This window comes from Neovison vison, chromosome 7, assembly GCF_020171115.1.
Source record: "Neovison vison isolate M4711 chromosome 7, ASM_NN_V1, whole genome shotgun sequence".
Classification (NCBI taxonomy): domain Eukaryota; kingdom Metazoa; phylum Chordata; class Mammalia; order Carnivora; family Mustelidae; genus Neogale; species Neogale vison.
The window spans coordinates 41,840,179-41,975,044 of NC_058097.1; the positions used below are offsets into that span (position 1 = coordinate 41,840,179).

Below are 134,866 nucleotides of genomic sequence, written 5' to 3' on the forward strand. Positions count from 1 at the left end.
GATTAAACTCTCCAAGCAAAAGACACAGACTGACACAATGGATGTTTAAAAAGTTATCTAACTATATACTGTCTACGGAGACTAACTTTACAGCCAAAGACACAAGTAGGTGGAAAGTGAAAGGATGGAAAAACATTCCATACAAGTAAGTATACAACATAAATTTGGACATTTTTCTATCATAATAAAAGGTTTTATACAGCAAAAGGTATAAAAATGATAAACATTTATGAAACTATTAATATAGACGAAGAAAATATATAACTCAAAAACTGGTAGAAAAAAACAGTTTTACAGTAGTTGGAGACTTCAATACCCTGCTCTCAATAATGGAAAAAAGTCATTAAGGAAATAAAGGTCTTGAACAACACAATAAACCAATCAGATCTAACAGAAATGTACACAATACTCTAGCCATCATCAAGAGAAAACACTGTTCTCAAGTGCATATGGGACAGTTCCATGATAGACCACATTAGGTCACAAATTAAAGCTTAATAGGTTTCAAAAGATATTACACAAACTATTTAATCTCAAAAGGATGAAGTTAGAAACTGACAAAAGTCAAATTGGAAAATTCACATATCTGTGGAAATTAAATAATACATGCTTAAACAATCAATGGAACAAAGGAGAAATCACAAGGAATATTGGAAAATACCCAAGATGAAAGAAAACAAAAACACAGGGCACCTGGGTGGTTCAGTCGTTTAAGTGTCCAACTGTTGATTTTGGCTCAGGTCTTGATCTCAGGATTTTAAGATCAAGCCCCAGGTCAAGCTTTAGGCTCAATGCACAGTCTGCTTAAGATTCTCTTCCTCTCTTTCTCCCCTCCACCTCCTGCCCATATGGGCATGTGTACAGGAAGGGAGGGAGGGAGGGAAAGAAGAAGGTTTATACTAAAAAAGATCTCAAATCAACAACCTTACTTTGTAACTTAAAGAGCTAGAAAAAGAACTAAACCAAGAGTAGACAAAGTTAAGAAATAATAAAGATGAGAGATTTTAAAAATAGAGAATAGAAAAATAGAGAAAAACAAACAAATCCAAAAGACGGTTCTTCATGAAGTTAACAAAATTGACCAATCTTTAGCTAGAGTGACTAAAAGAAGAGAGAAGACTCAAATTACTAGAATCAGAAATACAAGTGGAGACATTACTACAAATTCTACAGAAATAAAAAGGATTATGAGAGTACGTCGAACAATCGTACACACACACGAAAAAAATGGAACCTAGATGAAATAGATAATCCTTAGAAACACAAATCCTATCAAGACTGAACCAAGAAGAGAATATCTGAATAAACTTATAATTAGTGGGGCACCTGGGAGGCTCAGTGGGTTAGGCTGGCTGCCTTCGGCTTGGGTAGTGGTCTCGGGGTCCTGGGATCAATCCCCGCGTCATATTTGTACACCCATGTTCACAGCTGCATGGTTCACAACAGCTAAAAGGTGGAAGTAAACCAAATAACCATTGACAGATGAGTGAATAAGCAAAATACGGCACAGAAATACAATGGCATATTATTCGGCCTTAAAAAGAAATTCTGACAATGGCATAAAACACGGATGAACCTTGAGGACATTATGCTAAGTGAAATAAACCAGCCACAAAAAGACAAATACTAGATGACTCTTCATAGGAGGTACCTGAAGTAGTCAAGTTCAGCGAGACAGAGAGTAGAACGGCAGTTTCCAGGGGCTTGGCGGTGGAGAGAGACTTTGGAGTTATCGTTTAATGGCTACAGACTTTTGGTTTTGCAAGATGAAAAGAGCTCAGGATGTGAATGGTGGTGATGGCTGTACAGTATGAATGTACTCAATACTCCTGAACTATGCACTTAGAGATGGTCTGGATGGTAAATTTTATGTTACCTGTATTTTACCAGAGATTTTTTAATTTAAAAAATAAAGCATAAAAATTTTTGATGAATTCACTCGAGAGCACTATGCAAAGCAAGAAGAATGACCCGTTCACACATACAGCATGGGTAATTCTCCAGATGATTATGTTGTGAAAGAAAATAGACCAAAAATAAGGTATAAATACTTTTTGATTCCAGTTGTATAAAATTCTAAGAAAGACAAACAAATCTGTAGTTAAAAAAAAAAGAAAGAAAGAAAGAAAGAAAAGGAAATCAATGGTTTACTGGGAAGGCAAGGAGGGATAGTAAAGGGTATGAGGTAGCTTTGTGGGTGATGGATAGGTACGTTGTCCCGGTTCTGTGTTGGTTCCCTGAGTGTATACATACTGAAAAACTTCTTAAGCAGTGCAGATCAAATACGGATGACTGCTGCATGACAACAAAGATTTAAATACGGATGACTGCTGCATGACAACTGTATCTCAACAAAGATTTAAAGAAATTGTTGCACATAAAAATCTGATCTCTCGTTCATGTCAGAAATTAGAGGACCTGGCAATCCTACGTTGACTCTCTCTCTCTCTCTCATGCCTTGGCAGGAAAAATGGCTATGTGACAAATGCTACACCCCTGGAGTACAGACCTGCCTTCTCCCAGCCCCATTCTCCCGCCAAAGCAGCAACAGCTGTGGCGCGATTACCGCAGGGAGCCTTATTACCCACAAAACCTTTATAGATATTTGCTCTGTCAGGGACCTAAGTCATAGAACAGAGGTCTGGAGGTCCTGAGAATTTCTGCAAAGCCTGAATACTGCACAGTCACATTCAAAGGAACATTTGTGGATGTACTTTTAGAACAGGTACATTCCCTTTAGCTTGCTACAGACTCGCCTATTCTAGTTTCACACCCAGTGTTTCCATACCAATTATGGTCTCAATTGGGCCAGTAAACCTAACAGGACACCTGAATACCAGATGGTAAACTTCAAGGCAAATGGCTCCTTGGCAGGTGCAGGTAAACAGTGTCTACTTAACAGTGCTAGGGAACGAGAGGCATCCCGTGGAAACATGGGGTCCTATTCATGCCGCTCCCAGATGCAGAGGAGGTTGTCACAACTGCCCTGTCCTCAGGGTCATCTCTGGTTCACAAAAATTCAAGCCACTCAGATCCCAACATTAGGCCCACAAAATCTTACCATCATTCCCAGGAGACCTTGACTAGCAACACAAAGGAGGCCAAATCTGAAACGAGAGCTATTTTCTTTCCACCATCCTGCTCTTCCTCCGAGGCAATACATTTAGAAACCTTTTTGTTTGGTAGACCTTAACTGCATTCTCAACCCACTTCCCAATGATCAAAACACATCAGATTATAGGTGGCTTGATCATTAAGGCAATGTAGAGTTAGGTGCTTGTTGGGATGGGTAATGTGGAGTCTGGATAAATCCATCATGAGCATCGCATGAGATCAGCCATGTCTTTGAAAGAAGGGAAACCTTCTCTGCAAGCTGCCAGCAGAACCCAGCTCAGGTCTTCACAGTCAAAGATGGGTCATGTCCATAGCTACGCTGGTCACAGAGGGAAGGAATGACATCTTCCTTGGCCTCAGGCTACTTGGGATTCTCTCTCAGAAAAGAGGTCCGAACGCAGGGACTGGCTGACACATATTCTTGGAGGACCTGCCAGAGCTCCATGGCTTCTACCTCAAACACTCACAGTGGCAAAGCTCTGGTAGAGCCCATGGTGAGAAATATGCTACTTTGTTCCAGAAAGCTTCCAGCAGAACTAGCGTTCATAGGGACTCTGCCCATTGTGGACATTGGGATGAACAAGGTTCACCCTCTGGCTGATGGCCCCCTCATCAGGACTGTTCTCAGAGCTTATCATCTGTGCACATCGTTGTGCTGGAGGAGGGTGCACACTCTCTGCACTCCTTCCTCTCGTGTGAATTTTCTGGTGCCGGACAAGGGTAGCCCTCTTGCTAAAGGTTTTGCCACATTCGAGGCACTCATAAGGCCGCTCACCGGTGTGAAGTCTCCGATGGCTATGGAGGCTGGAGCTGTGCTTAAAGAATTTCCCACATTCGGGGCACTGATAAGGCCGTTCCCCAGTGTGAAGTCTCCGATGGCTATGGAGGCTGGAGCTCTGGCTAAACAATTTCCCACATTCGCTGCACTCATAAGGCCGCTCCCCAGTGTGGACTCTCTGATGCTTCTTGAGGTCAGAGCTCCAGATGAAGGATCTCCCACATTCGCTGCACCTGTAAGGCCGTACACCAGTGTGGATGATATGATGTTGGATGAGACTGGAGATGCGGCTGAAGAATTTCCCACATTCATTGCACTTATAAGGTCTTTCTCCAGTGTGAACCCTCCAGTGCCTAATGAGGCTGGAGTTGCAGTTGAAAGACTTCCCACACTCTCTGCACTCATGAGCGCTTCTGCCCGTATGGACCTTCTTATGATGAATGAGATTGGACCGCTGGCTGAAGAACTTCCCACACTCACGGCACTCATAAGGCTTCTCTCCAGTGTGCACCCTCTTATGCTGAATGAGGTTGGAGCTTTGGCTAAAGAATTTCCCACATTCGCTGCACACATAAGGGCTTTCCCCAGTGTGAACTCTCTGATGTCTCATGAGACTAGAGTGTCGGCTGAAAAACTTCCCACATTCGGAGCACTCATAAGGCTTTCCTCTGTTGTGATCTCTCTGGTGCTGAGAGAGGCCGGAGGCATGGCTAAATAATATCCCACATTTGTTGCACTCAAAAGACCTTTCCCCGGTGTGGGTTCTCTGGTGCCGAACAGGTGCGGGCTTGTCAGAGAAAGCATTCCCAAATTCACTGCACTTGTTATGACTTTGCGGGCCAGTGCTCTTGGGAGGCTCCTCCACTCTGTGAACGACCTGGCGCTGGAGAAAGCCGGATGTGGCCTTACCGCCCACAAAGTCCTTCCCATCCCCCCTGACTGTGAGAGGATCCTTTGATGTGTCATCTCTGCAGGTCTTCACAAGGGAGGCCCTGTCCTCATCCCTTCTGCCAGACTTGTCTATGTTCTGCTGCTGCTGAAGGTTTGTACTGGACTCCGACCCTCTCCCAGTAGCCTCACACGCATCTGGTTTCTGCCTGGGAAGTGTTGCCTGGTGTTCGGTCAGGTGCAAAACGTCTTTCATGGGCAGGCCACGTGCATCACGGGAGTAGTTTTTCTGGTTGCACAGAGCCTCCTTGAGCTTCCTGTCCTGTGACACTCCTTCTGCAGACACAGTACACTCACCCTCCGCTCCACAGCCAAAACCTGAAAGCAGAGAAATGCTGGTGAAGCTCCCAGGATCCCTGAGGGAAGGAAGCAGCCCATGACAAATCATACCTGACCCTGCCATGAGTCCTTGGGACTGCTGGCAGGAGGAGAGCCTGACGTTGGGGTAAGGAATGGTCTGCCGCAGTACCGTGTGTGGCAGGGGAGGCCTTGCCAGGCCTAAGGACACAAGGATGGGGCTCAGTCTTGGGACAGAAGGCAGGGTCTCCAACTCCCTCCTCTCTAAAGGCTTTGTGGCAGAGCCTTGGTCACTGCTAACACATGAGTCCCCTGCAGAACGGTGGGTCCAGGCCCAGTAAAGTCTGACTGCAACTGAGCAGCTCATGTTTACGGACTATGAAAGGGAATACGCACCTATCATGACATAGTAAGTGTAGGTCCACGCTGGAGACAGTCTCAGAGGGAGCTGTGTAAAAAGTGAGCCAGGGGACGCAAGTCAGAGCAGAAACAAGTGGGCTGTGCGTCAAGAGCAGGAAAGGAAAGGTAGAAGAGAGATGTGGACAATGGCTTCAGTACCAAAATAATGATGAATGCGAGGAAACACTGCAGGTGAGATTTGAAGACAGCAGTGACATCACCTGCCCCCCCATCCCCCACTCACCAGAGACAAGTCCACTGTACGCCCCTCTTGCCATGGCTGACGTCATGTCCACCCTATCAGGCACCCATGGCTCTGCCCCCATCTGCAGCTGGGCAACTATGTGAGACCTGAAAGACGTCAGTCCTGAACGAAAGACAGGGCAAGTAAGTGGCCAGCACCTGACCAGGTGACCCACCTGATGACAGGCCACAGAAAGAAAGTAAAGAGTACAACAGGAACACACAAGAGAGGTAAGGCAAGAACATCCCAGTGGTCATGGCAAGCGGGAACCGCATCAGCATTGTGGCAGTCAGGCCCCAGGAAACGTTAGCTAAAGGATGTGATCACCCAGGCAGGGAGTGGCCAAGCCCGCTGGGATCCACTGGGCCACGAGCAGGACTCCTCATTTCCGGCCCCTCCCCACAATGCTTTGCAGCTGCTGCAAAGCATTGTGGGGAGGGGCCGGAAATGAGGACTGGTGCTGCTCCGGGAGGGGCTGGGACACTGTGCTGGGCCTGGGCCCGGAACCTGCAGCATATAGCCTGGGAGAGTGGGGAAAGAAGCGGTGCCAATACGGATGGCCAAATGAAAGAAAAGGGGACAGGTGGAAACGAGCTCAGGACACTTAGTGGGGGTGAAGGCCTTACCCAGCGAGGCTATTAGAGCAAAGTTCTCCAGCATCACATCGCAGTACAGAAGCCTCTGAGCCTCATCAAGGAGCCCCCACTCCTCCTGGGAGAAGTCAATGGTCACGTCCTCAAAGGTCACACAGCCCTGCCATAATGGGGACAGTTCATTCCAGGATCAGCTTCTCTCCTCAGGCACTCCCGTCTGTCCCCTGCTCCCCTTCCTCCCCAGCTTCCCAACTCAGAGGAGATCCCAGGCCCTGGCTCCACCGCTGTTTGTTCTTTCTATGCCTCACCTGACCTCTGTGTCAGTCCACAGCATCAATAGGCAGGGGGGCAGAGAGACACCAGGGCCCAACGCCCTCCTCTGTGGGCCCCTCCCATGTACCAACATTATCCTTCCCATATACAAACATGGACTCAATCTCCTCCCTTAGTGGCCAGTACCAAAGCCCTGGGGCCAACAGCTCACACTCACTCCTTATATGCGTATCACTTCTTGGATTGCACCTTCCTCAGAGTCTGGACCTCACCATTGCATCCCCATTGTCACTGTACGCTCTCCCCATCCCAGCCCACATCACAGCATCGCTACAGACCCTCACATGTCATCACTCTGCACACGACAACCAGAACGTTCTTAGCAAACACAACCATGATCCCATCCAGACCCTTGGATGGCTCCCACTGCCAAGAGCAACACCTACCCATGATTTGAAGGGCTCCCCGCCCAGCATTTTCCTAGCTTCCACCTGAGCCAAGCAGAGCCACACAGACACCAGATACCCTCGGGCCTCTTCCTCTTCTATGCTGCAGATGGGTTCTCCGATCCCCACCCTCAGGGTCACCCACTCCCAGCTGACCCCATTTGCCACTGAGTTAATATCCCAACCCAAATGCAAACCCCTGGGCCCCATCAAGGGGCACCACAGGGACTGCTGAGAATGCAAAGTGGTGAACAAGCACCAGCTTAGGGCTCGCTGTAATACTACCTTCATTACTATTAAGCCTACCCATCCCTCCCATATCTACACCATCTGCCAGACCCCTTTGCCTTCCCCCCCTCACCTGGACAACTACTCCTCCATGTCTGTCTCCATGACTCCCAACAAACCAACCACGGTGTCCCAGCGAGAGACCCTGTTCTCCGATCAGAGGCCCCACTTGACAAGGGGCCTCTTTCCTTCTAACACCACTGCCACCATGACCTGAAGGTTCACCCTCTAGAACTGGACACACAACCACACTCTTGTCCATGCACCAGATACCATATTTTAGATATTTTAACTGTGGAAAGACTAACCAACTAAGAAGAGCAAAGGTTATTTATACTGAGCTTGCAACAAGAAGAGAGAGTCCCGGCCGCTCATGTTTTGGCAAACTCAAAGGCAGGCAGAGGAGTGGGAAAGCTTTTAGTGGGAAAGGGAAGGCTTCATATGTGCCCTGACTGGGGGCCTGCTGGCCAGGAGAGGCTGTAGGCAGGCTAGCTAGATGCGGGGCATCCTACTGACTGGTTAGGCATGCGTGTTGGGTTTTCTCTCCTTGGTCCCAGACTGGAAGTAGGAACAAAAATTAGAGAAGCTGGCAGTTATTAATCCAGCCCTAGTCGTGTGGGGTGGACTGTTACAGAAGGTTCTGTTTCTGGATTGTCACTAGAGATAGCAATCTGGCTTCCTGTGAGTGTAATTTAAGCGGGCCAGAGTCCTGGGTTCTTTGTTGCTGATAAAGAGGTTGGTTTCCTGGGCAGGTCCCTGCAGGTTGTGGGTAAGAATTCTATTTTTATATATGGTCTGGCCTTTGTGCCTTTGTGTACTAGGCCTCTCCTGACGTGACCTATACCACCCTCACACACCAGATCCGGTGTCTAGCTGCCCACTCGACTCCACTCAGGGGTCTCTGGGACATCAGAGCTCAGCAGGGCCAAAACCTCACTTCTGTTCTTATACTGAAAATTCCTTCTAGAACCAACGTCCCCATCTCAGTTGATGGCGCATCCATCCTTCCAGCTGCTGCAGCCAAAAACCATCCCTTCTCTTTTTCACTTTCCACCTCGGAAAATCTGGTCGGCCTGACTTCAAAGAGGGATCCACAATCCAATCACTTCTGCCTCCAGCCACCTGCACTACTCAACTGAGCTACTCCAATAACGCGCTCCTTGCCCTCCCTGTCTCCATCCTATCCCCTAGTCCGTTTTCCACTCTTCGTCCACAGGGAGCCCGTCAAGACCCAAGTCAGATCGCCTCCCTCTTCTACTCGAAACCGTCTATGGCTCCCAACACCCTCAGAACAGCTCTCAGCCCGCCATTCCGTGCCTCACCGTCTCCCACCTGCTCTCCAAACACTCAGCTCAATCTCTCCGCCAAGCATATGCGCACTCCGGTGCCTGTGTCTAGGACACCTCTCCTCGCCTCCTGCCACTAGATTTCGGAAATGCGAAGTGCTCTGGAGGTACCACTTGCGGCCTGGATCCAGCACCCCAGGCTGCGCGTAGCTCCCCTCCAGCTCCCCCAGACTCAAAAGCCGAGGAGAAATGAGAGAGGATAGATACAGACAAGGCCACCTCCGCGGTCCCGGCGCCAGGCACTAGGGCGTGGGGGTCGCGGCGACTACCTGTGCACTCACCTGTGCCGGGGCCTTGAGCGCCGCCGCCACCACCATCGCTGCCCAGGCTCGCAGCGGAGCCGCCGGAGACGGGTCAGCGCCCAGTGCCGCCATCCGTTCCGGGGCTCGCAGCGTTGTCGGCGGGTACCGAACAGCTTCGCCTGACCCGCGGCACGGCGGGCCTGGGGCTTCCGGCTGATGCGGGCGTGCAGGAAGCGAGGCGCGAGCGGACCTGGCGGACCCGCGTCTCCGGGGCGCCGGGCGGAGCAGGGGCCCATCCCCCGGTCTCGGCCCCCTAGCTCCGAAAAGGGCGGGAGACGCGGGCACGCGACCCCCGACTCGGGCCGGGCTGGCTGGCCTGGAACGCAGGAAGTCCCGGCCCGGAGCGGCCCTGCGATCCCGGGCTGTCATTGGCCCGGCGCCCGTGGCGGATTCCAGGTTCAGTCTCCTCGGATCGCGTTTCCGGTCCCGCCCCCCTGCCTTGCTGGTGGGCGGTGCAAGGTGGGGTACTGGGGGGCGGTGCTTATTGTGGGGGTGCTGGGGGCGGTTCTGGGAGGCGGTGCTGGGTGGCGGTTTGGGGAGGTTGCCGGGTGGTGGTGCGGTAGTGGGGGAGATGCTCAGTGAGCGGCTCTGGGGGGCGTCGGGGCTAAGTAGTTGTGCTGGGAGCGGGGGCGATGCTGGGAGGGCGGTGTGAGGGGACAGTGGTGGTGCTGGGACGGCGGTGTGAGGGGACAGTGGTGGTGCTGGGACGGCGGCGCTGGGTAGTGATGCGTCTGGGGGACGGTCCTCCGCGGGGGCGCGGGATGGTGGTGCGGGCGGGGTGACAGGAGGTGGTTGCCTGAACGCGGAGCTGGAAGGGTGGTGCGAGGGGGCGGTGCTGGGTTGTGGTGCGGGAGGTGGGGAGCCGTGGAGTGGAGCGGTTTTGTCCGGAACAGTGCGAGTGGGCGGTGCTTGGGAAGCCGCGCCCCCCTAGGGGCGGTGTTAGGTGGGAGAAGTCAGCGCGGAGGGGCGGTGCGTGCTCAGGTTTCCTGCTTCTCGCTGTTTCCTGCTGGTTTTCTGGTGTTGGGGGATCCCGCAGCTTTATCTTCTTCACTGGCCGGCCCCAGACTGCTCTGTCTGGAGCCAAGTCACAGTCGCAGTTAGGGGACTCTCACGGGAGACCAATTTGTGCGTGGGTGCAGGTGAGTCCTGCACCTTTTGATGGGGTGCGTGATCAAAGGAGCGACACTGATGCAAAGCAAAGGTCAAGCAAAGCTTTGTTTCCCGCCAGCAAGGAGGATGAAACCGACTGGCTCCAGTGTCTCTTACAGAGAGAGCGACAACCCGTAGGCTCACAGACTAGCTTTTATAAAGCGAAAGCCATGTAGTTGAACCTGGCCAATGAGATTGTAACACACACAGAGGAAGTTGCATAGTTATGTTAGGTCACATGCAGGTGGGCAATTAAATTACAATTTACACTGTAGTAGCTGTTTGAAGGAACCTATCACTCTGGTCAGAATTGGGCCCCAAGTTTGGCGCCCAAAAGGCGGGGTTTACATTCTTTGGTGGTTACAGAGAGAGTCTGTGCGCTTTATGAATTGGATGTCTCCACCTGGCCAGACTCCTCCTATTCTGGGCTCTGTTATCTCCCCCTGACCTGACCCGACCTTGTGTTTGGGCTCTGTTATCAGGTACTGGTCGACCATATTTTGCTGGTTTCCCAGACTTGCTTCTATGTAAATTCCTCTAGGGTGGCAGGGGGACAGGGTCAGTATAAGTTTTACTGCACAAACAACAAAATGGCGGTTTCACTGACGTGGAGTTGATCTGGCTAAGTAGGCCCTTACACATTCAGACCTTCTGGAGGACCCAGGTTCACACTGACTAATGAAAAATCAACACCTGATCTACGGGGTCTGTGTACTCATAGTGAACGTAGCTATAATTCAGTGCTCTTCAAACCAGCAGCAGCAGCAAGGTCTTGGGCTACAACGCAAACCTAGGGACTCGGAAATTCTGCAGGTGGGGCCCAGATCGCGCAGGTATGTGCGTGTGTTTTTGTGTCTGTTTCTTGGTATGTAACAGGGCCCAAACGTGTTTACTGCTATGTAGGTAAGAGCCATCAGCAGCAGCAAAAGTGTTGTCATCCCCAGTCCCACTGTGGGAGGGCGAATCAGAGACAGCTCTGTACAGGATAACCGGGATATTTGTCAAAATAATGACTCCCTAATTCAGCAAAAAACGGCATGGGTGATGGTGATAATGTTTACATGAAAGCACCCTTTTTACCATTTGGCTATTTTATTATTTAAAATACATCAGAAAGAAAAACACGCAGGAGAGTTTCATAAACAAGAGGTAGGCCTATTGTGTAAGGGACAGCTTCTTACAGGCCACATGATTCAACGTTGGAGAACATCAGGGTTAGATGTTCCACCTCAGGCTTGAGTGGACATCATGGAAATGACATGGTGTCAAGTTCATTACACAGGGTGTCATGTCATCACTCGTGTCTAATTCGTAGGCATTGAAGAAAAAATTATTCAAGACACTTGCTGAGGAATGATAAGGCAGACTCAATTCTCAGGCCCTATTGTGCCAGGTATAAGGACCACTGCCATAGGAGCTTATAGGGAGAGAGGGGGATTCAGATCCAGGTAGAACAAAGAAAAGTGGGAATTTATAGTCAAGGAACAGGTGGGGGCTCGGGGACGGGAAGTTACTAAGAGAAGACATAGAAGGGTAAGAGAGGTTCTGGCTAAACCTAACAGGATTCTTGCTGAAGGCCCACTGGGATTATCAGCTGTCAGGTAGGGGGTGTTGGGGAACGAGGGACCTGATCAGATATCACCAGTGATCAGATACAGAGGGTAGTTCTGGTCAAACTGACTTTGGGATTCTTGCTACAACGCAGACAGTAACATGGAAGTCTGAACGTCAGGGCCTCATTGAGAAGAGAATTCAGAAGAGCCTAATCAGAGGTTGGTCAAGGAGAATATCTTTGTCACAGGAACCAACACTTGTCCCTCTTCTGACTATCCTGTGGCCTTCAGAAGAGCCAAAGCCAGGTTCAAATATCTGATCATGAGATATCCTTGAGGTCCATCAGCTGGAGGATACCAGGCCTTGTCCTCATCAAGGCTCCATCAGTCCACTACTCAAACATGCAGCCCACCAGGGACCACTGATTCCTGGAGAACTGGAAACCAAAGCCCAAGGAGGCTGTACCAGAATAAGGCACGACATGAAGACATAATGAGGACATAATCTCACGGTCCCTTCTATCCCTTTTTCATTGCCCCAAACTCATTTACGTGGTCCAAATGAAAAGGAAGGGAAGCAGGGTTTACCGAAGGAGGAAAAGAGATTGCTGAGAGCGCCTGGGTGGCTCAGTCAGTTAAGCATCTGGCTCTTGATTTCAGCTTGGGTCATGGTCTCAGGGGTTGTGAGGTCGAGCCCTGTGTCCGGCTTGCCCTCAGCCGGGAGTCTGCTGGAGATTCTAGCTTTCCCTCTAGCCCTTCCCCGACTCTCACTCTTTCTCTCTCTCTTTCAAATGAATAAATAAATCCTTTTTATAAAGAGAGATGGATGAGCGTATCACAAGTTTCAAGACAATCCATCAATTCGTTAACCAAATACGCATTTTTTTTACTCCTCTTGTACATTCAACACTCCTTGCATCTATTTTATGTGACAGCCCCAAAACCCTACCCAGTCACTGCCTCAATCTCAGTCTTAGTACTTATACTCCTTAGTACTTATAAATACTTAGTACTTATACTAATGTATGACTCTTTCTCCTTTCCTTTCGAGTCTTCCAGATGTTCTCTCTGCATCTACTCTCTACACCTTCAATAAACTCTGCTCTTACTTCCTGAGGGCTCGTGTTTGATCTCCTTCCTGCACAAAGCCAAGGATGCTCTTGGCTGGTCCTGTAGGTCCCCCTCTGGGTCCTCAGACCTCACCTACGTGCCTCACTTTCTATGGGATTTGACAAATATTTATCACATGTGGTGTCTAAATGGGGTGTCTCTCCAGATCAGATGAGGCCCCCAGATGTGGAGCAACAATTGGATGGAAGCCGGTGGCGTGGGCCGTGAAAGTGTTCATCTGAAGCAGAACAGGAGATTGTCATGTATTGATACACCGCAGTGGAGAAGGGGCAGAACAGCAGAGGAGAGGCCATGGGCAAGGAGGCAGTGGGTGGGGACTGTTTTTAAAGGAGGGAGATGAAGAGGTATGGATGGATGGAATTCTCCATTCTTGGTAACTGCCTGGTTGTAAGTAGCCCAGTGGTCAGTTAGGGCCTGTGGAGATTTTGAGGTGGGTCACCTTATGGGCCTGTCTGGATTCAGCTGGGGGGTCCCTATGGGCCCTTTGTACATTCCATTGGTCAAGCCTCTTTGCCTAAAAGTGACCTCTACATCTTGTAGTCACCATTATACTTGCATACAAAGTACTTTCATTGCCATAAACAAATCCCCTGTGTTCCATCTACTCACCCATCCACCCCTTCTGCCCCCAGGGTCTCCTCAGAACTACTGGCCTTTTTTACTGCCTCCATGATTTTTCCTTTTCCAGAATGGCATCTCGTTGGAATGATACACTATTTAGCCTCTTCATATTGGCTTCTTTCACTTAGTGGTATACACTTATGTTTCCTCTAAGTCTTTCATAGCTTGGTAGCTCATTTCTTTTTAGCACTGCGTAATATTCCATTGTCTGAATAGACCATGGTTTACATTTCCATTCACCTACTGAAGGATATCTTGGTTACTTCCAGTTTCTGCGATTATGAATAAAGCTGCTATGAACATCCATATGCAAGTTTATGAGTATGGACAGAAGTTTTAGCTTCTTTCGAGGAAATACCACAGAGAGCAACTGCTGAGTTGTGTTAAGAGTCTATTGAGTTTTGCAAGAGATTGCCAAATTGTCTCCAAAGCCAATGTACCATTTTGCATTTCTACCAGCGATGAATGAGAGTTCCTGTTGCTCCACATCCTCACCAGCATTTGGTGTTGTTGGTGTTTTGGATTGTGGCATTCTGAGAGGTGTGTAGTGGTATGATACTGTGATGTTAATTTGCATTTCCCTAAAGATATGTGGTGCTGAGCATCTTTTCATATGCTTACTCGCCCTCTGTGTCTCTTTGGGGGGGTGTCTGTTCAGCCTTTTGCCCAGTTTTTATTGGGTGGTTTACTTTCTCTGTCGAGTTAGAAGTCCTTCATTTTAGTCACTGTCCTTTATCAGATACACATTTTGTACAAAATGCCCTCCGCATTTGAAGGTTGTCTTCTTATTCTAATGACAGTCTCTTTCACAGAGCAGAAGTTTTTAATTTGAAGGAAGCCCAGTTCATCAATTTCCTTCTTTTAGGCTTGTCCTTTGGTACTGTATATAAAAAGTCACAGGCAAACACAAGGTGATTCAGATTTTGTTTTGCAGTTTTGTGCTTTAAATTTCACACTGTATTGGCGCCTGGGTGGCTCAGTCAATTAAGCCTCTGCCTTTAGCTCGAGTCATGATCTCAGGGTCCTGGGATTGAGCTCCACATCAGGCTCTCTGCTCAACAGGGAGTCTGCTTCTCCCTCTCTCTCTCTACCTGCCTCTCTGCCTACTTGTAATTTCTCTCTGTCAAATATATAAATAAAATCCTTAAAAAAATTAGGACTGTGAACAATTTCGTGTTAATTTTTGTGGAGATGAAAGGTCTGTGTCTAGATTCTAGATTCCTTCTTTACTTATTTATTTTCATGTGGGGATGTCCAGTTGTTCCAGTGCCATTTGTTGGAAAGATTACCCTCTCTCCATCAAACTGTTTTTGCTCATTTGTCATTTGTATGGGTCCATTTCTGAGCTCTGCAAGATCAACATGCAGTTCTCCAGTTCTCAGTAGACACTGACTCTGTGTCCTACAAACCTGGCTCAATTCTGACCCTCCCTACCTGTCTCATGGAAAGGATTGCCAATTTGTACAAGAATTACGAGCCATAAATAAAATTGTAAAATGCGTACTATTTTTCCCAACCCCAACACTATTGTTGCTTTTATACCCTCTGACACCACTTCTTTCATCATGGTTGATTTACACTCTGCTTTCTTCGGCAGACCCCCTGTATGTAACTCCCAAGCCCTTTTCACCCTTCTATGTGAAAATCAACAGTGTACCTAGACTGTCATGCTCAAGGGTTTTTCCAACGTCCCCACTTGTTTTACCTGAATATTTTGTGTAAATCTGAAGTCTCTGGGCTTCTCTTATAATTCAGTGCTCACTCAGTATGTGTAGGACCTTCTTTGTTCTACTGGGTTCAGTAACTTGGAGTCCGACACTTAATACTCACTAGAATCTCTGGCTTGGGTTAACCTTGAAAAGAAAACTGCCAGTAATTTTACAAACAAAATGGGTTTATTCAGGAATTGCAGAGAATTACAACTCCAGACTGGCAAACTACAGCAAAACCATAGGCAAGTCCAGGGGCGCCTGGGTGGCTCAGTGGGTTAATGCCTCTGCCTTTGGCTCAGGTCATGATCCCAGGGTCCTGGGATTGAGCCCCCCATCGGGCTCTCTGCTCAGCGGGGAGCCTGCTTCCTCCTCTCTCTCCGCCTGCCTCTCTGCCTACTTGTGATCTCTGTCTGTCAAATAAATAAATAAATAATCTTAAAAAAAAAAAAACCCCACAGGCAAGTCCAAAGAACAAAGGAGAAGAATGCTCTTTTATGGAGAAAAGGGGGGAGTTGGGAGAGGGTATAGTAAACAAAAAGTCCATTAGAGTCAACAGGGAGTCCAAAGTCTAGTACCTTTTCATTAGTTGAGTTGTGACAGTCTCTCATTGGCTGGGCTGTTGCTGGGCAAGGAGGAAATCTTTCTTCCCCATCCTGGGGTAGTAAAGGAGGCTTCCTCCTGTTGGAAAATGCAAAGTAGGTCTCTTCCTGTTGGCTCTGCAAAGTGCTGTGAGGAGTGATACGGTATGAGAGCCCCGCCCTTCTGGCCTCCTGATTCCATGTTCAGCGACTTTTCCTTTTATTCAGTTTCACAGTTTTAGCTCAAAAGCGATCTACTGTCTATGCACATAATAAATTTCCTAGTCTTAACTAAAGTGCAGGCCCTTGTGAGAATCCCAAGTTCTGCTATCTGGGATGAATTCTCTTCCCTGGGATGATTTTGTGTTGGGCTAAGTCTCCTATTCATTGGGTTCTAGAAATATGTAATGGCATATGCTGCCCACCCATCTTCCCTCTAGGAACCATCAGTTTGTTCTCTCTAGTAAAGAGTCTGTTTCTTGGTTTGTCTCTTTATTTTCTTTGTTCATTGTTCTGTTTCTTAAATTCCACATATGAGTGAAATCACATGGTATTTGTCTCTCTCTGCCTAACTTATTTCACTAAGCATTATACACTCCCGTTCCATCCATATAATTGGAATGGTAAGATTTCATTTTTTTAAAAGATTTTTTAAATTTATTTGAGAGAGAGAGAGAGAGAGAAAGCGAGCATGAGCGGGAGGGGCAGAGAAAGAGAGAGAGAGAATCTCAAGTAGACGCCACACTGAACATGGACCCAACTGTGGGCTGGATTCTGGGACCCTTGAGCTTAAACCAAGAGTTGGAAGCTTAATCAATCGAGTCACCCAGGTGCCCCCAAAGTTTCATTCTTTTTATGGCTGAATACTATCCCGTTGTGTGTGTGTGTGTGTACCACACCTTCTTTATCTATTCATCTGTTTATGGACACTTGGGCTGCTTCCATAACCTGGCTCTTGTAAATAATGCTAATGTAAACAAAGGAGTGCATGTATCCTTTCAAATTAGTGTTTTTGTGTCCTATGGCTAAATACCCAGTAGTGGGATTCCTGGATCATATAGTTAATTCTATTTTTAACTTTTTGAGGACCCTCCATACTTTTTTCCCCAAAGTGACTGTACCAGTTTGCATTCCCACCAACAGTTTTTTGCCACATCCTTGCCAACACCTGTTGTTTCTTGTGTTGCTGATTTTAGCCCTTCTGACAGGTGTGAGGTGATCTCTCCTTGTACTGTTGATTTGCATTTCCCTGACGATGTGATGTTGAACATCGTTTCATGTGTCTATTGGGAATCTGTTTGTCCTCTTTGGAGAAATGTCTGTTGAAGTCTCCTAGTGCCTCTTTATTACTGACTGTTTTCAAAGTATTACTATCTCCTTCTCAATTCTTTTCATTGAATTTAGAAATCCCCTTTCAAGTCATCTAAAAAGAATTCCCTAGCACTTTTCATGAGAGTTGGTTGTCAAGGTGCTTGGGTCTGATCCCTTATTGTCTGTGGTGTGGAAACAGTGCCTCTCAGGTTACTTCTAAGATTTCTTTGGGGGTTTATATCTCTTTTTAGGTGTCCTCCCTCTTTTTCAGCCTGTCTTTGCAAATTATAGTTCCAAGATTAGTGTTTGTCATTTATGTTTTTAATTTACTAGTATATTTTTGTACGTCCTTAAGGAAATTTGTTTTCATGCCATCTCAGGAGATGAAGGACAGTGATATTCATATCTCCGAGTCTGGGCTCAGGCATGGGTTTGCGTCCTGGCTCATCTGCTATGAACATTCAGAAGAAAATGGATATAAAGCCACCAAGTGACTAGTAATCAAGCTGTACATTTTATGCTAGGAGTGTTTCTGATGCTGTTCCTTTCAAAATACACAAGTTCTTACCAACAACTGACTCAAAAGATAGTGCTATCCATTTTTGCAAGACTTGAACCCCAAACTACATGCCAGCATTGCATGGCTTCTCACTGTTCTCTCCAAAACTTCAGCCAAGCCACCCTCTGCTCACAGGGACCACTCTTCGGGATTCCAGTCCCTGAGGATTAAATGGAGTCGCCACACTATTCACGAACATTCTGTATCTTCCTTTTCCCTCTCATATAACCCAACTACAGCCGATACACATCCCTGAGTCAACCAGCTGTTTTCTTATAACCCCTGGGATTTCCAATCTCTGAGATGCTTTTGCCTTAACATGAGACCATGTGAAGTTAGGGATTGGATCTGTATCATAATCCAGCCATCCCAGAATTAGACTTTGGGTTCAGGTTTCAGAAATCTCAACTTGGTGGTGGAGGGAAATAAGGGTTTCTTTTAGGACAGCCATAAAAGCTGTCTATCCCTTACCTTGACCTTGAGCTGAGAATTTGAAGCCCTGAGCTCATCTTTGTGTACTTTGAAGCAACCAACAGACCTCATTATACTCCTTTTTAAATTTTTGCTAAAATGATCTGTGGCCGCAGAAATCACAGTTATCGCAGATAATGATGTGGTTGGTCATCTAGAGCCTTACCCCAGAGACGCTTCAGCACAGGTATCTTGATTACAGGTGTTGTGTTGGTCTCAGCATGTCTGAAGGTAATGTTCTCAGCGAGGAACACCTGAGGCCCTCGCCAGACCCATATTATTTGTAGGGAGCCCCAGACATTTCCCCCAGCAGGGCCCATATTGTGGCTGGATTGGATCTTGTTGCTCTTTCTTTGATTGCAGGATGCACTTAATGGAAAACCGTCGGGGAATTTTGAAAAACAAGACTAATAACTCACAAGTCTTGGCATGCCAGGGCCTCAGAGTGAGGTCACAGACAGAGAAGGAGAGAAAACACAGCCCTGAGGCTCTGCCTTTATTAGGGTCTGAGGATGGGGTCTCTGGGGTTTCACGAGGTCACTCTATATTGGCTAATTTGAAGCATTGGAGTGGGAATCAGGGCACAGGAGACTGACGCAGGGTCACGCAAGGAGCATCAGTTGTTTTCTTTTTAAGATGTATTTATTTATTTTAGAGAACGAGAGAGAGAGTGAGCGCATACACAGGGGGAGGGGCAGCGGGAGAGAATCTTAAAGCAGGCTCTGTACTGAGCAGGGTGCCCACCTCGGGCCTCCATCTCTCGATACTGAGATCATGGCTTCAGCCAAAACCAAGAAATGCCAGGTGCCCCAAGAAATGCCAGTTTTCACCATCACCCAGTGTCTTCAGAAAGGAGAACTTCATGGGTGTGGGGGTGCCTAGTTCCTTATCTGGTTATTTTACTAGTAGCTGCATCCTACAGCTGGTGATAAGTTTATTTGGAGCAGATGTGTTTTGAAATGGAGACCCTTGGCAATCAGCGCTTCTCATCAGGCATTACATTTCAGCAGGCAATAACTTTAATCACTGGTGTGCCACTGCCCCCCAAGGACAATGCCATCTCCTCTACCATCAGAAACAGGGGCGTGAACAGGGTTAAATCTAATCAAATCAGAGTACCTGGTCCAGATTCCTGTCCTTCAGTTCTGTTCCGGAGCCACTCATCATACCATCGCTGTCTATCTGTCTGAATTCAGCCAGGGAAGCAGAACTTTGCTGAAGATACTAGGATAAGAGATTGCTTCTAAGAACCGGACTTTGGGGTGCCTGGGGGGTTCAGATGGTTAAGTGTCAGACTCTCTCTTTTTTTAAAGGATTTTATTTATTTATTTGACAGAGATCACAAGTAGGCAGAGAGGCAGGTGAGGGGGGGGAGCAGGCTTCCTGCTGAGCAGAGAGCCCGATGTGGGTCTCGATCCCAGGATGCTGGGATCATAACCTGAGCTGAAAGCAGAGGCTTAACCCACTGAGCCACCCAGGCGCTCCAAGTGTCAGAATCTTGACTTCATGCTCTCAGGGTACTGGGATTGGCCCCTCCTCGGGCTTCACACTCAGCGGGCAGTCTGCTTGAGGATTCTCTCTCTCTCCCTCTGCCCCACTCACATGCTCTCTCTCTCTCTCAAATAAATAAATAATTAAATAAATAAAATTTTTAAAAAGAGAGTATCCTGATGACACGTGATTGATAAGGCAGCAATCATCCAAGGTCTAGCCTACCTGCTTCCAAACATTACACACTCTTCCAGACACAGCAAGAGAGAGCTCCTGGTTTCCATTCCTGGTCAGTGTACATGAGTGTCTGAGAACTGTGTCCTCATTCTCTCTTTTACGATCTCATCGCTCCCTCCCATCATTTTACAGACACGTCTCCCTTTTTCCTCCCTCCATATTTAGTTTTTCATTCATTCTCCTACAAAATGTCTACTAGCTTATAAGATTCCCCTTATTCTACAGAACTCCTCATGCTTCTTGTCACACACCTTGCCGATCCCCTGCCATCATTCCCAAACCTTCTCTCTCTCATAGAACGTCTTCCGTGGAAACATGGAAGTTTTGTCACAGAAAAGTCTGAAGATTTGGATTCTAATTCCGGGTTTAACTTTCCCTTAAGCCATGCATTTTCCCTCTAGGCTTTAGGCTCCTCGTGTCTCGGATGTGGGTTGCCTAGGATCCTGTATGTGAGACCACTTTGTAAGTTCTAAAGCACTAGAGAAATGCCATTAGTTGTTATCATTTCTTAGGTGATTCTCAAATTAAACGTTGACGCCGAAGGATCCATCAAATAAAAAATACTGCTCGAATTTATTGACAGGAGCAGCAGAGTCCTTGAATGCTGTCAACCCGGAGCAGACCCCGAGGAAGTGGTGCATACCACAGGAGCAGGTACGGACAGCAGGCTGAGTGGAAAGTGGGTAAAAGGAAAACACTAGGGAATAGTTCCCCTTGGCTGTCCTGGTTTGGGTTCCCTGTGTGGGATGGCTTCCGTCCAGGCCTGAGTCCAGCCCTGGGGTGCATAGGTCATCCAGAGTGAGTCAAAGTTTAATCCAGTGTGGCAAACGGTGAAGAATAAGGAGTTTTGAGTCTCCTAAGGCTGAAAAACTGTGAAATGGCCTGGCCACCCAATTTCTCTGTCCTTCATATTGCTAGCTACAACATAGGGGAAGGGTGGGAGGTAATTTACAGCATTTGCAAAAACCTCTACTTAGATATAAAAGGTTTAGTTATGATGGTTGCTCAGTGAGATCTATCTGCAGGAAGAAATATTTCATTAGTTCACTCGGCACAAGGAACACATCTTACTTATTGACACAACCCCAGATCTTACTCAATGCCAAGACCCACTATGGCTGTAAGAACAGTCTTCCGAATGAATAAATACACGATGACACAGTAAATAAACAGGTCATGAGGCTAAAAGTGATATTGGGAGGAGCCAAAAGCAAAATTATGATCTGGCATTGGGTGTGCAGGTGGTGAGGCTGCAGTGTCCTGGCCTCTCTGACCCAAAAGGTGTTGTGGAGTCTGATTTTAATGACCCAGAGGCCAGAGTGTTGAAGGCTCCCCTGAGGATTTTCACATACACCCGAGGATGAGATTCTCTGCAAATCTAGCTCATTCCTGACTGTAGAGAGCCTGGCATGTGAACAGAGCTGTGCTGGAAGAAGGCACACCACCTGGGAGTAGACACTGGAGAAGGACGCCAAGTACTATTCTTGGGGCTCTCCTGGGATGCAAGACCAGACCTCTGGGACCCCCGGGGTTGTGGTGGAGTCAGGGCCAATGTGAAACTCTGAGGCAGTGTTCTCGCATATTCAAAGTGCTTCTAAGATGGCTTCTAAGATGGCTGCAAACAGCCATTCTTCAGGCAGAAAATCTAGTTCCCCTGCCTCTTGCTTGGTGGCAGTACCTCTTGGTCTGTGATCCCTGGTCATGACGCTGTCTCCTGGCTGACACCTTGAAAGCAGGAGACATGTTGATTCTCCCCTGCAGAGTGTCTGCCAAGGAAGCACCATGCACAAGGCTAGTGACCCTGGCACTAACACCAGGCACCCCTGCTGGGGGTAGAAGTCCCCCCATGCCCCTCCCTGGGAATGGTAGAACCAGGGAGGGGGAGTTCAAGAAAGAAAGTACCCGGAGGACAGAGGAGCTCAGCCCCATGAGGAAGAACTTTTTTTTTTTTTTAGGAAGAACTTAAAAAAATTTTTTTTTTCTTTGCAGGGGAGGGGCAGAGAAGGGGAGAAGGAGAATCTTAAGCAGGCTCCACACCCAGCGCAGAGCTGGAGGTAGGGCTTGGTCGCAGGATCCTGAGATCATGACCTGAGCTGAAATCAAGATCAGTTGCCCAACCGACCGAGCCACCCCATCACCCCTAGGAGGGACTTTTAAAAACCCTTCTCCTTCCCCATTGATAAGGCGCTTTGTAATCCACTGCCCTTTAAGGTACAGGACTTCATTCGCACTGTACCTAGACCCACCGCATAGGCTGAGACTAGGTTAACGACAGATGTGGGAAGCGGAGTGACAGGGAGGTGAATGGATTAGCTGGAGTTTGCAGGATGAGTCAGGCAAATTTAGGACAAGAAATCACTTTACGAAATGTCCTCATTTGCTAAGTGCTATTTCCGGGATGTGGCAATAGCCGACTTCTTTCCTCACTCGCTGTTCCGGAGCATTTCCGGGACTTTCGCCTTGTCCTTCCTCCTCCGATCTTCCCCAAATTGAGGGTTGTTTTTTTTTTTTTTAATTCTAGAATTATCAGTTAATCTTCTATTAAATGTCCACTGACTTCTATGATTTCTCGTGTTCGACACAATTTTCACCAAGGATGCGCTAAATTCTCAGTATATGCTAGCAAAATGATAACAATGTCATTATAGCGTTCTTGAATGCAAGGACACTGATTCCTATCATATCGCCTGCACTTTAACAAAATATTTATGGAACGAAAAAAAATTTATGGAATGAATGAATCACGAATCAAGTGGAGGGATTTGCCAAGTTAAATGGGGGAGGAGGGAGGAGGGGTATATGCAGAGAGAGAAAAGCAATCCAGCCCTGGGCACTCAAGTGCTGGGGTGGGCACAGAGCCCTGAGAGATGGCATGTGTAGACACACTGTCAGCACTATAGAAGAGAGCTGGGTTCGTCTTCTCAAACAATGGCCAACGCTCTGTGTCCTACTCCCTTTTCCTGTTCCTCTCCTGTTCCTGTTCCTTTTCTGTGGTGCAGAAAAAGGAAGTTAAAGTCTGGATGTATTTTCTGCTCACATGAAATGCTGTAAAGTTCTTTTTAAAGATTTTCTTTCTTTATTTGAGAAAGAGAGGCCCAAGGTGATCAGAGAGGAAGAGAGAGGGAGAGGAAGAATCTCAAGCAGGTTCCTTCCGGAGCATGGGCCCCCATCTGGGGCTTGATCTCATGGCCCTGAGATCATGACTTGAGCTGAACCCAAGAGTCTGATGACGCTCAACCTGCCGAGCCACCCAGGCCCTCAATGCTGTGAAGTTCTTTGAAGAGGTCAGAAAACTTCCAGGTGTTGACTTCTTCAGTAGGAACTTCCAGCTCTTTCTTCTGTCAAGTGCCTTACTCATCTTGGGTAGAAATCCTTCTCCTTCCTGGGTCCCCAAACACCTCCCCCTCATCAGACATTGGAGGAGGGATGTGGAATGATGTGCTCTGCCTCCATCCCATGTTTCTTCTCTGAGGCTCCAACCCAGGACCCTCTCCCCCCACTGCATGCATACACACACACACACACACACACACACCAGCTACACTGTCCCTTCTCCCATGGCTTCCCTCCCACCATCTCCCGCATCCCAATGAAAGGAAAGAAAAGTTTTGTTTCTCCATTCACAGATCACAGATCACCGGAGCCAAGCCAGCGGCTTAACCCACTGAACCACCCAGGCACCCTATCCTCTAATTTTCTTACCTTTTCTCTTACTATACATTATATCTTACATTCCACTTTCTAGGAGTTACCTTTTTTGGTTTAACACTTATAGTGTATATGAAGTACTTTTCCATTTCTATTTCCATATTGCTACAAGTTTTTAATCATGAATTAATGTTGAATTTTTTGGAATGCCTTTTTTTTGCATCTTTTGATCTGTTAATATATTGAATAACATTTATCGATTTTCTTTGTTAAACCGTCCTTGCATTCATAGCATAAACCCAACTGCAGGATTCAGTCTGCTAATATTTGGGGGGATTTTTTTGCATCTATGCTTATGAGTATAATTTTCCTTTCTAATGAGATAGTGTATTTTAGTATCAAGGTAATGCTAGCTTTATAAAATGAGCTGGGAGAGCTCTTTTCACTTTTCTAAGATTTTATTTATTTGACAGAGAGAGACACAGCAAGAGAGGGAACACAAGCAGGGAGAGAGGGAGAGGAAAAAGCAGGCTTCCTACCAAGCAGGGAGCTTGTGGGGCTCGATCCCAGGACCCCAGGATCATGACCTGAGCTGAAGGCAGAGGCTTAACCGACTGAGCCACCCAGAGACCCTACTTATTGTGGATGAACCTTTGGGTTGTTTCAGTCTGGGGCTACTGTGAATAAAGCCAGTATTTTCTTGCACATTTCTTTTGGTGGATATTAACCATCTTTTCTCTGGAGTGACAAGCTAGGTTCAATGGTGCCCCTCCCCCACAAAAGATATGTCCACAGCCGAACCCTCAGAATCTGTGAGCGTAACATTGTTTGGGAAAAGGGTCTCTGCAGATGTAATTAAGCTAAGGATTTCAAGATGAGATCATCTTGGATTATATAGGCAGGCCTTAAATCTTGTGACAAAATGTCCTTATGGGAGACACACAGTGGGGAGGGGAAGGCCATTTGAAGACTGAGGTGGAGATAGGGAGTTACAAAACTGTCAGCCAAGGAACACTGGGACCCCACCCCCAAGCTGGGAGAGGCAGGGAGGGATTCTGCCCTAGAGCCTCTGGAGGAAGCAAAGGCCCTGACTTTGGGGATCTGAGATCATGAATCTGTGATCATAAGCTCCCAAGTTTGTGATTTTTATGGCACCTCCAGGAAACGAATACAAGTGTCATTTAGAATTTAGTTGTATTGCTATCCATGTAGATTTGTTTGAAATGTGCACAACATTCCAACTGAAATGTTTACAAGTGTTTGGAGTGCAGAGTTTCCTAAGTCAGACCAATTTTTTCTCCTGTTTCTGAGAATAGGTAGTTTTTTTTCCCCAAGATTTTAAAAATTTATTTGACAGAGAGAGCGAGAGACAGCACGAGCACAAGCAGGGAGAGCTGCAGGCAAGGGGAGAAGCAGGCTCCCCACTGAGCACAGAGCCTGATGTGGGGCTCGATCACGGGACCCCATGATCATGACCTGAGCTGAAGGCAGACAGAATTCTGGTTCCCCAGAGTAGGTAGTGTTTTGCTCAGCGAACGAAAGAGCTGAGAGTGGCCCCAGTGGGCTTGTCGCATGGACGTGTGAGCCTCATTGGTGGCAGTGGGCTCCCTCTGAGAGCTGTATCCCACCCAGAGCTGTCTGTTCCTCTAGTGGCCTGAGCATCTGCTGGTGCGGCCAGCTTTCCACCGCCTGTCCCTCCTTTGCTCAGGCTTGGAGGGGCAAGGATGGCTGTTTCCTATTACATTAGTTTTTAAAAATGAATTAAATTAATTTTTAAAATATTTTTTGAAGACTTTATTTACTTATTTGACAGACAGAGATCACAAGTAGGCAGAGAGGCAGGCAGAGAGAGAAGAAGGGAAGCAGGCTCCCCGCTGAGCAGAGAGCCTGACGTGGGGCTCTACTCCAGGACCCTGGGACTATGACCTGAGCCGAAGGCAGAGGCTTTAACCCACTGACCCACCCAGGCACCCCAGAGTGTCAATAATTTTTGAATATTCAAGATAATCTCCATGGTAACCACAAAGAAAACAGCGATAGAATATATACAGAAGGAAATGAGAAGGGAATTAAAACACTTCACATTACAAAAATAAAAAAAACAAAAGACAGTAATATAGGAAATGGAGGACAAAAAAAACCATAGAGAAAACAAATAGCAAAATCATAGAAGTAAATCCCTCATCATAATTATGTCAATGTAAATGGATTAAACTCTCCAATCAAAAGACACAGACTGACACAATGGATGTTCAAAAAGTTATCTAACTATATACTGTCTACGGAGACTAACTTTACAGCCAAAGACACAAGTAGGTGGAAAGTGAAAGGATGGAAAAACATTCCATACAAGTAAGTATACAGCATAAATTTGGACATTTTTCTATCCTAATAAAAGGTTTTATATGGCAAAAGGTATAACAACGATAAACATTTATAAAACTATTAACAGACCAAGAAAATATAAAACTCAAAAACTGACAGGAAAAAATAATTTTACCGTAGTTGGAGACTTAAATATCCTGCTCTCAATAATGGAAAAAAGTCATTAAGAAAATAAAGGTCTTGAACAACACAATACTCTAGCCACCATCAAGAGAAAACATTGTTCTCAAGTGCATATGGGACAGTTCCATGATAGACCACATTAGGTCACACATTAAAGCTTAATAGGTTTCAAAAGATATTATACAAACTATTTAATCTCAAAAGGATGAAGTTAGAAACTGACAAAAGGCAAATTGGAAAATTCACATATTTGTGGAAATTAAAAAATACATGCTTAAACAATCAATGGAACAAAGGAGAAATCACATGGAATATTAGAAAACACCCAAGATGAAAGAAAACAAAAACACAGGGCACCTGGGTGGTTCAGTCGTTTAAGTGTCCAACTGTTGATTTTGGCTCAGGTCATGATCTCAGGATTGTGAGATCAAGCCCCAGGTCAAGCTTTACGCTCAATGCACAGTCTGCTTAAGATTCTTTTCCTCTCTTTCTGGCCCTCCACCTCCTGCCCATATGGGCACGTGCACAGGGAGGGAGGGAGGGAAGGAAGAAGGCTTATATTAAAAGATCTCAAATCAACAACCTTACTTTGCAACTTAGAGAACTAGAAAAAGAACTAAACCAAGAGTTAGGCAAAGTTAAGAAATACTAAATGAGAGATTTTAAAAATAGAGAATAGAGGGGCACCTGGGTGGCTCAGTGGGTTAAAGCCTCTGCCTTCAGCTCAGGTCATGATCCCAGGGTCCTGGGATCGAGCCCCGCATTGGGTCTCTGCTGAGCAGGGAGCCTGCTCCCTCCTCTCTCTCTCTGCCTGCCTCTCTGCCTACTTGTGATCTGTCTGTCAAATAAATAAATAAAATCTTTTAAAAAAATAGAGAATAGAAAAACAATAGAGAAAAACAAACAAATCCAAAAGATGGCTCTTCATAAAGACTAACAAAATCGATCAATCTTTAGCTAGAGTGACTAAAAGAAGAGAGAAGACTCAAATTACTAGAATCAGAAATGTAAGTGGAGACATTACTACCAGTTCTACAGAAATAAAAAGGATTATGAGAGTACTACGAACAATCATATACACACACACACAATGGAACCTAGATGAAATAGACAATCCTTAGAAACACAAATCCTATCAATACTGAACCATGAAGAGAATATCTGAATAAACTTATAATTAGTAAGTATAATGAATAAAAACCAAAAACCTCCCACAACAAAGCTCTGGACCCAGTGACTTTATTGGGGAATAATACACATTAAAGAAATAGCCCTAATGTTTGTTAGGATTTTCCAAAATCTTGGAAGAGGAGAGAATAATTCCTAATTCATTTGTCCTGATACCAAAGCCGGAAAATGATACACAAGGAAAGTACAGACCAATATTACTTATGAACAGTGGTACAAATATCTTTAACAAAATACTAGCAAACAAAATACTAGTAAACAGAATTTAGCAGCATACTGAAAGGATTATATACCATGTTTATTCTTGGAATGCAAGGAAGTTTCAACATATGAAAATCGGTGTAAAACACATTAATGGAAGGAAAAACCCCAGGACCCTATCAACTGATGCAAAGAAAGCATTTGAAAAATCCAACATCCTTTCATGATAAAAACACTCAATAAGCTAGGACAGAAGGAACTATATCTATCAGGCCAGATACTATTCAAGCATTTAAAACGATTTTTTTAAAAAATAAAACAAGCATTGCTGAGGATGTGGAAAAATCAGAACCCATGTATACCATTGGTAGGAATATAAAATGATAGAGCAACTGTGGGAAACAGTATGGAGGTTCTTCAAAAAATTAAAAATATAATTACCATATGAGCTAGTAATTCCACTTCCAGATATATCTATAAAGAAAAAGAGGGGGTGCCTGGGTGGCTTAGTTGGTTAACTGTCTGCCTTCAGCTCAGGTCATGATCCCAGAATCCCAGGACGGAGACCCACACTGGACTCCCTGCTCAGCAGGTAGTCGGGTTCTTCCTTTGCCCCTCACCCTACTCCTGCTCTCTGTCTCCTGCTTGCTCTCTGTCAAATAAATACAATCTTAAATAAAACAACAATAGAAAGCAAGATCTCAAAGAGATATTTGTACACCCGTGTTCACAGCTGCCTGGTTCACAACAGCTAAAAGGTAGAAGTAAACCAAATAACCATCGACAGATGAGGGAATAAGCAAAATATGGCACAGAAATACAATGGCATATTATTCAGCCTTAAAAAGAAATTCTGACAATGGCATAAAACACGGATGAACCTTGAGGACATTATGCTAAGTGAAATAAACCAGCCACAAAAAGACAAACACTAGATGACTCTTCATAGGAGTTACCTGAAGTAGCCAAGTTCAGAGAGACAGAAAGTAGGACGGCAGTTTCCAGGGGCTTGGCGGTGGAGAGAGACTGGAGTTATTGTTTAATGGCTATAGACTTTTGGTTTTGCAAGAGGAAAAGAGCTCAGGATGTGAATGGTGGTGATGGCTATACAGTATGAATGTACTCAATACTCCTGAACTATGCACTTAGAGATGGTCTGGATGGTAAATTTTATGTTATGTGTATTTTACTAGAAATTTTTTTTTTTAAAGATTTTTTAATTTTATTTATTTGAGAGAGAGAGACAGTGAGAGAGAGAATGAGCGAGGAGAAGGTCAGAGAGCGAAGCAGACTCCCCATGGAGCTGGGAGCCTGATGTGGGACTCGATCCCGGGACTCCAGGATCACGCCCTGAGCCGGAGGCAGTCGTTTAACCAACTGCGCCACCCAGGCGTCCCTTACTAGAAATTTTTTAATTTAAAAAATAAAGCATAAAAAATGGTGGATTCACTCGAGAGCACTATGCAACAGCAAAAAGAATGACCTGTTCATACATACAGCATGGATAATTCTCCATATAATTATGTTGTGAAAGAAAACAGACGAAAAATAAGGAAATCAATGGTTTACTGGGAAGGCAAGGAGGGATAGTAAAGGGCATGAGGTAGCTTTGTGGGTGATGGATAGGTACGTTGTCCCGGTTCTGTGTCGGTTCCCTGAGTGTATACATACTGAAAAACTTCTTAAACAATGCAGATCAAATACGGATGACTGCTGCATGACGACTGTATCTCAACAAAGATTTAAAGAAATTGTTGCACATAAAAATCTGATCTCTCGTTCATGTCAGAAATTAGAGGATTTGGCAATCCTACATTGACTCTCTCTCTCATGCCTTGGCAGCAAAAATGGCTATGTGACAAATGCTACACCCCTGGAGTATAGGATCTGCCTTCTCCCAGCCCATTCTCCCGCCAAAACAGCAACAGCTGTGGCACAAAAACTGCAGGGTGCCTTATTACCAACAAAATCTTTAGATATTTGCTCTGTCAGTGACCTAAGTCATAGAACAGAGGTCTGGAGGTCCTGAGAATTTCTGCAAAGCCTGAATCCTGCACAGTCATATTCAAAGGAACATTTATGGATGTACTTTTAGAACAGGTACATTCCATCTAGCTTGCTACAGACTCACCTATTCTACTCTCACGTCCAGTGTTTCCATACAAATTATGGTCTCACTGGGCCAGTAAATCCGACAGTTAGGACACCTGTCTACCAGAGGCTAAAATTCCAGACAAATGGCTCCTGGGCAAGTGTCAGGTAATCAGTGTCTACTTAACAGTGCTAGGGAACATGAGGCATCCTGTGGAAACATGGGGTCCTATTCATGCCGCTCCCAGATGCAGAGGAGGTTGTCACAACTGCCCCGTCCTCAGGGTCATCTCTGGCTCACAAAAATTCATGCCACTCAGATCCCAACATTTGGCCCACCAAGTCCTACCATCTTTCCCAGGAGACCTTGAGTAGCAACACAATGGAGGCCAAATCTGGACCGAGAGCTATTCTCCACCATCCTGCTCTTTCTCCAAGGCAATACATTTAGAAACCCTTTTCATTTGGTAGACCTTAACTGTGTTCTCAACCCACTTCACAGTGATCAAAACACATCTGATTATAGGTGGCTTGATCATTAAGGCAATGTAAAGTAGGTGCTTGTTGGGATGGGTAATGTGGAGTCTGGATAAATCCATCATGAGCATCATATGAGATCAGCCATGTCTTTGAAAGAAGGGAAACCTTCTCTGCAAGCTGCCAGCAGAACCCAGCTCAGGTCTTCACAGTCAAAAATGGGTCATGTCCATAGCTACGCTGGTCACAGAGGAAAGGAATGACATCTTCCTTGGCCTCAGGCTACTCAGGATTCCCTCTCAGAAAAGGAAGAGGTCCGAACATAGGGATTGGCTGACACATATTCTTGGAGACCTGCCACAGCTCTATGGCTTCTACCTCAAACACTCACAGTGGCAAAGCTCTGGTAGAGTCCATGGTGAGAAAAATGCTACTTTGTTCCAGAAAGCTTCCAGCAGAACTAGCATTCATAGGGACTCTGCCCATTGTGGACATTGGGATGAACAAGGTTCACCCTCTGGCTGATGGCCCCCTCATAAAGACTGTTCTCAGAGCTTACCACCTGTGCACATCGTTGTGCTGGAGGAGGGTGCACACTCTCTGCACTCCTTCCTCTCGTGTGAATTTTCTGGTGCCGGACAAGGGTAGGCCTCTGGCTGAAGGCTTTTCCACATTCACCGCACTTATATGGCCTGTCTGGTTTGTGAACCTTCTGGTGTTGCCTCAGATTAGACCTCTGCCTGAAGGTTTTCCCACACTCGAGGCACTCATAAGGCCGCTCACTGGTGTGAAGCCTCCGATGGTTATTGAGGCTGGAGCTTTGGTTAAAGAATTTCCCACATTCGGGGCACTGATAAGGCCGTTCCCCAGTGTGAAGTCTCCGATGGCTATGGAGGCTGGAGCTCTGGCTAAACAATTTCCCACATTCGCTGCACTCATAAGGCCGCTCCCCAGTGTGGACTCTCTGATGCTTCATGAGGTCAGAGCTCCGGCTGAAGGCTTTCCCACATTCTCTGCACCTGTAAGGCCGTTCACCAGTGTGGATGATACGATGTTGGATAAGACTGGCGATGTGGCTGAAGAATTTCCCACATTCATTGCACTTATAAGGTCTTTCTCCAGTGTGAACCCTCCAGTGCTTAATGAGGCTGGAGTTGCAGTTGAAAGACTTCCCACACTCTCTGCACTCATGAGCGCTTTTGCCCGTATGGACCCGCTTATGATGAATGAGATTGGAGCGCTGGCTGAAGGACTTCCCACACTCACTGCACTCATAAGGCTTCTCTCCAGTGTGTACCCTCTTATGCTGAATGAGGTTGGAGCTTCGGCTAAAGAATTTTCCACATTCACTGCACACATAAGGGCTTTGCCCAGTGTGAACTCTCTGATGTCTCACGAGACTACAGTGTTGACTGAAGAACTTCCCACATTCGGAGCACTCATAAGGCTTTCCTCTGTTGTGATCTCTCTGGTGCTGAGAGAGGCCAGAGGCGTGGCTAAAGAATATCCCACATTTGTTGCACTCAAAAGGCCTTTCCCCAGTGTGGGTTCTCTGGTGCCGAACAGGTGCGGGCTTGTCAGGGAAAGCGTTCCAAAATTCACCGCACTTGTTATGACTTTGAGGGCCAGTGCTCTTGGGAGGCTCCTCCACTCTGTGAACGACCTGGCGCTGGAGAAAGCTGGATGTGGCCTTACCGCCCGCGAAGTCCTTCCCATCCCCCCTGACTGTGAGAGGATCCTTTGATGTGTCATCTCTGCAGGTCTTCACAAGGGAGGCCCTGTCCTCATCCCTTCTGCCAGGCTTGTCTATGTTCTGCTGCTGCTGAAGGTTTGTACTGGACTCCGACCCTCTCCCAGTAGCCTCACACGCATCTGGTTTCTGCCTGGCAAGTGTTGCCTGGTGTTCGGTCAGGTGCAAAACGTCTTTCATGGGCAGGCCACATGCATCACAGGAGTAGTTTTTCTGGTTGCACAGAGCCTCCTTGAGCTTCCTGTCCTGTGACACTCCTTCTGCAGACACAGTACACTCACCCTCTGCTCCACAGCCAAAACCTGAAAGCAGAGAAATGCTGGTGAAGCTCCCAGGATCCCTGAGGGAAGGAAGCAGCCCATGACAAATCATGCCTGACTCTGCCATGAGTCCTTGGGACTGCTGGCAGGAGGAGGAGCCTGACGTCGGGGTAAGGAACGGTCTGCCACAGTACCGTGCCTGGCAGGGTCACAAACCAGGGGAGGCCTTGCCAGGCCTAAGGACACAAGGATGGGGCTCAGTCTTGGGCTGGAAGGTGGGGTCTCCAACTCCCTCTTCTCTAAAGGCTTTGTGGCAGGGCCTTGGCGGCTGCCAGCACACAAGTCCCCTGCAGAATGGTGGGTCCAGGCCCAGTAAAGTCTGACTACAACTGAGCAGCTCATGTTTAGAAACTATGAAAGGGAATACGCACCTATCATGACATAGTAAGTGTAGGTCCACACTGGAGACAGTCTCAGAGGGAGCTGTGTAAAGATTGAGCCAGGGGACGCAAATCAGAGGAGAAACAAGTGGGCTGTGCGTCAAGAGCAGGAAAGGAAAGGCAGAAGAGAGATGTGGACAATGGCTCGGCACCAAAACCATGATGAGCCTGAGGAAACACTGCAGGTAGGATTTGAAGAAAGCAGTGACATCACCTGCCCCCCCATCCCCCACTCACCAGAGACAAGTCCACTGTACGCCCCTCTTGCCATGACTGACGTCATGTCCACCCTGTCAGGCACCCACGGCTCTGCCCCCATCTGCAGCTGGGCAACTATGTGAGACCTGAAAGACGTCAGACCTGAAGAAAGACAGGGAAGGTAAGTGGCCAGCACCTGGCCAGGTGACCCACCTGATGACAGACCACAGGAAAGAAAGTTAAAGAGTACAACAGGAACACACAAGAGGTACGGCAAGAACATCCCAGTGGTCATGGCAAGCGGGAACCGCATCAGTGTAGTGGCGGTCAGGCCCCAGGAAACTAAAGGACGTGATCACCCAGGCAGGGAGTGGCCGAGCCCGCTGGGGTCCACTCCTGAGGGCCGGGACTCCTCATTCCCGGCCCCACCCCACAATGCTTTGCGGCAGCAGGTACTGGCGCAGCTCCGGGAGGAGCTGGGACACTGCGCTCGGCCTGGGCCCAGAACGTGCAGCGCATATCTTGGGAGAGTGGGGAAAGAAGCGGTGCCAATACGGATGGCCAAATGAAAGAAAAGGGGACAGGTGGAAACGAGCTCAGGACACCCAGTGGGGGTGAAGGCCTTACCCAGCGAGGCTATAAGGGCAAAGTTCTCCAGCATCACATCGCAGTACAGAAGCCTCTGAGCCTCATCAAGGAGCCCCCACTCCTCCTGGGAGAAGTCAATGGTCACGTCCTCAAAGGTCACACAGCCCTGCCATAATGGGGACAGTTCATTCCAGGATCAGCTTCTCTCCTCAGCCACTCCTGTCCGTCCCCTGCTCCCCTTCCTCCCCAGCTTCCCAACTCAGAGGAGATCCCAGGCCCTGGCTCCACCACTGTTTGCTCTGTTCTATGCCTCATCTGACCTCTGTGTCAGTCCATAGCATCAATGGGCAGGGGGCAGAGAGACACCAGGGCCCAACGCCCTCCTCTGTGGGCCCCTCCCACGTCACCAACATCATGCTTCCCATATACATACTTGGACTCAATCTCCTCCCTTAGCGGCCAGTACTAAGGCCCTCGGGCCAACAGCTCACACTCACTCCTTATATGCGTATCACTTCTTGGACTGCACCTTCCTCAGATCTGGACCTCACCATTGCATCCCCATTGTCACTGTACCCTCTCCCCATCCCAGCTCACATCACAGCATCGCTACAGACCGTCACATGTCATCACTCTGCACACGACAACCAGAACGTTCTTAGCAAACACAACCATGATCCCATCCAGACCCTTGGATGGCTTCCACTGCCAAGAGCAACACCTACCCATGATTTGAAGTGGTCCCTGCCCAGCATTTTCCTAGCTTCAGCCTGAGCCACGCAGAGCCACACAGACATCAGATACCCTCGGGCCTCTTCCTCTTCTATGCTGCAGATGGGTTCTCCGATCCCCACCCTCAGGGTCACCCACTCCCAGCTGACCCCATTTGCCACTGAGTTAATCTCCCAACCCAAATGAAAACCCCCAGGCCCCATCAAGGGGCACCACAGGGCCTGCTGAGAATGCAAAGTGGTGAACAAGCACCCGCTTAGGGCTCGCTGTAATACTACCTTCGTTAGTACTAAGCCTTCCCCATCCCTCCCATATCTACACCACCTGCTAGACCCCTTTGCCTGCCCCCCTCACCCGGACAACTACTCCTCCATGTCTGTCTCGATGATGCCCAACAAACCAACCACAATGTCCCAGCGAGAGACCCGGTTCTCCGATCAGAGGCCCTGCCTTCCTCTTTCCCTCTAACACCACTGCCACCATGACCTGAAGGTTCACCCTCTAGAACTGGACACACAACCACACTCTTGTCCAAGTACCAGATACCACATTTTAGATATTTTAACGTGGAAAGACTAACCAAGTAAGAAGAGCAAAAGCTATTGATACTGAGCTTGCGATAGGAAGGGAGAGAGTCCCGGCCGCTCATGTTTTGGCAAACTCAAAGGCAGGCAAAGGAGTGGGACAGCTTTTAGTGGGAAAGGGAAGGCTTCAGATGTTCCCTGACTGGGGGCCTGCTGGCCAGGAGAGGCTGTAGGCAGGCTAACTAGATGCGGGGTATCCTAAGTGACTGGTTAGGCATGCGTGTTTGGTTTTCTCTCCTTGGTCCCAGACTGGAAGTAGTAACAAAAATTAGAGAAGCTGGCAGTTATTAATCCAGCCCTAGTCGTGTGGGGTGGATTGTTACAGAAGGTACTGTTTCTGGATTGTCACTAGAGATAGCAATCCGGCTTCCTGTGAGTCTAATTTAAGCGGGCTAGAGTCCTGGGTTCTTTGTTGTTGATAAAGAGGTTGGTTTCCTGGGCAGGTCCCTGCAGGTTGTGGGTAAGAATTCTATTTTTATATATGGTCTGGCCTTTGTCCCTTTGTGTACTAGGCCTCTCCTGACGTGACCTATACCACCCTCACACACCAGATCCGGTGTCTAGCTGCCCACTCGACTCCACTCAGGGGTCTCTGGGACATCAGAGCTCAGCAGGGCCAAAACCTCACTTCTGTTCTTATACTGAAAATTCCTTCTAGAACCAACGTCCCCATCTCAGTTGATGGCGCATCCATCCTTCCAGCTGCTGCAGCCAAAAACCATCCCTTCTCTTTTTCACTTTCCACCTCGGAAAATCTGGTCGGCCTGACTTCAAAGAGGGATCCACAATCCAATCACTTCTGCCTCCAGCCACCTGCACTACTCAACTGAGCTACTCCAATAACGCGCTCCTTGCCCTCCCTGTCTCCATCCTATCCCCTAGTCCGTTTTCCACTCTTCGTCCACAGGGAGCCCGTCAAGACCCAAGTCAGATCGCCTCCCTCTTCTACTCGAAACCGTCTATGGCTCCCAACACCCTCAGAACAGCTCTCAGCCCGCCATTCCGTGCCTCACCGTCTCCCACCTGCTCTCCAAACACTCAGCTCAATCTCTCCGCCAAGCATATGCGCACTCCGGTGCCTGTGTCTAGGACACCTCTCCTCGCCTCCTGCCACTAGATTTCGGAAATGCGAAGCGCTCTGGAGGTACCACTTCCGGCCTGGATCCAGCACCCCAGGCTGCGCGTAGCTCCCCTCCAGCTCCCCCCGGCTCAAAAGCCGAGGAGAAATGAGAGAGGATAGATACAGACAAGGCCACCTCCGCAGTCCCGGCGCCAGGCACAAGGGCGTGGGGGTCGCGGCGACTACCTGTGCACTCACCTGTGCCGGGGCCCTGAGCGCCGCCGCCACCACCATCGCTGCCCAGGCTCGCAGCGGAGCCGCCGGAGACGGGTCAGACCCCAGTGCCGCCATCCGTGCCGGGGCTCGCAGCAGAGTCGGCGGAGACCGGTCAGCTTCGCCTGCCCCGGGGCACGGCGGGCCCTGGGACTTTCAGCTGATGCCGGCGTGCGACGCGAGGCGCGGGCGGACCTGCGGACCCGCGTCTCTGGGGTGCCCGGCGGAGCAGGGGCTCAGCCTCCCGATCTCTGCCCCCTAGTTCAAGAGAGGCCGGGTGACGCGGGAGCGCGACCCCCGGCCCGGGCCGGGAATGGCTGGCCAGGAACGCAGGAAGTTCCGGCCCCAAGCGGCGCCGCGCTCCCGGCCTGTTATTGGCCCGGCGCCAGGCGACTCCGGGTTCAGTCTCCTCCGACGGCGTTTCCCGTCCCGCCCACTGCCGCGCTGGTGGGCGGTACAAGGTTGGGGTACTGGGGAGCGGTGCTGAGTGGGGGGACTAGGGGCGGTCCTGGGAGGCGGTGCTGGGAGGGCGATGCCGGGTGGTGGCTCGGTGGTGGGGGAGGTGCTTAGCTTAGTTCTGGGGTGCATCGGGGCTAAGTAGTTGTGCTGGGAGCGCGGTCCGAGAGGGCCGTGCTGGATGGTGGTCTGGGGGTACAGTTCTAGGAGGTGGTGCTGGGACGGCGGCGCTGGGTACCGATGCGCCTGGGGAGGGTCCTGGGTGGGGGCGCGGGCGGGTTGATAGGAGGTGGTCCCGGGAACGCGGACCTGGGAGGGGTGCGCAAGGGGGCAGGGCTGGGTTGTGGTGCGGGATGTGGGGGGCGGGGGGGCGCGACGTTGTGGGGCGGGTGCGGACTGCGCTGAGCCGGCTGGTAGTGCGGGGGTGGATGTGTTGGGGACTTTGGGAGTTGGGCGGTGCTTGGGAAGCTGCGCCCGGGCGGGGGCGGTGTTAGGTGGAAGCAGACACCGCGGAGGGGCGGTGCGTGCGCCCGTTTCCTGCTTGTCCCTGGGTCCTGCTGGTTCTCCAATATGGGGGGGTTCCGCAGCTTTATCCTCTTCACTGGCCATCCCCAGACTGTTCTGTCTGGAGCCAAGTCCCAGTCGCTCTTAGGAGACTCTGATGGGAGACCAGTTTCTGCGTGGGTGCAGGTGAGTGCTGCACCTTTTGATGGGTTCCGGGATGGTGATCAGAATGGTCCGTGATCAAAATTTTGTACTCAGAATGGGACAAAGTGATGACTATTCCAAGTTCCCTGTATTGCCCAAGAGGAAGGTAAAGGTATTTATAACTCTTTGTATCAGCAAGACAGATACAAAGCGAAGGTCAACTAAGCTTTATTTGGCGCCAGCACTGAAGATGAAACCTACCAGCGGGGAGTCTCTTGTGGAGAGGGAGACCACCCGCAGCCTCACAGACTAGCTTTTATAGAGCAAAGGCCATGTGGTTGAGCCTGGCCAATGCGATTGTAACAGAGAGAGTTGCATAGTCACGTTAGGTCACATGCAGGTGGGTAATTAAATTACAGTTTACCTTGTAGTAGCTGTTTGAACAAACCTATATCACTCTGGTCAGAATTGGTGCCCAAGTTTGGCGCCCAAAAGGCGAGGTTTACATTCTTTGGTGGTTACAGGAATAGTCTGTGCGCTTTACGGATTGGATGTCTCCACCTAGCCTGACTTGTCCTTGTATTCTGGCAAATCAGAGACAGCTCTCTACAGGATAACTGGGATATTTGTCAAAATAATGACTCCCTAATTCAGCAAAAAACGGCATGGGTGATGGTGATAATGTTTACATGAAAGCACCCTTTTTACCATTTGGCTATTTTATTATTTAAAAATACATCAGAAAGAAAAACATCACACAGGAGAGTTTCATAAACAAGAGGTAGGCCTATTGTGTAAGGGACGGCTTCTTACAGGCCACATGATTCAATGTTGGAGAACATCAGGATTAGATGTTCCACCTCAGGCTTGAGTGGACATCATGGAAATGACATGGTGTCAAGTTCATTACACAGGGTGTCATGTCGTCACTCGTGTCTAATTTGTAGGCATTGAAGAAAAAATTATTCAAGACACTTGCTGAGGAATGATAAGGCAGACTCAATTCTCAGGCCCTATTGTGCCAGGTATAGGGACCACTGCCATAGGAGCTTATAGGGAGAGAGGGGGATTCAGATCCAGGTAGAACAAAGAAAAGTGGGAATTTATAGTCAAGGAACAGGTGGGGGCTCGGGGACGGGAAGTTACTAAGAGAAGACATAGAAGGGTAAGAGAGGTTCTGGCTAAACCTAACAGGATTCTTGCTGAAGGCCCACTGGGATTATCAGCTGTCAGGTAGGGGGTGTTGGGGAACGAGGGACCTGATCAGATATCACCAGTGATCAGATACAGAGGGTAGTTCTGGTCAAACTGACTTTGGGATTCTTGCTACAACGCAGACAGTAACATGGAAGTCTGAACGTCAGGGCCTCATTGAGAAGAGAATTCAGAAGAGCCTAAGTAGAGGTTGGTCAAGGAGAATATCTTTGTCACAGGAACCAACACTTGCCCCTCTCCTGACTATCCTGTGGCCTTCAGAAGAGCCAAATCCAGGTTCAAATATCTGATCATGAGATATCCTTGAGGTCCATCAGCTGGAGGATACCAGGCCTTGTCCTCATCAAGGCTCCATCAGTCCACCACTCAAACATGTAGCCCACCAGAGATCACTGATTCCTGGAGAACTGGAAACCAAGGCCCAAGGAGGCCGTACCAGAACAAGGCACGACATGAAGACATAATGAGGACATAATCTCACAGTCCCTTCTGTCCCTTTTTCATTGCCCCAAACTCATTTACGTGGTCCAAATGAAAGGGAAGGGAAGCAGGGTTTACCGAAGGAGGAAAAGAGATTGCTGAGGGCACCCAGGTGGCTCAGTCAGTTAAGCATCTCACTCTTGATTTCGGCTCAGGTCATGGTCTCAAGGGCTGTGAGGTTGAGCCCTGTGTCCGGCTTGCCCTCAGCCAGGAGTCTGCTGGAGATTCTACCTTTCCCTCTGCCCTTCCCCGACTCTCACTCTTTCTCTCTCTCTTTCAAATGAATAAATAAATCCTTTTAAAAAAGAGAGATGGATGAGCATATCATGAGTTTCAAGAAAGTCCATCAATTTGGTATCCAAATATGCATTTTTTATTCCTCTTGTTCATTCAACACTCCTTGCCTCTATTTTATGTGACAGCCCCAAAACCCTATCCAGTCACTGCCTCAATCTCAGTCTTAGTACTTATGCTCCTAACCTAACCTAATCCCAGGAGACTATAGCAAAATAGGTTACTTGTCACCTCTCACTCTCCGTATAACCTGTGGTTCAGGGACATGTGGTGAGGTTCTGAGAAAGGTATGTGTCTGTGGCTTCCTCTAATAGTGTATTCTCTGTATCAAATGTGAATATTATCTCCTGTGGAGTTAGAACAAAGGCATTACCATCCATATCCTAAAAATCATAGTACGTGGGGCACCTGGGTGGCTCAGTCGGTTAAGCGTCTGCCTTCAGCTCAGGTCATGATCTCAGGGCCCTGGGATTGAGCCCCATATCAGATTTCCTGCTCGGCAGAGAGCCTGCTTCTTCCTCTAGCTCAGACCCTCCCCCTCTCTCTCTGTCTCAAATGGGTAAATAAAATCTTTAAAAATAAATCATAGTACTCAAAATGGGACAAAGGGATGAATATTCCAAGTTCCCTATATAGCCCAGGTGGAAGGTAAATGTATTTATAACTCTGTGCACCAGCATGTTAAGATAAGTTTTATAATTTTTAGCTTAAAAGAAGTAAAATCAAAGCATATGCTTTCCAAACTAGAAAAAAATTATGGATTATAAATGAGTAGAAAGAATTTTTAAAGGACTAGGTAAAGACCAAGTGAGTCAAAGAAAACCACAAAACCCAACCACATCAACTATTACATTCAATTAATGTAATGTGAAAAAAAACATTCAGATTAGCAGTCAGAGATTTTTAATGTCCCAATGCCCTGAAGGATTAATCATAATTCATTTTTATGCTTATAAGTCTGATTCTGCTTTTTATTTGTTTATTCATTTGGAATTATATTTTTTTTACATTCTACATATGAGTGAAATGAAATGCTTTTGTCTTTCTCAATCTGACTTATTTCACTTCACATACTACCCTCTAGGTCCATCCATGTTGTCACATATCTCACGAGCTCATTTTTTTTTTTACTGGCTGTATCATATTCCACCCACATCTTCCTTATCCATTCATCTATTGATGAACTCCTAGGTTTCTCCCCTATGTAGGAGCATGTAGAAGTGCATGTATCTTTTTGAATTCGTGTTTTGGCTGTCTTTGGATAAATACATGCCCAGATGTGGAATTATTGCATCATACGGTATTTCTACTACTAATTTTTTGAGAAACCTCCATACCATTTTCCATAGTCGCTGCACCAATTTAAATTCCCACCAGCAGTGTACAAGGGTTCCTTTATCTCCACATCCTTGCCAACACTTGTTATTTCCTGTTTCTTTCATTTCAGCCAATCTGGGAGGCGTAAGGTAAAGGATTACATTTTTTAAATAATAGGTATTATATTCAGAGCAGTTTTATGCACAGCAAAATTGAGCTGAACACACAGTGTCCCCATAAACCTCTCCCCCCACCCCAATGCACACAAGTCCTCCCTTCTCCGGCATCTGGGAATGGTTGTGCATTTGTTACAATCCATGAACTAACATTGACACATCAGTATTAAACAAAATGAATCCATAGTTTACATTAGAGTTCCCTGTGTTATGCTTTTGAGAAAGGGAAACTGAAGGAATCCTACTTAAAAAACAAACAAAACAAAACAAAACTGTTTTTTTGTCCTTTTCCTGTCTCTGTTCCTCCTAGGACCTACACCCCCACCTTACACAGGCCTTGATGTATGTCATCCTTGTGAAGGTCAAGGAGTTCATGATTTCTCTGGAATCTTCTAGCAGAATAGCTAACATCTAAAGGCTTGATCAGGTGAGGTTGTCCTGTATGTTTTCCAAGCCACTGACTCCAGACGCCTTGAGGCCAAGACCCCTGGCTCCAGGGTATAGGGGACTTAGAGAGAACACCTGAGCACTCACCCTTGTTAGACCAGGTCCTGGATGCCTAAGAGGACATGTGTACCAGATCACCATCGCCAATAGAAAGTCCAGACCCCAAACAAAGATGACTCTTTCTCCTTTCCTTTTGAGTCTTCCAGATGTTCTCTCTGCACCTACTCTCTACACCTTCAATAAACCCTGCTCTTACATCCTGAGGGCTCATGTTTGATCTCCTTCCTGCACAAAGCCAAGGATGCTCTTGGCTGGTCCTGTAGGTCCCCCTCTGGGTCCTCAGACCTCACCTACGTGCCTCACTTTCTATGGGATTTGACAAATATTTATCACATGTGGTGTCTAAATGGGGTGTCTCTCCAGATCTGATGAGGCCCCCAGATGTGGAGCAACAATTGGATGGAAGCCGGTGGCATGGCTTGAAAGAGTTCATCTGAAGAGAACAAAGGAGATTGCCATGTATTGATACACCGCAGTGGAGAAGGGGCAGGACAGCAGAGGAGAGGCCATGGGCAAGGAGGCAGTGGGTGGGGACTGTTTTTAAAGGAGGGAGATGAAGAGGTATGGATGGATGGAATTCTCCATTCTTGGTAACTGTGCTTGGTTGTAAGTAGTCCAGTGGTTATTTAGGGCCTGTGGAGATTTTGAGGTGGGTCACCCTATGGGCCTTGTCTGGATTCATCTGGGGGTCCCTGTGGGCCCTTTTTACATTCCATTGGTCAAACCTCTTTGCCTAAAAGTGACCTCTACATCTTGTAGTCACCATTATACTTGCATACAAAGTACTTTCATTGCCGTAAACAAATCCCCTATGTTCCATCTACTCACCCATCCACCCCTTCTGCCCCCAGGGTCTCCTCAGAACTACTGGCCTTTTTTAATGCCTCCATGATTTTTCCTTTTCCAGAATGGCATCTCTTTGGAATGATACACTATTTAGCCTCTTCATATTGGCTTCTTTCACTTAGTGGTATGCACTTAAGTTTCTAAGTCTTTCATAGCTTGGTAGCTCATTTCTTTTTAGCACTGCGTAATATTCCATTGTCTGAATAGACCATGGTTTACATTTCCATTCACCTACTAAAGGACATCTTGGTTACTTCCAGTTTCTGGCGATTATGAATAAAGCTGCTATGAACATCCATATGCAAGTTTGTGTGTATGGACAGACGTTTTCACTTCTTTCGAGGCGAAATACCATGGAGTGCAACTTCTGAATTGTGTTAAGAGTCTGTTGAGTTTTGCAAGAGATTGCCAAATTGTCTCCAAAACCAATGTACCATTTTGCTTTCCCACCAGCGATGAATGAGAGTTCCTGTTGCTCCATATCCTCACCAGCATTTGGTGTTGTCAGTGTTTTGGATTGTAGCATTCTGAGAGGTGTGTAGCGGTATGACACTGTGGTGTTAATTTGCATTTCCCTAACGATATGTGGTGCTGAGCATCTTTTCATATGCTTACTCGCCCTCTGTGTCTTTGGGGGAGGTATCTGTTCCTTTTGCCCTGTTTTTATTGGGTGGTTTACTTTCTTTGTCGAGTTAGAAGTCCTTCTCATTTTAGTCACTGTCCTTTATCAGATACACATTTTGTAAAAAATGCCCTCCCCATTTGAAGGTTGTCTTCTTATTCTACTGATAGTTCCTTTCACAGAGCAGAAGTTTTTTTTAAGTATTTTTTTTAAGATTTCATTTATTTATTTGACAGAGAGAGATCACAAGTAGACAGAGGGGCAGGCAGAGAGAGAGAGGGAAACAGGCTCCCTGCTGAGCAGAGAGCCAGATGTGGGACTCGATCCCAGGACCCTGAGATCATGACCTGAGCCGAAAGCAGCGGCTTAACCTACTGAGCCACCCAGGCACCCAGAAGTTTTTAATTTGAAGGAAGCCCAATTCATCAATTTCTTTCTTTTATGGCTCGTCCTTTGGTACTGTATATAAAAAGTCACAGCCCAACACAAGGTCATTCAGATTTTTTTTTTTTTGCGCAGTTTTGTGCTTTAAATTTAGGACTGTGAACAATTTCGAGTTAATTTTTGTGGAGATGAAAGGTCTGTGTCTCGATTCTCGATTCATTATTTATTTATTTACTTATTTATTTTGGTATGGGGATGTCCAGTTGTTCCAGAACCATTTGTTGTAAAGATTACCCTCTCTCCATCAAACTGTTTTTGCTCATTGTCAAAGATAAGTTTACTCCATTTGTATGGGTCCATTTCTGAGCTCTGCAAGACCACCATGCAGTTCTCCAGTTCTCAACAGACACTGACTCTGTGTCCTACAATTCTGGCTCAATTCTGACCATCCCAGGGGCACTAAGATGTCTCAAGTGGTCAATTCTGACCCTCCCTACCTGTCTCATGGAAAGGGTTGCCATTTTGTACAAGAATTATGAACCATAAATAAAATTGTAAAATGTGTATTGTTTTTCCCAACTCCCAGCAGTATTGTTGCTTTTATACCCTCTGACACCACTTCTTTCATCATGGTTGATTTACACTCTGCTTTCTTCAGCAGACCCCCTGTATGTAACTCCCAAGGTCTTTCCGCCCTTCTATGTGAAAATCAATTGTGTACCTGGACTGTTGTGCTCCAGGGTTTTCCCAAAGTCCCCACTTGTTTTGTGTCGCGATGGGTGCCACAAATCAACCAGGAATGTGAGGGTAAGAGGATAGTGAAAAGAAATTAAGAGACAAAGAGATGGGGGCAGGAGGAGCACTGAGGAGGATATCTAACAGTGCTGATTTTATTCCACATCTTAAAAGCATTTATAAGGCAGTCCATAATAGAAGGAGTAATACATCATTATCTAGTCAGAAAGTTCCTACTACATACAAATCTCGTGATGCCAGGTAATCATGGCTAATGCCATTAGCTACTATTGATACAAGAAGTTACAATCAACCAGAGAGTGGATTATGGGAAGTACAGGAACAACAAGGACCAACTAAGAATTTATGACCCTGACCACGTTGTTCCCTTCTGTTTAGGGAACGTGTGGGAAGTCACGTAGGGGAGCGCATGACGCATAGCACAGACCCTTTTTCAGTGCTACTCAACCTTTCCTGTCTGTAGCCCTTTATTAAGGTATTTGGACTTAAATGGAGACACAAGTCAGGGCCTGGTTTGGTCCTCGTCTCAAGCCTTATTGTGGCCTCCCAACAGTTTTGCCTGAATATTCTGTGTAAATCTGAAGACTCTGGGCTTCTCTTATAATTCTGTGCTACTCAATATGTGGAGGACCTTCTTTGTTCTACTGGGTTCAGTAGCTTGGAGTCCGACACTTAATACTTACTAGAAGCTCTGGCTTGGGTTAACCTTAAAAATAAAACTGTCAGTAATTTTACCAACAAAATGGGTTTATTTGGGAATTGCAGAGAATTACAACTCCAGACTGGCAAACTACAGGAAAACCATAGGCAGGTCCAAAGAACAAAGGAGAAGCATGCTCTTTTATGGAGAAAAGGGGGGAGTTGGGAGAGGCTGTTGTAAACAAAAGTCCATTGGAGTCAACGGAGAGTCCAAGGTCTATTCACTTTTCATTAGTTGAGTTGTGACAGTCTCTCATTGGCTGGGCTGTTGCTGGGCAAGGAGGAAATCTTCCTTCCCCATCCTGTGATAGTAAAGGAGGCTTCCTCCTGTTGGAAAATGCAAAGTAGGTCTCTTTCTGTTGGCTCTGCAAGGGGTTGTGAGGAGTGATACAGTATGAGAGCTCCCCCTTCTGGCCTCCCAATTCCATGTTAAGTGACATTTCCTTTTATTCAGTTTTCACAGCTCAAAAGCGATCTACTGTCTGTGTCTATGCAGATATTAATTTTCCTAGTCTTAACTAAAGTGCAGGCCCTTGTGAGAATCCCAAGTTCTGCTTTCTGGGATGAATTCTCTTCCCTGGGATGATTTTGTGTTGGGCTAAGTCTCATATTCATTGGGTTCTGGAAATCTGTAATGGCATATGCTGCCCACCCATCTTCCCTCTAGGAACCATCAGTTTGTTCTCTCTAGTAAAGAGTCTGTTTCTTGGTTTGTCTCTTTATTTTCTTTGTTCCCTTGTTTTGTTTCTTAAATTCCACATATGAGTGAAATCACATGGTATTTGTCTCTCTCTGCCTAACTTATTTTACTAAGCACAATACAATAAGCCTAACTTATTTTACTAAGCACAATTTCCATCCATGAAGTTGCAAGTGGTAAGATTTCATTCTTTCTTTTAAAGATTTTATTTATTTACTTTAGAGAGAGAAAGAGAGGGAGAGAGAATGAGTGGGAGGGGCAGAGAGAGAGAGAGAGAATCTCAAGCAGACGCCACACTGAATGTGGGCCTAACCCTGAGCTCGGTACCGGGACCCTTGAGCTTAAACCAAGAGTTGGAAGCTTAATCGATCGAGTCACCCAGGTGCCCCAAAGTTTCATTCTTTTTATGGCTGAATACTATCCCGTTGTGTGTGTGTGTGTGTGTGTGTACCACACCTTCTTTATCTATTATCTGTTGATGGACACTTGGACTGCTTCCAAAATTTGGCTCTTGTAAATAATGCTACTGTAAACAGAGGAGTGCATGTATCCTTTCAAATTAGTATTTTTGTGTCCTATGGCTAAATAACCAGTAGTGGGATTCCTGGATCATATAGTTAATTCTATTTTTAACTTTTTGAGGACCCTCCATACTTTTTTCCCCAAAGTGACTGTACCAGTTTGCATTCCCACCAGCAGTGTAAGAGGGCACCTTTTTTGCCACTTCCTTGCCAACACCTGTTGTTTCTTGTGTTCCTGATTTTAACCATTCTGACAGGTATGAGGTGATCTCTCCTTGTACTGTTGATTTGTATTTCCCTGACGATGTGATGTTGAACATCGTTTCATGTGTCTATTGGGAATCTGTTTGTCTTCTTTGGAGAAATGTCTGGTGATGTCTTCTAGTGCCTCTTTATTACTGATTGTTTTCAAAGTAGTACTATTTCCTTCTCAATTCTTTCCACTGAATTTAGAAATCCCCTTGCAAGTCATCCAAAGAGAATTCCCTAGCACTTTTGATGAGACTTTGTTGTCGAGGGGCTTGGGTCTGATCCCTTATTGTCTGTGGTGTGGAAACAGTGCCTCTCAGTTTACTTCTAAGAGTTCTTCGGGGGTTTATATCTCTTTTTAGGTGTCCTCCCTCTTTTTCAGCCTGTCTTTGCAAATTATAGTTCCAAGATTAATGTTGTCATTTATGTTTTTAAGTTACTAGTATACTTTTGTATGTCTTTAAGGAAATTTGTTTTATGCCATCTCAGGAGATGAAGGACAGTGATTTTCACATCTGCGAGTCTGCTCAGGCATGGGTTTGATTCCTGGCTTAGCTGCTGTAAACTTTCAGAAGAAAATGGATATAAAGCCACCGAGTTACTAGTAATCAAGCTGTCCGTTTTATGCCAGGAGTGTTTCTGATGCTGTTCCTTTCAAAATACACAATCTATATTATAATCCAGCCATCTATAGGATTAGACTTTGGGGTCAGGTTTCAGAAATCTCAACTTGGTGGTGGAGGGGAAATAAGGGTTTCTTTTAGGACGGCCATAAAAGCTGTCTATCCCTTACCTTGACCTTGAGCTGAGAATTTGAAGCCCTGAGCTCATCTTCTTTCTGTACTTTGAAGCAACCAAGAGACCTCATTATACTCCTTTTTAAATTTTTGCTAAAATGAGCTGTGGCCACAGATATCACAGTTATCGCAGATAATGATGTGGTTGGTCATCTAGAGCCTTACTCCAGAGATGCTTCAGCACAGGTATCTTGATTACAGTGTTGTGTTGGTCCCAGCCTGTCCAAAGGTAAGATTCTCAGTGAGGAACACCTGAGGCCCTTGCCAGGCCTGTATTATTTGTAGGAGGCCCAGACATTTCACCCCAGCAGGGCCCGTATTGTGGCTGGATTGGATCTTGTTGCTCTTACTTTGATTGAAGGATGCACTTAGTGGAAAACCGTCAGGGAATTTTGAAAAACAAGACTAATTACTCACAAGTCTTGGCATGCCGGGGCCCGCAGAGTGAGGTCACAGACAGAGAGAAAGAGAAAATATAGACCTGGGGCTCTGCCTTTATTATGGTCTTACTAGGGTCTTTATTAGGTTTCACGAGGTCACTCTATATTGGCTCATTTGAAGCATTAGAGTGGGAATGAGGGCATGGGAGACTGAGGCAGGGTCGTGCAAGGAGCATCAGTTTTTTTTTAAGATGTATTTATTTATTTGAGAGAGAGAGCGCACGCGTGGGCATACACAGGGGGAGGGACAGCGGGAGAGAATCTTAAAGCAGACTCTGTGCTGAGCAGGGTGCCCAACATGGGCCTCCATCTCACGACACTGAGATCATGACTTGAGCCAAAACCAAGAGTCAGACACACAACAGGCTGAGCCACCCAGGTGCCCCAAGAAATGCCAGTTTTCGCCATCACCCAGTGTCTTCTGAAAGGAGAACTTTATGGGTGTGGGGGTGCCTAGTTCCTTATCTGGTTATTTTACTAGTAGCTGCGTCCTACAGCTGGCGATATGTTTATCTGGAACGGATGTCTATTGAAATGGAGACCTTGGCAATCAGCGCTTCACATCAGGCATTACATTTCAACAGGCAATAACTTTAGTCACTGGTGTGCCACTGCCCACCACGGACAACTGCCGTCTCCTCTACCATCAGAAACGGGCGTGAACAGGGTTAAATCAAATCAAATCAGAGTACCCGGTCCAAATTCCCATCCTTCAGTTTCTGTTCCAGAACCACTCATCATACTGTTGCTGTCTCTCTGTCTGAATTCAGCGAGGGAAGCAGAACTTCTCTGAAGAGACTGAGATAAGGGATTGCTTATAAGAACCGGACCTTAGGGTGCTGGGGGATTCAGCTGGTTAAGTGTCCGACTCTTGACTTCATGATCTCAGGGTACTGGGATCAAGCCCCTCCTTGGGCTTCACACTCAGCAGGGAGTCTGCTTGCGGATTTTCTCTCTCTCTCCCTCTGCCCCCTCCCCCCACTCACATGCTTTCTTTCTCACTCTCAAATAAATAAATAAATAAAATATTTTTTAAAAAGAGAGTATCCTGATGGCATGTTGTTGATAAGGCAGCATTCATCCGGGGTCTAGCTTACCTGCTTCCAAACATTACACACTCTTCCAGACACAGCAAGAGAGAGATCCTGGTTTCCATTCCTGGTCAGTGTAGATGAGTGTCTGAGATCTGTGTCCTCATTCTCTCTTTTACGATCTTATCGCTCCCTCCCATCATTTTACAGACACGTCTCCCTTTTTCCTCCCTCCATATTTAGTTTTTCATTCATTCTCCTACAAAATGTCTACTAGCTTATAAGATTCCCCTTATTCTACAGAATTCCTCATGCTTCTTGTCACACACCTTGCCGATCCCCTGCCATCATTCCCAAACCTTCTCTCTCTTATAGAACGTCTTCCGCGGAAACATGGAAGTTTTGTCACAGAAAAGTCTGAAGATTTGGATTCTAATTCCGGGTTTAACTTTCCCTTAAGCCATGCATTTTCCCTCTAGGCTTTAGGCTCCTCGTGTCTCGGATGTGGGTTGCCTAGGATCCTGTATGTGAGACCACTTTGTAAATTCTAAAGCACTAGAGAAATGCCATTAGTTGTTATCATTTCTTAGGTGATTCTCAAATTAAAACATTGATGCTGAAGGATCCATCAAATAAAAAATACTGCTCGAATTTATTGACAGGAGCAGCAGAGTCCTTAAATGGTGTCAACCCGGAGCAGACCCCGAGGAAGTGGTGCATACAACAGGAGCAGGTACGGACAGCAGGCTGAGTGGAAAGTGGGTAAAAGGAAAACACTAGGGAATAATTCCCCTTGGCTGCCCGGGTTTGGGTTCCCTGTGTGGGATGGCTTCCGTCCAGGCCTGGGTCCAGCCCTGGGGTGCATAGGTCGTCCAGAGTGAGTCAAGGTTTAATCCAGTGTGGCAAACGGTGAAGAATAAGGAGTTTTGAGTCTCCTAAGGCTGAAAAACTGTGAAATGGCCTGGTCACCCAATTTCTCTGTCCTTCAGATTGCTAGCTACAACATAGGGGAAGGGTGGGAGGTAATTTACAGCATTTGCAAAAACCTCTACTTAGATATAAAAGGTTTAGTCATGATGGTTGCTCAGTGAGATCTATCTACAGGAAGAAATATTTCGTTAGTTCACTCAGCACAAGGAACATATCTTACTTACTGACACAACCCCAGTTCTTACTTAATGCCAAGACACACTACGGCCGTAAAAAGTCTTCCGAATGAATAAATACACGATGACACAGTAAATAAACAGGTCATGAGGCTAAAAGTGATATTGGGAGGAGCCAAAAGCAAAATTGTGATCTGGCATTGGGTGTGCAGGTGGTGAGGCTGCAGTGTCCTGGCCTCTCTGACCCAGAAGGTGTTGTGGAAAATAGTGCACGTATGTAGAAGGCCATGGGCATTTCTCTCAAGGTGAATGAGCTTGAGTGGGTTTTTTAAGTCTTAGAGACCTTAGATTGACCTTTTCTAGGATATCATTTTGGCCGATTTTTAAACTATTATTTTTTCTTATTGATTTTCAGGAGTTCTTTACATAGGTGGCAAATTAACCCGTTGTTATATGAAGAGCAATTATTTCTGGCTTTTTGTGTTTTATTTATGGCTTTACATTTCTGACATCATACAAAGAAAGACCACTCCAAAGCTGACATTGATCTTTACAAATACTATGGCATGCTAACTTATGTATTTCATGGATTCCCATGCCTTATGTTTAGGCCTCTGCATTGTTCCTGTTGGAGCCTGATTTGAGACAATGGCTCTCTACGCCCTATCCTCCTTTGGAGCACCACTTTCTAAGACCGTGCCTGATGCCTTGGAGATACTCAAGTGAATATTTGTGGAATGGATGCACAAATTAACACAAAGTTCTGCCAATAGATCCTCTCCCCAAACCATTATTTTCTGTTGCCCATGCTGCTTTACTGGCCCCCATACTATATAATCCCAATATGGCGGCTCACATCATCAAGGTGTGCAAGGAATTGAAAGAGGCTACTAGGAAGACAGAAGGAATTGAAAGAGGCTTCTAGTAAGACAGAAGTCACGGTCTTTTGTAACCTCATCATGGATGTGACATCCCTTCGCATTTGCCATATTCCATTGGTTAGAAGCAAGACAGGAAGTCAGACCCACACTCAAAAGAAGGCACTCACACAAGGGTGCGCCTTCCATTTCTCTTCTTTCTCACAGGAAAACTCACTCAGAGCCTGTCCCCACATAGCAAGGTGCATGGACATTTCTCCAAGAAGGAGACTGTCTATAGTCTCTCCCCGGGGCAAGAAGCCCATTGACCGTGATCGCACTGTCTGCCTTCTCTGGGGTGGTTCCCTAACCAGCCTTGCTGAGTCCTTTCTCATAATGTGGGGAGGTCACTAAAGGATTCCATGGCTCTAGGATCTAGAAAACATCTTTCTTGTCTGACTTGGAAAACTGCAGATGTGATCCCAGAAGTCCTGGGGGGAAAATCTAGCGTTAGAGAACCAAAACAGGTCTGTTTTTCTGGGTTTGTGGTGTGTAGTCCCGGTTTACAGAATGCAAATTTAAAACATAATGTGTGAAGACAAGAGGAAAGGTCAGGGGTGTGAAGGCAACCTTATTGGGGGAAAACAATTTCTGTTCTCACATGATATGTAAGTGGGTGTATGTGGGAATGGGGGGGTCAGAGATACTCCAGAGATACCCCAGCTGCCTTAAAATGTTCTTCTCCCACCAAACTCAGCCCAAACTCCGCCCCTGCTCCTGCTGCTGCTGTCCTCTCGTTAATCCAATCAATCAACTTCTCTGATTGGCAAGACTTCTCAGATGCCCATGCCAAGGAGCACTAAGTGGCTTCTGATCCAAGGGTCCCAGTCCAGCTCTGTCAGAGAAGAAAAGCCAGAACTCAAAGGAAAGAGAGCCCTTGGCTCAGAGGAAATGATTCTTCCTGCCACCGGAAGAGCCAGGACATCCTCAGGAAGCCACACCTTCTGCAAGGTCTGAGCTCTGCCTGGCCCCGTGGGGGAGAGCATGAATTTGCAGTATTCAGGGAGGAAGTGTGAGTCTGAGGCTTTACCAGAATCCAGCCCAGGCTCCAGGGGAGAAGACTTACAGGGGCGGTGAAGAGAGTCCTCTGAGACAGGTTCGGCCAACACGGATAGAGACACATAGGAAAGAAGCCACGTGGCCCGAGTGGAACTGAGTACTCCCTTCACTTAGATGCAGGTCTTCGTGCTTGGCAAGAACTCTGCTGTGTGTGGTCAGTGTGGGTACGTGTTTAGGCTGAGAGTGACTGGGGATTCTGATCAAGCAATGACATGCAGGCAACGAGAGCAGATGTGGTGTGTTAGCTACTGCTGCGTAACAAATTACCCAGAGACTTAGTGGCTTAAAAACAACACACCTGTATTACCCCCAGTTTCCGAGGTCAGGAATCCCTGCACTGCTTAGCTGGGTGCCGTGCTCCGGGTCTCTCCTGCGGCTGCAATGGAAGTGTCAGGCAGGGCTGATGTTGCCTCTCCTGGCTCAGCCATGAAGGAGCCACTTTCTAGCTCACTCCTTTCTCGCGGGCTATGGGACGGAGAGGTTCAGTTTTTCACTGGCTGTTGGCTGGAGGCTGTCTTTGGGTCCTTCTCTCCAACATGGCAGCCATGTCATCAAAGCATTTAAGCCAAGAAGCACTTGAGAGAGTCAGCTAGCAAGACAGAAGTCGCAATATCTGAAGTCTGATCATGGGAGGAACAGCCCATCACCTTTGCCGTGTTCTATTCAGGAGAAGCCAGTCCCAAGTTCAGGTCCACCAGGGATGGAAATTACAGCAAGTCCAAGGACAGGTGCTGGGGGAGGGCATGGCAGGGCCTCTTAGTAGCTGGCCTTCCACAAGGGAGGAAGAATCTGTAGGAAAATCCCTATTCTTGAGAACTATTGAAGGAATCAAATGTTTCAATGAATTAAATGGCAAAGGAGAAATGTTATAAAAATGTCAGTCTTTCTAAAATACATTAAGGCCACGTTCCTGATAGTTTCTAAGCATTGAACTTAATGAGACGGCCCTGGAAAAATAGTAAATAATGAAAAATGGGTAACTCGCCTGTAATTAATTGAAACTCACCACCACCCCACGCTGCCTGGTCACATTCAGAGTATTGTCCCCAGGGGAAAGTCTGAAACAGAGTACCAGTTACCGATGGCCCCATAACAATAAGCCGAAGTTTAGTGACTTAGATCATCTGTATTGCTTATAGATCTGCGGTTTGGACAGGGCTGGGGCCGGGGGCGGGGTGTTCGGGGGCGGGTCATGTCTGCTGCACTCAACATCAGCAAGGGGGTGGGGGGCTGCCAGCCTGAGGACAGGGAGCTAGAAACTTCTCCAGGATCTGGCTCACATGTCTGCAACTGACGCTGCCTCCCAGAGGGGGCGCTGTGACCAGGACACCTACAGGCGGCCCTTCTACGTGGCTGCTAGAGAGCTTCCTCATAGCGTGGTGTCTGGGCTCTGGGGATGAGGTCCCGGAAGAAACTGAGGCAGGGTGTGTTGTCTTTCGTGACTTAGCCTCAAAAGACTCCGAGGGCCATCCCCACCATAGTCTTGGGCCTGCTGAACTCAGGGGGAGGGACCGTAGATGCCACATCTTGATGGAGGAGTCTCTCCATCGTAAGAATGTCAGACCGTAAGAAGGGCAGGTAGGATGGGCTTTGTCATTGGAAGATAAAATCTGCCACCGAGAGCAAAGTGGGCCCCACTCCGTTCCTGAGCCTTCAGTGACAACAGACCTCATGATGTGAACAGAAGTGTGTTGTCATGGGAAATAAGAAAGCAGGTGTCATGCTGATAAATAAGAAATGCAAGCGGGCACCTGGGGCGTGCCGTCAGCTGAGGCTTCCACTCTTGGTTTTGGCTCAGGTCTCATCCTAGGATCATGGGATGGAGCCCCCGCCCCCTCAACCCCCCACCCCCCCACCCCGCCGACACCCCATATCAGGCCCCTGTTGGGCTCCATGCTGAGTGCAGAGTCCGCTTGGTTTCTCCCTCTGCCCCTCCCCTTTTCTCTCTCAAATTAATAAAATTAAAAAAAAAAATACAATCCTTTCTCCCGCTTCTCGCATCGAGTGGGAGGCTGGGAAGAGATCCATCATAGATATCGTGCAGGGCCACGGCTCAATGCCTGTGGGCTTGAGAGTCTCCCTCGGCCTATTATCGTAAAGCCTATAAAACTCCCTATATTACTTTTCTATTGCTGCATCACAAATTACCACAAATTTAACAGCTTAAATAACACCCACTTATTACTTCACAGTTTTGTAGGTCAGGAGTCCAGGCAGGTTTGCACGCAGGTTATTGCAACGCTGAAATGAAGACGTCAGTGGCCGGGCTCTGGGGAAGGATCTGGGAATACTCTGGTAATGGAATCTATAGCGGGAGACTCCGGACATCCGTTCTCGTCGGCAGGGTGCTGCTAGGGAGGTTTTGACCAGCAGAGGGCGCAAGAACCATGAGCCCTGCCGCCTGAGTTCCCGCTGCCCTAGGCCACCCTGGTCTGAGTACCAGTATCCACATGTCTCTTGGGAGCTTGTTTGGAAAAGGGGAATCTCAGGCCTCCAATCCAGAGCTGCTGAATCAAAAATCTGCGTTTTGCAAAACCCTCAGGCAATTCGTGTACGCATGAAAGTTTGATGGGTGCTGCCTTTTGGTGGTTCTCACTCCAGGCACGTTAGAATCACTGGGGGTGGGAAGCGGGGTGGAGGGGGTAAACACTCCCGATGCAAGAGCTCCGGACCTCCCAGGAAGTCTGATTTGAACGACCCGGAGGCCAGAGTGTTAAAGGCTCCACTGGGGTTTTTCATATGCACCCGAGGACGAGATTCTCTGCAAGCCTAGCTCATTCCCGACTGTAGAGAGCCTGGCATGCGAACAGAGCTGTGCTGGAAGCGGGCATACCGCCTGGGTATGGACACTGGAGAAGGACGCAAAGCCCCATCCTCGGGGCTCTCCTGGGATGCAAAACCAGACCTCTGGGACCTCTGGGGTTGTGGTGGAGTCAGGGCCAATGTGAAACACTGAAAAAGTGTTCTCACATCTTCAAAGTGCTTCTAAGACGGGGTTCAAACACCCTCAGACAGAAAATCTAGTTCCCCGCCTCTTGCTTGGTGGCGGTACCTCTTGGTCTGTGATCCCTGGTCATGACGCTGCCTCCTGGCTGTCACCTTGAAAGCAGGAGACATGTTGATTCTCCCCTGCAGAGTGTCTGCCAAGGAAGCACCATGCACAAGGCTAGTGACCCTGGCACTAACACCAGGCACCCCTGCTGGGGGTAGAAGTCCCCCCACCCCCCTCCCTGGGAATGGTAGAACCAGGGAGGGGGAGTTCAAGAAAGAAAGTACCCGGAGGACAGAGGAGCTCAGCCCCATGAGGAAGAACTTTTTTTTTTTTTTAGGAAGAACTTAAAAAAATTTTTTTTCTTTGCAGGGGAGGGGCAGAGAAGGGGGAGAAGGAGAATCTTAAGCAGGCTCCACACCCAGCGCAGAGCTGGAGGTGGGGCTTGGTCTCAGGATCCTGAGATCATGACCTGAGCTGAAATCAAGGATCAGTTGCCCAACTGACTGAGCCACCCCATCACCCCTAGGAGGGACTTTTAAAAACCTTTCTCCTTCCCCATTGATAAGGCGCTTTGTAATCCACTGCCCTTTAAGGTACAGGACTTCATTTGCACTGTACCTAGACCCACCGCATAGGCTGAGACTAGGTTAACGACAGATGTGGGAAGCGGAGTGACAGGAGGTGAATGGATTAGCTGGAGTTTGCAGGATGAGTCAGGCAAATTTAGGACAAGAAATCACTTTACGAAATGTCCTCATTTGCTAAGTGCTATTTCCGGGATGTGGCAATAGCCGACTTCTTTCCTCACTCACTGTTCTGGAGCATTTCTGGGGACTTTAGCCTTGTGCTTCCTCCTCCGATCTTCCCCAAATTGAGGGTTTGTTTTTTTATTCTAGAATTATCAATTAATCTTCTATTAAATGTCCACTGACTTCTATGATTTCTCATGTTCGACACAAGTTTCACCAAGGATGCGCTAAATTCTCGGTATATGCTAGCAAAATGATAACGATGTCATTATAGTGTTCTTGAATGCAAGGACACTGATTTCCTGTCATATTGCCAGCACTTTAACAAAATATTTATGGAACGAATGAATCACGAATCAAGTGGAGGGATTTGCCAAGTTAAATGGGGGAGGAGGGAGTAGGGGTATATGCAGAGAGAGAAAAGCAATCCAGCCCTGGGCACTCAAGTGCTGTGGTGGGCACAGAGCCCTGAGAGATGGCATGTGTAGACACACTGTCAGCACCACAGAAGAGAGCTGGGTTCGTCTTCTCAAATAATGGCCAATGCTCTGTGTCCTACTCCCTTTTCCTGTTCCTGTTCCTTTTCTGTGGTGCAGAAAAAGGAAGTTAAAGTCTGGATGTATTTTCTGCTCACATAAAATGCTGTAAAGTTCTTTTTAAAGATTTTCTTTCTTTATTTGAGAGAGAGAGAAAGAGAGAGAGGCCCACGGTGATCAGAGGGGAAGGGAGAGGGAGAGAGAGAATCTCAAGCAGACTCCTTCTGGAGCATGGACCCCCCCACCTGGGGCTCGATCTCATGACCCTGAGATCATGACTTGAGCTGAATCCAAGAGTCTGATGATGCTCAACCTGCTGAGCCACCCAGGCCCTCAATGCTGTGAAGTTCTTTGAAGAGGTCAGAAAACCTCCAGATGTTGACTTCTTCAGTAGGAACTTCTAGCTCTTTCTTCTGTCAAGTGCCTTACTCATCTTGGGTAGAAATCCTTCTCCTTCCTGGGTCCCCAAACACCTCCCCCTCACCAGACATTGGAGGAGGGATGTGGAACGATGTGCTCTGCCTCCATCCCATGTTTCTTCTCTGAGGCTCCACCCCAGGACCCTCTCCCGCCACTGAACACACACACACACACACACACCAGCTACTCTGTCTCTTCTCCCATCGCTTCCCTCCCACCATCTCCCGCATCCCAGTGAAAGGGAAGAAAAGCTTTGTTTCTCCATTCACAGATCACAGGGAGGGCTTCCATAAGTGCACGGATGAAAAGACAGAGTATTACAACTAGAGAAGTTTAAAAATGCATAAAAATATTTATGTACATTATTAATAGTTCCATCACATGGATGCTTAGAATTAAAATTATTGGGCTGAACAAATGCAGATCTTTAAAACTTTTATGTTGATCAGGGGTGCCTGGGTGGCTCAGTGGATTAAGCTTCTGCCTTTGGCTCCGGTCGTGATCTCAGGGTCCTGGGATCGAGCCCCACATTGGGCTCTCTTCTCAGAAGGGAACCTGCTTCCCCCTCTCTCTCTGCCTACTGGTGATCTCTCTCTCTCTCTCTGTCAAATAAATAATTAAAATCTTTTAAAAAGGACAAAAATATAAAAATTTTTATGTTGATCAAAGTTATACACACACATAGTAGAAAAGGTAAAATAATTCAGCATGCAGTTGTCTTCTCCACCTTATGCCTTCTCATCCTTGATTCCACTCTCCAGAATCAACCACTCTCTTTTAGTGGACACTTCTGTCTTAATCTTCATGTTTACAAATAGAAAGTTTATACACAGTTTTGATTTTTTAGCTGTATATATTACCCATTGACTTTTTACTGGACAATGATAAATTGTGTCTTACACACATATAATACATATTTACACACATCCTTTCCCACACACCAATATCCTTCCCTCCCATCCAACCTCCCAAGGTTGTCATTATTTCATGATTTTTATGAAATCAACACTCAGTGATTCTATAATTATGATTAGGAAAATGTTAGAGCCGAGCTATGTAGTGTGCAGTGATTTCCATTTTGTCCCCATGCAAGATTTTTGTTTTTCTTTGCAACTGAAGTTACCATTTACCATTTTTCCCCCCTTTGGAATCACTGAACCTGTTTTTTTGAACCACTGACCTGGCGGCTCTTTCACAGGCTGCAGAATTCTCTCACTGGGACTTCCCTTCACCCTCTTGCTAGGTTGACTCCCCTCTCATCTCCCTCCTGGTTTACTCCCATGTGTTTTGGTGGACATATCTTCTAGAAGCTTCTTGAGAAAGAGTGCAATTTTTTGAGACATCCTATGTCTGAAAATTTTTAATCCCATTTCCTGTTGATTGATAGTTTGGTGTCCTTCTATCCATAATGCTTCAACTGTAATTTCTTTTTCTTTCTGGAAGTTTTTAGAACTGATGTTCTGAAGTATCATTATTGTATTTTTTAATTGCGGAGTATAATTGGAGTATAGGTATAATTTTATTATTGTGCTCCACACTTTGTAGGTCCCTTCCAATTTTCAGTTGTGGGATTTTTCTTGTAACATTTCTTTTTTTTTTTTTTAAGATTTTATTTATTTATTTGACAGACAGAGATCACAAGGAGGCAGAGAGGCAGGCAGAGAGAGAGGGGGAAGCAGGCTCCCTGCCGAGTAGAGAGCCCAATGCAGGGCTGGATCCCAGGACCCCGAGATCATGACTCAAGCCAAGCCAGCGGCTTAACCCACTGAACCACCCAGGCACCCTATCCTCTAATTTTCTTACCTTTTCTCTTACTATCCATTATATCTTACATTCTGCTTTCTAGGAGTTTCCTTTTTTGGCTTAACACTTACAGTGTATATGAAGTACTTTTCCATTCCCATTTCCATATTGCTGCAAGTTTTTAATCATGAATTAATGTTGAATTTTTTGGAATGCTTTTTTTCCCCTATCTTTTGATCTGTTAATATATTGAATTACATTTATCAATTTTCTTTGTTAAACCGTCCTTGCATTCATAGCATAAACCCAACTGCAAGATTCAGTCTGCTAATATTTTGGGGGATTTTTTTTGTATCTATGCTTATGAGTATAATTTTCCTTTCTCATAATGAGATTGTGTATTTTAGTATCAAGATAATGCTGGCTTTATAAAATGAGCTGGGAGAGCTCTCTTCACTTTTCTTTTTTAAGATTTTATTTGACAGAGAGAGACACAGCAAGAGAGGGAACACAAGCAGGGAGAGAGGGAGAGGGAGAAGCAGGCTTCCTACCAAGCAGGGAGCCCAATGTGGGGCTCTATGTGGGGCTCGATCCCAGGACCCTGGGATCATGGCCTGAGCCCAAGGCAGATGCTTAACAGCTGAACCACCCAGGCACCCCTTTCTTTGCTTTTCTTTCTGGAAACAACTTTATATGAAATTGGAATTACTTTTTCCTATTATGTTTGGCAGAACTCGCTGTTAAAACAGTTTGGTCTATGCTTGTGTGTGTGTGGTCTGATGGGGGAGTTCAGGGAGTGGTGCCAGTAATTAAACTTTTTTTTTAAATATTTTTTTAAAATATTTTATTTATTTATTTGACAGAGAGAAATCACAAGCAGACAGAGAGGCAGGCAGAGAGAGAGAGGGAAGCAGGCTCCCTGCCGAGCAGAGAGCCCGATGCGGGACTTGATCCCAGGACACTGAGATCATGACCTGAGCCGAAGGCAGCGGCTTAACCCACTGAGCCACCCAATAAGTTCCTTTTTAAAAAAAATTTTAATTATTTATTTGACAGAGAGAGAGAGCACGAGCAGAAGGGAGGGGTAGAGGGAGAGGGAGAAGCAATCTCCCTGCTAAGCAGGAGCCTAATGCAGGAATGGATCCCAGGCCCCTGGGATCATGACCTGAGCTGAAGGCAGATGCTTAACCAACTGAGCCACCCAGAGACCCTACTTATTGTGGATGAACCTTTGGGTTGTTTCAGTCTGGGGCTACTGTGAATAAAGCCAGTATTTTCTTGCACATTTCTTTTGGTGGATATTGATCATCTTTTCTCTGGAGTGACAAGCTAGGTTCAATGGTGCCCCTCCCCAACAAAAGATATGTCCACAGCCGAACCCTCAGAATCTGTGAGTGTAACATTGTTTGGGAAAGGGGTCTCTGCAGATGTAATTAAGTTACGGATTTCAAGATGAGATCATCTTGGATTATATGGGCGGGCCCCAAATCTGGTGACAAAATGTCCTTATGGGAGACACACAGTGGGGAGGGGAAGGCCATTTGAAGACTGAGGTGGAGATAGGGAGTTACAAAACTATCAGCCAAGGAACACTGGGACCCCACCCCCAAGCTGGGAGAGGCAGGGAGGGATTCTGCCCTAGAGCCTCTGGAGGAAGCAAAGCCCCTGACTTTGGGCGTCTGAGATCATGAATCTGTGATCATAAGCTCCCAAGTTTGTGATTTTTATGGCACCTCCAGGAAACGAATACAAGTGGCATTTAGAATTTTTGTATTGCTATCCATGTAGATTTGTTTGAAATGTGCACAACATTCCAAATGAAATGTTTACAAGTGTTTGGAGTGCAGAGTTTCCTAAGTCAGACCAACTTTTTCTCCTGTTTCTGAGAATAGGTAGTTTTTTTCCCCCAAGATTTTAAAAATTTATTTGACAGAGAGAGCGAGAGACAGCACGAGCACAAGCAGGGAGAGCTGCAGGCAAGGGGAGAAGCAGGCTCCCCACTGAGCACGGAGCCTGATGTGGGGCTCGATCACGGGACCCCATGATCATGACCTGAGCCGAAGGCAGACAGAATTCTGGTGCCCCAGAGTAAGTAGTGTTTTGCTCAGCGAACAAAAGAGCTGAGAGTGGCCCCAGGGGGCTTGTCGCATGGACGTGCGAACCGGTGGCAGTGGGCTCCCTCTGAGAGCTGTGTCCCACCCAGAGCTGTCTGTTCCTCTAGTGGCCTGAGCATCTGCTGGTGCGGCCAGCTTTCCACCGCCTGTCCCTCCTTTGCTCAGGCTTGGAGGGGCAAGGACGGTTGTTTCCTATTACATTAGTTTTAAAAAATGAATTAAATTAATTTTTAAAATATTTTTTTGAATATTTTCTGTATTTATTTGACAGAGAGAGATCACAAGTAGGCAGAGAGGCAGGCAGAGAGAGAAGAAGGGAAGCAGGCTCCCTGTTGAGCAGAGAGCCCGGTGCGGGGCTCCATCCCAGGACCCTGGGACCATGACCGGAGCTGAAGGCAGAGGCTTTAACCCACTGAGCCACCCAAGAGCCCCAAATATTTTTAAATAAAACAAAAAAAGATGCATAATCCCAGTACATAAAACAGGAAAAAAAAAAAAAAAACCACAACGGAACAAAACAACCCTACCAAAGCTGGCGTGTTTGGAGGGCCCTCTGCCTCACAGGCCTGACTGCGGAGCAAAATGAAATCCTTCCAGTTGCTCCCTTGGCCTCTCCAAGGGTGCACATCTTTCTCATTTTAAGAATTTGCCTAATAGGGGCACGTGGGTGGCTCAGTGGTTTAGCCTCTGCCTTCGGCTCAGGGCATGATCTCAGGGTCCTGGAATCAAGACCTGCTTTGGGCTCTCTGCCCAGTGGGGAGCCTGCTTCCCCACCGCCTGCCTCTCTGCCTACTTGTGATCTCTCTCTCTCTGTCAAATAAATAAATAAAATTAAAAAAAAAAAAAGAATTTGCCTAATAAGTGATGTGGAAAAACACTCTGAGTTAAACCCAGCCACCACAGGGACATGACCAGCATTCTAGAATTCTTCCATTACTCCTTGCCCTATTTCCCCAGCACCTGCTTTCCAGCATCTTGGGAGTGTGGCTGCTAAAATCACACAGATGTCCATTCAAACACCATCCCCAACGTGCCCCGCCCCGGAACATGTAATAAAAATTAAAACATTGATTGGGCATTCACTGTGTGCTCAAGCCCAGGCTAAGCGTTTCACTTATATTATCTTTTTTTTTTTTCAAAGATTTTATTTATTTGACACAGAGAGACACAGCGAGAAAGGGAACACAAGCAGGGGGACAAGGAGAGGGAGAAGCAGGCTTCCCAACAAGCAGGGAGTTCAATGCGGGGCTCCATCCCAGGACTCTGGGATCATGACCCAAGCAGGAGGCAGATGCTTAACGACTGAGCCACCCAGGGGCCCCTCACTTATATTATCTTATCAGAATCTCTCTGAACCCCTTGAGGGGGGCAATTCTGTTTGCCATACTTCACAGGGGAAGGCTGTAAACTCATGGACAGCAGGGGTTGTGTCTCTGTGCATGGCTTGATCTCCATTTTCCAGAAAGGAGGCTGACAATGTGTGTCAGGGGGTGGGGACAGCCTAGCACGGCGCTGCCGTTTATCGCTGCTGAAAGGAAGCTTTCAATCTGGAAGTTTCCTTGGAGAGTTCCCAGTCCTGGGGAAACAGACGGACATTCCACGGGGAGTCTGCAGGTCACTCCCAAAGCAGCTATGAGTCCTACAGAAAATGTTGTACTTGGTTCCGGCAACTCCTTGCAGGAATGAACTCAAGTGGTCAAAAAAATGTAGTTTTTCAGGTTTCGAGAAGCCATGCAGGCCACTTTTTCTTAGACCGTGTTTTGGGCTCCTCCTTTTGGTTTTTAGGGTGGGAATAAAATATGTAAAATGAGAATGCAAAACAGAAAGCTAGGTGCTGGGGAGAAGGAAGAAACCCTTGGGAGGGTTTCTGGTTGACAACATGCAAAAAAAATCCCTCTTCCTCCCTCCTGCCCTGTTTTTGTCAAGGGGCCTATCCACGGGCAACTCGAGGTATGCCAGGCTTCCTCTCCAGAGAGCCCAAGTTTAGGGGCAGGTCATTGTCTTGGGTTGGGTGTCTTTGCTGTGAGGGGATCAGCAATGACACTTCCATCCAAGACGCTGAACAGACAAAGCAGAAGTTCACGAGAAACGGAGGCCCCCCAACACTGGCGGGATGGTCAAGGGCGAGGGCGGTCGGTAGGGAACTGTCCAACTTGCCTCAGGGCAGCTGGTTTGCACCTGGCGCACATCTGTTTTGTAGAAACCGAACATGGTACAGCCCAGAGGGAGAACTCTCAGGATGCAGAGGCAAGGAATTGAAGGGGAGGACATCAGAGAATTCGGGACTTTCCAGGGTGGAGAGTGTGGGAAGGAATCTGCTAAAATCAGACACGCTGGGGAAGAAACCTTACGCACACAGAGAGTGTGGGAGAGGTTTGGTGCGGAGTCAAGATTTCCCAGCCCCACGTGGGCACGCTCCGAGAAGAAATCCGAAGTCACAGTTCACTGGAAACAGACAGATCCCGTCAGGGAAGCTTGAAATATCTGGGGAATGCAAATATCACACTATTGCTTATTATTTGTCAGAAATACATAAGCCCACACTCTCTTAGCACCCACGTAGGCGTAGAACACGGAACAGTCAGCCCAGATTCTAACTGTACGCCACATCTTCGTGGAAGTGGAAAAATACTATAGAAAGGACCCAAAATCTGGACTCCTCAACCCACCATCCCATCCCAGCTGGAAGGAGACTCCAGTGGGTGGTCTCATGAGCCTGCCGCTCCCCTGAATGAGGGGAAGGCAGAAATAATGGACAAGAGGCAGGTGGTTTTCAACCATAGAGCTTTTGGCATAGAGAAACATGGAGGGGGCCTCACGTGGGGTGTTCTTAGGTGGCCTTGCTCCGTGTGAGATTTCATTTCCACACACCAGCCCCTCTCATTTTGAAGGACATTAGATTCTAATGAGTTTCTTTCTCTCCACAGCCTGGACACCAACCATGAACTGTACTCAGAAATCTGCCTGCAAAGGCAGAGATTGGGAAAGGTATAAACAACGCAGACTGTGAGCCCAATTCCCCGCACAGCTCAGCCCCTAAGAAAGAATCTTTTTTTTTTTTTTAAAGATTTTATGTATTTATTTGACAGAGAGAAATCACAAGTAGATGGAGAGGCAGGCAGAGAGAGAGAGGGAAGCAGGCTCCCTGCTGAGCAGAGAGCCCGATGCGGGACTCGATCCCAGGACCCTGAGACCATGACCTGAGCCGAAGGCAGCGGCCTAACCCACTGAGCCACCCAGGTGCCCCCTAAGAAAGAATCTTAAGCTGACCTTGATGTTTCTTTAAGACCATAATCCTGGGCAGGGGGAGAAGGGTGGGTTCTGGAAATGGAGGTACCAGGTGAGGTGGGGACATCTTGACAGCTAGATGTCTTGGGGTGGGTGACCTCCACCAACATGCCTGGGATGCTCAGGCCAGCCCTGACGTCTGTTTGTCCAGCTGTCCACTGGGCCTGTCCATCTGGAGTTTCTGTAGGCACATCTGCAACCTGTTCTCCTAAATAGAATTCTTGATGTGTTTCAGCAAAACATTTTGTTTCAATCTTCCGCTCCCCCTTCAGTGTCAAATCACAGGCTAAGCCTCACGCTGGGCCCCACTCCTAAATACGAACTGATGAGTGAGGATCATGTATAGTTAGGAAAGCATCTAACACAAAAGCCAGGAGACTCTTGAAGAGGAGCAAGGTAGAAGGACTTTCCAACCCAGATATCAAGACTAATTGTAAAACTATACATATAATTAGAATAATTAGGTATATACAATTAAGGTAGTGTGGGTTTTGCACAGGGATGGACCAGTAGACTCAGGAAGCTCTGAGACACCCATGGATGGATGGATGGATGGATGGATGGATGGAGAGATGGATGGATGGATGGAGAGATGATGGATGGATAGGGAGGTGGATGGATGGATGGATGGATGGAGAGATGGATGGATGGATGGAGAGATGATGGATGGATAGGGAGGTGGATGGATGGATGGATGGAGAGATGGATGGATAGATGGATGGATGCTTTATGTCCAACAGAGAGGAATGCAAGGAGACACATAAACGAATGTTCACAGCAGCACTATATTTAATAGCCCAAACTGGAAAGCCCTCAAATGGCCATCAACATAATTGATAAAGTAAGTAGTGGTATTTTCCACAATTTATTTTATCAGTACCACATCAACAGTCTATGATATTAAAAATGAACAAATTTCAGCCGTACACAATAGGGAGAATGACTCACAAAGATAATGTCAAATGAAAAAAGCCAAATACAAAAGAACTCAGAGTCTGGGATTCTATTTGTATGAAGTTCAGAAATAGTCAAAACGAAACTCGGGTTTTGGGGAATATGTGCATAAGTGGTAAAGCTAAAGAAAAGCCAAGGAAGGGATTTTCAGAGAGGACAGGGTGTACTTTTCTTTGTAGGAAGAAGGAGTTTGATTGGGAAGGCATTTATGGCTTCTAGGGGTGCTGGCAACATGCTTTTTTTGGCCTGGGTGGTGGGTCTGTGGGTTCTTCCTTTATAATTATATATTAAGTCATGGATTTATATTTCACTTTTATTTTATTTTTTTAGAGAGAGAGCACGGCACACATGCATGCAAACTGGGGAGGGGCAGAGGGAGAGGAGGAGAGAGAGAATCTCAAGCAGGCTCCACACCCAGTGCAGAGCCCAGTGTGGAGCCTGATCTCACGGCCCTGAGATCGTGACCTGAGCCAAAATCAAGAGTCAGTCGCTTACCCAACTGAGCCACCTAGGCGCCCCCTCTTTTCTTTTTACTGTCTCTCTGAGAAGAAGGACGTTCGCCAAACCTAGCGTGGGGATCATTTCACAATATATAGGTCAGTCCTCCAAGCTGTAGAGCTTAAATTACACAGTACACATCACTGTCGGTTACGTCTCAGTAAAACTGGAAAAAAAGACAGGAAAGAACTTTACAAAGAAAAATTCTTTCTCGAAAGTACTTGAAGCATGGTGGTGATGCCTATACCCGACAATGCTGTGTTTCCTTGACACTACTGAACCTCACACCTAGAAATGGTTGCAGCGATAACTTCTGTGAGTATCTTGCCACAATTAAGAAAAATTCCTCAACACCCAGACAGTGACATTAAAACCTCCCTACATTCTTGGAGAGTGACCCCGTGGGCATTTGGGAAAACTCTCCGTATTACAAAGATACCAACTGTTGGTTACAGCATGACAATCAGGGTCCCATTGTTTGTTTGTTTTTTTCCCCTTGGAACTTGACAAGCTGACTCTGGTCTAAGAGGAACGAGATAGGAAGCCCTGCTCACCAGACATCAAGATTTCCTTTAATGCTGAAGTAATGATGGCAACGTCTCAGAAACTCAGGGCTGGACGGAAGATCCACAGAACCGACCTGAGCACCCAGAGACACACGTGCCCAGGGTTGGGGGGGACGGGCCATCAGTGGGATGCTGGCTAACTGGGGGGTTGCCCCCCAAAAAACACATCTGGGAACTTAGAGGGCAGCTTTTTTTTTTTTTTAAGATTTTTATTTATTTATTTGACAGAGATCAAAAATAGGCAGAGAGGCAGGCAGAGAGAGAAGGAAGGGAAGTAGGCTCCCTGCTGAGTAGTCGATCCCAGGACCCTGAGATCATGACCTGAGCCAAAGGCAGAGGCTTTAACCCACTGAGCCACCCAGGCACCCCTTAGAGGGCAGTTTTATTCCTCAGAGCAGAAAGCCAGAAACAGCTTGCTGTCCACAGTCAGGGAAGACAGATACAGCAATGGTGGGGTACTCCCCCCAGGGGAAGGCAGCATTGTAGCAAAATTGTATGAAGGTAACTATCCCTGTGTGACTGAATCTTAGAAATCACGCTGAGCGAGGAAAGCATGTCACAGACACCACATGGTGTAGTTCCTTCGCAGAAAGCTCGGGAGCAAGTAAAACTAAAAAAAAAAATGTATTGTTTAGGGACGCATACCGACGGGATTTGAAAAATGGCTAAAAATGTGAGGGAATGAGAACTGTCAAGTGAGGGGATGGAGAGCCCTGGAAAGGAAGTGGGGGTGGGGAGGGGCCTAAGGCAGTCACAGGGGTACTCACCAGGGATGTACTGGTTCTCAAATTGGGTGGGGGACTGTGGGGCTCACCTTGTTAGGCTTTATAACTCAAGTCTGTGATGCAGACACTTTTTTGTAAGTGTCAATTATTATGTAATAAAAAGGGGAAAGGAAACGAATAGTGTCCAGACCTAAGCCATGGAGAATACCAGTTTCTACAGACCAGGGAATGGAGAGGGTTGTTCATAAAAACGTCAGCTGGTGCTGCCAGTGAGGGAGAAGGAGAAGAGCCGGAAACGGGGGCATCCCAGAGGCAGAGAGAACCTCCCAGAAGGGTGATGGGTCTCCCAGTTTGTGTCAGAATTCTAAGAGCAGGGCAGGAAGAGCAGGACTGGAAAACGTCCCAGATTTGGTCCCTTAGGGGGCGGAGGCGCGGTTCTGGGGGAATAGTGGGGATGGACAGAAGCTACATTGTGACTGGCTGCCAGCCAACAGGAGAGGTGGGCCAGCAGAGGCTTAGGGCAGTTGAGAGGGAAAGGCGGGCTGGTTGACCTTAGCCTCTACTGTGGGGTGGGTACCCCCACCCCCACTCCATCTCTTCTCCCAGGAACAGCTGGTCAGAGGGGAACACGACTCCGGCCGGACGTGCTATTCTGGACGCAAGGTTGTGACTCTTGGGTCCAGCCAGGACTCCTGGGGGGGAGGGAAGGGCCTGGTCTCTTGTCCTTACTCTGGAAGTCAGAACCCTGTGGGGACAGAGGAGGAAACCGTAAGGTATGGATGTTGGGGTGCCTGGGATGGGCCTTGGGGTCCAGTTCTCTTCCACAAGTCGGAGAAACCCTCTCCGGGTACCAAAGGTCCTTCTTCCCTATTCCCTGGGCAGCCGGGCACCAAGCAGCCCTTTCTGTGTTCTGCTGTGTGGACAGAGAGAGACCGATTTGATGTCCCCGGACCCAGGTGGCTTGTCATACCACAGCCACAGTGCAAGAACTGGCCTTGCTTCCTCCCTGCTGAGGAGGCCACAGCTGGCCACCCTCCCTTTGTTTGCTCTGGGAGGGGTAACTGCTGAGCAAACAGGGTAGGGAAATCCCGGATTCTGTCTCCTCACCGTTACCCAGGCCTGGAGGCCTCTGGCTTCTTCGAGGCCTTGTGCGAGAGCGCACGCGAGTGTGTGTGTGTGTGTGTGTGTTTGTGTGTGTGTGTGTAAGGGAGCTAGGGTCACTGGCGTAGAGAAAACCCAGGGCTTGGCCTTGGTGAATGCTCAGACAAAATACACCCCCCCCGGGGGGCATGAACAGACGGTCCCTGGGCACTTACTGTGTACGGGGCCCTGGGCTGGGCACCCCACATGTCAGAGCTCTCTGATGCCGCCCAGCCACCAGAGGATGTGAGCATCAGGATCTCCAGTTTCCAGAAGAGGAAACTGAGGCTCGGGGTCCGGAAGAGAGGACCCTGACAGAGGTGGGAATCCCACCCAGACCTCTCTGACCCTCAACTCGGCCAGAGCGGTGGGGGAGTGGTTGAGAGGCAGAATTAAACAGGGGCTCCCCCCTTCACTTCTCCTTTTTTCTCCTGCAGCGACTTTGCCATTATCCACGGCCCCCTACTGGGCAGGCAGAGCCCTCCCCATGGCTGAGCTCCTGCCCCAGCTGCCTTGGCCCCCACTGGCTGAGGGTAGCACGGAGGATGCATCAGTGCCCCGGGCCAAGTGGCAGAGCCAGCAGCCAAAGGGTGGCGGGGCAGAGGGCCTGGCCCGTGAGTCCTGGAGGTTCCTGGAGGTGCCCTCCATTTATATCACACCATGCAGTGATGGGGAATCAACCCCGTGCACCCCGACCCCCCAACGCCTGCAGCTGCCGAGGACACCAGAACCGGAGAGTCTGTCCCAGGACAGGTCAGCCGGGTGTTGGGACAAAAAGGAGGTGCTCTCTCCTTCTCTGACACTGCTCCAGGGGGGGCCGACACTGTCCGGGTGCGGGAGCTGAAGGTCAGCTGGAACGTGGCCTTAGCCCCACATGGGGCCTGACCGGAGGTTGTGAAAGAGGCACATGAACAGAAAGAGGCAACTGGAAACATGTGCTGGGACAAGGGCCCCTGAGCTCTCTGCGCTCTGCTAGACACTGCCTGCTAAGGGGGGGGGGGGCACCCCCTTTGGCACACCCCGTGTTTTTTAAACTGTGGATCATGACCATTTAAGGACCGTGAAACCAAGGTAGTGCGTTGCAATGAGCACTTTTTCCAAACAGAAACAGGATAGAATTGGAAATACAGTCTGTGAGGTAGTAAGCGTAGTTTCCTGCAAATTTTGTGATGTCCCATATATTTCTATATGTCACATAGTTTTTGTATTGGAAGCCAGTGTAAAGGGTATGTCTTGTTGCAGCTCATGGCGGCGGGTGGGGGGAGAAGTAAACAAAACTTCTTTGAAGAGACAGCACCCCTGGCAGGAGGAGACAGGAGCTGAAGGTTCAAGGCTGCAGGGGGAAAGAAAGAAAGAATATACTAGGCCTGAGTAAAAACACCCAGTGTGGTTTCTTCCAATAATGGATGCTAGATAAGAGTGAAGGTTTATGAACTAGAGCTCTGTGTACCAGCATGGAGAAGTTTCAGAAACAATGATGATGGAGAAAGCAAGTTGCAAAATGATAACAGTAGGAGCCTAATAGTGTATCTTTTAAAAGGCATTAAACAATAGGGTATATTGTTGGTGAGTCCATCCTGATATTAAAGCAGGATGGAAAAGTACACAGAAGGAACACACACCAGCTTCAGGGCGGTGGGTACCTTGGGCGCAGGAGAGAAAGGAGGGATGGGGAGTTGGGCCTTTGGCCGTGCCTGTAAAAATTTATTTCTTTTAAAATGAAAGAAAAGATCTGAAATGAAATGGCAAAATGTCCACATCTATTGGATATGGATGGTAGGGATGACCATTTTTTTCCCTGTTTGAAATAAATAGTCTCTAATTAAAATTTTGTTAAGTATTTCAAAAGAAGAAATGGGCCAAGAGAAGTACAGCTGACCCTTAAGCAATGTGGGTGTTAGGAGGCACTGACCCACTGTGTGCTGTCAAAAATCCAAGCGTAACTTTTGACTCCCCCAAAACTTAGCTATTAAGAGCCTACTGTTGGCCAGAAAGCTTACCTAGAACATAAGCAATCAATTAATGCATATTTTGTATGTTATCTGTATTATATGCTGTGTTTTTACAATAAAACAAGCTAGAGAAAAAAATGTTTCTAAGAAAATCATAAGACAAAATACATGTGCAGCACTGTACTGTAAAAAAAAAAAAATCCATGTATAAATGGATTCAAGCATATGTTGTTCAAGGGTCATCTGTATAAAGAGACCAGTGACAGAGGGAGATGGTGGAAGGAGTGCCTCTCTAAGACCTGAGAGAAGAACATCTATGCAGCAGGAACCGCAAGTGCAAAGGCCCTGTGGCAGGAGTATGTCTGGTGAAGCTAGGGAAGCTCAGCCATCAGAGTGAATGCAAAAGGGGGAGAAGGAGGAGGCAAAGTCAGAATAGTGACGAGGACCACCCTTGGGCCTTGGGTGGACTTGGCCTAAGGGTGGTCCTTGTCACCACCTTGGGAGGACTTTGTTTTTATCTGGAGTGAGGTGGAGCCATAGGAGGGCTCTGAGCTGGGAGGACCCTAACCTAGCTCTGGGGTTCATAGGTTCTCTCTGGCTGCAGGTCGGGAGCAGACTATAGGAGGTAGGATTGGAAGAGCCAAAGGACTGCTGTGCTGTCCTGGACAGGGGCCGTATGAGCCAAGAGTTTAAATTCTGGAGAGATTTTATGCTTGGAGTGGCCAGGGATGGCTGAGATTGGATATAGGTGTGAGGGCAAGAGAGGGGCCAGGAAAGATGAAGTTTGGGGCCTGCCAGTCACCAAAAGGAAGCAGAGTGGGGCTTATTGGGGGACGGGGGCTGCGAAGGTGGGGAGAGGGATGGGAATAGAATTTTTTCAAGCGGTAGGACAGCATGTTGGAGGTAGGGGTGGGACGCAAGTTCCCGTGCTGGAGTTCTCTGGCCGAGAGCTGTGAGGTCGGACTCACATTTCCGGGCTTTCACACCAGCAGTCCAGGGACACCAACAGACTCAGACAGTCCCTGCAGGGGTGTGTCCAGCTCTGCAGCCTACCCCGGAGTGACTTGGGCCAAGTCACTTCCCCTCTTTGAGGCAGGGCTTCCCCACCTGTAAAAGGGCTGCTGTCCCGCGGGAATGCCCCTTACCACAGAGTTGTTGAGATCTCCAGGGCCAGGGTGACTTGCCCAAGGTCCCAGCACAGTTAAGAGCCAGGGAGGCTGGATTCTAACTTGGTCTGGCTAACGGGGACTGGGACGGAGAGAGGTCCCCAGACCTGGAGGACCTCCTTGGCCAACATTAGGTGAGGGGTGGGTGGGCGGAAACGCACCAGAGGACGGAGGCGGCCTCCAGGTCCCACCCCTTCCCGCCAGCGTTGGTTCCTCGATGCCCATAGCCCCCACCCCTCCGCTTCCCAGAATCTCCATCCAGCCGCCCACCCCACCCCCTCCAGCTCGTCCCCCAGCTCCCCGTCTCCGGTTCCAACCCGGGCGGCCGGCAGCTCCCGGCCAGGGGGCAGAAGGGGAGCTGAAGGTACCCTTTCCGGGTACCAGGGGAGAGGGTCGCGGCCCGAGCCAAGGCAGCTGCCATGGCCGCGTTTCCTCTGAATCGAATCTGTTTCTTTTTCTGTCCCTCCCTCTCCTCTGTTCACTTCGCTGCCTCCTTCGATTCCCAGCGTCTCTCTTTTCCCTTCCTCTCTCCTGTTTCGGTATCTCCGGCGTCCCGGCCGCCCCTCTCGGTTCCCCGGAGCGCTCGCCCTGCCCCTGCGCCCCCGGCCCTGCGCCTCCAACTCTCGCCTGCCGCCTCTCTCCCGCGGGGCCCGTCGGCGCCCCTCCCCCTCCCTCCCCGGGTCCGAGGGCCCTCCCGCCGCGCCGCCCCCCTTCCCGCGCGGGCGGGGGCGGCGCCGTGACGCGACGGGGCGGGGGCGGGAAGGGTGAGCTGACGCTGCGGCGGCTCCCGCGGCTCCGGGGCTCCGGCCTTTGTGCGGGCGGCGGGCGGCGGGCTGCGGCGGGCGGCGCGGGCGACGCGGTCGGGTGGGGGCGGCGGCCCCGGAAGGCGAGGCAGGTGCCCCGCGGGGACGCCCAGCTCAGCCCAGCCCCGCTCGGCCGGCCCAGCCCTGCGGCCGGGCGCGCCCGCCGCGCCGCATCCATGTTCGAGTAAGGACCCGGGCGGGGGCGCGGCGGGCGGGAGGACGCGGTCGGCTGGTCCGGGGCTGCACGCGCGCCCGGCTCGGGGTTGGGGGGAGGGTGGCGCGACTGGAGCCGAGGCGGGAGGGGGGCGGCGGTGGGCGCGACCGGGTGGGGGCGGGGAGGGGGCCGGCGCTGCACTGGGGCCTCGGCGCTGACGGCGGGGGAGAGGTGGGGGCCGACCCAGGTTCGTCACCGCCAGGGCGAGATGCGGCGGGGCTTTGGTGGGGGTCCCGGGATCATCCGCGGGGAGCGGGGCCTGCGGGGGAGGGCTCCGGCCTAGCCGGACGCGGTCCGGGAGGCGAAGAGTGGGTGAGAGTCTGACCCCGGGCTTTGGGCCTGGGGTGCAGGCTAGGCGGACACAAGCCCCTCGCTGGCCCGCGCACAGTCCGTGGAGCTCGGGAGCAACCCCCATCCCGGCCTGGGCCCCCTCCCACCGCCTCTGTCTGTGGCGAGTCCTGGCGCCGCTGGTGGTGGGGGCTTCGTGGCCGTCCGGCTGGCCTTGTGCCTGAAAATTCCCCAGGTCGTGGGGCCGGAATAGACTTCCTCCCTGTCTGGGCCCGCTGTGTTTTGGAGTCTCCATTGTACGTGTCTTGGAAGTGTGTGTCTGCTTGTCTGTATTCCTCCTGTGCATCCTCTCTGGCTGTGTGTAGTTTACGTCAGACTCCATCTGTGGTTCCATGTGTTCCTGTAAATTTCCTGAGTATGTCTGATTGCTGTCTCCAGTTGTGTGTGTGTGTGTGTGTGTGTGTGTATGTGAGAGGCTCTGTGTGCGTGGCTGTGACCTTCTGTGGTTGTGTATGTGTGTGATGTGTTAATTGCATCCCATCAGACCATGCACGCCTGCTTGTGACTTCGGAGTGTGTGTACATGTGTCCAGGTCTCCGAGTGTGCAGGGAGCGGAGATCCTCCCTGGTTGTGCGCGTGTCTGTGAAATTTGCTTCGGATAACATCTGTGGCTTCAGGCCTCTCCATAAGTTGCTTGTGTGTCCAGTTGTGACTTGGTGGTATGTGGACACGGTGTTTACAGCTATCATCCTTTGTCTCTGTCTGTGCCTATAATTTATCTCTGAACACGTTCACTCTTGGTGCAAATGTAAGTGACTTGTGTGTGTCCCTAGGTGACATTGTGTGTCCAGGGCCTGGGTATATGGCTGGAACCCCCTGGGGCTGTGCCTGTAATTTACTTCTGATTACATCTTGGTGTGAAAATTCCTATGTGTCTTTGTAATCCGTAGGTGACAGTTCTGTTTGTGCCTGGGCTTCTGTGTGTATGCAGCGGAGACCCCTGGGGTTTTGTGTGTGTGAGAGCACAAAGAGAGATCCCTTGTGGCTCTTAGTGGGCACGGGACCCTCTTTCCTGAGACCTCGGGTGTACCCTTGACTGTTCGGAGCAGTAATGACTGACGTTGTTCCCATGCTACAGTTTATAAAGCATGTCCCATGCATTATTTCCATAGCTGGCCACTGGGGGGTTTTTTTGTGTTTTTTTTTTTTTTAAGATTTTATTTATTTATTTGACAGAGATCACAAGTAGGCAGAGAGGCAGGCGGGGGGTGGGGGGACCAGGCTCCCCGCTTAGCAGAGAACCCGATATGAGGCTCGATCCCAGGACCCCGGGATCACGACCTGAGCCGAAAGCAGAGGCTTTAACCCACTGAGCCACCCAGGCGCCCCTGGCCACTGTGTTTTTAGGCTGTGTCCGTGACCTCCTGGGTCCTTCATGGCTGTGTGAATGTCTGGGTTCTCTGGCGACAACAGAGACTGCTGACCCCTCCATCCCTTTCCACGTTAGAGGGTTCCTTCACTGTGTCTTCCCACCAGGCTGTGAACACCAGGAGAGCCGAGCTGACCCTATGGCTTAAATTTATCTACAGGGTACCTGCATCGGCTGAGTTTCTTTGTGACCGCTCTTTTACGTGTATGGCTGTCCCTGTAGAATGTGATTTGCTTTCACCTCTTCTCAGAGACTTTCTTATGGCCATCTGTGTGAATGTCATGTATCTGGAACTTTCTGTGGTTTCTGTGACCCTCTGCAGCTGCACACATGCATCCTGGACAGGCGTGTGTGTGCGCGTGTAACTTCTGGGACTTTGTGGCTGTAGCATACTTGTCATGCTGCAGCTGTGTGAATCTTTATTCTAGAACCCTGCGGCTCTGGGTGCAAGGCTGACACACCTATGGGAGCTCTGCTGAGGTGGAGGGAGGGGGGAGACCTCTTGCAACGGTGGGGAAGTACCTTTTGCCTATACTGGCTGCGTGGGACCCATACCACGTTTCCCTTTTATGCACACCTGTGTGTGCACTGCCCCTGTTTGAGCAGAGGGAGCTCTAGGCCCGTGTAGGCCCAGGAAGTCCGAAGAAAGGTGTCTGCACTGGCAAAACCTTGTTTTCTTCCTAGTCCCTGCCCCCCATAACGGTCCTCCAGCCACAACGGGCTCCTCCCTTCCCTCTGCAGCAGCCTGCCTGGTTGGGCAGCCTCAGGCCTGTGCCTGCTCTCGAACACTTCCTCTTCCTTCTACAGAAAAGCAAGATCTGGGGGCCATAGGCCCTGCCCCGTCTGTGTGTTTTCAGGCCTGTCCTTAGGCACCCTCCTGTAGGCCCGTGGCCGTGGGAGAGTGGGAGAGTGGGGCAGGTGGAGAAGGCATCTGCATTTCAGGCTAGAGAGGTGAGAAGATGGGGCAGGGGAGGAAAGTGGTCACCCCCTCCTTCAGAACTCCTCCTAGCTCATCAGTGCCCTCAGGGGGAAGCCCAAACTCCTGACCTGGGCCTGAGGGGCCTGGAGGGGGGCGGCCTGTGCCTTCCTGTCCTCCTTCCCCTGCCCTGCTGGCCACCTCACTCCTCAGACCTGCCAGGCTCAGTCCTGTCCCTGAATGCCACACCCCTGTTTCTAACACAGTCTTCCCTTGCGTTTTTGCCTAAGCTACTCTTCATCCTCGGGCTGAGCTCAAGTGTGCCCTGCACCCCACCCACCCAGCCACTTAGCCCTCCTTTGTTTCCATGGTCCTCAAACTTAAACGCACTTCCCCATCCTGGGCCCCACGCCCAGAGGTCTACTGTGGATCTCACAAGCCCCAGGGCTGCCTGTCGCGTGGGGGGGTGCCTGAGCTCAGTGTCTCCATTTGACACGTGTTCTTGTTTTGCTCATCTCGGTTCCCCACCTGGAATGTCAGGTCCCTGCAGGCCAGAACCATATCTGTTTTGTTCACTTCCGAGTCCCCAGCACCTGGCGCAGGGCACGTGCTTAATCTCTACTTAGCGTGTGCAGGATGGAGATTGGGGTCAGTGTGGGCCCCGCGTCCTGGGCCAAGGTGTGTGTGTGTGGTCCCCGTCGGGGTCAGCGTTGGCCTCTTGAGCACAGGTGCGCTGGGGCAGGGGCAGGACCTTGGCCTCCGTTTTAGTCCCACAGAACCTACTGATCAAACCAGAGTGCATCCCTTGTGCTGGGATTTATTTGCCCTTGACATTGAACAACGCAGGGGTGAGGGGTGCTGACCTGCCCTGCAATTGAAAATCAGTGTGTCCCTTCCAACTCCCCCCAAACTTAGCTCCTCATCGTTTACTGATGACCAGAAGCTTATTGATATGTGAGCGGTCAGTGAACACGTTTTTTGGTATACTATCTGTATTATGTACTGTATTACAATAAAGTAATCTAGACAAAATGGTATTAAGAAAATCATGAAGAAAATACTTTTAGAAGACTGTATTGTATTTATTGAATACAATTTCCATTTAAGTGGACCCATACAGCTCAAACCTGTGCTGTTCAAGGGTCAGCTGTCTGTTACCTCACTTTCTCCCCCAGTAACCCCGTGAGGTGATGTCATTAGTCCCACCGTGGTCAGGAAGAAAATGAGGCACAGGTGCAGACACTTGCCCCCAAGCCACATGGGGAGCAAGTGACTGGGGTTTGCTGAGGGTTGGGCAAGTCTCACCCTACTTGAATCCCAGTCCTGTGAGGGGAGAGGGGTGCTCAGCTGGTCGGTCCACAGGAGCAAATGGTCCGTGCCCCAGCCTTGTTCTAGATAGTAGGAAGGTGGCTGGTAACATACCCCCATGCCCCGCGGAGCGCAGAGAGGGACAGGACCGCAGGTCAAGTGCGGTAAGTGCTGTGGAAAAAGATGAAGAGGGAGAGGGATCGAGAGGTGGGAGTGTGGTTTGAATAGAGAAGCGAGGAAGCTGACTCAGAGAAGTGTCCACTGAGCACGAACATGAAGGGGGTGAGGAAGCCTGTCTAGGTAGAGGAACAGGCAAGGGAGGAGCTGGGGAAGAGTGAGCAAGGGGTTGATGAGAGGGTCCAGAGGCTCATTTCCCTGGAGTCAGGTGCAGCGGGCCCAGGGTGGGAGTTTCCCAACCCGACTCAGGCATTCACAGGCCCCGCACCGGCCAGCTGGCCACCGGTGGGGAGCAGAGTGGGGGATGGGTGTCAGGGAGACCTGGGAGAAGCCAGCTCCAGGCAAGGGGTGGGGGCGGGGGGGGGCATGACAGTGGCCCAGATCACCACCTATTTCATTTATTTTCTTACTTATTCCACAAACTCATTTCCTCAGTGCGACTGGAATGCCTACCCTGGGTCTCGGCCTGGGCAGTACCAGGGCAGTGACCAGGACCTTGCTGTCAGGGAGCTCACAGACCTGTGGGGGAAACGGAGCTGTTGTCTGACAAGTGACCGCTCAGGAGTCGGGGCTGGGGTGGGGGGTGCAGAGGCAGAGTGTAGGAGAGTGGTTAGCGACAGGATGGGAGCTGCCAGGGGTCCCTAGGGAGGCACAACGGAAGCCCTATCCAAGAGAGAGGGGTAGCAACCAAGAGCCCTGGGAGAGGCACACGAATTTGCCAGACAGGGAAGGCCAGGGGCAGTCCACAGTGAGGGAACAGCATATGCTGGAGCTTGGAGGCAAGAGAGGGAAGTTTGAGGAGCCCCAGGTGGTCCAGGGACCCCCATCTGCCCCCCCCCAGAGGTGATGGAGTCCACTGAGGTAGAGTCGTGCCCTGGCTTCAAGCAGTGGTGCATCCTGGGACCGGTGGTTGGTGGCCCCAAGTCCTGGCTTCTACTCCGGGAAGCAGGGATGGCGATACCGTCACGTGTCCAGGGTTGCCCGAGGAATACGTAATTGTACGGGGAGCTTGCCAGCGTCTTGGTACGATGCCAGCAAGTGTCCCTCTGCTGCTCCTGTTCTAGCCAGCGCAAGAGCATGCCTGCGGTCCCCGATGTTTCTTAAGAGTTCGCTCCGTGTTGGGTACAGTGTTGTGTGCCAGGGACACAGTGGTGACTAAGACCTTAGTTCACAGCCGGAGGTAACAATAGGCAAAATGACTCCAGGTGGTGTGTTCAGTTGGTGTGAAGTGGGCCTTGGGGGCTGGGTCCCCAGAGGAAGAGGAGCATTTGAGCCGAATAAGACCCTGGTGGGCTGGATACGGAAGGCCATTCCAGGCAGAGGAAACAGAAGTACAGAGGCCTTGATGTGGGAATGCAGTAGGTGAGCTTAGGGACAAAAGGGCGCTGGGGGTGGGGAAGCTCAAGTGGAGGGTATGAGCCACGCCAGGGCCTGGGGTGATGAGGTGAGGACTTGGCTTTTACCTGGTGTACAGTGCAGGCCGGAGAGGCTCTGACCCAGAAGGGCCCTGACCCAAGTCAGGTTCACAGGCTCCCTCTGGTGTAGGGGGCTGACTGCAGGGGGCGGTGATGGGGACAGGGAACCCAGGGAGACTACTGTGATGTCCTGGGTGGGGGGCGGCAAGGATGGAGGCTAGGACAGGGCGCAAGAGCAGGGGAAATGGGTGTAATAGAAGTAATGGAAGTAGATTTTGGAGGTAGAGCAGGTGGGACTTGCTAACAGATCAGAAGTGAAGAGTGAACAAGAAGCAAAGGAAGCACGTGCTTAGGGTTTTAGCTCCAGCAAGTGAGTGGGGAAGGGCTACTCAAATATTTATGAATGAATTAATAATTTTAAAAATAGCAGTCTTCTTGAGAGCTTAACTCTATGCCAGGCGCTACTAGAAGCACCTTACACGTAGTGATTCACTGAACCACCCCGACAAGCAGGCGAGGACACGTACTTAACCACCCATGGGTCACGGACGTGCAGAGTGTTAGGGAGCTGCTCGCTCAGTCACACAGCTGGAAGTGGAGTCAAATGGGTGGGTGGGATCCATGGGCTGATATGTGGGCCTCCTAAAACAGACCCGTCCCCATACCCGGCCTGTTTCCCGCCAATGCCCCTCTTTTTCTCCTCCCCCAGCACCACCCCCCACTCCGGCCGGAGCACACCAAGCAGCTCCCCGTCTCTCCGTAAGCGACTGCAGCTCTTGCCCTCGAGCCGATCCCCACCTGAGCCTGAACCAGGCACCATGGTGGAAAAGGGGTCAGACAGCTCCTCAGAGAAGGGTGGGGTGCCTGGGACACCCAGCACCCAGAGCCTGGGCAGCCGGAACTTCATCCGCAATAGCAAGGTTGGTGCAAGCCCAGCGGGTGGGGAGACAGGTGGAAGGGCAGGGAAATTTAGGGGCTCATTCTGACTCCATTCCTTTCTCTTGCAGAAGATGCAGAGCTGGTACAGTGTAAGTATTGGGCAGGGGGTCTGGAGGGGAGAAAGGGAGGGGGACAGGTGCTGGGCTTGGAGCCCTAGGCTGCAGCAGGCAAGGGATTAGGTGCCGGGGTCAGCAGATCTAGGGTCACATCTTGGACTGCCGCTTACTTCCTGTGTGTCCTTGAGTGAGTTGCTTAACTTCTCTGGGCTGGTCTCTGGAGACACTGTCCCAGCCTCACAAAGCCAAAGGGAACTCTTGCTGAGAGTGATGCCAGTGGGTCCCTGGCACAGGCTTACGTGGAAATCAGTAAATGACCGTTTTCCTGCTGGCTAATCTCATGGGCGGGCTGGGGAAGGCAGCTGGGAGCTAGACTTGAAGCCTCCAAAAGCTGACCAGGGGCTGAGGAGCCTGAGGGGCTTCTGGGCACTTTGTGGGGCACAAGTACAGGGGTGTGAACCCCCAGTTGGCTTCTTACCTCCCCACCTCCTCCAGATGCTGAGCCCCACGTACAAACAGCGGAACGAGGACTTCCGGAAACTGTTCAGCAAGCTCCCGGAGGCCGAACGCCTCATCGTGGGTGAGTCGGGCCGCACAGATCCCATCCCCGGGCTGGGCTCTGGTTCCCTCGCGCTGCCCTGCCGCCTCTCCTGCCTGCACTGGCAGGCACAGCGTGTGTGACTCGGGTGTCTGCCGTCTCTCCCCTCGGCCGCCTCAGATTACTCCTGTGCCTTGCAGCGCGAGATCCTCCTCCAAGGCCGCCTCTACCTCTCCGAGAACTGGATCTGCTTCTACAGCAACATCTTCCGCTGGGAAACAACAGTGAGCCGACTTGGGGACGAGGAGGGGTGGGTGGACTGGGCCTGGGGCCTCTTCTGACCTGCCTCTCGTCTTCAGATTTCCATCCAGTTGAAGGAAGTGACCTGTCTGAAGAAGGAGAAGACAGCCAAGCTGATCCCCAATGCCATCCAGATCTGCACTGAGAGCGAGAAGGTGAGCCGGAGGACCTGCTGGGGGGCTGTGGGCACCGGCCTCAGCCAGCCCCTGCTGCCCCAAGCCCTGTTTATTCTGCAGGCTGAGCTCTCAGAATCCCTTGCTTTCTGTCTATTCCCCTGCCACCCCTACTGGCCTGGCCTAGGCTCCCATCACCTCTGACGCAGAACCCCCTGCACTCCCTTGTGTCAGTGCCTGTGGTCTGCCCTCCCCTCACCCCTACCACAGCTGCCCAGGGATCATATTAATAGTAGAATTCTTCCCTCCCTCATACCTATCAACTCAGATGTCCCCTCTCCTTGGAAGCCTTCCCTGACGCTCTGTTCTATCCTGATGATTGTTGCCTCGTGGTCCCAAGATGGCTGCCTGACACCAATGACTCAGACAGGAAGGGAATGGGGGGAGACTTCCCAGCAGACTTCCCTTTGTGGAATTAGGTGACCATCCCTCCTGGTCAAAGGAGACTAGAAGAGTGCTCTGGGCTATGCCTGTTTCCTGCCCTGGACTGGGAGCTTGGGGGCTGGGGCCAGGAGCCATCACTTCATCATGGGGACGTTGTCTGGTGCCAGGCTAGACACAGGATAAACATTCTGTAAAGTGAATAAAGGGACAAATGAATGGATACATCAGGATGGAGATCCAGGCACAAAGTGCGGGTGGTGACGGAGCTTCCCCTCCCTCTGACCATGTCTGCCCCCGCACGCTCACAGCTCCCTCTCTCCTGCAGCATTTCTTCACCTCCTTTGGGGCCCGGGACCGCTGCTTCCTCCTCATCTTCCGCCTCTGGCAGAATGCACTGCTTGAAAAGGTGGGTCTGGGTGAGAGTGGATTGGGGATTGAGGTGGGGGGGATCCTGGAGCCAGGAGATCCAAACTGGGGGAGCTGGAGGGCCCCTTCACTCTCCTTCATGGGCACAGGTCTGCCTTGCCTGCAGCTTCCTGCCTAGACTCCAACAGGGACCACCACGGGCCCCAGTGCCTGCCCCTGCCCCCAGGGACCTGTATCCATGTCTCCGTGGTCCTTGCTTCACCGCCACAAATGCAGAATGCTCTGAAAATGAGAAGGTGCCTTTGTGTGTGCCGTAGCAAGGTCCGGCCCCAAGCTGACATAGCTGTTTCTAGTCTATGGCAGCACTCTCTAATAGAACTTTCCACTACAATCAACGTATTCTCCATCCGTGCTGTCAAATATGGCAGCCGCTGGACACGGGCCTGTTGAACTCTGAGAAAGTGGATAGGGTAGCTGGAGATCTGTGTTTTTCACTTCATTTTGATTTGCTTAAACTTAAACGGCTCCACGTGCTTCGTGAACAGCACAGGCCTACGTTTACCTCCGTGTGACCGTTCATTTGTTTTAGGACAAGAAATATTTTTATTTTTTTATTTTATTTTATTTTTTTTTTAAGATTTTTAAAATTTATTTATTTGACAGGTAGAGATTACAAGTAGGCTGAGAGGAAGGCAGAGAGAGAGGAGGAAGCAGGCTCCCCGCTGAGCAGAGAGCCCGATGTGGGGCTCGATCCCAGGACCCTGGGATCATGACCTGAGCCGAAGGCAGAGGCTTTAACCCACTGAGCCACCCAGGCGCCCCTGTTTTAGGACAAGAAATATTGACGTGTTCGACTCGGGTGCATCTTAGATGTGATCGTAATTCAACATAAAGTTATCATGTCTGTTCAATATTGAATATTCCAGTGATTCTCAAGCTCTGTAGCTTCCAGAACCCTCTTTAAAATAATGGTAGACTCTCCACAGAGCTTTTGTTTAAGGGGGTTAAATCTACCAATAGTTACTGTATTAGAAGTTGAAACTGGGGAATTCTTAACCACAAGAATACACGAGCACACACTGCATGAGCCCCCAGAAAAAGACAGTGTCACGTGTCACATAGCCTCTGGAAAATTCCACTGTACAGTGGAATAGTGTGAGAATAAAAGTGAAAAAGGCAAGAAGTATCTTATACTACTAGTAACACTTAGCCACACTTATGAAAATAATTTTGGTGGCATGGACCTCCTGAAAGGCTTGGGGGATCCCCAGGAATCCTTGGACCACCCTTGGAGAACCTTTGATATATTGTGCATTGTGTACTAAATATAATATAGTCATCATTATTGGTCCCATGTTACTACATGCGGTACAGGCACTGCCTTATCTTTCCTAGATCTGCAACTTTCTTAATCTTGACATATGTCTTGCCCCAAGACATTTTGTGTAAGGGCTTTTAGACATGGCATATTCCGATGGCCTACTGTGGGCTGGCCCCCAGGCTCCCCAAGCCAGCTGTGGTTGCATGAGTTTGTACAGGTGGCTGCAAGTCACAGAAAACTCAACCACATGTGCTTTAAGCAAACAGACAATGAATTACTTCCTGAGTAATAATAGTAGCAAATATTTCGGGTGCTGCTGGGTGCCAGGCACTGCTCTGAGCATTACACATAGTAATTCACTTTGTCTTCACAGCCACCCTGGGAGGCAGCTATCTGTTTCACCAGTGAAGCATGGAGGGATAGCCTTGCCTGTAGTCGTGAGGGTTTTCATGTGGCAGAGCTGGGGTTGTGACCCGTGGCAGTTAGGTTCTGTATCATGCTAATGCTCCTCTTATGAGAGGTCTGGAGGCAGGCAGCCCAGGGCGGGTTTGAGGGCTCTCCCCTGAACCCCCTATGCCATAAAGACACCAGCTCTTGTTTATTCTTCCACACTGTCTGCCTTCTGCATGTTGATGTTTTATCCACATGCTTGTTGCCTCATGGTTACAAGATGGCTGCCACAGCCCTTGACATCATGTCCTCCATCACAAAAGTGTCCAAAAGTGAAGGAGAAAATGGATGGTTAAAAGGGCACTTTCCTTTTTCAGGGAAGGAAAACCCCCCTTTAAGCCAATTGCTCTTTTCATGTCTTTGGCTAGAACTGGCTAACAGGACCACCTCAGTTGCAAAGGAAAGATGGAAAACTTGGCGTAAACCAGTTATAATTTATCCCTAGGGCTGGGGAAGATTTTCGCCCTGAACAAATTGGGTTTCTGCTGGCGGGGAGGGAGGATGGCTGGATGTCAGGTGGTCATGGTCCGTGTCTGTGACTACCAGCTGACAGAACCAAGCAGGCCAAACCTGCTTTCCAGCTGTACCACACTCCTGTCCTGTCCCCTCGGGGGCAGCTCCAGCTGTGCCCATCCTTAGAGGTGATGGTGCTGGAGCAGGAGTCCAAGAGAGGGTCATGGCTTCCAAGGAGAGGGAGGGCAGGGGAGGGTTCAACGTTCAAGCCCTGGAGCCAGACTGCTAGGGTTGGGGTTTCCGCTCCACCGAGGAGCTGAGTGACTCAGGGCAAGTCACTGAACGCCATCAGAGAGGGCCGTTCCCTACTTCATAGCAGCCAGAGCTGGGCCCAGAATAAGTGCTCGGTCAGATTAGCTCTCCTGAGGCAGGCTGGCCCAGCGGTCAGCTCCAAGATGCAAAAGCAGTCCCCCCACCCCCACTCCCCAGAGGTCACATCTCGCCACTGCCACTCGAGTACCTCTGTGCCTCAGCATCATTGCCTTAAAACAATGATGTTAGCGCTTTATAGAATTGTTCTAGAAGATTCAGTGAGTTTGCCCACAAGGCGCCTGGTAATAACGCGGTGGCTGGCTACCTTGCTGCTGGGCTGTCACTGCACTTCCGTCTCAGGCCTCCAGCCACTGTGGCCAGGAGCACTTAGGAAAGCAGTTCGGGGCAGGACAGCATGGCGGGTGGGAGCATTGGCTCTGGGGTCCGGCTGCATGTAGAACCCTGAGTTGCCTCAGGTCGCTTGTGGGACCTCGGGCGCGTGACTTCCACTCCCCCGGCCTCATCTTCTCCTCTGTAAGTCTGGGAATGCTACCCTGTGGATGTGAGATTCTTGTGAGGACCTAAGGGAACAGTCCTGAGCACCCTGAGTCCCGGAGAGGGGGCGGATGGAACTGGATGGGGGGGGACACTGCTGCCCCCTTGTGGACACCACGGGAATGCTGGCCTGAGGGCTAGAGGGGCTGGGGCTGAGAAGGGCTCTGGGCCCAGGGAAGTGGAGGCCAACCCCATGTTCTGTCTGCCCAGACGCTGAGCCCCCGTGAGCTCTGGCACTTGGTACATCAGTGCTATGGCTCCGAGCTGGGCCTCACCAGCGAGGATGAGGACTATGTCTGCCCCTTGCAGCTGAATGGTCTAGGGTGAGTCAGAGGTTGGTGGCTGGTACCTGGGGTGGGGGGAGACGACAGGCTCTGTGTGCAGAGCTCCTGGAGTCCCGGGTGGACTGAGGTGGGCATAGAGTCTGGGAAACCAGGTGGGCATAGAGTCTGGGCATAGTGTGGGGTGCAAAGATACAGCAGTCCCATACCCTACCTTTCCCCCACAGGAGCTCCAAAGAAGTGGGAGACGTGATCGCCCTGAGTGACATCACCCCCTCAGGGGCAGCCGACAACAGCCAAGAGCCGAGCCCGGTGGGCTCGCGCCGTGGTCGCATCACCCCCAACCTTTCCCGAGCCAGCAGTGATGCAGACCATGGGGTAAGCAGAGAATGGGGCTGAGAGTGGATGCTGATGGCAAGAGACAGAGATCAGTGTGTGGAGGGGGTGTGTCAGGGAGAGGAACAGACTGAGAGGTGGTGGTGGGATGGGGAGGGGACCGACAGGGCCAGAGAAGAGGCGGATGGAGGGATAGGGGAGAGGATGGACAGAGGGATGGGATGGAGCTAAGGTGGGCAAAGGAAACGGAATGAGAGAGAGAGGTGAAAGGGCAGAAGACAGGAAGACAGTGAGATGAAGAAGCAAGGCTTGGATGGATGGATGGATGGATGGAAGGAACGATGGACTGACAGAGCTGGACAGACAAGGCACGGAAGGATAGACAGAAGGGCACAAGAGACATGAGAAGGTTTATGGCCCAGACACCCAGGACAGGCCTGGTAGGGGCTGAGGGGCCCTCATCTGGGCAGCCCCAGGGCCCCTTGTGGCTCGGCTGGAAGCTTCGTGCACACGCGAACCCCCAGCATCGAGTTTCCTCCAGTCTCAATCCTTATGGCCAATGTGGGCACACGGGGTGGAGGAGCTCTCAGGCTGGAATGGAGGGGGACAGAGCTGGAGTCAGCCTTTCTCTGCAGGCAGAGGAGGACAAGGAGGAGCAGACGGACAGCCAGCCAGATGCCTCCTCCAGCCAGACCGTGACCCCGGTGGCTGAACCACCGAGCACTGAGCCGACCCCGCCTGAGGGGCCCACCTCCCTGGGCCCCTTGGACTTGCTGCGCAGTGAGGAGCTGTTGACGGACACGAGCAACTCTTCCTCGTCCACAGGGGAAGAAGGTGAGGCAGGTGACCCCAGGCATTTGCTTTGCTTCCACAAGACAGCCCCTGCTCAGACTGGCGTCAGCATGGGATTGGCTGGCTCCTGGGACTAAAAAGTCCAGGGGGTGCAGGCATTCAGATGGTGCTGTTAGAAATCTGTCTGTCTAGCTCTGGCTCGAAGGCAGCAGAGCGGATGGGTAAGAGCACAGACTGTGAGCCAGGCTGCCTGGGCCCAAATGCTGGCCACACTGCCTCCTAGCTGGGTAACGTGGGCAAATTATTGAACGCTTTGAGCCTCGTTTTTCTCATCCGAAAAATGGGGTTAGCAATAATCCTGCTCACTTCATGGGGTCGATGTTAAGAGAATGAAAGTGAGTTAATGTTTGTAAAGTGCTCAGGCCCGTCGGTGCTGGCTCTTCTTATTACTCTTTCCATTTCCCATTTGCAGGCTTCCTTCTTAGGTAGCCTCCATTCTTGGTGGGGGCGGGGGCACAGAGAGCCCCAAACCACCCTCCCCCCACCAAGCCTAGCAGGGAGAAAGCCTGCTTTTCCCACCGGAGGCACCAGAAGCTCTAGAGTTGGCTCTGATTGGTCCACCTTGGATCCCAGGCCTGCCCCTGAACCAATCACAGCAGCTGAGAGCCCAGGCTGGTTGGGACCATCACAGGCCCACCCCTGTGATGCCAGTGACAGCAGTCCCTGGGCCTGGGCGTGTGCTGCTCCATGAACCGATCACAGTGGCTCTGGCTGGCTGAGTGGGGGGACACGTGCCTGCCCTAAAGCCACCCCTGGGGCAGAAGGGGGCCAAGTGTTGCTTCGGTACACGTCCACCCCAGCCCGCGAGGATGGAGCTGCTCTTCCACTGCGCGAGGCCTGGGAGTGGAGAGGAGCGGTCACCCAAGGGAAGCGGAGGCGCTGCTCCAAGGAGGGAGCAATGCAGCCCCCACTGTCCTTCTCTGTCCCCCAGCTGACCTGGCCGCCCTGCTGCCCGATCTCTCCGGCCGGCTCCTCATCAACTCCGTCTTCCACGTGGGAGCCGAGCGGCTGCAGCAGATGCTTTTCTCAGACTCGCCCTTCCTGCAGGGCTTCCTGCAGCAGTGCAAGTTTACAGGTCAGGGGGCCGAGCTCCCCTGGCTACAAGGGAGGAGTGGGGGGCGTGGAAGCAGGAGACCAGCAAGCCCTGCAGAGCAGATGTGGCCTAGGGGGCCGTGGGCAAGTGAGAAGCCACATCCGCGAGACCAGACCAAACGGGCTCTGCCTCTTAACTAGCTGAATGGCTTCAGGCAGGGTTCCGAGCCTCTCTGCCTCCATTTCTTCCTCGGTCCATATGTTAGGAGCATGATAACAGTCCCTGCTGTAGCCAGGTCTCTGAGAGCTGTATGAGTTGATAACTAGACACGTGCTAAGAGCAGCGGTATACAGTAAGCACTTAATAAACACAAGTTGACAATCACACATTTAGTGGCCGCCCTGTCAGATTTGTGCAGAGGCCAGGATAGACGAAGTCTATGATCTAGTGAGAACGACAGTAAACAGACACACAAATAAGTCACAGATGTGTGGGGATAGAGTGCCAGAAGGGAGTCTGTGACCTGAGGGGTCTCAGGAGAAGCTGCTGGAAGGATGTGATGAAGGAACCAAGGTCTAAAGGAGGAGTTCTTCTGGGGAAAGGCGAGGAGATGGGAGAGAAACCCAGGAGGCCAGCGGGTTACCTGCAAAGGCCCTGAGGCCAGAGGCAGACACTGGGAGAATCCCTTGAGGCTGGGCCTCTGTGGCCATGTGTGGCAAGGTGAAGCCACAGTGCCAGGTGGCAGGGAAGGGTTCACGGTGGGACCAGCTGAACGGCTCAGGAGGCTGTGGGAGGGATTCAAGCAGGGGAGGGGCTACTCAGTGGGTCGTCTTTCCTCTGTTTCTTTTTTTGTGTTGATGAAGATGAGTCAGGTGGAATTTTCTGCAGAATGAGAGAGAGCATGCCTTGGTTTGGGGGCCCACAGTCCTCCAAAACTATGCTTATGTCCTGGAGGGACAGGCACATCAGACTGAGGAACTCAGATTCTGTCCGGGGGCCCTGGAGAGCCATGGACTGTTCTAGGCAGGTTATGGGCAGGGGTAGGCTTGGCTTTAAGAAGCTACCCCTGGACCTCAGAGGTGGAGACCGAGGCCAGAAACTCGGGGGGGGGCGGAGTGGGACCCTGGGCAGGCAGGGATGGACTGATGTTCATCAGTCCAGGAGCGATGTTCAGTTTAAGCGATGTTCAGTTTAAGTGAACATAAGGGGGAGGGAGTGTCCAGGGCAGGGCCCAGGGCTCTGGAGGAGTCTGGAGTATGGTGGGGCCACTCTTGCACTGGGACCCCGAGAGGAAGGGGGATGCTGAGGCCAGTGTGGGACCTCCTGGGTGTGAGGTGTCTGGGGAACTCCCGAGGGAAGGCGTTCAGGAGGTCACAGGACCCTAGGTCTGAGGCATACAGGAGAAGCCAGGACTGGTACAGAGAGGGAAACTGAGGCTTCAGAAGTGGATGAGATGGCCCCAGGATGAGTGACAAGCATAGGGAAGAGAGAGGTCCCAGCTCAGAGTCTTAACCAACATCTGAAATTTTAGGGCTCCAGAAGGAAGGATGGGGCACGGGGGCAGGGTAGGTTTGGGGGCGAGTTCCCGGAGCACTAGAATGGTCCAAAAAAGTCTAGTTCCCACAGCCTGTGGGCAGAAGACTGGAGAATGGTGTCCTCATTTTGTCCCTTCCTCCCTGCCTCTCCCAGATGTGACCTTGAGTCCCTGGAGTGGCGACAACAAGTGCCACCAGCGCCGAGTGCTGACGTACACCATCCCCATCAGCAACCCCCTGGGCCCCAAGAGCGCCTCCGTGGTGGAGACACAGGTGGGCCTGGGTGGAGGGCAGAGTGGCAGGCTGGGCAGCCCAGGCTGGCTTTGGGGGACCCTGACTCCCTCCTCCCTCCTCCCCACAGACACTGTTCCGGCGCGGCCCCCAGGCGGGCGGCTGCGTGGTGGACTCCGAGGTGCTGACCCAGGGCATCCCGTACCAGGACTACTTCTACACTGCCCACCGCTACTGCATCCTGGGCCTTGCCCGCAACAAGGCCCGGCTGCGGTGAGCAGTGGCCCGGCCCCTCCCCTGACAGAGTCCCCTGCCTCGGGGAGAGGTGGCAGAACAGCCCCAGGGCTTTCAACGGGGCCCAGAGCCGCCATCCACCAGGATGGGGAAGGGAGTGAGGGACAGGTCTGGGGGAAGATGAGCTCAGTTTGGGATGGGCTGAGCTGTCTTTTGGACCCTGGTGAGCTGGGGCACAGCAGCAAGACGGAAGAATCGGGGCCAGGTGCGGGCTCAGCTGCAGGGGGCGCAGGGCGTTGCTAAATCTGTTTGGCCTGTGGGTGACAAGGGACCCTCTCTGAATTGGGGGAAGGAAAGCACCCCCTTGGAATGGTCGGAGTCAGACCCTGACCCCCTCCCCCTGTCCCCCGCGACCCCAGGGTGTCCTCTGAGATCCGCTACCGGAAGCAGCCCTGGAGCCTCGTGAAGTCTCTCATCGAGAAGAACTCCTGGAGCGGCATTGAAGATTACTTCCACCACCTGGGTAGGGGGAGGTCGGCCCGGCTGGGGATGGGGTGGTGGCCCGGCTGGCCGGGTGCAGCCACGCAGAGGCCCCTCCTGTGTCCATAGAGCGGGAGCTTGCCAAGGCGGAGAAGCTGTCCCTGGAGGAAGGCGGGAAGGACGCGCGCACACTGCTGTCAGGCCTGCGGCGACGCAAGCGGCCCCTGAGCTGGAGGGGTCACGGCGACGGGCCCCAGCACCCGGACCCGGACCCCTGCGCCCGGGCGGGCATGCACACCTCAGGTGTGTCCCCTCGGGCCGGCCGGGGCCCTGGTGGGTGTGCTGGGATGGCTCTGTCTGATGGCACGGTGCTCTCCTTCAGGTTCCCTCAGCTCTCGCTTCTCTGAACCGTCCGCGGACCCAGGCCCCGGGGCAGGCGTCCCCAGCGCCCTGGTTCTCATCAGCGTGGTGTGAGTAAGGGGCCGGGGCTGTGGGGTCAGACAGGCCTGGATCTGCATTCTGGTTGTGTGACCTCGGGCAGACGTCTGGCCTCTCTGGGCCTCTTTGGGCATCTAGTGGAGTGGGAGTGTGGGCTCACTTTTTAGCATAGCGGAGATGGAGGGAGAAGATATTTGGAATGTGCCCAGTGTGTGGTGGAGAAGTCTGTCCTGCTGGGAGAGCAAGGCCCTGAGGGCTCTGGGAGGTCAGAGGAGCACGACAGCCTGGGGGCAGGGAGGGCTTTCTGGGTGAGCAGGCACCCAGAGGAGGTAGAATGAGGGCAACTGGGAAAGATCTGGGGAAGAAGCTCTGTCATACATCTCAGTCCTATTTTCTGTGTCCAGCCCCAAGCTGGGGGGCACTGGGGACACAGAACTGACTAGAGACCTGACAGCAGGCCAGGGTGCTGGGGGACAGGGCCGGGACAGGGAAGCTGCGGGAGGCTAGGGAAGGCTTCCCGGAAAAGCAGAGGATTCCTGAGCTGAGACCACGGAAGGTCAAGCAAGGAGACCCGAGAGCACAGAGGCCAGGGATAGGGGAGGTGGGGACAGACAGGAAACTCTGAGGATGTGGAAGTGAGGTCTGAGCTTCCAGCAGACCCTGCACGTGAGAGTCCGCTCGGTCACACACTCAGCCTCTCTGGGCCTCAGTTTCCTTGCACCCAAAGTCCAGAGAGGGGCCCTGTGGCACACTCAAGGAGGGGCGGGGCAGGCTCTCACCTCTTTTGTCTTCCTGTTGCTGCCTCCCCAGGATCTGTGTGAGGTATGGCCCTGCTTCCTGCACCCCCCTCCCTTCTCCCCTCAACCCCCAGCTGCAGCCCCTTCTCCCGACCCTGAGTCCCCAGCTCTCCCAGCCAGGCAGCCTGCTGTGGCCGTCAGGGGCGAGGCCTGGATGCGATCCCTGACTTTGCTGCTTAGGGACTATGTGACTGTAGGCATGTCAGTCACCCTCTCTGATTCCACTTTCTCCTCTGGAAAGCGGGGTGATCGTGATGCCCCTTTGTGGTTTGGTTGTGTGGGTGCTGACGTAGGAGAGCCTCTGTGTCCAGACGCTGACCTCTGACCCCTGCCCTCAGCCTCATCGTCCTCATCGCCCTCAATGTCCTCCTCTTTTACCGCCTCTGGTCCCTGGAGAGGACGGCCCACACCTTCGAGTCCTGGCACAGTCTGGCCCTGGCCAAGGGGTGAGTGGGGGGCCCGAGGGGGCTGGGGACTTGGGCGGGTCGGGCGAGGCCGCTGCCCAGCTCAGGCCCTGCCCCCCTTGCAGCAAGTTCCCCCAGACGGCCACGGAGTGGGCGGAGATCCTCGCCCTCCAGAAGCAGTTCCACAGCGTCGAGGTGCACAAGTGGAGGCAGATCCTGCGGGCATCCGTGGAGCTCCTCGACGAGGTGCGGCTGTGGGGCTGCAGGGCCCTGGGTTCGGATCCTGGTGTGTGGCAGATACCTCTGGGCCTCAGTTTCTTCCTCTGTACAAGGAGGAAGCCAGTCCTATTCCCAGCTCCCAGGGTTGCTGGAAAAATGGAAGAAAGAGGTGGCTCGCAGCCAAGGGAAAATGTCCACGGTGTCTGACTTCAGGCATAGCTGGGTACAGCCACCCTCATGCCATCTCCTGACTCTGCCCACTGCCAGGGTTGGCTTTGTTTGGTGGTGTCCTACCCTCCTGCCCTTGACCAAGGTGGCAGCTGCCGCTCCGGCTGACACGCAAGGGGAAGGGCTCGTTCTCACTGGCCGCTGGGCTCGCCTGTCCATCCCTGAACCCATCACAGTGGCTGGGGGGCAGGCGAGGCTTGGTCCTTGAATCCTACTCTCACTAAGGGGTCACATGAGGGTGGGAAAGAGTTCCTCCCAAGGATGCGAGGAGGGTCTCATCTCCAGAAGGGGTTGCCCTGAACACTGTCTGTAGTACAGTGGCTGCATCTCTGCAGACAGCCACGTTCAAGTTCCGCTGTGTGACGTTGTACGAGTGACTACACCATTGCCAGCCTTGGCTTCCTCCTCTGTACATGCTGTTACCTCAAAGACGGGCGTGAAGATCAAATGAGTTAACGTTGGAATAGTGCTCGTAGTAAACACTGCGCGTGTCTCTGCGGTTATTAGCCTGAGCCCAGTGCCCGCGCACAGTAGGAGCTCCGTTAATGTGGTGGTGGGTCAGCACAAAGGTCAGGTGCTGGGGTGGTGCCTAAGGTGGGAGGAGGAGGGGTGGGAAGCGGAGGAGAGGCTGGCATTGGCTGGGTGCCCAAGGATATCAGAGCCCGAGTTGGGGCATGACGGCGAAATTGTGTGTGGTCACTGGAGACCATAACGTGGAGCCCACCTCGGGGGGCTTTGTTGCACCCTGAAACCAGGCTGACGGGCAGATGCTTGTGCTGGGAAGGCTGTGCAGAACAGGGCAGGAGGGGATCGAGGCTGGGGTCACATCACCCAGAGAAAGGGATGGCATGGCCTCCCCATCCTAAGTTAAATTCGGATTATTTTCCTCTTAAATTGCCAAGGACACAGAGTTGACTCCACAGATGCGTTTACCGCAGACCCAGATGGAGCTGGGCTTTCCTGTGAGCCAGTTTGCTCCTCCAGGCCAACCTGTGTTGCCCCGCATCTAAGTCGGGGGGGGGGGGTGCTAAGGTCTGAGAAGCCCAGAATTCCCCAAGGTCACACAGAAGGGAGTAAGAAGAGCTCCTATACCACGTGCTAGGTGTTCGGCCATCAGAACCCTGAACTCGTCCTGGGATCTTTCAGCTGGGGAGCCTGGGACAGTTATGGGGCTTGCCCAAGACCACCCAGTACATAGCAGGGGTGTGCCCGGAACCTGGGCCATTGGGACCCCTTCCTTCACCAGCATCCTAGAAGTTAAACTGGGGGCAGTATGGCTCCACTGTTTTCACGGGGTGACCTTGGTTGGGGACATGATCTCTTTGGAGCCTCCCCAGTTCCTCAACAGCGGGAAACCCTGCCAGCACTCACCTCCCACCCTGCCCACTTCTTCCTCCCAGATGAAGTTCTCGCTGGAGAAGCTGCATCAAGGAATCACTGTCTCGGACCCTCCCTTCGACTCCCAGCCACGGCCTGATGACAGCTTCTCCTGAGGAACCCCAGCCCCACGGCCGACCCCCCTAACGGATAGATGGACACAGAGCCTCGGTGGCCACTGCTGGCACGGTGTGAGCGCCGGGAGCCTCCCTCCCACCCCTCCCCGTGGCCCAGCCAGGGGCCACACAGACATGGGGACCACAGAACCGAGATGCACTTTAGACCAGCGTGTGCAAGTCCAGCTGCCGTCACCGGCCCAGCCAGGGAGCTGGCCTGGCCCCCCGCTAACTTATTTTGCCCAGCTGGGGTTGTGGGGGGCGCCTCTGGGGTGCACGATTCCCTCAGCTCTGGGTTTAATGTATTATATTTATTTGGGGCCGACGGAAAGCCCCAATAAAGGGTTGGAAACAGCTGTGGCTGTGCCTGCAGGGTCCCCGGGAGTGGGCGGGGGTCTCCTGTCGTGCTGGAAAGGGGAATCTGTCCATTTTCCAGGGGCCCGAGTCACTCACACGATCTGGGATTCTTCAGCATCTTCCACGGGCTTTGTGTCTTTGGGGTCCAGTGTCCGGGCTGTGAGGGCAGACGCAGGCACCTGGATGCCTGGGTTCAGATCCTACCCCTGATCCTTAGCAGTCATGTAACCCAGGTCAAGCCTTCTGAGCTTCCCGGTTTCCCCTTCTGTACAGTGGGCGTTAAGAGCGGCACTTGTCTCCCGGGGTTCTTAGAAGTGAATAGTCCTACACCCGCCCCGAGTTTCTGAGTCAGCAGCTCTGGGGTGGGCTGAGAGTGTGCACTTCCGACAAGCTCCCCGGATCCCACTTCGCGAGCCACTCTGACAAGCGCTGCGTTAATGAGTGTGGCGCCTCACAAGGGGGCCTGGCACAGAGTGAGTATTTAGCTGATGTTCCTCATCATGGAAGAGTGGGGTGGGAGAGGAAGTGACTCCTGTAGTAAGCACCAAATGGGGACCAGACTTTGTGGCAAGGTCTGGTGCTCGTTTAAGTCTCATGGTGACTCCGTGAGATGGGGCAAGGCCGATAGGTACGTGTCTGAGGCCACTGCAGGCCTGTCCCTGGTGTCTCCACACTTAGATGCAGGGTCCTGTCCCATGCAGGACCCTACCACGGCCTGTACAGGTTGAGGCCATCTGGAACCATCTTGCTAATGAGGAAATGGGCTTAGAGGCCAAGTCTCTGGTCCAGGTAGAACCCAGGTGTGTCTCACTCAACCCTGCTCTGGTAGCAGAGTGAGTGAGAGATAAGGAGAGACCTTTGACATGTCACAGGCTGTGAGAAACTTCTTAATAAATGGCTTGGGACAGAGGACTGTAGGGAGGGGGTTGGATGGAGGTGGGAGGGACCACGGGTGGCAAAGGGCCAAGCCAGCCTCCCCTCTAGCTATGTGAACATGGCAAGTTACCTACTCTGGGCTTCCGTTTCCCATACCTGTTAACTGGGAATAGTGATAAAACCCACCCCGTGGGAAGAATTGCAGTTAATATTAGTAAAGCGCTGAGAACAGCACCAAGCCCACGGTAGCTGCTCAGTGAACACCAGCTTGTAAGGCTGAGTGGGTGCCCTTGCCCAGTGCCTAAGGCCTGTCCTCACTGCCACTGCTAGGGGGAGGGCTCGGTGCAGCAAGAGAGTTATTTTCTGCAAGGCAATTTCACAGCCCAGGAAGTGTTGGCACAGAGGCCCAGACCACAAAGGTGTCCAGTGTCCCCGGCTTCCTGTTTCTCTGCCCCAAGCCTGCCCCACACCCTGGTTCCTCTTGCTCAGCGGGACTGGGTCAGGGGGATCCTGGAACTTCACTGCACCCAGAACTGGAGAACAGGACCTGAGCAGGCAGCCCGAAGTCTCACTCCCATCTGAGTCCTGACAGCCCAGAGCCCACACCCCCAACCTCTCCACCCCAGCATTGCTGGGGCAGGATCCCAGACCCACCTGAGGCCGGCTATATGACCCTAGGCAAGGGCATGAGGCACTCTGAGCCTCAGTTTCTTCTTCTGTAAAATGGGGATAATAATAGAACTTGCTGCCCATGATGGGGTGGGGGGTAGAAATGGATCTGGTGTATCAGAAGGGCTCTACCGTTGGCATTCATTCACTTGATCAAGTATCTGTAACGTGCCAGGCATAGTAACAGGTGCTGGGAACACAGTGGTGCACGGGATGGTATCCTCACCTGGCGGCCTCTTTGTAGTCCTGGAGGGCCAGGCGTTGGGAGGAAGATATATATAAAGGAAGAGTATAATGTCAGTGACAACTGTGGTGGAAAAAAACAAAATGAATAAATTTGGTCAAGTAAGGGACAGGGGAGGCAGTTTCCCGGGAAAGGACAGAAGATCTGATGAAGGTGACATTGGAGCCAAGAGCTGCAGGAGAAGGAGTGAGCCTTTTGGTCACCAGGGGGAAGAGTGGTCCAGGCAGAGGGAAGAACAAGGTGGGCAAAGGCCCTGAGGCAGAAATAAGTCTGGTGTGCTGAGAACCGGCAGCAGGGGCCTGGACAGTGGTGGTGGTTGGGGGTGGGGGTGGTAACATCAGAGACCAGGGACGCTCCTCCTGAAACATTGTACCCCCAGGCCCCCAGAGCAGGGTCTCTGGTCTAGATCTAGCGCGACCCAGCTGCTAGTCTGAAGTATTCTTGGTGCCCTACCCGACACCCCCACCTCATGCCTACTTGGGTTCCAGCACAATGACCTCCATCCCCGGATGTCAGGGAGCTGAAGGGGAGATCACTTGGAGGTCCGAGCTGAGTCCCCCTCCATCCCACGAGGATGACCTCCATAAACTGAAGTCTGAAGCCCTGTCCCCCAAACGCCCTCTAAGCCCTTCCGTGACTCTGGAGGTGACTTTTCCCAGACTCCGATGCTGGGGGTCCCCAGAGTTGGGAGGGGTCAGGGACACCCAGGCCATCCGCCCATGCCCAAAAGCCGCGGCCCCTGCGCCACCCGGAGAGGCCGGTGCAGCGGGCGCCTCCTGGGCCGCTGCGGCAAAGGCTGGGCGGCCGCGCCCTCCCCCCGCGGTGATTCATCCCGCCCCCTCCCGCTCCCTCCTCCCTCCCCAGGCCGCCGCCGCCGCCGCCGCCGCCGCCGCCGCTGCAGTGCGCAGGAGACCGCGGCCCGCGCCCCAGCGCGCCCGAGCCGGAGCCGGGCCGGGGTCGGTGCACCTGGCGAATGCGCCCGGCTGCGCGCGCCAGCGCAGCAGCCCGAGCAGCGGCCGCCGCCCGCGCGGCGGGGATGCCCGGACGCCGGGCCCCGGGGCTGGGCCCCCGGCGGTAACCGGAGCGGGGGGGCCGCGCCCCCCCTCTGCCCCCCCTCGCCGGTCCCAGAGCCGCAGCTGCTGCGCCCGCGCGCTCCCGGGGACATTCTAACCACCGCCCGGGCCCGCTGCCTCTTGCCCCGCTATTAATACCGGCGGCCCGGGAGGGGGGCGCAGCGCGCGCCGCGCAGCCATGGGGACACTGCTGGCCTTGGTGGTCGGCGCGGCACTGGGTGAGTGCGCGGGGCGGGGAAGTGCGCGGCGTGGGGCACGGCCCGGGCAGCGGCCCGGCGGTGGGGTGAGCGCGTGGGACCCGGGACGGCGGGCGGAGGGCTGCCCCCCCCCTCCACGGCCCACTCCCCGGCCCGGCTAAGTCCGCTTCCGAAGTTGTGAGCGCGGGGAGCGGGGCGGGGGAGGGCGGTGGAGGTGCGGGTGGGCGAGCGCGGGCGGGGGCCGGGCTGGCACAGCTCGGCGGCTGCGGGCGCCCAGCCGGGGGCGAGGAAACGCGGAGTCAGCTGCTCCCGGAGCCCCGCAGGCTGCAATGTGACACCCACAGCCGCGGGAGGGGGTGGGGGAAGGCGGCGCCCGGAGACTGGGACGGGGGAGACCGAGAGGCATGGAGAGATGGGGACGCAAGGGAAGGCGCGAGAGGCGCAGCGACTCGGAGTACTCCGGAGCGCTCCGCTGAGACTGGGAGTCGGGAATAACGGGGGAGAAGGAGACCGAGAAGGTTGTAGAGTGTGACAGAGAGAGGCCGAGAAGCGAGTTAGGAATGGGAGCACCGGAGAGACAAACTTGAGAGAGGCAGGAGAGACGGAGACACAGGTAGACACTGGGAGAGGTGGAGTTTAAAAGAGACAGGGAAAGGTGGAGAGAGAGACCGGGAGAGGCCGACGGAGCCTGGAAAGAGGACACAAAGTGATACAGACTCCGTAAGGGATATAAAGTAAGGGAGACAGACACAGAGGTATTCAAGGAGTTAGAAAGAGCAGCGGAGGAAGACAAGGAGTTCCCAAGACTCACAGAGGGAGACTCGGGGACAAGGAAACAGACCCGGAGCTGGAGCCAGAGAGGCTCAGCATTATCTGGTGAGCGCTGGGGCTGAGGAAGGGGGAGGCAGGTGAGAATACGGAGGAGGCACCCAAGGGGACTGGAATCCAGTGGGGGGGTGCAAAGTCCCTGAAGCTGCAAAGAGCTCAGTGTGTTTCAAGAAGCTGATAGGAGGTGGGAGAGGGGTTTGGAGCTGAGGAGCCTGGGGGCAGGGCGACAGGGGCCAGAGAAGCTGGGTAGGGGTTGGGGGACTGGAGAGCTGGGTTGGAGTGTGGGGCTGCCCTGGTTCCAGCGCCCCCCTGACCCCTCTGAGGCCTTGCCTTCTCCCAACCCCTTCTCTGGGGCTAGGGAAATGACTCTGTCCCCTTGAACTTCTAACCCATCTGGAATTCTATTCCCACCACCTAAATGCTGCGGTACTATGGGCAGGGGGACTTCCTAAGAGGGGGTACATGGGTGTCTACTTGGATACAGAGCAGAGATTCTGAGTTACTTCCCACAGCGACAGCCCTATGTTGTTTGGGGGGGGGGCTTCTTGCGTGGCAGGCCCCCTGCTGGGGCTTTACCTCACTGGTAGAATCTGCCGAGCAACCCCTCCAAGTAGAGATGACCGTTTGCAGGAAACTGAGGCCAGAGGTGATGAGGGACTCGCCAAGGGCACACAGCAAGTGGCAGGGCCAGGCTGAGCGTCTGGTTCTGTCCGCTCGTATTCATTATCGAGGGGAAACAGATGGTTTCCGAGAGGCCGGAGAGCCAAGAGCCAGCAAGCCTGGCATTGGGTGCTGGGCGCCCCTGTTCCACCTGAGCCTGCTGTCCCTGCAGTGTCCTCAGCCTGGGGGGGCTGCGTGGAGGTGGACTCAGAGACCGAGGCCGTGTACGGAATGACCTTCAAAATTCTGTGCATCTCCTGCAAGCGACGCAGCGAGACCACCGCCGAGACCTTCACGGAGTGGACCTTCCGCCAGAAGGGCACTGAGGAGTTCGTCAAGGTGTGTGTGTGTGTGGGGTGGGCACAGGTGCAGGGGGCGGGCCTCTGTGCGGGACATGGTGGCAGGCAGCATGCCTGGGGCGGGGGTGGTGGTGTTTGCTCATTTCCGATAATGTGCTATTTGTGATGACCCGGATTCAGATTCCAGCTCCACCCCTGTTTGGCTGCTGCCCTTGGGCCAGGCATGGGACCTCTCTGAGCCTCAGTTTCCTTCTCTGTAAAGACGGGGTGGCGGTGGGCTCTAGCTCATAGGCTTGGGTGAGGGTTGATCCTGTTGTTGCCCTGGCACACAGTGGCACAAAGATTCAGCCCCAGCAAGGCCGTCTCCGGTAGTCATCATGAAAGATGCAGAACTTTCCCGCCTTCCTTTACATTATATGTATTTTGATCTACATATTGAGGAGGCTCCGCAGACTCATAGCGCCTCTCAGAGCAGTGGGGTTTGCTGTGGCTGAGACTGGACTCCTCTCTGCCTGGTTGAGGGGTGTGCCTGGTGAGAGTGAAAGCCAGGAAGGCTGAAAGAGGGCTGGGGTTGGGGGTGGGGGATGCCTGAGGAATATGTACATGAGTGTGCGTGCCTGGCCCAGGGACACAGTCAGGGTCAGGGTCAGGCCAGGGCACCATCCTCGCCCCCCTGTGCCCTCCGTGCCCGGGGTCATGGTGCCCACCTGTGTGTCCGCTGTCTCTCTGAGTGTCAGGGCGAGGGACAGAATGGTCTGGGCGAGGGTGGGGGGAGGGGACCGGCACAGACAGTGACCGGCCCGGCTGCCCCCCAGATCCTGCGCTATGAGAACGAGGTCCTACAGCTGGAGGAGGATGAGCGTTTTGAGGGCCGGGTGGTGTGGAATGGCAGCCGGGGCACCAAGGACCTGCAGGACCTGTCCATCTTCATCACCAACGTCACCTACAACCACTCCGGCGATTATGAGTGCCACGTCTACCGCCTGCTCTTCTTTGAGAACTACGAGCACAACACCAGCGTCGTCAAAAAGATCCACCTTGAGGTGGTGGACAAAGGTGAGTCCAGCCCTGCCTGCCCCCTTGCCCCTGTTGCCCACCGGCAGCCAGATGGTGGGACAGATGGCAGGCAGGGGACAGGCTGGCTCCACGCCTGGGCCGGGCGAACGCCCACGGCAGCAGGGGGGAGCTGCACCTTCCCTCCCCAGCCCCAGCTCCGGCTTTCCTTTCCTTTCAACCTGCCTCGGAGCCCCAGCAGACCCCTCCCGTGAAAGTTCTGGATGCAAAACTGCCACCTGTGCTGTGGGACGTCAGGCAGGTGTCCTCCTGTCTCTGTGGAAGGGCTGTCCCATGGGAAGCAGGCTGATAACGGTAGCCATCTCTCGTGTGAGGATGGAGCAGTGGGTGGGTGTCAGCTGCCCCGGTAGTGGGAATGACAGTGGAGGTTCCGACTGTCCGGTAGCCTCAGCCCCTCCTCCCTTTGTCACCCTGGCTGAAGAGATAAGAGTGTGTCCCCTGAAGCAGAGCTCCTGAAATTCCACTGTGTGAGTGAGCATCCTGGGAGACCTTGGCTCAGCAGACCCTGGCTGGCGGGAAGGGGGGGGGGCTGCATTTCTAACAAACTCTCGGCAAAGCCAAAGCGGCAGGTGTGGGGCCAAAGCTGCAGGTGTGGGGCCACAGCATACAGCATGGATCTCAGGCGTTTGGGGACATTGCATCATTTTGGCTCCAGCTGCCTTGGATCCCTTCTCTGAACCATCTTCCGATGGGTGTAAATTGGAATTTTCCAGGGCCAGAGGGCCCATTGGCTTAGAGTCAGGAAGCTATCCCAGAACTTGAGGCACCAAAGAACCACGGCAAGTATGTCCTGTGGGGCCCACAGCGCCCGCACATTATCACGGGACTGTGCATTGTCCTTCCTTTCCCCAAGAGGGGTGCAGTCCCTCATGGAGCCTCCCCACCCACCCTCCTGGCTAGGGGCTGCTGCTGTCCACACTTTACAGACGGGAAACCCCAGGCTCAGGGAGGTAAGATTACGTGGCCGAGATCGCAGAGCTGGGACCTGGATTTGAACCCAACCAAGCATGTGTGACTGCCGTATCTGTTCTTGGCGTGATTCACTACACTCTGCTGTCAGCCAGAGCCTGTGGGTTTCTTTTGATAATTAGCATTTTTACGTTTGTTATCAAAGTGAACCAGCAGGATTCAGCGCAGGAGACAAGTCTGAGCTCCTCTTTGCTGTAGGTCACGATGCTGGGTGGGCGGCCACCCACGGATGTGGAAGATGGAGCCCCGCCCCTGGGAGTGGCTGGAACAAGAAACGCCCCCAAATCCTGTGGCTTCACAAAAATCTGTGTCAATCCTCTCTTGGGAATCAGTGCGGAGGCCAGGGGTCACGAGAGCAGGGAGGTTCCCAGGTTCCTTCCGTCCTACTGCTTCTTGCACTCTGCCCTTGCGGGTTGGAAGCTGGGGATGGAGCACACCCCGGACCCAGCAGAGCCCCATTTAAACTTGATCTAGCATATTCTGCTACCTCCCAGAGCCTGTGTTCTTCACATTTACCAAAGGCAGAGCTTTGTATGCTGTCTTCCCAGAGTCTATGGGAGTATCCAACATACTCTAGTGGTTTTTCTTTCTTATCACCATAGTATGGTATTTTATATTACTATATACTATACTATTTAACATTACCAAACACACAATAGTGTTTTTATCATAGTCCATCTAGTAAAAATACTAGAGTATTTTTATCTTTACCCACAATGCTATAGTATTTTAGATTAATCATACTGTAGTATTTGAAAGTTTTTCTTGTTCTACTGTATTCATTGTCAGCCAGCATACTGTCATATTTTTAACATTACTCGTCACACCACAGTGACCCCTCTGCCTCAGTTCCTCCTTTGTGAAATGGGGGAATGACAGTCCCGCCTCCTGAAATGTCTGTGTGGCTTGGTGGAGTCTACGTTGGACATAGGTTGCCCTTTACCCAATGCTTCCTTGGCTGTGGTCGTTTCCAGAGCAGGGAATTGCTCAGAGCCTGCATTCAGTTAAACACTTGGAGTTGGATCCCGGCTCCGAATCCGATCCTGGGCCGTGCGTCCTTGCCAGAGCTGTCCCCTTACTGAGCCTCAGTGTTCTTGTCTGAAAAATGGGCTGCAGAGCCGTGCCAGTCACTGTCCTAATCCGATGGGGAGAGCAGGAGATACCAGATTACCTAACTCCATCAGAGCCCCGAGTTCCAGAAGTGGGGAGGAAAATGCTGAAGATGTGCACTTTACCCAGCCACAGTCCAACTCAGTGTGCTTCCTGAGGTCAGCTGATGTGGGAAGCCAGCACTCTCTCTATCCTTGGGGGTGTTTCAGAGACGCAGGGAGATGCTCACATAAAGAATTTAGCACAGAGTCTGGCTGGAAGCACGCGTTCTCCGTATGACACGCATTCCGAACTTTCGAATGAATGAATGATGTGTGAGTCCTTGCCCCAGCTTCTCCCGGCAGAGAAGCAGGGGAGAAACACCCAGCCCTGTGCCCTCTTTCCCTCTGGCCCAGAAAGCGTCAGTGCCATCTGCACGGGGAGCAGCAGAGAGTGCCCACTGATGGGAGGAAAGTCCATGTGAGGACAGCGGGGACAAATGAGATCCTGGCCACCCGGAAGGAGAGGCCCCAGGAGTACGGGGCGGACACCTGTGAAATCCGGCCAGGGACGTCACAGTGGCCTTCGCTTCTGGTTCCCTGGCTGAGCACATCCCCTCCACAGTTTAAATTTAGGCTAAGTGAGAGGAAGCTGGCGATGGCAAGAGCCAGTGTGGTGGAAAGGACAGAAGGTTTCCGGAAAATGTCGGTGAATAGCCAACAGTTGGGCAGTGTGCCGACCGTAAGCCCGTCCATGCGTGTTACAGGGATTAACTCGCGTTCTCTTCCCAGTAACCCCGTGAGAAGACATGAGTACTGTCACTTCCCGGTTTACAGAGGGGGAGTTGAGGCTCAGAGGGGTTGAGTCACTTGCCCAAGGTTACACAGCTGGCAAGTAGCAGAGTTGGGATCTGAATCTGAGCCTTCTGGTTGCAAAGTTGCAGCTCCTGGGGAACCTGCAGCCGCCTGAATGAAACAGATGCCCCCTCCAGCCACACAGGGAGGCAGGCTAAGGGGGATCCCAAAGCTCCCCTGGACAGTGGTTAGTTATTAAGAATCCCAGTGATGGGGTGCCCAGGTGGCTCAGTTGGTTAAGCATCTCACTCTTGATCTCAGCTCGGGTCTTGATCTCAGGGTTGTGAGTTCAAGCCCCACACTGGGCTCTAAAAGAAAATAGGAATGATGGTAACAATGACTCCTCTAGGGAAGCAGCCTGGTCCCGTTGGCAGACCAGGCCCAGGGAGGCCAGGTCACTTGGCCAGACTCATACCCCGCACGCTTGGGGCACCTCCGGCTTCCTGAGCCTGGCCTTGATGGCCCCCTTTCCCTGCTTGCCCTTGCAGCCAACAGAGACATGGCGTCCATCGTGTCAGAGATCATGATGTATGTGCTCATCGTGGTGTTGACCATATGGCTCGTAGCAGAGATGGTTTACTGCTACAAGAAGATTGCTGCAGCCACTGAGGCCGCCGCACAAGAGAACGCGTGAGTGGTGCCGGTGGGGGTGGGGTCAGGTGACCCCAGACACACGGGTTTCCCAGAGGGGTACGTCCATCTGCTGTTGTGGATGGGTAAGGTTGGGCCCCAGTGCCTTCCCCTCAGGACTCAGAGTCTGACCCCCTGAGTCCCCTCCTGCCTCAGACGCAGGACTCCAGGCCCCATGCCTGGGCTTCCCGTGGATCCCTGGATGTCCAGCCCGAAGTCCCCACCTCCCTAACTCCAAACCCTGTGCACCTGGGGCAGAGACCCCCACCTTCCTCAGTTTCCCCCGGGGTGGGCCAGACTGATGATGCTGGTCACTGTACCCCTGGCCTTTGCCCCTACAGCTCGGAATACCTGGCCATCACCTCAGAAAGCAAGGAGAACTGTACGGGTGTCCAGGTGGCCGAATAGCCCCGGTAAGGTAGGTGGGTGGACAGGGGGCTGGAGGGCCTGGGCGGGGGTCAAATGGCTGGATCCCTGACACTTGTCTCTCCCTCACCTTTAGGCCCTGGGCTCCACCTCAAGGAAGAGCCAGCCCTGATGGGGAACATCTGGGCACAGCCTGCCCCCAATGGGGGTTGGCCATTCCTGGACCTCCACGAGCCTCAGAGTCCTGCCAACGGAGCCGCCTGGGTGGGAGGGGGCAGGGGGCTTGGCTCACACCCCCAATCCAGCCTATTTCCTCCTGCCCCATCGCCCACCCGCACCATGCATGATGGGTAAAGCAATACTGCCCCTGCCCTCACCCCTGCTTCTGCTGCCTGTTTAGGAGGGGGGCGGTGAGGCGGGGGCAGCGGCTCCGCACCCTTCCTTCTTGCTGATTTGCACACATTGGCCGCTTCAGATGCACACTACTGGGGCCCAGCACCCCCTGCCCTCCTCCCCCACCCAGCAGGGGGGGGGTTCCGGTTGGGGCGGCACAGTTTGGGGCAGGGGGTTTCTGGGACCCACTCCGACCGAAGACCCCCCCGGCGACACTTCCCTCCTTCCTCTGGCTGGACCTGGGGTCCCCTCTCCCTGTGATGCACTCTTGCCCCAGCCCCGCCCTGCCCTCTCTCACCAGCCTTGGACTGGGGCCACTTAGGAAGGCCCATTCAGCCTCTTCTCTCTTCACACAAGTAGTTTTGTTCATGAAATAAAGATTCTTGGACTTGATTCAGAGTCTCTCTCTTGAGCCCTGTCACCCTCTCCAAAAGCCTTGGTCCCCCCCTCCTCCAACCCGCTTTCATTCAGGAAAAGGGAGGGGGAAGGAACAGGTGGGTGAGTCTCAGCGACTTAGCACTTGATTAGTGGGGGTGGGGTGGGGGGTTGTCATTAGCTCAGCGGGGAGGGCAGGAGGGGGCCAGGGAGGAGTCACGGGGGCAGCAGGGAAGGGAAGGGTGGCATGGAGGGAAGAGAGGGGATGCCTGAGTTTGGGGGTTTGCTGAGTTCCTAGCAGGGTGGCTCTCTCTGCTGTGGTGGGAGCTGGGGAGGGGCGAGGGAAGGAGAGGAAGATGCAGGTAGAGGGAGTGGCAGAGAGAGACTAGGGGCTGGCAGCTCCAGCACCCCCCTCCCAGCAGGAGCCCTTGTGGGAGGCTGTGGCTCTGTGTGGGGCGAGCGTGGGGTGAGCAGCTGCCATCTGTGTTTGGGTGCATGGCTGTCCGCTAGCAGGTGGCTGCTGGTGACCCTTGTGTGTCTGGGTGTTTATCTGGCCTGGGGTCTGACGTGGATCGCTCCTGGCTGCTGGCGGGACAGTGTGTATCCGCCTGTGGACACTTCCGGCCCCTTGGCCTGGACCTCAGCGCTTGGTGCTGCCTTTTCCGGGCCAAGCCCCCCCATCCCCCCCACATGCAGGACTTCCAGGCTCCAGAGGTCACGGCTGCAGGCAGCAGAAAGGCTGCCAAAGCAAACCAGCCCCCGTGACTTGTAGGAAGGCAGCTGGGGGGAGGGGGCTGGGGCCGAAGTTGGGGGAGGGAGGGGGCTGGGGCCAAGGCTGGGGCAGGGACCAGGACGGCCTTGTTCAGGAGCTGGAACATGGGGACAGGAAATGGCAGGGAGCAGTAGCAGGCCTGGGTTCAGCTTGGGGATGGGGGTGGCGAGCTAGAAAGGGCAGGGGTGGCTAGGGAGGGAGTAAGGCTCGAGCTGGGGCCGGTAGGAGTAAGGCAGGGGCTGTGCGGGTGGCAGGAGAAGCGGCAGGAGCAAGGTGGGCTGAGGCAGCTGGGGCCCCCTATCTGGTTCCCTCCAATTCAAAGGCCCACACTTCAGTCCTTGTAAGCACCCCGCCGCCCCCCCAACCCCTCCCAGCCTGCTTTGTCTGCCCAAAGCCCCAGCCATCAGGCCAAACCTGTCCCAGCTCCCACCTCCCGTAAGAATGGCACACCTGGGCCCCCTCCAGGCCGGAGGAAGGTGATGAGGTTGCGGGCCCAGTTAGGTCCAGCCCTTGCAAACCCTGCCCCGCCTGCCAGGTGGCCTCCAGCGCTGCCAATCCCTTTGCCCTGCCCCTCCCCGCCCCTTCCCCCGCCTCCCGCCCGGCCCCCTCCTCCTCAGGTGAGGCAGCCAGGCCTAGCAGGCCCCACGCTGCTGCCTCTGCCTCCGGGCCACCGCTGCCGTGGGCCACCATGCTCCTGCCCAGGCCCGGAGACTGACCCGAAGAGGGCACCATCTCTCAGCTGCGGCCCCACCTGCCGGACCCCAGGGTAAGGACCAGGGCCCTCAGTTCCAGGCCCAAGGCACGGGTGCCCTCGTCCCCACACAACCTAATGCCCACCTCCCAATAGCGGGGCTCCTGGGGACCCCAAGAGTGGGCTCTCAGACGTCTCTCCAAGGACCTCGGAGCTCCAGCTGCCTCCTGCTCAGATTCTGAGATTGGGTCCCGGGTCTCCTCTTCCCTCAGACTCAGGAGTCTGGGCCCCTACGCCCCTCCTCCCACATACCCAGTTGTTCTGAGCCCCCAAATCCTTCTTTCCCCAGGACCCAGGAGTTCAGGCCCCCAGGTGTCTCTGATTCCTCAGAGCTGGGAGTTCAGACCCTCGGTCTCTTCCTCCCCCAGACCCAGGCAAGGGGCCCCCACCCCTGCAAATCCAGGAGTCCCCTGGCTGCTGGTCAGACACTGACCCCATCCTTGAACCCAGCCTGATCTGCGTCTGTGATCACGGCGTGCTCTGGCCAGGGCCCAGTCCGTCCAGCCTCCCTGGATGGACGCCTGGGACTGGGGGCACTGGGGCTGGGCTCGGCTCCCCCAGGCCCTGCCTCTCTGTTCATCTCCCCACAGGTCCCACCCCGGGCCCGGGAGGTCAGCCGGGGAATCATTAACAAGAGTCCGTGACATGGCGGAGAAGGAGGGTGAGTCCCCTTTTCCTTGAGTCCCAACTTTGGCTCGGCCTGGCGTCCCTCCCTCTGTGCTCTGCTTCCAACCCTCCGCCCTCTCAGAGCCCCCTCTCTCTGGCACCCCTCCTGAGCGCATCCCCACCCCCTTCTGAAGTTTCCTCCACCCGATTAACTATTAACCAAATTTTCTGTGGGACTGTGCCACCACCTGCCTTCCTGCCTATGCCATACGACCTTCCTGGCTCCTTGCCTCAGTTTCCCCTCACACTCCAGTGATGTCTTAGCTAACCCTGGACCTGTACCCCACTTGGGGCTAAGGTGGGAAGACCAGCTATCACGGTTATGGACACAGACTCTGGAGATGAACACACATGCCTGTATTCAAATCTGCTTCCGCCCCTTTTTAGCTGGGTGCTCCTATACAAGTGACGTCATATCTCTGGGCTCCATTTCCCCCGCACCCTAGGTCATGCATGGATCCTAAGGCTTCCTGCCTAGCGACCCACAGGGTTTGCCGGGAGCAAGGAACCCACACAAGGCACCGGTGTCGGGCTTAGCGCGTGAGACACACGCCATGAACCAGAGCTGTCATGATCATGACAGAGGCCAGCGAGCCTGTGTCTCAGGGACCCAAGACCCCCACCAATTCCAGACATTCCTCCCACCTCTTAGCACTGTGGGCTAAAGAGCAGAGGGAGGACTTTGGACTCAGCTGGGATGGATGGAGAGGAGACAGCGCAGAGAAACCGCTCCAGGAATGATGCGAGCGGCTGCCTGGGTGGCTGGCCCTCAGGGGCCCTTGGCAGACTCTAAACCGCTTGTCTCCCTCTCAACCTCCACCCCCCTGGGGAGCCAGCTGGAGGGGCTTACCCTCTCTGGGTCTCAGTGTTCATCTGGAAAATGGAGCTGGGGTGACTGCACCACCCCCCCAGGGTGATGTGAGAGTTTCAAGGGCATGAGAGGCCGGGAGGGCTGGTTGTGTTGGCTGGAATGAGCAGTGTGGATCACTGGCCTCCTGGGCTCTAGCAGTTAGCAAATCAAGTCCCAGACCACACAGCTAGGGCCCAGAGCAAAACCAGGCTCCCAGTGGTTCAGGAGGGGGAGCCACTGTACCCTTGGTGAGCAGGTGGCTGGCAGAGCCTAGACCCTTCGGGACGATTTTCCTCCTGGAGCTGACTGAAGGGAGTCTGCAGGGCCTCGGCCCCGGCCACTGCAAGAATGAACCAGGGAGAAAAGCAGATCATGCCTGGAAGGATGGCCAGAGATGGTCTGGGGACAGAGAGAACTGAGGCCGAGTGGGCTCTGGTGCATTTTCCAGGCAGCTTGGCCTGGTCCCTTGGCTGCGTCCTGCTGTCAGGGCTGGAGCCGGTGATCAAACCTGGACCCAGACGTGCAAAGGTTCTGGTGCTCTGCTTACTTGCTGGGTGACCCTGGGTAGGTGGCTGTGCCTCTTCTGGGTCTCCTTTCCTCATCTGCAAACCGGGGATGACCTAATGACACCTTCCTTATAAACACCTGCTGTGAGGCTGGAAGGAAGGTGCAGGACAGGGCTATGCAGGGGTTGCAAGCTGGTTGTGTTCACTGGGAGACAAGGTTTTTGGCGCTCCCTGGGGACTTGGAATTGGAGGAGGTTGACACCCAGGGTGAGCGGGGACTAGGTAGGGGGCGCCCAGCAAAGGGAAGGGCAGCCAGCTGCCAGGTGTGCAGGGGCTCATGGAGAATTCAGGTATTTCTAGAGGCCATGTGGGCAGTGGAGCTGGGAAAGTGATGAGGGGAAGTGAGCCGGTCCCTGGGGACTGTTGCTGGTGAAGAGCCCCGACAGTGCCAGGTGTCTCCACAAGATGGCGCTGGTAGTCATTCTTTGTTGCTCTTATTCTGGCTTGTGTTTTTACAAGTTCTGTGGGTTTGGTTGCTTGTTGGAAGCTCTGTCAGGGGCCTGATAAATGACCCATAAGGCTGTCTGGGAATTCGGGGAAACTTAGGTCCTGACTCCCAAACCTCTAACAGCCATGCTTACATCCTAGATAGGCTGGCATCACAGGGCTGAGGGTCTTAGACTCTGTCTTGGGGACACTGGGGCGTCCTGGAGGCTTCGAGGTTAAGAAGGGGCAGAGCGGATTTGGTGCTTAGGACAATCATCAGGCTTCTGTGTGGAGGCTGACCAGAGGGGAGGCTGAGCCCAGGGCTTGGGTGGGGCTGGGTACAGGGAAGAAGAGGGTGGGCAGTAGCTGCTCAGGAGACCTGCGGGCTTCGGGGAGGGCAAGCTGTGTGGGCAGGAGGTGTCCTGCAGAAGAGGGACAATCCTGAGGATGAGGGCCTCTGAGACGGGACCTGGGGATTCAGGGAGACGTTGAGGGCAGTATGGGACTTGGGGGATGTGAAGGACCCAGAGGGTCCCAGGGGGAGGCATCTACGAACCTGCAGGACAGAAAAGGGAAACTGAGGCTGTGGAGGTGTGTGAGTCAGACCTGGGAGCCAGGGGGAATGAGGGGGAGGAAGCCACGTCCCATCCTATGAACTCCAGGTTTCAGGGAGTTGGAGGAGGGTCAGGAAAGGGAGTAAGAGGGTTGGAGAAGTAGAAGGAAAACCAGATGCATGAGGTGTCCCAGAGGCCAAAGGAAAGACTTTCATTCAGGAAGTTGGAGTTGGGGACACTGCGGGCTGAGACATGAGCTGTTGACTGAGCGGAACTTCAGGGACAAGGAGCCCAAGATGTTGCCTGTGAGGGTTTAGCAGCCAGATGGTGGGGGCTGAAGATCTAAGGTGGGGGCACCCTCGCACTTGGAGGACCCAGAGTGGGGACACTTTCTGTCCTATCTGGGACACCTCCTTGAGGGCTGCCCAAAGCCCCCTGACTCAGAGGGTGTGGAAGGAGGTCTTTCTCCTGGAGTGGCAATGCTCGCCAACCCAGCAGACGCACCAAAGCCTCTAGGCTGGGCTCGGAGTGGCCCAGAGCTCTGACGGGCACCCCTGAAAACAAAGAGACCAGGACCAGCCTAATGGCTGCAGGAGCCAGTACCTCCCACCGGAACCAGGAAGATGGCTGGGGACGGAGCTGGCAGGTGGGCGGGAGGCCAGGGTTGGCCTGGCCCCCTGTGGCCTCTTTTATGGAAGGAGGGTGTATCTGTTTTCTCTCACCTTGATGGGAACTGCAGCGTTCTCAAATTCTTAAGACACCCGGACAATGGCCACCCCAGAAGATCCCAGATTACGCCCTGCTCCATTCTGGGTGCTGGTCTGGCCCTGTGCCCACCAGCTGTGGGACCGCGATACAGGTCAGGGACCTGGGACTCCCGCCTCCCTGGGGATGTCCTGCAGAGGCTAGGGACACCCCCGGCCCAGCTGTAGACTCTTTGGAGCCCTTCCTCTTTGGCCTTCCCATCGTCCCTAGTGAAGGGGTTAGCTTTTAATCCCCACGGCCCCTGTTGCTCTAGGAATAAAAACCTAGCTGCTCTCAGCCTAGGTCCCTGCCTTCCCCGAACTCATGCCATCCTGGCCCCATCTGGAGTCTCTCTCTGGAACAGATCATGCTTATTCTTGCCTCAAGAATGCTTATGCTGTTCCCTTTGCCCACGGGGTTCTTCCCTGGGATCTTTGCGTAGCTAGTTTCAGCCTTCAGGTCTCAGCTCAAAGGTCACTTCTTGGGGGAGCCTCCTCTTAGCACCCCACAGAAGCCACCTGCTGCCCTGACCTGCATTACTTTCTTCATAGACTTTGCCACCATCTGGGAACGATCAAGTTGTTTACATGCTTATGTTTTCCCCTCAATCTCACACAACTGAGAATGGGGGCCCCATGAGAGCCAGCCTTTCATCTGTCTTGGGGTGCATCCCCCGAGCCTAGAACAGTGCCAGAGTAGGACAAGGAGTGAACAAAGCTCCTTTTCACCAAGGAAGCCCAGAATAGTGAAAGGTATTGCCCAGGAGCACACAGCTCCAATGATGTAAAAGCATTTCTTGACAACTTGCTCTTGGGCAAGCATTTCTTGACAACTTGCTCCCCTCCCTTAGGGGAGGGGAGCACGACTTCTTGTTTATAGGCTTGGGCTCCAGCACCCCATGCTCCCAGGGTTCCGGGATCGCCACTTCCTCCTGCTGGCTGAGTTCCACACACATCTCGCTCCACTTCCCTGAGCCTTAGTGTTCCTTCTCTGATAAATGGGAATCCTCCCCCAAAACGAGGACAGTGCTTGGGGGCATGAGCCTGTGATAAGAGTTTGGCTACTATGATTATGAGAACTTTAAAGTATTATTTTTAGAGGTGAGTGCTAGGTGGGTGCCCAATAAACAGACAAGAAAGCTGAGGTTCAGTGCTATGAGGCCACCCGCCCAAGGTCCTGGGTTGGGAGGGCTAAGACCACTTTTTATTAATTGAGGCCAGTAACTTTTCAAACTTAGGTTCTTAACTTCCAGGGTCAATTTTGACCTCAGAGCTGGGTACTGAGGGAGAGGACTGGTTTGGGGGGAATGCTCAGGGACAGAGGGACTGGGACAGCAGAGAAGGATGGAGCCGTGAGGACGTGCCAAACAGCGGGGAAGTGAGATGCCAAGAGAGCGGAGGTTAGGGCTTGCCGCCCCCCAGAGGCTCCAAGACCTCTGAGAGAGGGAGCAGAAGTGACAGGTTCAAGAAAAGAAAGAGACAGCAAAGTGCAGCCTCACTGGCAAGGGAGAGTCCGCAGTGCCAGCAGTGCGGCCGGGGAGGGTGCAGAGGGTGGCAGCTCTCCCGGCCACGCCCCTTCCCAGCGGAATGCTGGGGACACCTGGTCAGCCACACTGGGGCGGGTCCTGAGAAACCTGGCCCAGGGCAGGTCGTGGCAGGATCCAGCGTCCTGTTAGCCCCAGGGGAGCAGGGCAGAGCTGGCCCCGTGCCCAGGCCTGGCCCCGTGCCCAGGCCCCTCCGAGGGGAGGACAGGCCTGGCAACCGCCCCGGCGTGGTGTCTGTTGCAGGTGGCCGGACGGTGCCATGCTGTTCCGGACCCAAGGTGGCAGCTCTCACTGCGGGGACCCTGCTGCTCCTGACAGGCATCGGGGCAGCGTCTTGGGCCATTGGTGAGAGTGGCCCCTGCGCCTCTCCCCTCCCCTCCCCCCTTGCCCCCCTGCAGCCCCCTGCCTGCCTGCCCTCACCTCTGTCTTCTCTGCAGTGACCTTTCTACTCAAGAGTGATCAAGAGCCGCTGTATCCGGGTGAGTAAAGCAGGCTGGGACCCTCTGGGGATCCCTGGAGGAAACCTGGTGGGAGCTCAGGGAAAGATTTCTGAGTGACTCGTGTGAGCATGCGCAGAGATGTTGCTAGCTGGTACTGAGCACCTGCTCTAGACCAGGGGCGGTTCTAAGCACTCCACCTTGTCTCGCGCTTTCCAGACTCTAAATGCGTTACGTTAGTGCCTCATGCAATCCAATTAGGGAGAAACCACACTTAAAAAGCATGAAGGAGAGGGGTGCCTGGGTGGCTCAGTCAGTTAAGTGTCTGCCTTCCGCTCAGGTCATGATCCCAGGATCCTGGGATCGAGTCTCACCTGGGCTCCTTGCTCAGCGGGGAGCCTGCCTCTCCCTCTCCCTCTGCTGCTCCCCCTGCTTGTGCTGTCTCTCATCCTCTCTCAAATAAATAAACAAGATCTTTAAAAAAATAAAAAAATGAGAAGCATGAAGAAGATTAGATTAGAAAAGACCACAGCGCATCTCTCTCAGCTTGAAGTTTTGTTAATCTTTCGTTTGGGTTCCATGAGAGCTGTGCTGTTGTTCTCTCCATTTGACAGCGTGGGGGGGGGGGGGACGGGGACTGAGGCTCAGAGCAATGCAGTGATTTGCTCCAGAAAGCACAAGTTCAGGGCTGCATCGTAAAATATAAAAACGTGTTTCTTTACAACGAGGCAGGGTCAGAGCCCGTTTGGGAGGTGCTGTATGAATTTGGGGACCCCTTCCTCATTCTCTGGGGGTGGGGGTAGGGTGCTACTGCTATGATCCCCATTTACAGATGTGGAAAGTGAGACCAGAGAGGACACACAGCTGGGAGATGATGAGGCCAGGAATAGCTAGCTCTCAGACAGGCCCGGCAGAGCTGTGTCTGCAGGCAGCTGAGAATGAACGGCCACACTAATAATAGATGTGGAAACTAAATGGGGAATGAATGGATGAATTTTCCTGGGTGCCAGCCCCCAGCTGCAGTTCCATGGCCCAGCTCAGCAGGAAGAAAGGGGAAGTTGGGTGATGGGATGTATTTTTCACTCCCAGGAGCCTCATCTAATTCCCTAAAGGACTCAGATCATGCTAAGAGGAGAAAAGAAAATCCGGACAGGGAAAGCCTACATCAGCTCTGGTCACCATCCCAGCACTTAGCAACCACTCACAGGGGCCAGGCATAGGCTTTGGGGCTTTATGGTTTCAATTCATTAACCCTCACAAAAGCATGTTTTAATATGGGGAGACCGAGGCGTGGCCCGGCGACTTGCCACAGGTCTCAGGAAACGGCAGCTCTGGGATCTGAACCCAAGCAGCCTCGATCTGTCTATGCAGAATTACTACACTCTGCTGTTTCTCGAGAAAACAGCCAAGTGACTCACTTTAGCAACAGCTACCATCTGCTGCACGCATTCTGTAACCTTGGACCCATCATCATCGCCCCCCCTTTTGCAGATGGGATTCGCTGAGTCCCAGTGAAGGGAACTGACTCGCCCAAGACCACACACTGAAGAAGCAGCAGGCCAGAGGGATCACAACCCAGAAAATGCTCTGTAGCTCCCCACGGACGCTGGGCTAAAGTCTCATCCCCCTGCAGGCTCCGGGCTCCCTGGGGGCAGACCCCTCTTCGGCCTTCACCTCACGCATGCACCTGGCACTCTCCAGGGTCCAGCCTATGGGCTGTTCTCTTGCCCTTGAAGGACCCTCCTGGCCCCCACGGTCTTGGCTTACCACCTCTTGCCTGCTCACACCTAGAAGCAGTTTCGAGGTTCTGCTGAGCTCTGGGGCCTCAGGCCAGTCCTGCCCTGAGTCCCAACCTCCTTAGCTATAAGCTGCAGGGGGCAGGGGGGATAAGGAGAGATGATACAGTGCTTGGCTCTGAGCCACTTGGTAAATGTGGCTTTTAGGTCTCACCCTGCTTTAACTTTCCTGAGAGAGGCCTTCCCGCACCCCCAGGCCCCATACTCCCGCAACCCTGCAGCCATGCCTGTTACCCAGGGTAAAATTCTCCCCACACTTGACTTCTGGGACATTTCAGGAGGACGGGGGTCCCTGGGTTTGCCACCCCAGACGGTGTCCTGCCCATAGGGTTGCTCAGGAGGTCTTTGAGAACATGCATAAGACAAGTCACGGAGATGTGAACTAACTTGTCCTTGGCCTCCAGCTGGAAAGTAACAAGGTTGTGGTTCAGACCTCACTCCTGCCAAGGCCAGCACTCCTGCCCTCCAGTTGTACTTAGGTTTTCCAAAAATGATGGGAAATTACAAAACAAATAAAGGAAAACAACCCCCAAACTATATCCCCACCTCATTTTCCTGGGATTTTCACACCTCTAAATATATCAGATAATTCAGTAAGCAAAACCAGATGACCCAGAACACATTTTTTTTTTCTTCAAATAATACCAACAAGAATAAAGAGTGGAAAAGTGAGAAACAGTGGTACAGAACATGGCTTTAAAAATAATCAGAGGGGGCCTTTGACATTCCCTCCCTCTGGCTCCCCCCACGGATATCCATAAAGTGATCCTTTCCTAAAACCTTACCCTATCTGGAACACTCGGAAGCTTTTCACCCCCAGCTGGTATTTCAAACTCAAGCCTTAGGGGTGGGAGGTGCCATCTAGCAGAGGCGCTGGCATCACCAATCCCTAACCCCAGAGCAGGGGGCCGAGACTGCAACGAGGCAGCCGGGAAGCGATCAGTGACCGCTGTGGGTAAGGAAGTCACTGGAGAGGCTGTGCGGGCACATGTCCAGAACTTGGGGTTTGGAGTCACACAGGTCTGAATGCAAGTCCTCTCTGCTTCTCACTTGCTTGGTGATTCTGGGCAAGACGCCCCACCTCTCCAAGCTTCATTTTCCTTCTCTGACCAGAAGGGGGATGATCTTTGTGGCCTTGGAGTGGTGTGGCGAGGTCCTGCTGTTGGTGGGCAGGGAGGATGTGGGGCATAATCCTGGGCACATGGCAGGTTCTCAGCAGACAGGGTTCTCTAGAACTGCGTCTGGAACTCCCGCCTCCCTTGTCCAGATCCCCTCAGCTTGGATGAGGCCAAATTGAGTTTGCCCTAGATCTGGTTTCCTAGAATGTGCTATCCTGGCGCCAGCAGCGCACGAGGCTCAGGAGAATAGGACCGGGGGGGGTTCCAGCTGGCCTTTCCCCAGACCTGCTCCCCCTACCCCTCCCCCATCCTGGCAAAGGGCAGCTGCATCCTTCTAGGGCCCAGGCCAGATGCCTTGGAGTTGTCCTTGACCCCTCTTTTTCCTTCACAGTCTGTCAGCAAACCCCGTCAGCTCCACCCACAAAATCTCTCCAGAATCTCAATGCTTCTCCCCATGGACTCTGCCCTCGCTGGGCCTCCATCCTCCCCTGCCTGGACCTTGCAGCAGCAAACCCCTGCCCGCTCCCGGGGCGCCCCCCTGCAGTCTGCCCCTGGCTCACACCTAGGAGCAGGTTCACAGGGGAACCTGAGTCAGGTCAGGGGGCTGCTAGCTCAGAGCCTCCCCCGGCTGCACCTTTCTCCCGGGAGAAGCAAAGTCCTCCCATGAGCCTGGCCTGCCTCCCAGCTCATCAGCTCATCTCACCCCCGCTCCCTCCCTCCCCTCTACCCTCCTTGCTGTGCCCCCCCCCACCAGCCTTGGGATCTCTGCACTTGCAGTTCCTGTGGCCTAGTTCTCTGTTCCCTCACCTACCTTCGCGACTCGCCCCCCTCCTTCAGATCTATGTTCTCACCCCAGCTTCTCCGTGAAGCTTTCCCTGGCCGCCTGTGGAAAACGGCAAGCTCTTCCCCCACGCCAGGATGCCCCTGCCTCAGTCAAGCTGGCTTTGTCTCCCCAGCCCCTCATTTTGTGACAGGCAGGGTCTATTTTGCTTGCTTGTCCCTTTCCTTACTTACCCATCTCACCTACTGGTCCTGGAGTTCCCCCGAGCAGGGATTTTGTCTGATTTGTTTATGCCGTGACAATTTGTTTCACTGCCCAAAATAGAGCCTCGCCCAGCTGGTGTAGGATATATAGATAAATACACCTGAGGACTGACCTGGCTTAGGTGCAAGAGATGATCCTCTGGCCAAGTGCGGGGAGCAGCCTGGGACGGGCTAAGAGGACAGGCAGTTTTCAATACAACCAGCCCCAGACGCAAGGAAGCCCTCAGTGCTCTCCAGCCTTCCTGTATCTGCACCCCACCGCTTCTCAAAGTTTGCGATGATGTGTTTGGCTGAGTGACTTTTTTTTATTACTGTCTGTCTCCCCCAGTCCTAGACTTTGGCTTGGTGAGGGCACAGCCCAGGGCTGTCTTGGTCATCTTCGTGCCTCCAGCATCACCCACCTGCAGGGCTGGGTATGGGGTATACGTCTAGTGAACGCTTATTATCCCGTGAATGAATGAACGAGTGAGCCAGTGAATGAACGAATACCTCATGCTCAGCTTGGAGAATTGCACTTTAGAATATTCAAGGCTCGGACAAGTCCTGCAGAAAAGATAGCTTTTCTTTCCCTTTTTTCCTCTTTTTTTTTTTTTTTAAAGACTAGGTATCTACCAAAAAAATAAAAAATGATTAAAAAAAAAGGCTAGGTATCTAAGAATTTTGGCCATTTGAGGTGTTAGTCAAGGGTCTTTGGCTGCATAAGACAAAAGGAGAAAACTGATTAAATAACAAGGGAAACAATTCACTTACTTATCCAACCATTCTGGGGGTCCCTTGGGTCTCCCACCATCGAGGGGTAGACATCCCCTGACTTTCCTCCACGTTGGCTTGTTTTTCCCCACATGGGGGGAAAGAAGGTCCCTAGCAGCTCCAGCTTTAAATGCCATGCTTTTGGCAACGTGGTTGAAACCGCTTCCCTCCTACCGGATGTCATGTTCGAGCAAAGGGCCAGATGTGCGGCGCATGCGCAGCCATTGTAGTTAGCAGGAGGTGACAGGCAGGACCCAGGGTTCCCGCCCGCCAGGTGAGCCCCAAGCTCCTATCGGCCCCTGTGGGGACTCTGACCAGGAGCTCCGTGGGGCTGGGCTGGGTGCGGGGCGGCGCCAGGTGGGGAGGTGACCCAGGCTGCCGTCCTGTCGCCCTGCAGTGCAGGTCAGCCCCGCCGACGCCCGACTCATGGTGTTCGACGACACGGAGGGCACGTGGCGGCTGCTGTGCTCCTCGCGCTCCAACGCCAGGGTGGCAGGCCTGGGCTGCGAGGAGATGGGCTTCCTTAGGTACCGGGCAGTCCCGAGGGCGGCCGGGCGGGGTGGGGCGGGGCGGGAGGAGCAGGCCTGACCCCTGCCTGCCCAGGGCCCTGAGCCACTCGGAGCTGGACGTGCGGACCGCGGGCGCCAATAGCACGTCAGGCTTCTTCTGCGTGGACGAGGGGAGGCTGCCGCTGGCCCGGAGGCTGCTCGAGGTCATCTCTGTGTGGTGAGGAGGGCCACGGGCTGGGACGCCCATCCCACCCACCCTTGGGACCCTTTCTCCTGTCTTAACTGGCCTCCCCTTCTGTTTCTGCCCCTGCCCGGATCTTTCTGTCACAGTGACTGCCCCAGGGGCCGTTTCCTAGCTACCGTCTGCCAAGGTGAGACCCTGAAACTCAGAACGCTCTCCCTGAGACCGCCCCCCCCAGGGCAGAGCCATGTCCCATCAGACACCCCAAATATACACTCCTCTTATCCCACAAGCGTGGAGCTGTCTGTGTCCTCTCAGACACCCCTAGATGGTGTGGCCATGTCCCCATAAAGTACCAGGGATGGGATTATGTCTTCTCACTCCCCTAGGGTGAGCCCATGTTCCCGCAGACTCCTCAGGTCAGGGTCTCATCCCATCAGACACCCTCCCCCTTCCCACTGGCCATATCTTCTTAGATCCGATGAGGATGGAGCTGTGTCCTCGGACTCTCCCAGGGTGGCAGGTCCGTGTCCCCTTAGTCCCCTAAAGCTGGGCCATGTTCCTATAGGTCCCCAGGGACGGGGCTATGTCCTGAAGTTTCCAGGCTCAGACCCTCCCGCAGCCCCTGACTCTGCTTCTCCCACAGACTGTGGCCGAAGGAAGCTGCCTGTGGATCGCATCGTGGGAGGCCAAGATACCAGCCTGGGCAAGTGGCCATGGCAAGTCAGTCTTCGTTACGATGGGGCACACCTCTGCGGAGGGTCCCTGCTCTCTGGGGACTGGGTGCTGACAGCTGCCCACTGCTTCCCTGAGTGAGTGCCCTGCACAGCCCCAAGCGGGAGAGGCAGAGGAGAGGCGAGGTAGGAGAGGTTGTGCCCAGGGGAAGCTGCCTCCCTCCTCTCCTATTCCCTGGTAGGCGGAACCGGGTCCTGTCTCGGTGGCGAGTGTTTGCTGGCGCCGTGGCCCAGGCCTCCCCTCATGGCCTGCAGCTCGGGGTGCAGGCAGTCATCTACCACGGGGCCTACCTCCCCTTTCGAGACCCCAACAGTGAGGAAAACAGCAATGACATCGCCCTGGTCCACCTGGCCAGCCCCCTGCCCCTCACGGGTAAGTCTGGGGATGCGCCTGGGCGTGGGAACTCCAGAGGCGGGAAGGACAGAGGGCCGACTTATAGGAATCCATGGTGATCAGGAAACCGATCTCGAGGGGAGTGGAACACGGAGTTACCATTTGCCGTAGTGGATTCGCCTGGGGCTACATGCCCAGAGGAAAGAAAAACGCGGGTGCGTGTAAGATCTTAGACCCCGGTGTTTGTGGCAGCTCTGTCCGTGACAGTCAAAAGACGGAAGCAGCCCAGATGTTTATTGGACACAGGGAGAGACTAAATGAGGTAGATCTCTACCATAGAGTAATATTTGGCCTTAAGAGGGGATGATGGGCCATTGACGCCTGACACAACAGATCAACTTTGAAAGCGTTGTGCTAAACCAAAGAAGTCAGATGCAAGAGGCCACTGGGTGATTCCATTTACAGGAAATGTCCAGAAGAGGCAGAACAGGGGACAGAGAAGGTGATTGCCGGGGAGTAGGGGTGGTGTGAGGTGGGGAGGAGGATGGGGACAGGGAGATTGGGAGGTGACAAGCAGAGAAGACAGGCTTTCTTTTTGGGGGTGATCCAAACGTCCTCAAATCATTGGTGGTGATGGGGGCAACTTCCTATGGCCAGGCACGCAACTAAACTCTCCGTGGACCCCTTAAAACCCACTGACTTGTCCGCTCGAAGGGGGAGAACTGTGTGGATTCCGTCTCAGAAAAGCTGTTACCAAAAAATACAGTGAAGTGTAATGAAGAAAACTTTTAACAGCTGTTAACGAACCCTAGAGGGAATCAGAAGTTATTCCCTCTGCAGTTTTCCGGAGTGTTTTCCCTGCTCTCACGGAGAAAGACTCCCTTGGGGCCTCGGCTATCCTTAGCATTTCTCCACCGCATGCCGGTGGATTGAGAGCCTGTACTCTCTGCAGGCCACAGCGTGACGACAATATTCATAAAAACAGTGCTGACGAAGTCATCAAAGAGGGTGTAGATGAGCTTTTAGCAGGCAATAGTATAGCAATAACAAAAAAGTACCATAAAATACTATCCCGGCGATGATGTCGTAGTGTCAACACTCACAGCTCAACCTCCTGCGTGCCTGGTCCCGTTCTCAGCAGGTCCCCAGCCTGTGTGCATTTAGCTCCGACAGCAGCCTTAGGAGAGCAGATCCTGGTAGGATCCTGTTTTCCCACACAGGGGAAGGTCCCCACGCAGAGTGGCTCTGAAGTCCTGCAGCTGGAAAATGGCAAAGATTTGGGTCGAGGCCACCTGGCGCTGGAGTCTGTGCTTATAACCCCCAGGCTTTGCTGCTGGGGCTGTTCTGTGGCTTGCATTCTGCTTCTTTTCATGGTTATTTTCTTTTCAATGGTCCGTGTTCCTGGTTTTCCATCAAAGGGGATGATACACATTTTTTTAAAAAATTAAACAAACTCTTGTCTTTAGGGAGGGAAGGGCTACAAATAGTGACATAGGGAAGGGTCTATGGAAGCATGGAGGGGTGGGGTGGGAGCCACTTGGCTGGGATACACATGGCCAAGGGGGTAAGAGCCTAAGTTTTGGGATCAGATTGGGGTACTTGCCAGCCATGTGATCTTGGCTTCATCTTTCTGTGCCTCAGTTTCCCTGATCCATTAAATGACTTCCTAGGGATATCAAGACAATTAAAAGGGTAATATGAGGGCCGCCTGGGTGGCTCAGTCGGTTAAGCGTCTGCCTTCAGCTCAGGTCATGATCCTGGGGTCCTGCAATAGAGCCTCATGTCAGGCTCCCCACCGAGAGGGGAGCCTGCTTCTCCTTATGCCCCTCCCCTCCCTCAGGCTCGCTCTCTTGCTCTCTCTCAAATAAATAAAATCTTTAAAAAGGAAGGGTAATATGATTACAGAGCTTAGAGCGATGCCAACACACAGTGAGCACTCAGTTACCGTGAGAAGTCATTGCTATTGTCATTGTTTATTACTATTAATAGTTACGTGAGCATTTCCTATTTGTCGAGCATGCGGCTAAGGGCTTCACCGGTTTCTCACCACAGCCTCGAAGCGAGACGATTATTCTGTCCATTTTATACCTGAGAGCCCTGACAATAGGCCTGTGAAGTCTCCAGCAGGCAGGCCGTAGACAGAGCTGCCAGGATCTACGGTGTGGGTTGTACTGCACAAGGACATCACATCTTAGGGGCACCATGCTCACTGTTGTGGTGTAGGTCTGTGTACCGAGTGTAATGATCTTCTGGCAGATGGAAGTCAAGTATCTAAAGATAGGGATGGCCTTCTTCTGTTTCTCACTAAGGCACCTTCCTGGGGGAGGGCGGGGTGGGGACAGCCGGTGGGCCACGGTTAAGAACGCAGAGCTTGGGAACCAGGCCAACGTGGGTTCAAATTCTAGCTCTGTCATTGCTTCGTTACGAGACTTCAGACCAGTGACTCGGCTTCATCTCCCTCCTCTGGAAATGGGCTCATATTAGGCCTTCGCTCTCTGGACTGGCAGGACTTTGGGGGAAGTGAGGCAGGACGACATCGGCCCTGGTGGGCTCTCAGGGGAGGCAGCTTCTAATGTCATTGTTCTAAAAGAGCAGAGGAGAGGGGCGCCTGGGTGGCTCAGTGGGTTAAGCCGCTGCCTTCGGCTCAGGTCATGATCTCAGGGTCCTGGGATCGAGCCCCGCATCGGGCTCTCTGCTCGGCAGGGAGCCTGCTTCCTCCTTTCTCTCTCTGCCTGCCTCTCTGCCTGCTTGTGATCTCTGTCTGTCGAATAAATAAATAAAATCTAAAAAAAAAAAGCAGAGGAGAGGGTGTGTCGGGGCCTTTGAGGCTGGGGACAGAGGCTTTGTCCCAGGCAGGGCAGGCCCACAGGGGCTGACCCGCCGGGGTCTTTCACAGAATACATCCAGCCTGTGTGCCTCCCGGCTGCCGGCCAGGTGCTGGTGCATGGCAAGATCTGTACTGTGACTGGCTGGGGCAACACGCAGTACTACGGTGAGTCCCGTCTTCTGCCTGCAGAGCCACCAAGAGGGAGATGGAAGCGGGCTGGGGAAAGGCAGTCTGGCTGGAAAGGCAAATGCTTCTTGGCCCTGGGGCCCTGGAATGCTGAAGAGCCTGGGGTGGGGGGCGCAGCAGGAGGGAAGGGGGCCACGCCTGTTCCCCAGCCTCGGCCAGCCTTGCCCGCACACCCCCAGGCCAACAGGCTGGGGTACTCCAGGAGGCCCGAGTCCCCATAATCAGCAATGAGGTCTGCAATGGCCCCGACTTCTACGCGAACCAGATCAAGCCCAAGATGTTCTGTGCCGGCTTCCCTGAGGGTGGCATCGATGCCTGCCAGGTGAGAGACCGTGAGTGCGCAGTGGCCCCGAGCCCCTGCCACTCCAGGGATGGACACACAGGGCAGTGGGTGGCCAGGGTCCCTCTCTCTGGGCCACAGGGCTCTGTGACCACAGCCCCTGGCCATCCCAGAGGGCCTCCCGGATGCCCTCTTGGCCTCCAGCCAGGCCTCCCCTGCCCCCACCAGGGTGACAGTGGCGGCCCCTTCGTGTGTGAGGACAGCATCTCTCGGACGCCACGTTGGCGGCTGTGTGGCATCGTGAGCTGGGGTACCGGCTGTGCCCTGGCCCAGAAGCCAGGTGTCTACACCAAAGTCAGTGACTTCCGGGAGTGGATCTTCCAGGCCATAAAGGTGAACGTTGGGCCCAGATGGGGGCCATTGGGTGGGAGTGTTTGGGACTCTAATGGGGAGGGGGGGAGGAGGCAGGGGTTTTCTGGAAACCTGTGCTCAGGCCAGGGGATAGATGGATTTCCAAGGGCTTGTGGGGAGGGAAGGTTAGCCGTGGGGCTGGGGAAGCCTCTCAGACCTCAGAAGCCCCCAGTTGTCTTTCTCCAGACTCACTCCGAAGCCAGTGGCATGGTGACCCAGCTCTGACCTGTGGCTTCTCCTTGATGCGCACGCCTCCAGGGCCCAAGTTCACCTAGGTGGCTCCAGCCCCACCTGGTGGGGTTCACCCTGGGCCCGGAATGGGACGTTTTTCTTCTTGGGCTGAGCCCACAGGTCCAAGGATACCCTCCCTCCAGGCTCCTCTCTTCCACAGTGGCGGGCCCACTCAGCCCTGGGAACCCGAGCCTCACCCTCCTGACCCCCATGTAAATATTGTTCTGCCATCTGGGGACCCCCATCTAGGTGCCTGTGATGACAGGATGCTCTTTAAATAATAAAGATGGTTTTGATTAACATGGCCTCTGAGTTTGCAAGTGTAAATAGCAATGAGGACATTTGTCCGGGAGGGAAGGGAGAAATTAGGGACTGGTACAAATCAGGCAGGGAGCATTATCCTCCAATTCCCATTGGCTTAAGAGAAAAAAGAAATTAATTGGTTCACTTAACTGAAAATGCCCTGGAGCAAGTGGCTTCAGGTACTGCTGGATCCAGCTGCTCAAATATTTTTCATCAGGACTGCCTTGTTTCTGCTCCAAAATCTGCTTTTGCATGGAGAGAAGCTTTATTTGCAAGAAGCCTCCCCTACAACCAGACTCAGATGTCCCCCACCTACCCGAACGCTAGGCTGATATGCCATGGAGTACTGAGCAGCCCCAGTGAAAAGAAAACGCTTTCCTCCCAATAGCTACAGCAAGAAAGGCCCAGGCCTGGTTCTCACTGGACAGATTTGAATTATATGCTCACACCTCAACAAATCACGATGTGTGATACGTAAGTCAGGAGTTTGACTCTCAAGAACTATATGACTTCAGTGTAGGGAGCTCCCCAAAGGAAAATGGAGTGCTTTTTCTTTAAAAAGGTATGTAGATGCCCAGTGGAGGGAAAAAAGACATTCCCCATAGGCCAACACAAGAAACTGGGCTCTGTAGGGTAGAGACAGGAGTCCTCGGCCCTGAGACCCTTGCCCCTTCATCTGGGCTCGAGGTTAGGTCCCAGCTTCCCCTGGGACCCACTCTTACCTAGAGCATCTGCCCAGCTCATGGAGGCTTGACAGCCCCCGAGGGTGTTTCCTGTGTTTGCCACCAGGGGGTGCTGCTGCCCCTAAACTGTGAGAAATTGAACATTTTCTGCCCTAATTGTCCACATGTTGCTGAAAACCAGCTGGTCTGTGGGGAGAATTCTCACTGGAGCCTGTTTCCCATGACTTCGGGTGATAAAAAAAATTATAGTGTATTGCCCATCACCTGCATGCTCCTAAGCAATTTCCTGAAACATAGACGCAGGCAAGTGTCTTTGACTAATGGCCGACTATTTGGAAGAAGTTCCAAGCTTCAGTCCTTGGATACCAAACCCTTAGCATAGCTGATCCCCACCATAGCTTTTTCCTTCCAGAGCACCCCAGAACCCCACCCCCACCCCCACCCCCGCCCACCACCTCCGCCCAGTCTCATCTGCAAGATCCAGGCAGGTTTCCCAAACGTCTGCATGGGGCTGTGCGGTCTGACCCATCCTATTGGAGATGTTCATTAGAGACTTGGCTCACACATTGTTTTGTTAGAATTTTGTAATTAGCTGAAAAAATGAATGGCGCCTGTGTTTTATAAAGCTCAGGGATCCAGAGAGGACATGGCCCCAGAGTGGGCTCCTGAGTAGATACAACCATGTCCTAGAGGGGATAAGGGGACACAACTTACTCTGGCAGGAGGGGGTGCTCTGAGCAGACCTGGCCCAGCTCTGCAGGGGACAAAAGAGGGCATGGCCTGCCCTAGGGGACCTGAGGGGAGGCAGTCCTATTCTAGGCGATCTAGTAGATGTTTTGGGCATTAAAAGCCAACAGCAGGTCCACGGGAAAGAGGTTGACCAGGAGGCCACTCCGGCATCCGCCACCATTATTGCTCTCTTGGAGGCTGGGAATCAGTTAGGGAAACCTTGATTCACTCAACAGCCATCTACCAGCTTCCTGTTTTTGCCAGGGATTGGTGAGCCTCAGTTTCTCCTCCTGCCCCCACCAACCTTGACCCCCCTCCCCAAGGAGCCACATAGCTATTAGAACCATGACAACAATTCAGGGTTGTCTTGGGGCACCTGGGTGGCTCAGTGGGTTGAGCCTCTGCCTTCAGCTCAGGTCACGATCTCAGGGTCCTGGGATCGAGCCCTGCGTTGGGTTCTCTGCTCAGCGGGGAGCCTGCTTCCCCCCACCTCTGCCAGTCTCTTTGCCTACTTGTAATCTCTGTGTCAGATAAATAAATAAAAGAAATATAGGGTTGTCTTGATGTTCTACTGGGATCTTGGTCTTCAGAAAAATTGACCATCCGTATTCTTCACTTCCATGTCACTGGTGGGCATCTCTGAGCCAGAAGAATCCGGCCCACCCAGTGTAACCATATCAGGAGCTCAAGCAAGGCTTTGCATCCACAGTCAGTGCTTCTATGTGCTGAATATTCACTTGCAAATATAGAAAAGGCTGCCGGATGTAAGTTGGAATGGAAAGCCTCACATGTGGTTCCTCGGCTGGCATCCTCCCAGTCAAGCGGAAGGAGCAACGCACAGTCTTTCACAATAGTTATCCTACAAGGAAAATGCCACCGTGATTAACAGTGATTGTGATGATCAGAAATAATTACTGTGAACGTTCAAGGAGTGGTGTGAGCAGGGAATGGATTTTCGTTTCTGCAGAAAAATAACACTATTTAAATCCTGTGGTATCACGTGGGCAGCGGCTCTCGTTCCCTTGCCGCATAATAAACCAGCCCAAACTTAGTGGCGTGAAATAGTGACCATCTTAGACTGCTTGTGGATTCCGTGGCTCAGAAAGTCAAACGGGAGCAGTAGGGACTGCTTGGCTCTGCTCAGTGATGTCACGGTCTCAAAGATCTCAAGGATGGAGGGTCGTGGTGGACAGAGACAGGTGTAGGGAAGCTGCTTTACTCGCAGGTCTGGTGCCTGGACTGGAGCAGCTCAGAGGCTGGGCTCCAATACCAGCCCACCAGCCTCTGAGCACGGCTGCCCCAGGACACTGGGACACCTTAGGGGTCTCTGGTTCCTCAGTGAACATTTCTGCAAACACTGCCTCTTACACCCCAGCCTCCCTTCTGCTCTACTCAGTTGGTTGAAGGTGTCACAAACCTGCCCAGACTCAGAAGAGCAGAGAGAGACAGACCCCCCTCTCAATCTGCTGAAAAAATTCGGGGCTATGGTTTAGGACTGCCACATAAACTCATGGAATGTAGGAGCAGGTTGGCCGGTGGCCAAGTGGAGACCTTTTCACTCACTAAAGTGCTCGACCTGAAAGATTTGCCTGCTGTGATTGTGGATAAAAAGATTGTGACAGTAATAAATGTTTAATATGTTTTCAGATTTGTTTTTATGTTTCAAGAAGTTCATCCTTGGATGGTGATACTCAGCTTTGGGCTTGTCTGGATTTTTTTTTTTTTAAGAATTTATTTATTTATTTGACAGACAGAGATCACAAGTAGGCAGAGAGGCAGGTAGAGAGTGAGGGGGGAGCAGGCTTCCCTACTGAGCAGGGAGCCCGATGTAGGACTCGATTCCAGGACCCTGGGATCATGACCTAAGCTGAAGGCAGAGGCTTAACCACTGAGCCACCCAGGTGCCTCTGGATTTTTTTTTTTAAGATTTTATTTATTTATTTGACAGATGGAGATCACAAGTAGACAGAGAAGCAGGCAGAGAGAGAGGAAGAAGCAGACTCCCTGCTGAGCAGAGAGCCCAATGTGGGGCTCGATCCCAGGACCCTGAGATCATGACCTGAGCCGAAGGCAGAGGCTTAACCCACCAAGCCACCCAGGTGCCCTGGCTTGTCTGGATTTTAATGCTGGTCAGGATTTGGCCAGTATGCTTCTTTGTTGCCTGTAAGTAATAATAATAATTTTCATCAGAATAAGGGTATGAATGTTGTTTAGTACTTCTGTGCTGGGCGCTGCTGAGAATGTTATGTGTGTTATTCCATTGTTTATTCCAAGTCAGACATTTGAGTGTAGTTTTCTTAATTTTTACTATTTATTCAACTCTTATTTATTGAGCACCTATTATGTGCCAAGTGAGCTCTGTTCCGAGTGCTAGGGACACAACTGGAGACAAGTCAGATGAAATCCCTGCTCTTATGGAGTTGTCTCGTGTGTGTGGGGGGGTGGGGGGGACAGACCAGGAACAAATACCAGTGGTCCCACTTATATTATTATTTTATTTAGATCATTTCTTTCTGCTTCTCTTTCTTTTTGTGTTTCTCTTTTTTCAACCTAGCCTTGACTTTAACACTTTTTCAAAAACTGAAGATTTCATGTGGCAGTGGCATACTTTTTTTTAATAGAAATGAAAAATATTAGGGGGCACCTGGGTAGCTCAGTTGGTTAAGCGTCTACCTTTGGCTCAGGTTGTAATCCTGGGATCCTGGGGTCAAGCCACATTTTGGGCTTCCTGCTCGATGGAGACCCTGCTTCTCCCTCTGCCTCTGCCTCTGCCTCTGCCCCTGCCCCTTCTCCCACTTGTGCTCTTTCTCAAACAAATAAAATCTTAAAAAGAAAAAGCTCCACAAATATTAGATAAACAAACAGGAGTAAAATAATACCCAGTGCTTCCTCATTCCCTCCTAGGTGCTCCTGGAATTCCTGCACTAGCAGCCCACCAGCCAGCCACACTCTGGGAAATGCTGTTTTAATCCTCATACAAACCAGGAGGAGAGGGCTGTGGGGTATGATGTCCTAGAGGGGGCCGTGTAATCTGCTCCAGGTGGCATGTCTGAGGGAGTGAAGCTGGGGCCGTGACTTAACATCTCAGGAAAGGGGCCCGGGTCCCCCCCCCCACCGCTGATCAGGCTTGGACACTGCTCCCGGGGGGCTGGGAGGGGGGTTCCCCAGCCCCCATGATGGGGTGTTCTGGGAATGCAGCTGGGAAGTCTCAACCATAGATTCCTCAGAGTTGGGGAAGGTGAGGATCCTGCTCACATCAGGGCCTGGTGTAAGCACCTCTCTCTCCTACCTGGTTTGGCCAGATGAAACCTTGGGTTTGAGGGCCCAGTGCAGTGCCCTGAGGATCCCCACATTGACCATGGAGTCCCCTGGCCTAACTCAGAACATCTTCATCCAAGGCAGCCCCCACTGATCTCCACGGGTGCACGGCAGGAGCCCTCTTTGCTGGTCCCTTATTTTCAGCTCCACATCAATCTCGCCTTCTGCCGGTAGGTTCCCCCACGCGTGTTCCCAAATGCTCAGCTAGGAGTTTCTAGCACAGAGCCCCACATCGTTCTCTGCAGCCACCCCCCATGGGCCCCTCAGCCAGCCTGCAGCACCTTAAACTCCCCAGGGGCACATCTGGACCACCCCCTCTGCACCTGCCAGCTCAGGGCCCAGGAGGCAGCTCAGGGCCCAGGAGGCATCACTACCGTCCTGCGGAGCGCCGGCCCGGGGCCAGGCCCAGGGAAGGAGAGGCACCTGCGTCCTCACTGAGCTCTAGTTCCCCATCTGTGGATTGCTGGACTCACGCTCGGGCCTGCTGATGAAGTGGGGAGCTCCTCCTGGACTCCGGGTGCCTGTGGAAACCCTGCCCCTGGGGAAGGCCCTGGAAACCATCTGTCTGCTCTCCCCATCTTACCCCACACCCACCTCTGCAGCCCTGCCCCGGCTGGCCCCTGCCAGACCAGACCGGCTGAGGACCAGGTTCCCTGCGAGCTTCCTGGGCCGGCTGATCCTCAAAAAATGGGTCGTGGAGCTGAGGTACAGGATCCCCAGGCCCACCTCAGCCCCCTCCCGGGTCCCCACAGCAGCCTACGTATCAGTCACTGCAACCACCCAGCACACGAGGCTGCCGTGGCGATGTTCCAGCTGCTGCTGGCGGGCCAGCGGGCACGAGGGCGCAGGAAAAGGACCAGCTGTGGTGGGTGGATCCCTGCGCTTGGCTGACGCCCTTCCCCTCAGTCCTGCAGAATCAAGTGACCGGGAGTGAGGCGATCAGAGGTGAGGCTGGACACGCTCCCAATCTGGTGAACCCTCCCCCGGCCCCATTCCACTCTCAAGCCCTGGAAGCAGGGCCCCCAGTGCCATCCTCTTTCAGGACCTGGAGTCCAGGTCCCAGTCCCACTATCTGCGCAGCCCAGTCCCCGCCTCTCCACCGCTTTCTGGATTAGCAATCCCCACAGCCGGCAGGGCCACTGTGGGCACCTGCACACCACTTCCCATCCCCGGCTGGCCACCTGGGTCCCCAGGGCCGTCTGCACACTCTGTTGAGATGCAGCTGAGATCCAGCCCTGCCACTTTGTCCTGGCGTCGTCTGTGCGGAAGTTGAGCTGGGGGGTGGGGAGCCCCAGTGCCAGAGCTGGTCCGGCTGGTGGTGCCGGGCTGGGACACGGTGCTGGGTTGGGTCATGGTGGTGAGATCCTGAGACCCTAACCGGATGTGTGCTGGTGAATGAGGCGGGGGCTGGGCTAGAGAGTGGAGCGGGAGTGGCCCCCCAGGGAGTGACTGACACAGTGGGAGACTGGGCAGTCACAGAGATAGGCAGAGAACCCAGCAGCAGAGAGCAAACAGCAGGGACAAGAAGACAGACCGTCCGGCAGATGGATGGACAGATGGACAGAGAGAGCGTCAGGCTGATGGTAAACCAGAAAGCCAGAATGCTATCGGGATGAACAGAAGCAGTGGTGAGACAGAAGTCAGGGAGACAGACGGGTGAACACATAGTAGGCAGAGGGTGAACCGCACGGCGGGCTCTCCCGAGACAGAGGGACACAGGATGGGCGGGCCCTCCTCAGGTCTGGTCATCACCACAGGCCTCTTGTTACTTCCTCCAAGGCCTGGGCTTCACCTCTACTACCCTCCACCCCCGACTTTCCTGGCTGCACAACCTCTCTGGCTGCCTCCTGACCCCAGTCACTGGCTGAGCCCACTGGCTGGCCAACCCCCAACCCCCTGAGCCCACCGCGGCTGCCCGTGCCCTGTCCTCTCGGATTCCAGGCTCCGTCTACAATTCCTCCCGGCCTGCGCCCTCCCCTTCCTCCCACTTACTGGGCAAACTCAACTGCAGAAAGCTCCCCTGTTCTCCTGCTCTTGCCCTTGGGCCAGCTTCACCTTGAAGGTGAAGCCATCATGACCTTGAAGGGACACCTTCCCCAGTCCCTGCAACGCACGCTTGCTCTCTCCCTCCCTGCCCCATGACCACTCACACATCCTTTCTCGAAACTCTGGAGCTCCCTCTGAGTCCTGGAAGCTGTGGTGACCATGGTCTCTGCTCCTGGGTCTCACCCAGGCACTCTTCCTGTTCTCTTTCCTCAGCATCCGTGGTTCTCAAAGCGGGGTCCCAGAGCGCACCATCAGCAGAACCCGGGAACTCGTGTGTGAATTGCAAGCTCTTGGGTCCCACTCCTGGCCACCACTCCCGGGGTCCCATGGCCTGTTTCAGCCGGCCTTTTGGAACCCTGATGCCCACTGTACTTTGGGCCCCACTGGTCTGAGTCCGTGCTCCGTCTGCCCCTTCCTGCTGGGTCCTTCTCACCTTGTTCCAACAGGCTGTGATCTGTCCCATCTTTATAAACCCGCCCGAACCCTCAGCCCCTCTAGCTATTGCCCCTTTCTTAGAAACCCTTTACGGCAAAACCACTGTGGCACTGTCTATGCTCATTGCCTTAGATCCCCCGCTTTTCATTCTGTGAACCCCCTCTGGTCAGGCTTTTGTTCCCCTTCAAGCTTGTGCCACCAAACCTCTCTGGATGAGGTTCCCTTGGTCCAGTGGCACACTCTGTGGCTTTAGACACCCCAACCCTCCTCCTCCACAAAGCGCTTTCTCCCTGCTTCCAGAACCCCACGTTCCTGGTTTTCCTCCCACCTGTCCAGCTGCCGGCACCTCAAATCCTGGGGTGCCCGGGACTCGGCCCACCTTCCTCTTCTCTCATCTTTACCCATAACCTTGGGCATCACTTTCATATTTTCTGCCGTCCGTCCCCTTTCCTTCTCCAGAGTCTCACTCATCCCCTGAGCCTTACCCCCTTCTTCCTGATACAGGGGTTTTTATTTGAAATGCTTCCCACCGAGAGTCTGCACTGTCCCCCCCAGAACTGAGCCTGCAGGAGCCCCCTGATCCCAGTCCTGCATCCTGTCCCCACAGCCGAGCGGGCACCTGCTTCCTCGGCCACCGCCCTCCCTGAGGCTGGGCCGACTGTCCGCACACGGTACTCAGTAGTCCACCTGGCCATGGACGTTGTGGGTCTTGAACTGTGGATCCAGGATGCGCACCTGGAAGCTGAGGTCACTGTTGCTGCGGTGTGTGTGGGCCCGAGGCCCTGCAGCCCCTGGGAACGCGCCAGCTGGAGCCTGAGCAGCTCCAGGCCAGAGGGCAGGAGGTGGGGCCCTGCAGCTCAGAATGGTGCAGCCGCCCGGCCCACAGGAGAGCCAGGTAGGCAGGCCCCAAGGCCTGTGGGCAGCTCTCAGAACTGACAGGCCCCTAGCAATCTGGGCCTGTGGGCCTGTTCAGGGCCAGCTGCATGGAGAAGCTGTGTGCAGCCAATGACAGCCTGGCTGTCAGGCTCTGGCCACCTTGGCCTGAGCCTGTCAAACTGTTGACATCCCTGTGGGCACCTAGTGTTTTTCCGGCTTCAGCGGTGAGCTGGAGGGAAACAGCAAAGAGGAGGTGGGATCTGTGCCGAGACCGCCTGTGTACAGTGGCACAGGCTGTGAACTGCACAGAAACGACTGCCCCTGCTTTGGGGTCTGAGAGGACATAACTCTTGTGTGTGTGTGTGTGTGTGTGTGTGTGTGTGTGTTGGGTGTAGTTCTGAGGAAAACACAGGTCTGGGGCTCTGAGGTAGGGGTGAGGGGATTGTCCAATGCTTGGTGCTGATTTCTCTCCATCCCTCCTCGCTCCCGAACAATCCGGCCCCCAAAATGGCCACAGGGAGACACGTGCTGATCTCTGTGAGGCAAGTTGCCCACAGGAGAAGCCGCTGGCCTGCCACAGCCTGGGTGGGTCATGAGCACGGCATGAGGGACATCAGCTGTCTGGTCAGTGGTGGGGGCTGGGGGACCGAGCCTTCTGTGGCTGCCCCCAGCAGAGCCATGTCCTGGCCCTAGGGGCTCCAGAGCTGAGCGCCCTCTGCTGGGAGCTGTGTGAGTGCACACTGGAGCCTGGTGGGGTTCCCGAAAGATAGGTGCTAGTTGACCCCCATTCCCGCCCAGAAGTCCTGCTGCTGTAGGAGTCCAGAGTAGGGCCTAGCATACAATGAGTGCTCAGGAAACATTATCTAAGACAATTCTTTCACCATCATCACCACCATCACTACCACCACCACCACCACCATCACCATCATCATCACCATCATTATCATCACCACAACCATGACCACTATCACCACCATCTTCCCCATCACCATCATCACCACCATCACATCATCACCCTCACCACATCACTACCATTATCACCATCACCACCCTCACCACCATCACTACCATCACCACCATCACCACCATCATCACCATCATCTTCATCATCACCATCATCATCACCATCACCATCATCACCATCACAACCATCACCACCATCACCACCATCACCACCATCATCTTCACCATCACCATCATCACCATCACCACCATCACCACCATCACTATCATCATCACCATCACCATCATCACCATCACCACCATCACCACCATCATCACCATCATCTTCACCATCACCATCATCACCATCACCATCATCATCACCACCATCACCACCATCATCACCATCATCATCACCATCACCATCATCACCATCACCATCACCACCATCACCACCATCATCACCATCATCATCACCATCACCATCATCACCATCACCACCATCACTACCATCATCACCATCATCTTCACCATCACCATCATCACCATCACCACCATCATCACCATCATCATTACCATCATCACCACCATCCTCACCATCAGCACCACCATCACAATACCTCCTGATGAGACCTCCTCATTCCCTGCCTTGCCCTTATGACCCGCCCCTGGCCTCTAAACTGCCCTCTGCTCCCTTAGTCATCTTCTGGTTGGAAACCTTACAGAACGGTAATACTCAGCTAATTATTAACCCCCATCTGTATCCCTCCAGAGCTGGCTTGCCCTCCCAACAGCCATGATGAGCTCTGCAACTCCTCACATGTCTTGGCTCCTGCACTGAGATGGCCCTGCCCGACTGCTGCCTGACACCATGCCAGGCGGGCTACCAGTGTGAGCTGGGCCTCGTGCTCAGGGACACTGACTGTATGCCCCTCATCCAAGTGGCTGTTCCTTGGGTGGCAGGTACCACCTGGCCAGGGGAGATTTGGGGGCTGGGGAGCACTGGGAGCCATTCTGCCACTGCCCGACCATGCCATGAGCTCCCTGCTCCCTCTCCTCCCACAGGCCTGGGCAGAAATATGGGAGCCTGAGAGGCATCTCTGGGTGTCACCTATTCTCCCCTGGGGAGATACCTACTGGGCATCTGAGTACTTGTCCATCACCGCCTTCCATGGGAGGACTTTTGAGCTCCAAGGCACCTCTGCTTCTGTCTCTTCCAACCCCTGTGGCTCCTCTGGCTCACTGCCCTTTTTCCAGGTGGAAACTGTGAAGGAGGACAGGTCCTTCTCAAAGATGTCTGCCCAGGTGAGCAGTCTGAGACTTGTCCACAGAGAGACTTGACCTGGACAAGGTAAGTACTTACTGGCTCCTGGAGATACTTGGAGTGATTAAAGCAAAAAGAAATGCTTTGGCTCAAATGAAATAAAAATCATGGGACATATTCCAGTGAAAGTGCAGTGATGCCGGGTCCACAGATTTTCTCTGTGCACTAGTTTGGTTATTAATATTTACAAGTAACAGAAAACCTCATTAAAATTAACTCGAACAAGTCCGATTTTTAGATTCATAACTGAAAGTTCCAGAGGGAGATCAGGCATGACTTGATCAGGGTGCAGATTCTGTTTCTCAGCATTTTTCTTGGTTTGTGGTCCTCCTTAGTGTTAGTTTTGTCCTGAGGTTGGCTCTTCCTGTGGTGGCAAAATGATCGCAATTTCCAGAACCCAAATGTGCATTTCCCACTATTCAAAGCAAAATCCAAATCTTTTCTTCCCTCAGTTACTAAGCAAAATTCTGGGCCTCACTTTGATTGGACCCCACTGGACCAACGGTTGCGGCCCAAAGATTATGTTAGCCTCTCTGGTCCTACCCTCAGGAGCTGCAGGTGGGAGAGACACCCCAGGAGAGACACCCCCCACCCCAGCCCTTGTAGCTGTTCATCACAGGGAGCCCACTAGGGTGGGTTCACGTTCCCAAACCAGTGTTTCTCATTGTAACAATCGTCAGAGAATGTAAATGCCCTGGAAAAACTCCCTCCTGAGACCTGAAAATTTTATCTGGAGCCCATAGGGATGGATGTGTTTTCCATGCCTGAGGGCCCTTGCCTACAAGAGTTCCATTGTTGGCTGTTGGAAAACACACCGCCCTGCCCCTTCCACCCCACCCCCTTCCAGGAAGGGAACCAGCTTTCAGAATTAGTCACGGGCCGCCAGCATCCCACACAACAACCCCATTGAGTTGAAAGGGCAGCCCAGGCAGGGTGAGGGCTATTCTTAGCCTAATTTACAGATGGGGAAACTGAGGCACAGAGAGACGACTGGCTCCCCTGAAGTCACACAGTGAGAAGGGGGTGGAGCTAGGATGTGAACCTGGGCTCTCTGGCTCCAAGTTCCTTCCCTCTCCACCTGTGGACCTACTGTGTGCCTCCCAGGTGTGATCCCACTTAAGGAGAGCAGGGTCCTTGATTCATCTGTTACGAGGCCTGGGATATAGTAACTCTCAAAAATGGTTTTCATTCAGTCACTCAACAAATATTTCTTGGGCACCTAGTATGTGCTGGACCCTTGTGTTTGGCACTGGGGACATGGAAGGAATGGAACAGTTGAGGTCCCTTCCTCCCAGAACTGACATTCCAGAGGCGAAAGAGATAATAAGTAGAACCAGTAAGTGTGTATACACTATGTCAGGAGGTGGTTGGTGCAAATGGTAGGGGGAAAGAAAGAGAAAATAGGGTAGGACGGGTTTCCAGGAGGAAGATGTAGTTTTGAATCCAATGGTCAAGGAAAGCCTCATCAAGAAGGTGACGTTTGAACAAAGCCCTGAAGAAAGGAGGTGAGGGAGGGAACCATGTGTGCACCTGTGAGAAGAGTGGGTCTGATAGAGGCAAGAGCAGCGGCCGGATGTCTGGAGGCTGGAAAGGCACTTCTGTGCTGGAGGGCCAGCAGGGAGCCCAGGGTGGCAAGAGGGAGTGAGCAAGTGAGTGAGCGGTTGAGGGGGAGGAGATGATAATGTTGGAGTGATGACAGGGGACAAGCCAGAGCAGTAACTTCTGGGTCGTGGGTCACAGTGAGGACCTTGCTTCTACCAGAAGAGAGCTGCAGCCAGAGGAGGCTCTGAGCCAGCAGGGCCCTGCCCTGACTCAGGGGTTCACAGTCTCCCTCTGGCTGCAGGTGAGCAGGGAACAGACCAAGGGCCAGCAAGGGAGCATGGAGCCCGGGGAGTGGCGGCTGTGGGGTCCAGGATGGGCCAGGGTAGGGGCAGTGGGGGAGAAGTGGTTGGTTCTGGAAATGTTTTTTGTGATCTAATTCTTTTTTCTAACCTGCTGTCTGTTCTCAGGACCCTCAAATTTACACGGGGTCCTGTTCTTTGGTAGCTCCGCTCCCTCCCCTCCCCACACATACACACGAGTGTGGAGCCCAGTGACCTGACTTGGCATCCCAAACTTGACCCTTTGTTAACTGTGTGCCTTGGGACTAATGACAGCCCCTCTCTGCCACACCTACCCTCATTGGGCGAGTCACGCCGGCCCAGCAGGTGGCGAGGCCCACAGCCCAGTAGAGGATGATCCGTTGACAATAGAGTGAGGCAGTTAGGATAGTTGCTAAATGACTCAGGGATGCGCAGGGGTGTGGAGTTGGTTCTGCCGGGTGTGGCACCGCCTTCTTAGACACCAGGGTGCAGGGAGAAGGAGAATGGGACTGCTGGAACATCAGGGGCCCCACTGCCAGCAAGCTGCTGGGTCAGTGCCTCCCTGGAGCCACGGGCGCCAGCCAAGCTCTTAGAACTGCAGACTCATCTCCCTACGTCCAAAGCCAGGTGGGAGCCTGCCAGCCTCAGAGCCCCAGCGCCCCTCGGCAGGCGGGGCTGGGCTGCCAGGAGCCCGTGAGGCCCCCACAGCTGGGGAGGGCCAGAGTCGGGCACCCAGGGGTCCAAGACGATGCAGGCCACCCAAGCAAAGGAAAAGGAAGACACCGGGGGAGGATGAGTAAAGAGCACAGCTTTTATCCATGAAGAAAGAAATTCATAGAACAATTCATCTCCCAGGTGCCATATACATAAATCCATAATTTCCTAAGTCCCATTAGATTCTGTTTACTTAACACTTTATCCAATTCCGATTGACCTTTTCTTCCATTTTTTTGCCATTTAAAAAAAAATCTTGCGAGGGATTAGTTTGTGTTCACTTGAATTGGAGATTTTTTTTTTAAATAAAGATTTTATTTATTTATTTGACAGAGAGATCACAAGTAGGCAGAGAGGCAGGCAGAGAGAGAGAGAGGGATGCAGGTTCCTCGATCCCAGGACCCTGAGATCATGACCTGAGCCAAAGGCAGCGGCTTAACCCACTGAGCCACCCAAGTGCCCCAGAATTGGAGATTTTTTATATCTTTTCTGCAACTTTGAGTTTGAATTTTTGTCACGACAGGAGATTTACCTGAGGATATGAGGAACCCAAGTACCCTTCACGGAGATGCCCTGATTCTGACTATTTTGCTTTGTCTGCTTTTGCTCCATATATCTGTACCCTAGTTATTATTTTTTTCTGAGTGTCTGGCCTCACAGGCATCTTCTCCTGCCCATCTTTGAGCAGGTGGGCACTGCGAAAGACTGGCTCTTCTCCACTGGTACTTGCCCATCAAAGCTTTTTTGGGACAGAGGCACAAAACATGACTAAGCCTTTCCTTAGTTGTGTTTTTTCTGCAGTCAAGGGCAGACTAAGGCTGACGGTCCTGTGGTCTTGCCTGCATAAGCCACACCGGATCCCTCCTGGGCGGGAAGGCCCAAAGGTGGAAGCAGGTTTGAGACGGGAGGTGGGTCTCTCTGTCTGATATTCTCTCCCATGAAGCTTCAAACCAGGGGGAGATGGTCTTGCCCCTTCAGCCACTGCTGTTGAGTGGGAACGTTCATGCAGTTAGGCTATGTCTTCCTAATAAACCAGAAATGCAGGTTAGCTATTGGGAACATCCTGATGCTTAAACGTTGATGACTATTAATTTTTGCAACACTTTGTAAACCAAAGGAAACATGTACAATAGTTGAGTTTTGGTCTTTCTGAACATCAGAAGCATAATGGCAAAATCAAAATTAATTAAGTCTGAGTTGGTGACTATGTAATGCCCTATGGCTTTGATTTCGTGCTTCAGTTCAGCATTCCTGAAAACTGGGGTGTTCAGAAGCTATCTGTAGGTTTGGTTTTTCTCATCTTGCAAGAATTCCTAGGATACTGAGAATTCACAGCTAATCACAACTTCAGCGGATTCTTTAGGACCAAATGATGTCAAAAGCAAAATGAAGGGCAAGTATTTAAAATGACTTTATTATTAATATAGTATGATATACAATATATATTTACATATAAAAGATTATATATACAGACATATATATATATAGAGAGAGAGAGGGGAGACTTCAGATTTGATTGAAGTCAAGTTGACCTAGAACACACCCCAAAATAGATCCCAACTCCCTGCAAACCTTCCCCAAGGGTCAGTGGGCACGCCTTCACCTGTCCACACAGGGGTCTGAAGTCCTTCCTCCCTGTGCCTGAAGCCCCAGCCCAGGCCAGCACACCTGTGGATGACACCTTCCAGTCCAGCCCCAGGGGACATTATAGTTGGCCTGGGTTGGGTTAAAGCCCCATAAATGAAAAGCCACCGTTATTAAAAGTTCAGGAAATGAAGTTGGCAGAAGTTGCTTCCCCAAGCTGAAACCAGCCCTTAGATGTATTCGTTGGACTTGCATACCTTTTAAAACCTGCATATTCTTTTTTTAATCTAGCCAACTTTTAAAAAAAGTAATCTCTGCACCCAACATGGGGCTCAAACCCATGACCCTGAGGTCAGTAGTCGCCCGCCCCAATGACTGAGGCAGCCAGGAGCCCTGAACCAACTTTTAATATTGGGAATTCCGTATGAAGATTCAGGTTTCTGACATCGATTGAAAATGTAGAAGCAGTTGGCTAGGATTGTGTAGAGATGACCTTTTAATTCTCTTAATTACACTTTTTTTCAAAG

General features: G+C 51.9%; 5 protein-coding genes across 11 annotated transcripts; 3 read left to right on the forward strand and 2 right to left on the reverse strand.

Annotated features, from left to right (window-relative positions):
* Positions 1-2,037: 2,037 nt before the first annotated feature.
* On the reverse strand, positions 2,038-9,247 carry ZNF792 (zinc finger protein 792). Of its 2 annotated transcripts, XM_044256297.1 has the most exons (4): positions 9,008-9,247; positions 6,407-6,533; positions 5,781-5,903; positions 2,038-5,158 (listed from the first exon to the last, which is right to left on the reverse strand). In XM_044256297.1, exons 1-4 carry the CDS (start codon positions 9,098-9,100, stop codon positions 3,651-3,653), a joined length of 1,851 nt encoding a protein of 616 aa, XP_044112232.1. In that variant the 5' UTR covers positions 9,101-9,247; the 3' UTR covers positions 2,038-3,650. The 2 variants fall into 2 exon arrangements, with proteins under 2 accessions (XP_044112232.1, XP_044112230.1); XM_044256295.1 differs by lacking the exons at positions 6,407-6,533; positions 9,008-9,247 and adding an exon at positions 5,534-5,585 and having other exon boundaries at positions 5,781-5,858.
* A 19,507-nt stretch (positions 9,248-28,754) lies between these two features.
* LOC122911535 (zinc finger protein 792-like) lies at positions 28,755-36,111 on the reverse strand. Its single transcript, XM_044256298.1, has 4 exons — positions 35,825-36,111; positions 33,230-33,356; positions 32,642-32,764; positions 28,755-32,006 (listed from the first exon to the last, which is right to left on the reverse strand). The coding sequence occupies exons 1-4, from the start codon at positions 35,915-35,917 to the stop codon at positions 30,415-30,417; spliced, it is 1,935 nt and encodes a 644-aa protein (XP_044112233.1). The 5' UTR covers positions 35,918-36,111; the 3' UTR covers positions 28,755-30,414.
* Positions 36,112-36,816: 705 nt separating this feature from the next.
* On the forward strand, positions 36,817-91,216 carry GRAMD1A (GRAM domain containing 1A). Of its 3 annotated transcripts, XM_044256301.1 has the most exons (21): positions 36,817-36,985; positions 48,640-48,710; positions 67,222-67,537; positions 77,162-77,372; positions 77,460-77,480; positions 77,943-78,027; positions 78,166-78,269; positions 78,345-78,440; positions 79,168-79,248; positions 82,510-82,622; positions 82,808-82,958; positions 83,552-83,750; positions 84,700-84,843; positions 86,491-86,609; positions 86,698-86,840; positions 87,221-87,324; positions 87,411-87,584; positions 87,664-87,751; positions 88,855-88,962; positions 89,046-89,166; positions 90,768-91,216. In XM_044256301.1, exons 1-21 carry the CDS (start codon positions 36,957-36,959, stop codon positions 90,858-90,860), a joined length of 2,571 nt encoding a protein of 856 aa, XP_044112236.1. In that variant the 5' UTR covers positions 36,817-36,956; the 3' UTR covers positions 90,861-91,216. The 3 variants fall into 3 exon arrangements, with proteins under 3 accessions (XP_044112236.1, XP_044112234.1, XP_044112235.1); XM_044256299.1 differs by lacking the exons at positions 36,817-36,985; positions 48,640-48,710; positions 67,222-67,537 and adding exons at positions 70,789-70,889; positions 88,530-88,541; XM_044256300.1 differs by lacking the exons at positions 36,817-36,985; positions 48,640-48,710; positions 67,222-67,537 and adding an exon at positions 70,789-70,889.
* Positions 91,217-94,117: 2,901 nt separating this feature from the next.
* SCN1B (sodium voltage-gated channel beta subunit 1) lies at positions 94,118-101,831 on the forward strand. Of its 3 annotated transcripts, none has more exons than XM_044256303.1 (6): positions 94,118-94,297; positions 95,937-96,103; positions 96,879-97,119; positions 100,538-100,679; positions 101,021-101,092; positions 101,182-101,831. In XM_044256303.1, exons 1-5 carry the CDS (start codon positions 94,258-94,260, stop codon positions 101,085-101,087), a joined length of 657 nt encoding a protein of 218 aa, XP_044112238.1. In that variant the 5' UTR covers positions 94,118-94,257; the 3' UTR covers positions 101,088-101,092; positions 101,182-101,831. The 3 variants fall into 3 exon arrangements, with proteins under 3 accessions (XP_044112238.1, XP_044112237.1, XP_044112239.1); XM_044256302.1 differs by having other exon boundaries at positions 94,120-94,297; positions 101,021-101,097; XM_044256304.1 differs by lacking the exon at positions 94,118-94,297 and adding an exon at positions 94,580-95,152 and having other exon boundaries at positions 101,021-101,097.
* A 1,383-nt stretch (positions 101,832-103,214) lies between these two features.
* On the forward strand, positions 103,215-119,823 carry HPN (hepsin). 2 transcript variants are annotated; one of them, XM_044256305.1, is made up of 13 exons: positions 103,215-103,351; positions 103,927-103,997; positions 108,929-109,030; positions 109,123-109,164; positions 114,228-114,357; positions 114,434-114,556; positions 114,670-114,710; positions 115,167-115,332; positions 115,437-115,627; positions 118,485-118,580; positions 118,781-118,923; positions 119,110-119,274; positions 119,465-119,823. In XM_044256305.1, the coding sequence occupies exons 2-13, from the start codon at positions 103,982-103,984 to the stop codon at positions 119,504-119,506; spliced, it is 1,257 nt and encodes a 418-aa protein (XP_044112240.1). In that variant the 5' UTR covers positions 103,215-103,351; positions 103,927-103,981; the 3' UTR covers positions 119,507-119,823. The 2 variants fall into 2 exon arrangements, with proteins under 2 accessions (XP_044112240.1, XP_044112241.1); XM_044256306.1 differs by having other exon boundaries at positions 119,479-119,823.
* The last annotated feature ends 15,043 nt before the right edge of the window (positions 119,824-134,866 follow it).

Excerpts from the sequence above, each read along its gene's own strand:
- ZNF792 (XM_044256297.1), bottom strand. The coding sequence starts at position 9,100 with ATGGCGGCACTGGGCGCTGACCCGTCTCCGGCGGCTCCGCTGCGAGCC. Across the intron at positions 5,904-6,406 it reads TGCTCTAATAGCCTCGCTGG|GACTGACGTCTTTCAGGTCT; the intron begins GTAAGGCCTTCA and ends TCTTTCGTTCAG. Across the intron at positions 5,159-5,780 it reads GTACAGTGGACTTGTCTCTG|GTTTTGGCTGTGGAGCGGAG; the intron begins GTGAGTGGGGGA and ends CTCTGCTTTCAG.
- LOC122911535 (XM_044256298.1), bottom strand. The coding sequence starts at position 35,917 with ATGGCGGCACTGGGGTCTGACCCGTCTCCGGCGGCTCCGCTGCGAGCC. Across the intron at positions 33,357-35,824 it reads CGCTCAGGGCCCCGGCACAG|GGCTGTGTGACCTTTGAGGA; the intron begins GTGAGTGCACAG and ends CCATTATGGCAG. Across the intron at positions 32,007-32,641 it reads GTACAGTGGACTTGTCTCTG|GTTTTGGCTGTGGAGCAGAG; the intron begins GTGAGTGGGGGA and ends CTCTGCTTTCAG.
- GRAMD1A (XM_044256301.1), top strand. The coding sequence starts at position 36,957 with ATGGGAGACCAGTTTCTGCGTGGGTGCAG. Across the intron at positions 84,844-86,490 it reads GCAGCAGTGCAAGTTTACAG|ATGTGACCTTGAGTCCCTGG; the intron begins GTCAGGGGGCCG and ends TGCCTCTCCCAG. Across the intron at positions 87,585-87,663 it reads GGCGGGCATGCACACCTCAG|GTTCCCTCAGCTCTCGCTTC; the intron begins GTGTGTCCCCTC and ends GCTCTCCTTCAG.
- SCN1B (XM_044256303.1), top strand. The coding sequence starts at position 94,258 with ATGGGGACACTGCTGGCCTTGGTGGTCGGCGCGGCACTGG. Across the intron at positions 94,298-95,936 it reads GGTGGTCGGCGCGGCACTGG|TGTCCTCAGCCTGGGGGGGC; the intron begins GTGAGTGCGCGG and ends CTGTCCCTGCAG. Across the intron at positions 100,680-101,020 it reads GCCGCCGCACAAGAGAACGC|CTCGGAATACCTGGCCATCA; the intron begins GTGAGTGGTGCC and ends TTGCCCCTACAG.
- HPN (XM_044256305.1), top strand. Across the intron at positions 109,031-109,122 it reads GGCAGCGTCTTGGGCCATTG|TGACCTTTCTACTCAAGAGT; the intron begins GTGAGAGTGGCC and ends TCTTCTCTGCAG. Across the intron at positions 115,333-115,436 it reads GCTGCCCACTGCTTCCCTGA|GCGGAACCGGGTCCTGTCTC; the intron begins GTGAGTGCCCTG and ends ATTCCCTGGTAG.